At 40.4% G+C, this 117,234-nt stretch overlaps 1 protein-coding gene and 1 pseudogene across 2 annotated transcripts; both read left to right on the top strand.

The window, feature by feature from the left end:
* The first annotated feature begins 24,905 nt into the window (after window positions 1–24,905).
* Window positions 24,906–114,919, top strand: ENTPD1 (ectonucleoside triphosphate diphosphohydrolase 1). 2 transcript variants are annotated; one of them, XM_030334509.2, is made up of 10 exons: window positions 24,906–25,034; window positions 70,799–70,926; window positions 89,584–89,701; window positions 92,567–92,717; window positions 94,696–94,855; window positions 95,551–95,790; window positions 96,996–97,253; window positions 108,168–108,284; window positions 110,065–110,202; window positions 112,224–114,919. In XM_030334509.2, the coding sequence occupies exons 1-10, from the start codon at window positions 25,019–25,021 to the stop codon at window positions 112,428–112,430; spliced, it is 1,533 nt and encodes a 510-aa protein (XP_030190369.1). In that variant the 5' UTR covers window positions 24,906–25,018; the 3' UTR covers window positions 112,431–114,919. The 2 variants fall into 2 exon arrangements, with proteins under 2 accessions (XP_030190369.1, XP_032451036.1); XM_032595145.1 differs by lacking the exon at window positions 96,996–97,253 and having other exon boundaries at window positions 24,912–25,034.
* Window positions 27,273–27,919, top strand: LOC116738371 (annotated as a pseudogene).
* Window positions 114,920–117,234: the final 2,315 nt, after the last annotated feature.

Genomic DNA, 117,234 nt, shown 5'->3' with positions numbered 1-117,234 from the left:
CCTCTAAGTCTGCAGAATGGTCTAAGGGAGAGAACTAGGCAACAGAATTTTGATTCTTTCCTTCAACAAATATTTACTGGTCTTCTTTCATGTGCAAGTTCTGTGTAAGGCCTACATGTTCAGTAGAGAACAAAACAGAAATGGTTTCGGCCCTCTTGGAACTTGTGTAGTCAGGGGTGGGAGGGAGACATTCAGCAACAATCTCATAAGTAAATCTTTGCAAATTGAATAAATGTTATGAAGAAAAAATTGAGTGGTCTGCAAGAGTGTAACTGAGGGGGGCGCCTGGGTGGCGCAGTCGGTTAAGCGTCCGACTTCAGCCAGGTCACGATCTCGCGGTCCGTGGGTTCGGGCCCCGCGTCGGGCTCTGGGCTGATGATGGCCCAGAGCCTGGAGCCTGCTTCCGATTCTGTGTCTCCCTCTCTCTCTGCCCCTCCCCCGTTCATGCTCTGTCTCTCTCTGTCCCAAAAATAAATAAACGTTGAAAAAAAAAAATTAAAAAAAAAAAAAAAAAAAAGAGAGTAACTGAGGGACTTAGATTGGGAAATCAGGAACAACTTCTCTGGGGAAGTGACAGTTATTAGAAAATAAAAATAAAAAATTTTTCCAATGTTTAGATTATTTACACAATCCTAAAATTCATTCTAAGGAATTTTTATTTTACTTTGTATTTACTTGAATTCAACAGACATGAAATTGACCTTTGCTTCAACTTGCAATGTCTGCAGAATAGCCATCTTTTTGCTGAATTCTTTGAAACTGCCTTTGCTATCTTGTCCTCTCAATCCCTTCCCCTGTCCTTTCATGTTTATCTCATTTAAAAAATTGTGATAATATTTCCAAGGTGGCATTTTCTGACCTTCTAGCCCACCTCTTTTCTGGCCCACATCAGGCTGATATATAGAGGGAGATTTTTGGTGAAGCAGTAAACAACAGGAGATCTATAAATATGAAAGATGGTCATACTGGCAGGAGAAGGCGCTGCGGTATCTGGAGGTTGGAATCCTACTACTACTACCACTACCTAATCCTACTGCTTCCTTGTAAGAGGAATACACCTGATGTAACTCATTAACTAGTGCCTGGGACCTCCAGGATAGGTGGAAAGGGAAGGGAGTGAAAATGAAGGAGACCACAGAGAGCAGGAGAACGCTGATGCCACGATAGTCCCTGACACAGTGTAGGTGTTCACTAAATATTTGTTGAGTAAATGAATGCATGAATGATGCTCACTGGAGTAAATAGCGCATGAAATGATTGATCAGCAGCCTCACACGAAAAGGCAAGGTGCTGTTTTGCATTAGGCCCTGGACTCACTCACTCACTCTGTGAACATGATGATCTAGTGATTAGAATGTTTTCTGGCAATTCCTGTGCCTAGGTTTCTAAATGCTAAGGGGTCGGGTAAGAATACATGCCATCCTTTCTCAAGATGGGGGAAATTTCAGATATGAATGAGATAGGGGAGAGGAAGCAAACCCAGGGCACAGGCAGGGGTGGGTGCTGGGACTGAGCATCCAGGGTTGAGTTCATTTGACGTGATCAGACCAGAGGTCACTGTCTGGAGGCTAAGATAACATCATCTTCCTGCACCAAAACCGGATGCAGCAGTCATTTGTCTGGGAACCAAGGAGTCCTGTGTCACCAGAGTCGTGAAAGGCTGGTTTGGGCAGGGAAATGCATAACCCTGTTGGTGACAGCCAGGGTTCTTCTCACCTTAAGTAGGCTGGACATAATCATAATGACTTCTTGGGTGTTTTGAGTGGCTACCCAGAAGGGTAAGATGTGAAGAGGCTCTGATTTATATTTAATTTTTTAATGGCAATTTGAGAGAGATCGGAATAGCCACTCAAAATCAGCTATATATTAAGCACATATGCAAAACACTAGACTAGGTGCCGTGGGATATGAAAGGATATGGATGAGGAGGAGAGAAAAAGAATTTGGAGTCAGACTCAAGAATTTGAAGTCAACTCTAGGTTATATACATGAGATATATTACACATGAAAAGAAGCCGGCAATGCAAGGCATTGAGCAAGTACCAAGTAATTTGGCACTTGTGAGAAGAGAATTATGCTCTCAGAATTTGGAGGAGGGAGGCTTAGCTGGAAGACTAAAGATTTAAGGTTTGAACTAGATCTTGAAGGATGAGCTGCGAGAACCACCTAGGCTAAGTCTGAAAACTACTATTATCTTTTCTTGCTCTCCTTTTCATCCAGGCTCTGCTGGCCCTCAGTGGATGAGGGGCCTAATGTAAAGGAGAGCAGGACTTTGCCTGACTTTGCCTTTGTCTCCAGGGCTGTCACCCCTGGCTGATCTCTGCAAAGGCGGAGGCAACATGCAAGCTTCCTGCTATAGACTGGCCTGGTATTGTGGGCTATTATTGTCTTCAAAAACTGGGTGTGTGAGCCATGCTGCTAAGGTCTTGAGCATAAAATTCTAGAGGCTATGTGTTCTTTAAAAATTTCCCCTTCTTCTTAGGACCAGTAATGTTCAGAAATTCAAAGACAGAGACTTACGCCCTTGGGAATCTTTGATTCGTTAGCAAGTACAACCCTGAACACTTAGGGTTGGTGAAGTGTGGTACATTTTTCTTAACTCCAATTTTTTCTCAATCTCAGAGCTACTTTCATTTGTCTGGCAGTGTCCCCATATAAGGGGGCACTCTGGAGAAGTATAAGTATTTTCCCTCCTTTTATTATTATTTTTTTCAAATTCTGGAACCAGCTGTCGCTTACTCCTTCCTGCCCTGCCCTGGTCCCAGAGTTTCTGACTTCTCCCTAGAGGCACTTATTGGAAACTTTTTGAGCCAGTGGAGAATCAACTTAGAGGCTTTTCTACTTTTAGACCAATGGGAATATTGTGTGTCATGGATGGAAAGATTTGAATACTACAACTATCACATTGAGGCTACATAACAAGGCTAGTTCCATGTCTTGGCACACAGCCAGAGTTAACTTTGCTTTGCTGGATGTAGATACAATGAATTCTGTTTGAAGAAGAAATCATGTGTAACAAATGCTTTTGCAAAACCTTGTCCATTTAGCAGTTACTTCAATAAAGATGTGCTTCAGCAAGGGGTTTTTGTATAACAGCTGTGTTTAAACACCTATCTTAACATTTTTAAAAAATGAACTTTTTATTTTAGAATAGTTTTTTGATTTATAGAGAAGTTGTGAAGATAGTATAGAAAGTTCCCATATACTTCATACCCAGTTCCCCCCATAATTATTAACATCTTAAATTAGTATGGTACATTTGTTACAATCCATGAACCAATACTGATACATTATTATTACTAAAATTCATACTTTATTCAGATTTCTTTAGTTTCTGTATAATGTTCCCTTTCTGTTCCAAGATCCCATATTTCATTAATCCTCATATCTTCTTAGGCTCCTCTTGAATGGGAATTTTTTTTTTTTTTTTTACTTTCCTTGTTTTTGATGACCTTGACAAATTTGAGAAGTACTGGTCAGGTATTTTATAGAATGTTCTTCAACTGGGATTTATCTGACACCTTCCTCATAATTATACTGGGGCTATGCAGTTTTGGGAGGAAGACCACAGAGATGAAGAGCCAGTTTTATCACATCACACCGAGGGTATGCACTATCAGCATGACCTATTACCGTTGGTGTTATCTTGGTCACCTGGCTCAGGTAGCATTTGTCAGGTTTCTCCACTGTGAAATCACTCTTTCTTCTTCCCTTCCCATACTCCACTCTTTGATGTAGTAACTATGTGTAGCTCATGCTTAAGGAGTATTAGGCCCCATCTCCTAGAGGGCAGAGTATCTACATAAATTATTTGGAATTCTTCCTGTCAGAAGATCTGTCTATTCTCCCTCATTCATTTATTCAATAATTTATATCAGTATAAACTCATGGATATTTATTTTATACGTTCGGTTATAATTGACTACAATTTTATTTTGTGCTCAAATTCTTCCAGTTTTGGCTATTGTCTCCTGTGTCAGTTTGATCTACACTGTCACTGTGGGGTTTTTTGATCACTCCCTTACTTTCTGGCACCACAAGATATTCCAGGCTCACCTTGCGTATTTCCTACCCCAGTCCTAGAATCAGCCATTTCTTCAGGAGTTCAGGAGAATTGTGTTAGAATACAAAGATCTAGGGGCTGGCTGTGCTTCATGCTACTTGAGTATCATTGGTTAGAGGCCCTCACAGCTGACAGAGCGAGGAAGTATCTATGTACTCTGAACCTTGTATATATACACAACTGTAAATATTGCTATATTAAGTAGTCTATATGTTAAAGTAAACTTCATGAGTTCGTACTGATGTCTCCAACTATAGTGCATTACCATGTGGGTCATTCTAGACACCTCCCCTTGCCTTGTAACCTTCCACCCCAATAGTAGGGCCACTGACTCCTACCGTCATCCATTTACTTAAGTGTTCAATTCCAGTATACATGTACAGCGAGCTGGCTCTGAATTATGAACCAGTAGCCTCATGGGAAACTTTATCAAGTAGAGTAATGTATTTTGTATAATTCCTTTTGCTTTTAGTATTGCAAACTTCACTTTTTTCCAAAGTCAGCACCCCTTTCTCTTCAAGTCATACTTCACCACCCATTCCCCTCTCTCAACATGGCCCCAGTCCCACAGTTGCTGTTGAATATATAGAATTGCTTTAAATTTGGGGAAGAGAGGTAGAGAGATCCTTTGTGCTATAGGATGGAAGGGACTTCTGCTCTCATTCTCCTCAGGTACCCTGGGTTTACTTCTGAAAAACAAAAGGATGATGTTGGAGGGGAAAAAGCAAGAGATACCAAAGAGAAGATAATGTTTTGTTTAATATAAACATAGATCTAGCATATAAGTGAATAGGAAAGGAAGACATACTTGTTGAGTGCCAGCCATGTCCTAGAGTCTCTGTTAGGAGTGAGTTCTTACATATTTTTTTTTCTCCTCTTCCCCTTACAGTAATATAGATTAAATATACAGATATAGAATCTATGATATAGATTAAAAACAAAATCTTGTGGTGCCTAGGTGGCTTAGTTGAGCGTCTGAATCTTTATTTTAGGCCAGGTCATGATCCCAGGGTCTTGGGATGGAGCTCCACACTGGGCTCCACACTCAGTGTGGAGCCTGCTGGATTATCTCCCTCCCTCTCTCTCTCTCTCTCTCTCTCTCTCTCTTTCTTCCCATCTGTCCCTTTCCCCCTCTTGTGCCTGCTCTCTAAATAAATAAATAAATAAATAAATAAATAAATAAATAAATACCTTTAATAAAGTAAATAAATAAAACCAAATCTTTATTTTACATATAAAGGAACTGAGGTGCAGAGAGGCTTATTAACTTGTCTAAGATCACACAGTAAGAATTTGAACCTAGATCTCCTTAACTCTGAAGCTTTGGCAGCACGTCAAAATCATCTAGGCCTTTGGGGTGCCTGGCTGGCTTAGTCAGTAGAGCAGCCAACTCATGATCTCAATGTCTTGAGTTCAAGCACCAAGTTGAGTGTGGAGTCTACTTAAAAACAAACAAGCAAACAAACAAACAAACAAAAGTCATCTGGGCTTTTAAAAAAGAAAATAAATAAACAAACAGAAAACCTTGCCTGAGCCCTATCCCAGACCAAGTTGAATCCCAATGTCTGAGGGTAGGGATGGGCATTAGCATTTTTAAGTGCCCCAGTTGATTATAATGTGCAAGCCAAGGTTGAGAATCATGGCTCTGCTTGGAGTGACAGTCTCTCTCCTACTTTTCTCCTAAAAGAAGGGAAAGGGCATTTTCTGAACCAATGTGCATTCTAAATACTCTCAGAGGATCCACCTCTATTCCCTATTTCCTACTCCATACAGGGGTTCTTATCAGCTCTGAATAACTGCTAGCAGGCAGACAGAGTCAGAGCAGAGGTTATTATGGATGGAAGAGAAGTAGAGATTCAATCCAGTAAAGTTAATCTGTGTTTCTCTTCTCATGAGACATGTATGCATAGTGCTGATAGATTGTCAAAGCACAATGTCAAATAGTGTCAAGAAAATTTAATATGATTTTCAAAATGTGCTGGAAAATTTTGTTTGTTGAATATTCATACACCAATACCAAATAGTACTGACTTAATATCTTGGTTTATATGGAGTGAAAGAAGATGGAGCCTAGGTCTATTGCTGGTGGAAAAAAATGTATGAGTTCCTGAGATTAGATCTGTAAGATATCTAAGATATAACATTGTGCCACATGATTTTCAAAGTACTATAATGTACCATTCCTATCAATTATAAAAACCCATTCTTTTACAGTCTCCTTTTAGCCTTGAAAGCAACTATAGCAAGGAATATTTTAAAAATATCAAAACGGCATTAATGCTTTGAACACTGTTTCAAATATTATGAAGAATATTTTCTTTTTTTAAATTCAAAAAAATTTTTTTAAATGTTTATTTTTGAGAGAGAGACAGGCATGAGCAGGGGAGAGCAGAGAGAGAGGGACATACAGAATCCTAAGCAGACTTCAGGCTCTGAGCTGTCAGCACAAAGCCTGACATGGGGCTCAAACTCATGAATGGCAAGATCATGACCTGAGCCAAAGTTGGCCACTCAACCGACTGAGCCACCTAGGTGCCCCTATGAAGAACATGTTAGTATATTCAAATATAATAAAAGCTAAATGGATAAATGCAGGCATTCTTGGAGTTGGCAAAACATGTCATTTTTCTAATAGTTACTCATGACATTTATTTTAAGATACATAAAACCAGAGTACCTCCTAACATGAATTTTATCAATAGACTTTTGTTTTATTTATTTTTTAAATGCTTTATTTATCTTTGAGATAGAGAAAGAGAGAGAGCGCGCGACTGCACGCAAGTGGGGGAGGGGCAGAAAGAGGGGGACAGAGGATCTGAAGCGGGGCTCTGCACTACTGATAGAGGTGAGCCCGATGTGAAGCCAGAACTCACGAATTGTGAGATCATGACCTAAGCAGAAGTCAGATGTTCAACTGACTGAGCCACCCACGTGCCCTCAACTTCTGTTTTAATGAAGAAGTAGAAACAGTGTGGAGACCAGAATGCCCATCCTCCACCCCGTTCTACCAGCCACCTTCCATATCACCACCTACCAATGACTCAGATGCTACCATCACTACTCCGATTTCTGTGATTCCTGATTGCTTAGTCATTGTTGGGTGGATAGAGAGTTCCTCAAGTTGTCAAACCATACTGTGGATATTGCACATTAAAGAGAGTGCCTGATTATTGTGCTACAAACTGCACAGCGAATATATTTCTTTGGTTTACACTGGTGTAACAGCTTTTTAGCTTTGACCAGTTTGTTGTTCAGTTACTTTTATTTGTCTTGCGGATGATCTCTTTCATCTGACTATTTGCTCCTCAGATGAAACGCTCAGCCTATTTTGTCATGATCATCTTGCCAGATTATAGCAGTTTTTTCCACTGAACCTTGCTATCTTTCAGTCCCAAGCCAGTTTTGCATTAGGGTTACTGACTCAGTGAATATTCAGCCATGTTCTTTAAGACCCTGGAGCAATTCCCTCGTATAATTATTGCACATCATCAGGTAATCTCCCACTTTTTGCCCAAGATTCTTTCTTTCTTTCTTTCTTTCTTTCTTTCTTTCTTTCTTTCTTTATTTCTTTCTTTCTTTCTTTCTTTCTTTCTTTCTTTCTTTCTTTCTTTCAGTAGTCTCCACGTCCAGTATGGAGTCCAACTCAGGGCTTGAACTCACACCCTTGAGTTCAAGAGCTGAGCTAAGATCAAGAGTCAGATGCTTAACTGACTGAGCCTCCCAGGTGCCCCTGAGATTCTTTTTTATCAGAAAATTTCAAACACACAAAGTGGAGAAAATAGTAAATCAAATTCGCATCTAACTTCTGCAGCAGTCACCTCATCCTTACTCTTGTTTCAACTGTGCCTTACCTGTTCTTCCTCTTTTTGAAGTGAATTCAAGATTTCTTTTGAACATATTTCACTATGTATCTGCAAAAGTTAAGGATTTCTGAAAAATTATAGACACAATACTATTTTTTTTTATGAAATTTATTGACAAATTGGTTTCCATACAACACCCAGTGCTCATCCCAAAAGGTGCCCTCCTCAATACCCATCACCCACCCTCCCCTCCCTCCCACCCCCCATCAACCCTCAGTTTGTTCTCAGTTTTTAACAGTCTCTTATGCTTTGGCTCTCTCCCACTCTAACCTCTTTTTTTTTTTTTTTTCCTTCCCCTCCCCCATGGGTTCCTGTTAAGTTTCTCAGGATCCACATAAGAGTGAAACCATATGGTATCTGTCTTTCTCTGTATGGCTTATTTCACTTAGCATTACACTCTCCAGTTCCATCCACGTTGCTACAAAGGGCCATATTTCATTTTTTCTCATTGCCACATAGTATTCCATTGTGTATATAAACCACAATTTCTTTATCCATTCATCAGTTGATGGACATTTAGGCTCTTTCCATAATTTGGCTATTGTTGAGAGTGCTGCTATGAACATTGGGGTACAAGTGCCCCTATGCATCAGTACTCCTGTATCCCTTGGATAAATTCCTAGCAGTGCTATTGCTGGGTCATAGGGTAGGTCTATTTTTAATTTTCTGAGGAACCTCCACACTGCTTTCCAGAGCGGCTGCACCAATTTGCATTCCCACCAACAGTGCAAGAGGGTTCCCGTTTCTCCACATCCTCTCCAGCATCTATAGTCTCCTGATTTGTTCATTTTGGCCACTCTGACTGGCGTGAGGTGATACCTGAGTGTGGTTTTGATTTGTATTTCCCTGATAAGGAGTGACGCTGAACATCTTTTCATGTGCCTGTTGGCCATCTGGATGTCTTCTTTAGAGAAGTGTCTATTCATGTTTTCTGCCCATTTCTTCACTGGGTTATTTGTTTTTCAGGTGTGGAGTTTGGTGAGCTCTGTATAGATTTTAGATACTAGCCCTTTGTCCGATATGTCATTTGCAAATATCTTTTCCCATTCCATTGGTTGCCTTTTAGTTTTGTTGGTTGTTTCCTTTGCTGTACAGAAGCTTTTTATCTTCATAAGGTCCCAGGAATTCACTTTTGCTTTTAATTCCCTTGCCTTTGGGGATGTGCCGAGTAAGAGATTGCTACGGCTGAGGTCAGAGAGATCTTTTCCTGCTTTCTCCTCTAAGGTTCTGATGGTTTCCTGTCTCACATTTAGGTCCTTTATCCATTTTGAGTTTATTTTTGTAAATGGTGTGAGAAAGTGGTCTAGTTTCAACCTTCTGCATGTTGCTGTCCAGTTCTCCCAGCACCATTTGTTAAAGAGGCTGTCTTTTTTCCATTGGATGTTCTTTCCTGCTTTGTCAAAGATGAGTTGGCCATACGTTTGTGGGTCTAGTTCTGGGGTTTCTATTCTATTCCATTGGTCTGTGTGTCTGTTTTTGTGCCAATACCATGCTGTCTTGATGATGACAGCTTTGTAGTAGAGGCTAAAGTCTGGGATTGTGATGCCTCCTGCTTTGGTCTTCTTCTTCAAAATTCCTTTGGCTATTCGGGGCCTTTTGTGGTTCCATATAATTTTAGGATTGCTTGTTCTAATTTCGAGAAGAATGCTGGTGCAATTTTGATTGGGATTGCATTGAATGTGTAGATAGCTTTGGGTAGTATTGACATTTTGACAATATTTATTTTTCCAATCCATGAGCAGGGAATGTCTTTCCATTTCTTTAAGTCTTCTTCAATTACCTTCATAAGCTTTCTATAGTTTTCAGCATACAGATCCTTTACATCTTTGGTTAGATTTATTCCTAGGTATTTTATGCTTCTTGGTGCAATTGTGAATGGGATCATTTTCTTTATTTGTCTTTCTGTTGCTTCATTGTTAGTGTATAAGAATGCAACTGATTTCTGGACATTGATTTTGTATCCTGCAACTTTGCTGAATTCATGTATCAGTTCTAGCAGACTTTTGGTGGAGTCTATCGGATTTTCCATGTATAATATCATGTCATCTGCAAAAAGCGAAAGCTTGACTTCATCTTTGCCAATTTTGATGCCTTTGATTTCCTTTTGTTGTCTGATTGCTGATGCTAGAACTTCCAGCACTATGTTAAACAACAGAGGTGAGAGTGGGCATCCCTGTCGTGTTCCTGATCTCAGGGAAAAAGCTCTCAGTTTTTCCCCGTTGAGGATGATGTTAGCTGTGGGCTTTTCATAAATGGCTTTTATGATCTTTAAGTATGTTCCTTCTATCCCGACTTTCTCAAGGGTTTTTATTAAGAAAGGGTGCTGGATTTTGTCAAAGGCCTTTTCTGCATCGATTGACAGGATCATATGGTTCTTCTCTTTTTTTTTGTTAATGTGATGTATCACGTTGATTGATTTGCGAATGTTGAACCAGCCCTGCATCCCAGGAATGAATCCCACTTGATCATGGTGAATAATTCTTTTTATATGCTGTTGAATTCGATTTGCTAGTATCTTATTGAGAATTTTTGCATCCATATTCATCAGGGATATTGGCCTGTAGTTCTCTTTTTTTACTGGGTCTCTGTCTGGTTTAGGAATCAAAGTAATACTGGCTTCATAGAATGAGTCTGGAAGTTTTCCTTCCCTTTCTATTTCTTGGAATAGCTTGAGAAGGATAGGTATTATCTCTGCTTTAAATGTCTGGTAGAACTCCCCTGGGAAGCCATCTGGTCCTGGACTCTTATTTGTTGGGAGATTTTTGATAACCGATTCAATTTCTTCGCTGGTTATGGGTCTGTTCAAGCTTTCTATTTCCTCCTGATTGAGTTTTGGAAGAGTGTGGGTGTTCAGGAATGTGTCCATTTCTTCCAGGTTGTCCAATTTGTTGGCATATAATTTTTCATAGTATTCCCTGATAATTGTTTGTATCTCTGAGGGATTGGTTGTAATAATTCCATTTTCATTCATGATTTTATCTATTTGGGTCATCTCCCTTTTCTTTTTGAGAAGCCTGGCTAGAGGTTTGTCAATTTTGTTTATTTTTTCAAAAAACCAACTCTTGGTTTCGTTGATCTGCTCTACAGTTTTTTTAGATTCTATATTGTTTATTTCTGCTCTGATCTTTATTATTTCTCTTCTTCTGCTGGGTTTAGGCTGCCTTTGCTGTTCTGCTTCTATTTCCTTTAGGTGTGCTGTTAGATTTTGTATTTGGGATTTTTCTTGTTTCTTGAGATAGGCCTGGATTGCAATGTATTTTCCTCTCAGGACTGCCTTCGCTGCGTCCCAAAGTGTTTGGATTGTTGTATTTTCATTTTCGTTTGTTTCCATATATTTTTTGATTTCTTCTCTAATTGCCTGGTTGACCCACTCATTCGTTAGTAGGGTGTTCTTTAACCTCCACGCTTTTGGAGGTTTTCCAGACTTTTTCCTGTGGTTGATTTCAAGCTTCATAGCATTGTGGTCTGAAAGTATGCATGGTATAATTTCAATTCTTGTAAACTTATGAAGGGCTGTTTTGTGACCCAGTATATGATCTATCTTGGAGAATGTTCCATGTGCACTCAAGAAGAAAGTATATTCTGTTGCTTTGGGATGCAGAGTTCTAAATATATCTGTCAAGTCCATCTGATCCAGTGTCTCATTCAGGGCCCTTGTTTCTTTATTGACTGTGTGTCTAGATGATCTATCCATTTCTGTAAGTGGGGTGTTAAAGTCCCCTGCAATTACCACATTCTTATCAATAAGGTTGCTTCTGTTTATGAGTAATTGTTTTATATACTTGGGGGCTCCGGTATTCGGCGCATAGACATTTATAATTGTTAGCTCTTCCTGATGGATAGACCCTGTAACTATTATATAATGTCCTTCTTCATCTCTTGTTACAGCCTTTAATTTAAAGTCTAGTTTGTCTGATATAAGTATGGCTACTCCAGCTTTCTTTTGGCTTCCAGTAGCATGATAAATAGTTCTCCATCCCCTCACTCTGAATCTAAAGGTGTCCTCAGGTCTAAAATGAGTCTCTTGTAGACAGCAAATAGATGGGTCTTGTTTTTTTATCCATTCTGATACCCTATGTCTTTTGGTTGGCGCATTTAATCCGTTTACATTCAGTGTTATTATAGAAAGATACGGGTTTAGAGTCATTGTGATGTCTGTATGTTTTATGCTTGTAGTGATGTCTGTGGTACTTTGTCTCACAGGGTCCCCCTTAGGATCTCTTGTAGGGCTGGTTTAGTGGTGACAAATTCCTTCAGTTTTTGTTTGTTTGGGAAGACCTTTATCTCTCCTTCTATTCTAAATGACAGACTTGCTGGATAAAGGATTCTCGGCTGCATATTTTTGCTGTCTAGCACCCTGAAAATCTCGTGCCAATTCTTTCTGGCCTGCCAAGTTTCAAAAGAGAGATCAGTCACGAGTCTTATAGGTCTCCCTTTATATGTGAGGGCACGTTTACCCCTTGCTGCTTTCAGAATTTTCTCTTTATCCTTGTATTTTGCCAGTTTCACTATGATATGTCGTGCAGAAGATCGATTCAAGTTACGTCTGAAGGGAGTTCTCTGTGCCTCTTGGATTTCAATGCCTTTTTCCTTCCCCAGTTCAGGGAAGTTCTCAGCTATAATTTCTTCAAGTACCCCTTCAGCACCTTTCCCTCTCTCTTCCTCCTCTGGAATACCAATTATGCGTATATTATTTCTTTTTAGTGTATCACTTAGTTCTCTAATTTTCCCCTCATACTCCTGGATTTTTTTATCTCTCTTTTTCTCAGCTTCCTCTTTTTCCATAACTTTATCTTCTAGTTCACCTATTCTCTCCTCTGCCTCTTCCATCCGAGCTGTGGTGGTTTGCATTTTGTTTTGCATTTCATTTAAAGCGTTTTTCAGCTCCTCGTGACTGTTCCTTAGTCCCTTGATCTCTGTAGCAAGAGATTCTCTGCTGTCCTGTATACTGTTTTCCAGCCCAGCGATTAATTTTATGACTATTATTCTAAATTCACTTTCTGTTATATTATTTAAATCCTTTTTGATCAGCTCATTAGCTGTTGTTATTTCCTGGAGATTCTTCTGAGGGGAATTCTTCCGCTTGGTCATTTTGGATAGTCCCTGGTGTGGTGTGGACCTGCAGGGCACTTCCCCTGTGCTGTGGCGTATAACTGGAGTTGGTGGGCGGGGCCGCAGTCAGTCCTGATGTCTGCCCCCAGCCCACCGCTGGGGCCACAGTCAGACTGGTGTGTGCCTTCTCTTCCCCTCTCCTAGGGGTGGGATTCACTGTGGGGTGGTGTGGCCCGTCTGGGCTACTTGCACACTGCCAGGCTTGTGATGCTGGGGATCTGGCGTATTAGCTGGGGTGGGAAGGCAAGGTGCACGGCGGGAGGGGGGGCAGGCTTAGCTCGCTTCTCCTTAGGTGATCCACTTCAGGAGGGGCCCTGTGGCAGCCGGAGGTAGTCAGATCCGCTGCCGGAGGTTTGGCTCCGCAGAAGCACAGAGTTGGGTGTTTGCGCGGAGCCAGCAATTTCCCTGGCCGGAACCGGTTCCCTTTGGGATTTTGGCTGGGGGATGGGTGGGGGAGATGGCGCTGGCGAGCGCCTTTGTTCCCCGCCAAACTGAGCTCTGTCGTCCGGGGGCTCCGCAGCTCACCCTCCCTTTGTCCTCCAGCCTTCCCGCTTTCCGAGCAGAGCTGTTAACTTATGACCTCCGAGACGCTAAGTCGCGCTTGCTGTCGGAACACAGTCCGTCAGGCCCCTCCGCTTTTGCAAGCCGGACTCGAGGGCTCTGCTTGGCCGGCGAGCCGCCCCTCCGCCCCGGCTCCCTCCCGCCAGTCCGTGGAGCGCGCACCGCCTCGCCGCCCTTCCTACCCTCTTCCGTGGGCCTCTCGTCTGCACTTGGGTCCGGTGACTCCGTTCTGCTAATCCTCTGGCGGTTTTCTGGGTTATTTAGGCAGGTGTAGGTGGAATCTAAGTGATCAGCAGGACGCGCGGTGAGCCCAGCGTCCTCCTAAGCCGCCATCTTTCTTACAGTCGACACAATACTATTAAACACATTTAAAAATGAATCGTTCTTTGATTTTAGAAAATAATATCCAAATAGTGTTCAAATTTCTTCAGTTACCTTGGAGTTTCTTTTAAATTGGTTTAAATCAGGGGCGCCCGCGTGGCTCAGTCGGTTAAGCGCCCGACTTCGGCTCAGGTCATGATCTCGTGGTCCGTGAGTTCGAGCCCCTCTTTGGGCTCTGTGCTGACAGCTCAGAGCCTGGAGTCTGTTTCGGATTCTGTGTCTCCCTCTCTCTGACCGTCCCCCGTTCATGCTCTGTCTCTCTCTCAAAAATAAATAAAAACGTTAAAAAAATTTAAAAAAAAATTGGTTTAAATCAGAATTTCAAGGTCCAGATAGTACATTTGGGTTAGTATATCGTTTAAATCTCTTTTATTCTGTAGGTACCTCATCCTCTTTTGACTTTACTACAATTTATTTTTATTTTTTAATTTTCTTAACATTTATTTATTTATTATTGAGAGAAAGAGAGACACAGAGCATGAGCAGGGGAGGGGTAGAGAGAGGGGGTGACATAGAATCTGAAGTAGGCTCCAGGCTCTGAGCTGTCAGCACAGAGCCTGATGCGGGGTTCGAACTCACAAAATGCGAGATCGTGACCTGGGCCGAAGTCGGTCGCTTAACCAACTGAGCCACCCAGGCGCCCCGCCCCCCGCTCCTCACCACAATTTATTTGTTAAGGAAATTGAATTGTTTGTAGTATTTCCTCAAGATTAAATTATACTGATTGTTTTCCTGAAGTGTCTTCTTACATGGTTTTCTGTGCCCTATATTTCCTGTAAACTGGTATTTAAATTGAGAGGCTTCAATTTTTTGGCAAGACTACTGCAGAAGGTGCTGTGTGTTCTTCCATCAGGAGGCCTTCAATGAATGTTTGTACCTCCTTTTGTGATGTCAGCAGTCATTGATGATTATTACCTAGCTTCATCACTTAGATGTTTATATAATGATGATACTCTAATGCTATCAATTTGATTCTTTCATTATCTGGAATACTTTAAGGAGAAACTTTCCCTCATCAGTTATTTGGTTGTTGTGTGGTACAGTTTTGTGCAGCAAAGCATATTGACTGTTGGTATTTTCTCCTTTTATTTGTTTTCTGAATAATGAATTGGTTCCAAAGATGAACAATGACTCCTTTAGATTATCATTATGAACACATAGGTATCAACATATCTGATGTGTTTCCATTCTAATTGCTGTTCAAAGTTTTACTACTTTGGCTAGTAGGAGCCACTTGAAGTTGGTTCCTGAGTCCTTTTGACACAACCCTAGTAGTTTTAGATAGTACCTTTGCTTTCTGATATGACAAAATATTCCAATCTCATATACTTCCCACCTTAGGCTTGGAGTCAGCCATTTTCCCAAAGAATTTGGTTCATTGTAGTGGAAAATAGTATTTAGACATCACAATCTTGTCCTGAGGCAGAAGGTAATATTTAGTAAAGACCTATAGGGAATGAGGGAAGGAGTTGTGTGGATATTTGGGAGAATAGCATTCCAGACAGAAGGAACAGCAGGTGCAAAGAATATGAGGCTGGAACAGAGGGAGCAAGAAGAGGAAAGTAGTGGGAAAGAAAGAGGTGATGGGGAGCAGGCTAGGGAGGGCCTTGTAGGCTATCTGAAGGACTTTAGGTTTGCTTGGCATAGATGGGAGCCATTGGAGGGTTTTGAGCAGAGGAATGAGGAATAATCTTTTGTTTTAACTGAATTGCTAGTGCTGGGCTGTTATTGGACTGAACAGTCTTCAAAGCAGAATCTGGTAGACCAGTGAGAAGGCTATCACAGTAAACCAGGTTAGAGGTGATGTGGCTAAGGCCAGTGTGGTAGCAGTGGAGATGATAAGGAATCAGGTGCTAGATATATTTTGAAAATGGAACTCACAGAATTTGCTGAAGGATCTGACTTGGAATGTAAGGAAAGAGGATTCAATGTGACTCCAAGTTTTGTGGCCTGAGCTATAAGTGAAATCATAAAACATCATGATAATATGAGTGGCATCTCTTCTGTGGGTCAGTGCTGTGTTTGGGGGAGGGACAGTAGAGGGGTCAGGGAAAGCCCCACAGAAGACTAGATACTTAAACTAAGTCATGAGGTATATGTAGGAGGACCCATGAGCAAGAGGGGAAAGAGCATTCTAAACAGAGGGAGTGACTGAGGAAGTAGAAGGTTAAACTTTGGGAGAGGTGGGTGTCTTGCATGAGTACAACTTATGTAAATGCAGAGTCCTGAAAGGACAATGGGTTTGGAATTATGATTTGGTTTTGGAGTACAGGGATCTACGGCAGGAAATGAGTCTAGAGAGGTAGAGGGGGACGTTATATATTCCATGATAAGAATTTGAATTTTGCTTTATGGATGATAAGGAGACTAGGACTTTTTAAGCCTGGGAATGTCATTATCATGTTTATACCTCAGAAAGATCATGTGGACAGTTCAGTGAGAGAGATTGAAGATAAAGAAAAAATGAAACTTCAATCATTTTGAGAATTCATCAAAGATCACTTTATCATTAAAAGAAAGAGAAATATCTTCACTTCTTCCTAACAACTCCGTCTCTGAGTGCAGTTTTTACTTTCTACCTCTCATTACAAGTAACACGACCATGAGCAATTATAACAATTTTTTAATTCAGATTTAGTTTTTAAGATAAATTCTCAGGCCTTTGGAAAGACACACACAAATCCCATCTGTTTTGTAATTATTCTTGGATGAATAACACTGAACTATATAGTGTTTTCATATGCCAAGGAGGGTGTGACCACCAGACAGTATGTTTTAACTGCTGTATGTTTTAACAGAACATGTTACCATAAGAAGCATTTGACATTTAGTCAAAGGTTCACATAATATGAGTTGGGGGCTAAAATCATGGTTCTATTACGGCATATTGAATTTGGATGAACTTCACATTTTTGTGAAGAGCTAGTTAACATAATGAGATTTTTATCTCTTCTGGTTGAACTAGAAGTTGAGTACTTTACTCCTGATAGTTTCTCTCTGATGACATTAACAAAGAAATGAGTCATTTGTCAAAATGACTTTTACTCAACAATGTGATGTCCAAGTAGAACAGATAGGAGTTGCTTTGATTTTATTTTTGTTTGAAATAGAGGACTATAGCCACAGTGCCCAATGTGGAGCTCTCCTTGACATGTTCGGTGTTTGTTTGTTTTTCCCACCTAACCCCTCATCCACTCTGATCTTCCACTTGATCATTCCCTTCTCCTTCTAGCTTTGATGGTCTGTTTCCCATTCTATAGTTCACAGGATGTTTGGAGACATGCTGTTTTTCAAATCTTTCTTCAAAACAGTGATACCAAACAATCATTAAACCCATTATAAAAATTGTTGATTTATACAAATATCTCATTATCTTTCTTAAAAATAATTTTATCATAGGGGCGCCTGGGTGGCGCAGTCGGTTAAGCGTCCGACTTCAGCCAGGTCACGATCTCGCGGTCCGTGAGTTCGAGCCCCGCGTCGGGCTCTGGGCTGATGGCTCAGAGCCTGGAGCCTGCTTCCGATTCTGTGTCTCCCTCTCTCTCTGCCCCTCCCCCGTTCATGCTCTGTCTCTCTCTGTCCCAAAAAATAAATAAATGTTGAAAAAAAAAAAAAAGAAAAAAAAATAATTTTATCATATAAGACAAATATCAAACCAATATTCCCTGGTAGAGATGGAGTCTAAACTGGCTCTGGAAGGCATCCATTGGATTTTTCATTTAGCATAATTAGTTAATATAAATGCAAAATCATGTAACTAGGAACCATTAGTAAGATAAAAGAAGAGTTTTGTTGGACAGAATCAGATTTATTAAAAATGAAACATTTATTGAGCACATACTATGTGCCAGGCAATGTGCAAAGTAACAGAGATGCCTGAACTGGAAAGGCAGCCCTTGCCTTTATTAAAGTATCATGGAGAATTTATTTTCTATATAGAGTCAAAAACAATCTGGAGGGAGGAGTTCAGATGGTGGAGTAGTAGGGGGACCCTGGGCTTGCCTTGTCCCTCAAACACAGCTAGATCAGCATCAAATCATTTTGAACACCTAGGAAATTGATCTGCAGATTAAAAGAACAATCTGCATAATTTGAGATAGAGAACCTGGAAGGCTTATTTTAACAAATCAAAGCACACCTAGTTAAAGGTCCAAACACTTCCCACTGCAAGCAAGGAGGAACTCTGCAGAGGACTGACCTGGGGGAAAGAGCAGCCAAATCACAACAGCAGAGTGCACACAGCATACACCAGAAACACTTCTTGAAGTGTCAGGCTCTGGACAGTGTATGACCCCTTCTTAATATAGTATTACTTTCAGGAGCAGGAAACATAACAAGCTTTCATAACATGCAAAAGACAGAGACCTGGACAAAATGACAAGACAGAGGAATTCTCCCCAAAAGAAAGATCAAGAAGAAACCACAGCCAGAGATTTGTTCAAAACAGATATAAGCAATATATCTGAACAAGAATTTAGAACAATAGTCATAAGAATACTAGCTGGGCTTTAAAAAAAAAAAAAGAGCTAGAATTCACCAGGGAACCACTTGCTGCAGGGATTAAAGACCTAAAAACTAGTCAGGCAGAAATAAAAAATACTATAACTGAGATGCAAAACTGACTGGATGTAATCACAAGGATGAAAGAAGCAGAGGAATGAATAGATGACATAGAAGACAAAATTATGAAAATAATGCAGCTGAAAAGAAGAGGGGGGAAAAACTATTAGATCATGAATATAGACTTAGGGAACTCAGTGATTCTATAAAGCACAATAATATCCATATCATAGGAGTCCCAGAAGAAGAGCAGGAAAAGGGGGCAGGTTTATTCGAACAAAGTATAGCTGACAACCTCCCTAATCTGGGGAAGAAAATAGGCACTCAAGTCCAAGAGGCACAGAGAACTCCCCTTAAGATCAACAAAAACAGGTCAACACCAAGACATATCAGAGTGAAACTTGCAAAATACAAAGATAAAAAGAGAATTCTGAAAGCAGCTAGGGACAAAAGATCCTTAACCTACAAGGGCAGACAGATAAGAGTAGCAGCAGACCTGTTTACAGAAACTTGGTAGGCCAGAAGGGATTGGCATGACATATTCAATATGCTAAATGGGGAAAATATGCAGCCAAGAATACTTTATCCAGCAAGACTGTCATTCAGAATAGAAGGAGAGATAAAGAGTTTCCAAGACAAGCAAAAACTAAAGGAATTTGTGAACACTAAACCAGCTCTGCAAGAATTATTAAAGAGTACCCTTTAATCAGGAGAGACCAAAAGCAACAAAGAATGGAAAGGAACAGAGGCAATCTACAGCAACCGTGACTTTACAGGAAATACAATGGCACTAAATTCATAGTACCCTGAATGTAAATGGACTAAATGCCCCAATCAAAAGACATAGGGTATCATAATGGATAAAAAAAAAAAAAAAAAAAAAAAAAAAAACAAGGCCAATCAATATATTGCTTACAAGAGACTCATTTTAGACTCAAAGACACCTCCAGATTGAAAGTGAGGGGATGGACATCAAAAGAAAGCTGGAGTAGCCATACTTTTATCAGACAAACTAGAGTTTAAGCCAAAGACTATAGCAAGAGATGAAGAAGGACGCTATATCATAACAAGGGGGTCTATCCAACAAGATTTAACAATTATAAATATTTATGCCCCCAACTTGAAGAAGCCAAATATATAAATCAATTAAGAACAAACTTAAAGAAACTCATTGATAATGATACCATCATAATAGGGAACTTTAACACTCCATTTACAACAATGAACAAATCATCTAAGCAGAAGATCAACAAGGAAACAATGGTTTTGAATGCCACACTGGAGCAGATGGACTTAACAGATGTATTCAGAGCATTTCACCCCAAAGCAGCAGAATACACATTTCTTTTTGAGTGCATATGGAACATTCCCTAGAATAGATCACATACTGGTGCAGAAATCAGGCCTCAACAAGTACAAAAGGATTGAGATCATACCATGCATATTTTCAGACAACAATGTTATGAAACTTGAAGTCAACCACAAGAAAAAATCCGGAAAGGCCACAAATACATGGAGGCTAAAGAATATCCTACTAAAGAATGAAGGGGTTAACCAGGAAATTAAAGAAGAAATTACAAAATACATGGATGAAAAAGTGAAAACACAACAGTCCAAAACCTCTGGGATGCAGCAAAGGTGATTATAAGAGGGAAGTATATAGCAATACCAGATCCTTCTCAAGAAGCAAGAAAAGTCTCAAATATACAACTTAACCTTACACCTAAAGGAGCTGGAATAAGAACAGCAAATAAAGCCCAAAACTAGCAGAAGAAGGGAAATAATAAATATTAGAGCAAAAATAAATGATATTGAAACTAAAAAAACAGAACAGACCAATGAAACTAGGAGGTGGTTCTTTGAAAGATTAACAAAATTGATAACCCTCTGGCCAGACTTATTAACCATCAGAGAGAGAGAGAGGACCCAAATAAATAGAATTGTGAATGAAAGAGGAGGATCACAACCAACACCAGAGAAATACAATTATAATGCTCATATTATGAGCAATTATATGCGAACAAATTTGGCAATCTGGAAGAAATGGATAAATGCCTAGAAACATATAAACTACCTGAAACAAAACTAAAACAGGAAGAAATAGAAAATTTGAACAGACTCATAACCAGCAAAGAAATTGAATTAGTAATCAAAAATCTCCCAACAAACAAGTCTGGGGCTGGATGGCTTCCCGGGGGAATTCTATCAAACATCTAAAGAAGAATTAATAGCTATTCTTCTGAAACGATTCCAAAAAATAGAAACAGAAGGAAAACTTCCAAATTCATTCTATAAGGCCAACATTACCTTGATTCCAAAACCAGACAAAGACCTTAATAAAAAGGAGAATTACAGGCCAATATCCTGATGAACATGGATGCCAAAATTCTCAAGGTACTAGTAAATCGAATCCAACGGTACATTAAAAGAATTATTCACCACAATCAAGTGGGATTTATTCCTGGGCTGTAGGGGTGGTTCAATATTCACAAATCAATCAACATGATATATCACATTAGTAAAGGAGAGCATAAGAACCATATGATCCTCTCAGTAGATGAAGAAAAAGCATTTGATAAATATAGCAAAGTAGGGATAGAAGGAACAGACTTTAATATCATAAAGGTCATATACAAAAGACCCACAGCTAATATCCTCAATGGAGAAAAACTGAGAGCTTTCCCCCTAAGGTCAGGAACACAGCAGGAATGCCTGCTCTCATCACTGTTGTTCAACGTAGTACTGGAAGTCCTAGCCTCAGCAATTAGACAATAAAAAGAAATAAAAAGCATCCAAATTGGCAAGGAAAAAGCCAAACTTTCACTCTTCACAGATGACATGATACTCTATGTGGAAAACCTGAAAGACTCCACCAAAAATTGCCAGAACTGATACATGAATTCAGCAAAGTCACAAGATATAAAATCAATGTTCAGAAATCTGTGGTATTTCTATACACCAATAATGAAGCAGCAGAAAAAGAAATCAATGAATCAATCCCATTTAAAATTGCCTCAAAAGTCATAAGATACCTAGGAATAAACTTAACCAAAGAGGTAAAAGATCTGTACTCTGAAAACTATAGAACACTTATGAAAGAAACTGAAGAAGGCACAAAGAAATAGAAAAACATTCCATGCTCATGAATTAGAACAAATATTGCTAAAATGTTCACACTGCCCAAATCAATCTACACATTCAATGCAATCCCTATCAAAATAACACCAGCATTTTTCACAGAGATAGAACAAACAATTCTAAAATTTGTATGGAGCCAGAAAAGACTTCAAATAGCCGAAGAAAAACAAAGCGGGAGGCATCACAATTCCAGACTTCAAGCTGTATTACAAAGCTGTAATCATCAAGACAGTGTGGTACTGGCACAAAAACAGACACGTAGGTCAATGAAACAAATAAAGAACCCAGAAATGGACCCACAGCTATATGGTCAACTAGTCTTTGACAAATCAGGAAGAAATACTCAATGAAAAAAAGACAGTCTCTTTAACAAATGGTGTTGGGAAAACTGGACAGTGACATGCAGAAGAATGAAACTGGACCACTTTCTTAACCATACACAAAAACAGATTCAGTGGAATACTACTTGGCAATGAGAAAGAATGAAATATGGCCTTTTCTAGCAACGTGGATGAAACTGGAGAGTGTTATGCTAAGTGAAATAAGTCATACAGAGAAAGAGAGATACCATATGTTTTCACTCTTAGGTGGATCCTGAGAAACTTAACAGAAGACCGTGGGGGAGGAGAAGGGGGAAGAAAAAGTTAGAGAGGGAGGGAGGCAAACCATAAGAGACTCTTAAAAACTGAGAATAAACTGAGGGTTGATGGGCGGTGGGAGGGAGGGGAAAGTGGGTGATGGGCATTGAGGAGGGCACCTGTTGGGATGAGCACTGGGTGTTGTATGGAAGCCAACTTGACAATAAATTTCATATTTAAAAAAATAAAATAAAATGCATTCAAAATGGAGGAAAGTCCTAAATGTGAGACAGGAAACCATCAAAATCCTAGAGAACACAGGCAGCAACCTCTTTGACTTTGGCTGTAGCAACTTTTTACTAAACACATCTCCAGAGGCAAGGAAAACAAAAGCAAAAATGAACTATTGGGACCTCATCAAGATAAAAAGCTTCTGCACAGTGAAGGAAATAATCAACAAAACTAAAGGGCAACCTACGGAATGAGAGAAGATATTTGCAAATGACATATCCGATAAGGGGCTAGTATCCAAAATCTATAAAGAACTTACCAAACTTAACACCCCAAAAAGAAATGATCCAGTGAAGAAATGGGCAGAAGACATGAAAAGACATTTCTCCAAAGAAGATATATAAATGGCTGACACATGAAAAGATGCTCAACATCACTCATCATCAGGGAAATATAGATCAAAACCACAGTGAGGTACCACCTCACACCTGTCAGAATGGCTAAAACGGACACCTCAGGAAACAACAGATGTTGATGAGGATGCAGAATAAGGGGAACCCTCTAGCACTGTTTGTGGGAATGCAAACTGGTGCAGCCACTTTGGAAAACAGTATGGAGTTTCCTCAAAAAGTTAAAAATAGAACTACTCTATGATCCAACAATCACACTACTAGGTATTTACCTAAAGGATACAAAAATACTGATTTGAAGGGACCCATGCACCCCAATGTTTATACCAGCACTATCAACAATAGCCAAATTATGGAGAGAGCCCAAATGTTCATCAACTGATGAATGGATAAAGAAGATGTGGTATATATATACACAATGGAATATTACCCAGCCATCAAAAGGAATGAAATCTTGCCATTTGCAACAACATGGATGGAACTAGAGTGTATCTTGCTAAGTGAAATAAGTCAGCCAGATAAAGATAAATACCATGATTTCACTCATATGTAGAATTTAAGCAAAACAGATGAATATGGAGGAAGGGAAGGAAAAATTAAAAAAAGATAAAAACAGAGAAGGGGGCAAACCATAAGACTCTTAACTATAGAGAACAAACTGAGTTTGCTGGAGGGGAGGTGGGTTGGGGGATGGGCTAAATGGGGGATGGGTGTTAAGGAGGGCACTTGTGATGAGCACTGGGTGTTATATGTAAGTAATGAATCACTAAATTCTACTTCTGAAACCAGTACTATACTAGATGTTAAGTAACTTGAATTTAAATAAAATCTTTAAAGAAAAAGAAGTAAAACTCTATAGTGGTCACTAATTTAGTAGTTTATATGAAGAAAAATGTCTTATGGTATAATTCCATTTAGACACAAATTCTCATGCTAGAGAGGCAACGTAGAAAAAGCATGAAGTAGGAATCAGAAAATCCTATCTGCTTTCTGCTTTGTTATTTATTCGTTAATTCAACCATCTATCAAACATTTATCGACAGCCTACTCTGTAGAGCAACTTTATTATGTGCTGGGGAGCATGGTAGCAAAAAAGAGAGACCCCTCCCTGCTTTCTCTCTTTGTGTGAACATGAGCAGATGGCATAACTTTTCCTCCTCTCTAACCTTGGTTAGACTAGATGTCTGTGATCTGTTTTCAGACCTAAAATGCTAAGGTTTGTGACAGCCATGTGGAAGGAGAATTTGCCCAAGGAGCGAGCCTTGGGCCTTGAGTACTTACCTTCCTCTGGGAGAATTAGGTCTTGTCCTGATTTCAAAATAACATAAATACACAATTTGAAAATGTTTTGGTCAGCCTCTTATCTGCATTTGACTCATCTTGGCAAAGCCTGGGTGTGGCAGTTCATGCTGCGAAGACTTCGGAGGTGGGACGTTAAAGTTTGGAAAAGGTGGACGACTTGCATCAGTACAGCTGGATAGCGGTTCCCAGCCTCCTCTGCCTTCCCACCAATAATGTGGCTTCTCCTGCCACAGTGACTTTTCCTGCCACAGCATCCATCCGTGACAGGACTGTTGCTCTTGTGGTCTAATGAGCCTGGAAAAGGGATTGCTCTTCAGCCGACCAGAGGTAATCAGCTTTATGGGGCAGGAAGAACTGTTCTTGAGTTCTTCTAGTTTTTCTAGTGGGTATCAGGTAACAAGCTTCTAGTTATCTGGCTTCAACACTGCAATAAGTAAATAGCTTTTTTGCTTGCAGCCAAGATAACATTTCTCGAGAGAAAAAAATGGATTTCTGTAACAAAATGAGAGGGAGAGCGAGATACTTGAACATACATAGCTTTAAGAATACGAAAAATGACAACCCCAACCCGGTCAAATCTTCGTGTGCTTTAGGGAAATGAGCAGCGGGACTCAGCCAATCTATTCTTTGCAGTCAATGAAAGAGACATAGGGTTTGAGGTTCCTTCCGAAACGGGGCCGGCTAATTTAGCCCCTCCCACAAGCCCGAGGGTCTGTTATATCTCGGTTCCTTGAGTACCTCTCTCACTGAGACCGACCACAGCAAGCAGAAGCTGAAAAAAATAAAGAGCAAAGAGGAAGAAAACAAAAGCTGCCAATTATGGAAGATAGAAAGGGTAAGAGCAAATTGATTTGATCTGAATCCTTAAGAACAAACCAAAGGAAAAAAAAAAAAAGAAGGAAAAAAACCCCCAAAAACCCAGACCAAAAGCAAGTACTTGAAAGAGCAAGAGGCATAAATCCCCAAATGAACTTTCCCACCCTCTCCTTCAGAGAGGAGGCAGGGAAAGAACTTTGGGAAACTTTTTAGGAAGCAAAGCCCCGGGGTTTTAGTGAAGGGTGGCTCTTGAGTAAGCTGGAGGGCCTCATGAATATTCATGATCAATTTGCATTCAGCTCTAGTGTTTTAGCGGCAAATGACTCCTTCCATCCCTTTGCGGTTTTAAGAAGCAGCTGCCTCATTTATAGTCCAGAGTCATCTTGCTTCGGGTCTGTACCTCAGCGAGTTTGCTTGAAGATGCTGGGCTCTGTGTGTAGGAGATTTGTTTTGTTCTCAAGTTTCCTGCGTGCTTTCCTGTTGTTAAATTAGCCAAGGGTTCTCTGCCAGGAGTTAGATAGAGAAGTTAATGTGGCAAGAGGCTGTCACAACAGGACCTCACAGTATGTCTTAAAAAAGACGAACCGCTTCTTGGGATGTGTGTATATGTATGGTGTGTGTCTGGGTGGGGGTGGAGTGAAGGGGTGGAGGGGTGAACAGTTTTATCTTAAAAAAGCAAGGCATATCTGGGTGACTATATTTAGATTTTGTCTAAAAACTGTAAGAGCAGCCTAGTTTGCACAGATGGTGTGCACTCTCTGTCTTTTACCTCTTTTGGGCATTTTCTGCCACGATGGAGAGCCAGCTGCTTGCCAGCCCATGGGAGTCAGGGAGAGTCTCCACAGCAGTGTGGTTGTGTAGGGTTGCAAACCTTCTTCTTCATCTCTAATTTCTGATAGCCCCACACGTTTTTATCACATAGAATGCAGAGCAATGGGATGAGTAGTCAACGGGTTCTTAATGATAGTGATAAAAGCTATTAACGTTTACTAAGTCTTTACTCTGCGCCGGGAGCTATTCTAAACACATTACCTGTATTATTTATTCCTCACATCAACTTAAGAGGTGAGTGCTATCATTATCATTCCCATTTTCCACATGGTGGTGATATAATGAGAGTGTTGCTTGCCTTGGGATCACACTGTTAGTGAATGGTGAATTTAGATACAGGTCGTTGGACTCAGGGTCTATAGGCTTTTTTTCTATACTCTCACTGTTACACCTCCTGAAGGCTCTGGCTACTACGGCCACATGTGGTTGATTCGGAGTCTGCAGAGCTTTGAGCTACTGGGAGAAATGATACTGATGAAATCTCAAGTCTGAGAAGGAATCTGTGCTTTGCTATCAATTCACATACATTTTCTCACTTGGTGCTCATGGCTATTCTCTATGGCTCTATGGGCCATTCTCTACCCCAGGTATTGTTAGTTTTACCCTTTTACAAAAGGAAGAGAGTGGGACCCGGAGGGGTTATGTGACAGTAATCACACAGCTAGTTTTTCCAAGTCCAGACCAGAAATACCCTCCCTCTGGTTTCCCTTCTAACCTGCAGAGTGAGCCCAGTCATCTCTGAACTTCGGTCCCCACCCCCAGCCACTTTCAGTTCCCCAAGTGACCTTGTTCCTTTCCGCCCTCTCAGACTGTTACATGGCACTTGCTTCTGCCTTGAAGGCCTATCTGGCCTTCTCCTTCCCCTTCAGTCTGGAGCCCCACTGCCTAGATTTGAATCCCAGCTCCACCATTTACTAACTGAGTGCCTTGGTTTCTTCATCTATAAAATGAAGAGAATAATAATATCTACCTCATAGCGTTATTATAAAGACTAATTGAGGAATTTATGCAAAATTCTCAGAATAGGATCTGACATATAGAGTATGTGTTCAGTAAATGTGAGCTGTTGCAATCATTCTTTCAAGCTTTATCTTGGTTACCAACTGCCACTTCATGCCTTCTCCTTCCCTTGAGCCTTAGGTTAACCCCTGACTTGGATGTTTCTACACCTCCACTGCTTACGCCTAAGCTGGTGCTCATGATACTCATCCACATTGCTGTCCTCTGCATTTCCTCCCCCTTACCCTGATTATAATTTCTTTATTCACCTTTGGATTGGCAGTGTCTAGTACAATGTTTAGCACATAATAGGAACTCAACAAATATTTAGCAAACTAAGTATTATTTTTTTAGCTGATGTTTATCCAAGAATCAGAAGGCTAGTTTAAAAGGGGACCCTATGACTCTTTTCTGATTATTTTGGTGCGTGGCACCATGAGCAACAAAGTCTCCCGTGACACCCTGTATGAGGTGGTGCGGGAAGTCCTGCCCAGGAACCAGCCAGCCCAAGCACCAGGAGTTTTGGGAGATGGTGGAGCTGCAGGTCAGCTTGAAGAACTATAACCCTCTGAAGGACAAATTCTTCTTAGGCAACGTCAGGCTTACGTCCACTCCCTGCCCCACGTTCTCTGTATGTGTTTTAGGGGACCAGCAGCACTGTAATGAGGCCAAGGCTATGGTTATTCCCCACATGGACATTGAGGCATTGAAGAAACTCAACAAGAATAAAAAATTAGTCAAGAAGCTGGCCAAGAAGTATAATGCCTTTTTTGCTTCAGAATCTCTGAGCAAGCAGATCCCACAAATCCTGGGTCCAGGCCTGACTAAGCCTGGCAAGTTCCCTTCCTTGCTGGCCTACAATGAGAACATAGTGGTCAAAGTAGATGAAGTGAAGTTGGCCACATGAAGACGACAGATGATGAGCTTGTGAACAACATCCACTTAGCTGTCAATTTCCTGGTGTCATTGCTCAAGAAGAATTGGCAGAACCTCCTAGCTTTGATACTTCAAGAATACCATGGGCAAGCCCCAGTACCTGTACTAAGGCACAGTTTAATAAACCCTAGTGCTGCCAAAATAAGTAAGTAAATAAAAAAATAAATGAGAAATAAAAGGGGACCTATGAGTTTTCAGTAGAGTTCCCGCTGGTACATACCGCTCTTTTATTCACTCTATTAAGATACCCCCCCAAGTGAATACGCCGAGAAACAAGATGCATCCCTTCTAGGAGGCTGATCATCAGAGCTGATGTGGCCCCATGCCAGGGTACCCAGGTTGGCCAGTCCAGCTCTGGCAGAACTTTAGCCCCCACTCCCCATTCAGCCAGGGGCCAAACTGGAGATTTCAGATGCCTCATAGCACAACCTCACTATCTCTGAACAGAGCATCTGGTTCCAGAAATAGTGCCTCCCCAGCCCCATTTAATAGCAACCTTATAGTCCGAGACAATGTGTTCTGGTAATAGAAGAAAAACATACACTACAGAGGTTGGCCCTGAGTAAAATCATAAAGTACGTTAAACTTGTTTCCAGCACCCTCCCTTTCCTCTTCCTGGCATACCTTCAAAGCAATTTGACAAATATTATTGTGTGTCTACCATTTATAAGTCCCCATGCCAGATGGGTGAGATGTAAACAGTTTGCTCACAGTCTAGTGAAGGAAGACAGACATATATACAACCAACTCTAACTGAAACCAGACTCTGTGAAGTGTTAATAATAAGAGCTAACATTGATTACTATGTACCAGGCACTGTAATTTTTAAATGCATTGTGTCATAGAATCTTCACAACAAACCTGTGATATCGGTTTCTGCATCTCATAGCTGAGGAGGGAAGTCACTTGGCCAAGGGCCCAGAGATAGTATAGGAAGAGGGGACATTTATTTTATTCAAGTGTAATTAACATGTGGTGTTATATTAGTTTGTATTAGTTATATTAGTTTTATTGATTCAACAATTCTATACATTACTTGGTGCTCATGATGATAAATGTACTCTTAATCCCCTTTGCCTAGTTCATCCCCCACTCTGGCAACTACCAGTTTGTTCTCTGAATTTAAGAGTCTATTTTTGTTTTTTCCTCTTTGTTTTGTTTCTTAAAATCCACATGAATGAAATCCTATGGTATTTGTTTTTCTCTGACTGACTTATTTCGCTTAGCATTATACCCTCTAGATCCATCTATGTTGTTGCAAATGGCAAGATTTCAGTCTTTATTCTTTTTATGGCTGATTAATATTCCTTGAATATATATAATGCCTCTTCTTTCTTTATTTCATTTTTTTAAGTAAGCTCCATGCCCAACATGGGTCTTGAACTCACAACCCTGAGATCAAGAGTTGTGTGTTCCACTGACTGAGCCAGCCAGGTGCCCCTACCATCTCTTCTTTATTCATTCACCTATTGATGGATGCTTGGGTTGCTTCCATGTCTTGGCTCTTGTAAATAATGCTGCAATAAACATAAGGGTGCATATATATTTTTTAAAGTTTATTTATTTTTGAGAGAGAGAGAGGGAGAAGGAGAGGGAGAGATGGAAGAGCAGAGAGAGGGAGAGGGAGAATCCCTAGTAGGCTCTGCACTGTCAGCACGGAGCACAATGCCGGGCTCAAACTCACGAACCTTGAGATTATGACCTGAGCCAAAATCAAGAGTTGGACACTCAACTGAGTGAGCCACCCAGGTGTCCCTGGTGCACATACTTTTAAAATTAGTGTTTTCATTTTCCTTGGGTAAATACCCAGTAGTGGAATTACTAGATGATATGGTAGTTCTATTTTTATTTTTTGTGGAAGCTCCATACTGTTTTCCACAGTGGCTGCACCAGCTTGCATTCCCACCAACAGTGCATGAGGATTCATTTTTCCCCACATCCTCACCAACACTTATTATTTCGTATGTTTTTGATTTTAGCTAATCTGACAGGTGTGAGGTGATATCTCATTGTGGTGTGATTTGCATTTCTCTGATGATGAGTGATGTTGAGCATCTTTTCATGTATCTGTTGGCAATCTGTATGTCTTTCTTGAAAAAATGTCTATTCATGTCTTCTGTCCATTTTTCAATTGGATTATTTGGTTTGTTTGTTTGTTTGTTTTGGTGTTGAGTTGTATAAATTCTTTATATATTTTGGATATTAACCCCTTGTCAGATGTGTCATTTGCAAACATCTTCTCCCATTCAGTAGGTTGCCTTTTTGTTTTCTTGATGGTTTCCTTTGTTGTACAAAAGCTTTTTATTTTGGTGTAATGTCAATAGTTTGATTTTGTTTTTGTTTCCTTTGCCAGAGGAGACTTTGAGTCACAGATTACCTATGTCATTGCAGGATCATGGGAAATGTCATTCATTCATTCGTTCGTTCGTTCATTCAGCCAGGGGCCATTTATTTCTTCAATAAATTAAGGGTTTATTCGTTTATTCAATACATGGCCTAGAACAGGAAGCTAACCTCTAATTTGCCATACAAGAAAGAAGTCTGAATTTATTGCACACAAACTATTATTACTAAAAAGGCCCTGTGTCGGAGTTTCTAAATATCTCCCACTTTTTCTCCATGGCTCCAAGTCTCCCTGCTTTTATTCCCTGCCTCCAACCTGAGAAGTACTGGAGAAGTATTTTCTCTAGAACCCTTTCCTGGATGTTTGGAGTACCATGGAGTAGGGGTAGCAGGAACTCAGGGCTCTGAGACTGGGAATAGTGTGCCTGGGGCATTGTACCCACTCTGCAGAAGTGAGGTGGGAATGATTCTAGGTGCAAAGGGGGGAAGTGGGTGCAGAGAGGACCAGTGGAATTTCTTTAGTTTGGAAAATTGAGGGAATTATGAGGAAAAAAGAAGCTGTTGGAGAAAAGAAGGCAGAGGAGGGTTTGTGTAACATGCTTCCATCCTGTTGTGTTTGTGCTAGAATAGCAACATGACTTTAGAGACCCAGGAACAATGGCAATACATGTCCTTCATAAAGAAGTGTTTCCTTTTGATTCATAGAAGGGATGTGGACAATTCTTTATGACCGTGAGAGTGTAAGTAATATGGCACATGCCCGTGAAAGAAAACATGAAAATATAGATTAGGGGAGAAAAGAAAAACAATCATTCCCAACAATATCTTGGTGTATTTCCTTGCAGTTCCTTTTACTATGCCTGTGTTGTTTCTCTTTTTGCATTTTCTTGGCTAGGATCTTGAAAAATTATGAGATGGCATTATGATTGTTAAGCTGTACATACAGTTTTAAAGCCTGGATTTTAGCATAGCAGTGAAGCACGAACATTTCTATCTTAGCCTCGCTCTGTTATCATAATTTTTATGGTCCTATAATTTAATAATTCTCCTGTTATTGAACATTTAGGTTGTTACCATTTCCAATAAACGTCTTTATGCATAAAGTTTTTCCATACGTAGGGTTGCATGCTAGGATAGATAGAGTCCCAGAAGTAGAAATACCAGATTAAAACTTGTAAATAGTTTTTAAAGTTCTTGATTACTGTTGCCAAGTTGCTTTCCGTAAGGGTGGACATTTCATGCTTCCACAAGCAGCTCCTGTTTTGTTGCATCCCTGACAGCTTTGGTGTTTTTTTAAAAAATAATCTTATCTACTTTTATGTTGTTTTAATTTGTGTTTTTTAAATTTTGTAATTAATTTTGAGAGAGACAGAGAGAGCATGAGCAGGGGAGGGGCAGAGAGAGAGAGTCCCAAGCAAGCTCTGCACTGGCAATGCAGAGCCCAACGTCGGGCTCAAACTCATGAAACTGTCAGATTGTGACCTGAGCCAAAATCAAGAGTAGGACGCTCAACCTACTGAGCCACCCAGGCACCCCGAATTAGTATTTCTTTAATTACCAGTAAATTCAGTGTTTTTTGACATAATGTCCTTCTTCTTTTGTATACTGTTTATATCCTTTGCCCTTTTATTACTTATTTGGATTTTATGTTTTCAATTTAATTTATGTGAGCTCTTCATCAAATAAAGATATTCAAGTTTTTCTGCCATATTCACAACAGTTTTTCTGAGTCTTCCCTTAGTGTTTTTTTTGTACAAAGACTTATAGCTGTAAATAGATCCAATACACTTTTATCAGTGGTGCTGTGGTTTTCAAAATAGTTTGAAACTGCATTTTTATGGTCTCTTTAACCCAGAATAATATATATTTTTTAAGTTCCAAGTGATTGTTATTTTTGTTTAAACTATTAATTTTAATTAAAATTTCATTTTATTTCACAATGGATAGAGAATATGGCTTTATAATTTCTGAAGTTTCTTTGTACTTAAGCATGTAGTGAATTTTTTGTGAATGCTTATAAAGGAGATATATTCTGTTTTTAAGACATAAGAGTGGGTATTTAAAAATCTATCCAGTCATTTCAATCATATGGTAACCCCTCCCCAAGCATAATTTTCTCCTATGTGAAATGATAGTCAATATCCATTATTTTCAGTTCTGGTGGGGAAATGCGACCTGAGTCATTTTTATTGTGGCTTGTTAGAAAAGTAGGGGCATGATGGAAAGTTGGGAGTACGGAGGGAAGGTCAAGAAGATGCAGAGAAGGAGTAATTCAGTGTTGGGAAAGAGACAAGAAGGTGAGAGGAAGTTCTCAGGTGACATCTGAAGCAGCTGAGCCTCGTATGGCTAAGTATACAGTGGCTGTGAGTGAGAATTACCCGGCCTCTCTGTTTCATGTAACCATGGCAGGTTCCAGGAGGCCAGAGCCAGGATGTGGGACTGTTTGGCAGGATTTAAGAGGTGGGGTCAGAATCACTGAACCATAAAACTGAAACAGTATTGCTTAAGTGGATAAAGACTCAGACACATGCACAAAAAGACATCTGAAGTGATGCGTCATCAGTAAAATAATTTTTTAGGCTCTGTGCTCAAAAGACAGAGTAGATAGGACCCGAACAACCCTTGTTTCCAGTGAACAGGGTTAGTTAACAGAAATTAATAGTGCAGTACTCATATTTTCTTATTTCAGCTATGTAAAAACGTTGCTGGTACCATCTTTTGCTTAATGTCTTCTTTTTTTTTTTTTCAACGTTTTTTATTTATTTTTGGGACAGAGAGAGACAGAGCATGAACGGGGGAGGGGCAGAGAGAGAGGGAGACACAGAATCGGAAACAGGTTCCAGGCTCTGAGCCATCAGCCCAGAGCCCGACGCGGGGCTCGAACTCACGGACCGCGAGATGGTGACCTGGCTGAAGTCGGACGCTTAACCGACTGCGCCACCCAGGCGCCCCGCTTAATGTCTTCTTTTAAATATTTTTTTAAATTAATTTATTTGGAGAGACAGAGAGAGTGCACGGGAGGGGCAGAGAGAGAGAGAGAGAGAGAGAGAGAGAGAGAGAGGGAGAGAGAGAATCCTGCTGTCATTGTGGAGCCTGTCACAATTGTGGAGCCTGCTGTCATTGTGGGGCTCGATCCCACGAACCATGAGATCATGACCTGAGCCGAAATCGAGTCAGATGCTTCACTGACTGAGTCACCCAGGAGCCCCTGTGTTTTCTTTTTATTGCTTTCTTTTGGTGAGTTGAGAAATAGATTTTTTCATAGAAATAGAGCTTTTCCCCATAGATTTACTTTCTTTTTCTTCTTTTTTGGTCAATATAGTAACTGAGGTAGGCTGCAAAGGTTATAGCTCCTAATCTTTAGAATTCATGCATGTCCTATTGAAAAAGAGTCTTCACAGATGTGATTAAATTAAGGATCTTTAACTGGGGAGAGGATCCCGGATTAGCCAGGCGGGCCCTAAATGCAACCAATATCCTTATAAGAGGGAGGGAGTGGGGGATTTGTCACAGAAGGCAATGTAACCACTGAAGCAAGATGCTGTGCCTCTGGCTTTGAATGTGGGGGAGAGGGCCACTAGCCAAGGAACGCATGGAATGGAGTTTAGAAGATGCAAAAGGAAGAACGGCTCTGCCAACACCCTGATTTCAGCCCAATGAAGCTGATTTCAGACTTTGGACCTGTGAAACTGTGAGAGAGTAAATGTGTATTTTGCTTTAAGCCACCAAGTTGGTGATAATTTCTTATGGCAGCCGTAGGAAACGAATACAGTAAGTTTTTAATGCGTGGAAGTGGTGGTGACTTTAGTTAGTTAACCTACATGTTCCGTGTGTGCACCTGCTGTTCTAGTCACCTTACAGCTGTTAACTCAGTTCTCAAACAAGTTTTGGAGGTCAGTACTGTTTACTGTCCCTGTCTTACAAACGAGAGACTGAAGAAGTGAGTTAGCAAAAGTCTCTCCATTGGTCCGTGTTGAAGTTGAGATTTGAACTCATAGTTGTTGATCTTACTATTATTTTGAGATATAATTCACATACCACGTAATTCACGCACTTAACATCCACTTTTCGGTGTTTTTTTACTACGTTCACAGAATTGTGTAGTCATCGCTACAATCAATTTTGGAACATTTTATCACCCCAGAAAGAAACTCTGTACCCATTAGTCGCTTCCATTCCATCTCCACATACCGTTTCTTCCCCCCACAGCCTTTGGCAAACACCAGCGTCCTTTCTGCTAAAGTTTTGCCTCTTCTGAACATTTCCTATCATATATTCCACTGTATGGATAAACCACATTTTATCCATTCATCACTTAGTGGATATTTGAGGTGTGTCTACCTTTTATCATTATGAATAATGCTGCTCTGAGCATTCATGGACTAGTTTTTGTGTGGATCTATGTTCTTAATTTCTCTTGGATATATACCAAGAAGTGGGTCATATGTCTATGCTTAACCATTTGAGGAACTGCCAGACTGTTTTCCAAAGTAGCTGCATCATTTTACATTCCCACCAGCAGTGTGTGATGGTTGCAGTCTCTCTCCATCCTTACCTAGCCCTTTTTATTTTTTTTATTGATCTTTGATTATAGCCATCATATTGAGCGTGAAGTGGTGTCTCGTGGCTTTGATTTGCATTTCCTTGATGGCTAATGATTCTGAGCATCTGTTTGTGTGTTTAATGGGTATTTGTAGATCTTCTTTGGAGTAGGAACCTTTGTCTAATCCATAGTCATGAACATTTGCACTTATGTTTTGTTTGAACGATTTTCTGGTTTTAGCTCTCACATTTAGGTCTTTGATCCATTTTGAATAATTTTTGGAGGTGGTATGAGGTGGAGGCCCAACTTCATGTGAATATCCAGTTGTCCCAGCACTATTTATTGGAAAGATTATTCTCTTCCCCAGTGAATTTTCTTGGCAGCCTTGTTGAAAAGCAATTGACTGTAAATGTGAGGACTCTCAGCTCTATTCTGTTGATCTGTATGTCTATCTCTGTGTCAGTTCCACCCTGTCTTGATTACTATAACTTTGTAGTAAGTTTAAAAATCAGAGTCAGTTCTTTTTTTCAAGATTGTTTTTACTCTTTGGGGTCCCTTGAATTTCCATATGAATTTTAGGATCAGCTTGTCAATTTCTGCAAAGAAGCCAGCTGGAATTTTCATTTTATTCTCCATGTATCCTTTATGAACCATTGGCTTTTTTAAAAAAAACTTTTTTACATGTATTTATTTTTGAGAGGCAGAGAGAGAGAGAGAGAGCACAAGTGGGGGAGGGACAGAGAGAGAATGAGGCACAGGATCCAAAGCAGGCCGCAAGCTGTGCACAGAGCCTGACGCAGGGCTCAAACTCACAAACTGTGAGATCATGATCTGAGCCAAAGTTGGACGTTTAACTGACTGAGCCACCCAGGCGCCCCATGAACCATTGGCTTTTTAAATCCAAGTTGAGTCTCTGGAGTTTTCATGGAGGAATTTATATTAGTTCACATTTATTTTATGTACCATTCTTGTTTTATTCTCCCTGGTGTTGAATGTTTTCTCATATTATGCTTTTTGCTATATGGACTCTGCACTTTTGCTTATTTATTTTTATCTATATTTCTAGAAAGCTATGGATAATAGATATCTTATTTTTATTTTTGTCTGTGGATATATTAAATGAAAATAAAAACATTCCTGAGCTTAAGTTTATCTTAATATCAAAGTAAAAACAAGAGTAATTGTGGCTGTGTTATGAAAGGTGAGAATTTAAGAGCTTTTGCTTCCCTTGGTCTTCCTTTCTTATTTTAATTATTTAATTTCATAATATTATAAATTCCAGTACCTAAAACTATATTAGGCATTTATTTAATAGGTTTTTCCTTTTTATTTGGATATTAATAATTATACTCATCCCTCCATGGATTTAATTGGTTTCAATATAGTTCTTTTCTCATTATGCATTCAATCCCATCCTTGAGTTCTTAATTTTGTTTCTCTTCATAATGCTCTAGTCAGCATACCAAAGTAATTTTTTAGAAAGGGCATCAGTGTGGTAAGAGGGTGACAATTTGTCTAAATATAGACATCTTATCCCCTCCTGTAATTGGAAATATTCTACTGTCTTGAGGTGTCTGGTGCTGAGAAGTTTGAGGACAGCTGTTTTCCAGCCCTAACGTTCTTCTGTTCTCTAGTCCTGACATTTATACTTCTTACAGCAAGACAACTGAGTACAGACTTCCTTTCACAGATTTTGCCTAGAATATGGTAAACCCCCTTGATTGCCAAATTCAGGACTTCTTTAGGAGCAAGAAAGATTTCTCTTGGCATAACTCCTATCAGTGTTCCTGCTTTGTTCATTTTTTCCCTCCAGGACCTATTATTTGGATCTCTAATCTCTGAACACCATCTACCTTTCTCTCTTTCTTTCTCTTTCCTTTCCTTCATTGGTTTTTCTTTGTATTCTGAGAGTGTTTTCCTACAATATGCTCTACATCACTGATGCAATTTTCCTTAATTATCTCCAATATAAACTTTTCATTCAGCTGCAGTGTTTTTGGTTACCATGAAATCTTTTATCTTAGTCTGTTCTCTTCTCATAGCAACATCCTCTTGTATCTAACTAAAAAATAAACAAGGAAAGATTTCTCTCTCGTTCTTGCATCATATCTATTTTAGAGGCAAGCTTTTCCTTCATCGTTCTTTCTACTTTACTGTAAAATTTATTTAGTCTAAGGCCTTACCCTTAAAAAAAAAAAAAGATTCCTTTTGTATGTGTGTGCAAATGAATGTGTGTATTTTTCACCTTGTTCTAAAAAGAATTGAAGGAAGTGTTGGGGGAGATTCATCCTAGCCCAGTGTTAGAGATGATTGGAATGCATAGTCTCCCCTTGGCCCCCTCAAATTCCCTTTGGATCCTGGAAGAATGCAGTCACTAAGTGCTAGATCCCCTTCTACATGTGGGAAGATATTTCAATCCTCTAGCCAAAAAAAGCTAACTCAGATCCAGGAAGGAAGGCAAATGTCCTGTCACTATTTAGTCATGTTTGAGAGGACAGTCTATAGTTGTCAGAATTCTCTCAATGTTATTGTCCAGAGGCATAAAGACATCCAGGAAGGACCCTTCTTAGGACCTGTTTTCTTCTCTTGTCCCTTCCCTACTGACAGCAAATTTATGTTGAACTGAAGAGTGAGCAGCTATTCCACTGCTTAGTGCCTTGCCTGAGTAATGCCTTTTTTTTTGGAGATCAATTCTAAGATCTCTTTATACTCATGGTAGACACATGGCTGCCAATTCACAGAGGCAAAAACAAATTCAAACAAACAAAACAAAGCGAGACAAAACAACCAACCCGGGGCTTCTCAAAGAGTTACCTTGCCTCTCCCATCACACTCTGCTGCTCTTCTCCCGTAATGTGCGTTTGTTCTTTCTAAGTTAATGGGTGTTTAGGAGAGCCAACTAAGGCCTCTACTTACTTGTGCCTGGTTATGCTGCCATGTCTCAGAAGAGATGATGCTGGCCATTAGTGTCATGTCTTAATTCGAATACAGCGGCTTTTCATTTGGGAAAAAAATCCCATTTCTTTTAAGGCATAGTTGTAGATTTTCACAAAAATGTGGGAGTGTGGCAAAGTATTTTCACTTATGCTACCATCATTCTTGGTGGTCATAAGACTTGGCTTTGTGAAATCATTCTGGCAGCAGTCTAGGGAATGAACCAAGATTGGTGAGCGATGGAGGGAGACTCGTATTGGGTTTCTGCAGTAGCCCAGTAGGTGAGAAGTGATGGGGACCTGCACTAAGGCATTGATGGTGCAGGGTGTGGGGGTAGGGGAATGAATGGGAGGGGCTGGATTTAGACAATTTTCTGAATTATAGAGTCTGAAGTAGAGAGCTAAGTGGTTTGTTGGGAGAGAAGGAGAAAGAGATGTCAAGACTTATTCTCAAGTTTAGATTTGAATGATTGGGTCAGTAAGTGCTTATAAAATAAGGCTAGGAAGTGGGGAAGGAGAGTAGATTTGACAGAGGAGGAGAGAGATAACAAGTTCATCCTGGCACATGCTGAACACGAGATGGTTATAAGACATCAAGCAGAGATACTATGTTGATTGCTGGAAATTTGGGTCTAGAGCTTAGAGAGGTCTGTCCAAAATCCAGAGATAATGAGAGTTGGAGTTGGAAAGGATGGGCATGAATAAATCTCCTTGGAAAGGGTAGAGAATGAAAACAGAAGAGGATGAAGAATGATACCTAATAAGTACCAACGTTAATAAAGGGATGGGAAGAGAAAGGATTTGAGAAAAGAGATTCAGAATCTCTTCTGGTATTTGTGCTTTCTGTTGCTTATTTTGGTAGCTGAGTGCCTTTCTTTTTTTTTTTTTTTTAATTTTTTTAATGTTTATTTTTGAGAGAGAGACAGAGAGACAGAGTATGAGTTGGGGAGGACCAGAGAGAGAGGGAGACACAGAATCTGAAGCAGGCTCCAGGCTCTGAGCTGTCAGCACAGAGCCCAATGTGGGGCTTGAACCCACAAACTGTGAGATCATGACCTGAGCCAAAGTCAGCCACCCAGGTGCCCCATGAGTGGTTTGCTTTCTTACATTCCTGCAGGGTTGCCTTCTCCACACCATCGTGATGTCACAAGTTTTGGTTAAATCCACATGCAATGTTTCCTTTAGCATGACTAATTATTGTTTGTGTCTCAGATGTTCTTTCCTATAGGACTTTTTATTTTTACTGACATTAATAAGGCCTCTCACTTCTTTATATGCTTAGTTCTCAGTGTCTCTCTATTAGTAATCCTTTTTTGCAAACCCTTTGATACACTTTCCTACATAGTCAGTAATTTTTCTTTTTTGTCCTTCTTTTCTTGTCTGTTCTTTTTTAAAACCTCCTCTCTGAACCTGTTGTCCTATCCCCATCTAAGCTCATTGCTCTTCTAGACTGCTGCATGGTTGTCTTCCTGGACTTCTTCCCCTGACCTTTCTACTGTTGATTTTGATTCTCCGTTTGTACTACATCTTTTCCTTTTCCTAGGTTCACTACCTCATTTGGGTGGAGCACATCCTTTGGTACTTCCTGAGAAAAGGTGCATTGGATTAAAAATGTTGAGGCCTTTGTGTCTTTTGGATTTTTGAAGTCTGATGCTATTCTTATTCCCAATTATTTTTATGCCACTTGTTCCTCCCACCCCACCCTCTGTTTTCTAGGAAGCATTTAGGATTTTTTCTTTATCCCTTATGTACTAAACATGTATAGTGATGTACTTTGGGGTGTGTTTATTTTCATCTATTGTGTTGGGCATTCAGCCCCTCCCATCTGGCAACTCAGGTCCTTTAGTTCTGGGAAATTTTCTCATATGGTTTCTTTGATAATTTTCTTTCCGTGGTTTTCTCTGATCTTTCTTTCTGGAAGGTGTATTAGTCAGGTGCTGTCTCTCTTGTATTAATAATTTTAATTTCTTGTGTTTTCTCCCCATCCTCTTTGGCAGTCAGCTCTACCTTCTAGGATATTTTCTCAACTTTATTCTTAAAATTTCAAAGACATTTGTCAAGTTCATTTTTCAGTTATTGTAGTTTAAAATTCTAAAAACTTGTTTTTATTTTCTAATTGTTTATTTAAACAAAATTGTACACTCTTTTGGTCTCACAGATGCAATTTTTTTCTCATCTCTGTGAGGATAATAATTGAAATTTTCCCCTCTGTTTCCTCTGGGCTTGTTTATTTGTTTTCATTTTAGTCTTTCCCATTGAAGCCTTTTCCCACATATTATTATTATCTTTACACAATTCTGTCAGGTCAATGTTATTATTATCCTCATTTTATGGTTAATATGTCTTAGAAAGTATATCACTGCTTTATTTTTCTTACCAGGGATGTCTGAAAAAGTTATCAGAAACCAGCCAAATCCACAGTCCAGCGTCTTGATCAAGCTGAATTCTCTGTTGAGTCCTAGAGTCTCTGCTTGCCCTCCTATACTTTACTTTTCCTAAATGCCAGATAGAGTTCTCTTACTATATGAGATAGATCTGTTACAAAGATTTGTTCTTTTTAAAATTTAACTGAATGTTTCTCCTTTCCTGCATCTTCCTTCTGCCATTTGCACTAGTACTTCCCTCTGAGCCATAGAGGTGGACCAGATCTAAATCCCTTTCCGTGGGATAGTCCCTCAGATATTTGAAAGGATATTGTCATGACTCCTCCGTGTCTGCCATTCCCCAGCTGAAGAGGCCTCAGCTTTCCTACTGTATTTCACTGTTTTGTCAAGTTCCAGTTGGCTAACACTTGTTTTTTGGGAAGCTTCAGATCAGTTCTAGGCTGTTAAGGTCTCACTTTAAGTGTGTTGTCTGAAACTTAATACAGAGTCCAGATGTGCTTTGAAAGCCTGAGCCTTGACTGGGGTCCTGTCACTTTATTCATGTGTCCTGCAGTTGGTTTAGTTTTAACTTAACAGAGTGTCATATGCTCTAACATCTTTTCCTAGTAGGTGATAGTTTTGATAAGCGTCTCACAAATTTTAATTTCTGAGACTCTGAGCTGCTTACTTCTACTTAACTTCCTTTTGATTAGGGCTATGAGTATGTTGTCCTTCTTGGTTATTGCTTTTACTACTTAGGATTTCCTTTATAAGGCCAATTGCTCTTGACCTTAGATATTAACCCCAAATGGAGGTTCTAAGGTGATATTAAAAAATGGAAAGATCTTGTTAATGTAAACTACATAAATAAAAACTATCATATGCAAATTTGAAAAGGAAGATACAACGTAAACAGGAGTTTTCCAGGTACCATGTTAAGCACATTGAACCCATTACCTCATTTGACCTTTACAAAAATCTTATGACATGAGAAATGCTGTTATTCCTGTTTTAAAACTGAGGAAGTGAGGCCAATACCATATAGCTAGGAAGGCCAAAGGTGTGATACAGTCCTAGAAATGCCACGCTCAAGGCTGATAATGCTGTTACCTAGAGAATTGAAGCTCACACATTACATTTTGTGCTAATTATAGCTAATATGATTGAATGGAATTATCTTATATAACCTACTGAGGTGTATTACATCTGTGTCTTTTAACAGAGCATACCAAGGATAAAAACGTTTATTTGACAGATCAAGGCGATGACATTGACATTCTGAACATTAATTCTTACAGTTCTTTAAGAGCAGGGATTATTCATACTTTATATATCTTATTAATACTTATATATATCTTATACATACTTATGTATATCTTATATATCTTATAAAGTTTTATTCATACTTTATATATCCAGTACCAAGCACATTCCAGACAATCAAATGTTATTCAAATCAGTGCAAGCGTGAATATATAAATGAGTACATAATGAATGAATGAATGAAATTATAAGATATCAGTGACTAGTAAAGTTTTTAGGTCTATTAAAGTTTTGAGGCCTATTTGCCCCATACATCTTCAATAAATTTGTCCCTGTATAAATCTTCAATAGGTTGCTTTGCTTTATGAGCTCATATGTTTGCTCTTTGTAATGTTTTCATCTCATTGTCAGTGTTCTAAATGGAACATCCATAGATATGACATGTACCTGAAGCTCTTTGTAGATGGGGAGAGTAAAAGGAAGTTGCTGTAGGTAGCTCAGGTCATTGTGTCCAAGGGAGACAAATAAAGTCATGTTTGATCCAGACCATGGGTGTATTCAAGGGCTTTGATCCAAGGTGGGGGTCCAGCTGCAGGGGCATCTGGGAAGTACATCCTTGGTCTGTTGCCAAGTCATTGGGCAGAAATGTCTGTCTGAGGTCACTGGAAACTGAATTCAGATCCTACATGAAAGTAGTGGACTGAAACCAGCATACAAGGTCACTCCCCTACCAATTTGGTCAACATCTGTGGTCTGACTCTAATCCTAAGGTGGAAATGAAGCAAGGACCAGGAACTGGGTGGCCAGACTCTAATGTACTCTATGATGAATTTACCTAAGGAGGTTTGCCCAGATTCTCCCAAAGGGGTGGTTAAATTCTTTGCAGGACACTTGACCCAAGGCATGGAAGCAACATGGGTTTTCAGATGCTCTCCCATTATGGTGAAGAAATTCCCAATATACTGTAGGAATTAGGTGGAGTTGATCCTCAGGAGATAAACCTATTGTGTCTTCACCAGAGTAGGGCAAAGCTGGACAGGCGCAAACAGAGAGGAACAAATTGCTAATGGAACTTTTGTGAGTAGGAGCTTCTGTCTCTCCTTTGAAACTTCTGCCCTCCAATTTATTGTCTGTCTCAAAATACACTACTCTGGGGGTGCCTGGGTGACTCAGCTGGTTAAGTGTCTGACTTTTGATTTCAGCTCAGGTCATCATTTCGTGGTTCGTGAGTTTGAGCTCTGCATCGGACTCTGCACCGACAATGTGGACCTGCTTGGGATTCTCTCTCCCTCTCTCTCTCTGCTCTTCCCCTGCTCATGCTGTTTCTGTCTCTCTCAAAATAAATAAATAAACTTAAAAAAATACATTGCTCTGAACTGAAGATAATACTTCAGAGAGAGTGCAATGAAGGCATTGATTTGCAGGGAGTGGTTCATAAAAGGACTTACATTGTGCCAAGACCTATGCTAAGTGCTTGACTTTCACTATCTCATTTATCCCTACAACAACACTTTTTGACCCATCAAGCTATATATAGAGTATTTCCACCACTCAAAAAGTTCCCTCATGATTCAGTGCAAATTTGTTTACTTTTAATTGATTCATTGAGTAAAGAACTGGAAATCACTATGGGTGGTACATTCCCTTTCTGCATCACATTGGAAGTGAGATGTTGACAAACTGGGTGGGTGGGTATGTCCAGAATGGGAAAGGATTCAGAGACCATGTTGTATAAAGAACATGTGTCAAAAGAAATAGTGACATGAATATGACTGGTACTAATATGGTAGTTCTAAGAAAAATTGGAAACCTGCGTTTGGTCAATCAAGGTTAGCCAAATATTTTAAGAGACTTTCCAATATTGGAGGAAAGGGTTATTATAGGGCCATTTGGGGGAAGTCCGAGGTCTTAGGACAGTCATGAGCAGAGAGGATATGAAGGAGGGAGAGAGAATTTTCCCTGTTGTGTTAGTGACTGCATCCTGCATTAATTCATCTCAGCTTTGTTTTTTCTTCCCGCCCCACCCCCCACAGTCTTTCCATTATTTTATCTATTTATGAATTGCTTCTCTAAGAACTCTTAAGTCTGCCTGTTTAACTCCTGGTCCTCTGTATCACAAATTCTACTGGTTTCAGGATTCTTGGATGATAGTAGGTATGGTGAGGTGGAGGCATAAAGAATATTCAGGATAAAAAGACATGGGACTGGAAGTAGAAGACTTGGTTGAGTTGTACACCCAGTAGCATATAGGTGGGGCAAGTGTCCTTGCTCTTCAGCCTCAGCTTTTGCATACTTGTAAAATGGAACTATGTGTGTGTGTGTGTGTGTGTCCTAGGGAGTTTCTCTGAGGATCAAAAAGAGAGGGAACATAAATGCGTTTGCAAACTGTTGTTGAGATAATTGAAATGTAAAGTTTTCTATCACTATTGCCATTGTGACATTACCATTTGCAAGACCTCCTTTAATTTGGAAGCCCCTTAAGCCACAATGATTTGTGTAGTGGGGTCATTACTGTGTTGGAGCCTTAAATGGAGACTTTATCCATGATTTCTGAAAGGTCACCCACCCCAGAGATACATGTGAACAGAAAACAAATTTGTTTGTTAATTGGTTTCAGTTCTGTTGGCTTCAAATAGAGATCTCTGGGAGTCCTTGGCTGGCACATCAAGGGGACATTTCGAAGGAAATCTGTATGAGACCTCAGAGCAAATAGGCACTCAGCTATTTCCTTTCTAAAAAGGAAAAAAATTCTGCTTGTTTGGGTGCATGAACATATGTATAACAGCTTGCTCTAATCCTTTCCCCCATGCCTTGTTCCATTTTAAAGATAGAACAATCTAACACCCCAGCTTTTATATTATCTTCCACTTTAGGACTTTCACAGTATTTCTGGAAATTTTGCCTAAGCAGCATTACACCTTCTTTATTTCACAGGTATGCATAAAAAAGCAATATCCATTAACATTCTTCATGGCATTTTGATGGTAGGAAAAATATCTGAGTTTATTTTTAGGGAAAATCACATGGCAGAAAGAATAACAAATATTTGTGGTTGCCTTGGGAACTCAACTTCTAGATATTATGATTATGGAAAGGAGGAACAGATTTGGAGCTGGGGCAATTGGTTACCAAGTAATAGAACAGCAAGAGAAGCTGCAAGAGAGTTAGAAAGAAGTAGATCTATGTAAAAAAAACAGGTGCCTTGTCAATTATTTTTTCTTTTTGTCTATCCTGCCTTCCTGAGAGAGGAATGTGATGGGATGCTTAATATAACCAAGTGATTTTCTTGTTCTCTCTCTCTCTCTCTCTCTCTCTCTCTCTCTCTGTGCATATGTGTGTGTGTGTGTGTGTGTGTGTGTGTGTGTGTGTGTAAAGGTCAAGTTACTAATTTGACCTTTTGCCAAATTGTCCTCAGAGGAGAAGGTTTCCAAGGGGAGGCACTGGAGCCAGGAAATCAAGCTTTTTGTATTCCTGGATCTTTCTTGGAACAGCTCATTATGTGTGACATTTACAGATGTAGCCCCAGCTGCTCAGGAGTGTAAGTTCCTCAGAATACACATGCTTTATAGGAGCATTAAAAGTGTCCTATGTGTTGGGAGGAGCACTGGGTGATGTATGGAAACCAATTTGATAATAAATTTCATATTAAAAAAATAAAAAAATAAAACTCAAAAAAAAAAAAGTGTCCTATGCTGCTTGTTGCCAGCATTTCTAGCACTGATACTCACTAGCAGCTTGTTCCTCTGGCCAACCTCAGAGACAAGGGGACTTCTGTGAGCTCTGATGTCTTGTGCAGACAGTGGGACTAACTGTGGGGTTTGAAGGCCTGGAAGAGGATTCTAGTTTCATTCCCCAGTCACTCCAAGGCCTTGGTGGACCCAGGATATGGAGGTTCTGTACTTGTATGGCCTTCTGAGTTGCATACGGCATTTGACTTGCTGTTCCCCCAGAAAACATTTGATGTACACCCCAAACACTCAGGGCCTAGGCCTAATACTCTTTCTCTTGGAGCTGGCAGACAATGGAAGGAAAGAGTTACTTGGGGAAAGAAGTAAAGCTGGATGTCAGAGTGGGGTTAGGATTCAAGCATCAGGGTCTACAGGGCTCCAAGACTCTCGCCACTCCATTCCCACAGGACAAGATAGTGATGGGGTGTGTTATTGGGAGTTTAAGCCTAAGGGAGGGATATGTGTGAGGCATAGGTGACAAGGACTGGGTTAGGTTATCTGGGGTGATAGGGGCTGACAGGCCCATTTGGAGAAGTCAGAAAACACAGGTAACAGACTCTATTGCTGCATATAAGCTGGCAGGAACTGCTTTGATGAGGGCATAGTGCCAGCCCGCATGACTGGGCAGCCACTGTGGAAGTCATCCTCCCTGATTTCTCTTCCATTGCCAAAACTCAGCTCTTCTTTGATTCTGTCTCTGTGTCTCCTGCTGCACAGGATGCACTGGCTGGAAAACTCCCTTCTATTGTCACAAATTGTATTCGAGAGGGTTTCTTGTTCCAGGCCAACTCCATTGATCTCCTAAGAAAAAGAGGTAGAGCCGAATGTTCAAGCATTTGGATGAACCAAACCTCCAATCCTAGTTCTGCCTCTTACTAGCTATATCATCACCGCAGGCAGGTAACTTAACTTTTCTGAGTCAGTGTTCTCAACCAGTACAATATGATTAATTTTGTATTGGTTTGTTCAGAGGGCTAAATGAGGTAATGCAAGCCCAACCGTGGCTCAAGCAGTGGTTGTTGGCGTAGTCTATTGTGGCCAAGATCATAAGGTCACAGGACATGAAAAGCAGCCACAAAACCCAACCTAGACATTTATGAGGCAGAAACCACCTGTGGTGACCTTCTTAGAAGATGGCTATGTTAACTGGCCATACTTGACTGAAGGAAGTGGGTAGGTGGTAGGTGGGGGGAGGGGTAGGAGGAGATAGAAAAGGGAAGAGTTAAATGAGTGTCAGTTCCTCCTAATAACGAAGAGCATAGTGTTCCCACCATCACACAGGCTTGTGCTTACATTCCAGCTCTGCACTTACTGTGTGACAATGAGCACATTACTAAACATCTGACCCCCAGTTTCCTCAAGTGCAAATTGGCCTAATGATATCTATAGTGTTGTGAAGATTTCATGGATGGTGCACGTAGTGTTTAGCATAGTGCCTGGTACCCAGCAAGCACATAACAAATGGTAACTGTGAGGATGAAACTGAGAGTTTTCCAGTGCTGCTCTTTCCATCCAAGGAGGCAGGAAGGAGACAGGGTGGGTACTTGGTAAAACTGGGTGCTGGTGAAGTGGATGTGGTATCTGAGAGCTTCATTTCTGGACCTCTCTTCTATATCCTGAGCCTTATGTCCTCCCACCCTGCTGCCCAGTGCCTGGGTGCTGCCAAAGTCCCTTTCCTCCAACCCATCCCAAGGGATAGTTTGTCCCTTGCCCTCCTCCTATACTGCCTCCAAACCCATGTTCTTTCTATTCAGCTTTTCCACAGCCAGGTTTGGGGAACACAGTCCATCTCAACATTTCACGTTAAGGTGTGAAGAACCACACAACTCCCTTCCACTTTAAGGCCCCAGAGTATTTCTTTACTCCCCTGAATTGGAAATGAGAATGAGAAGCAGTGGAGTAGAGAGTGTACTTTGAGCCCAAGGACTTCCATATTGCCCTGAAAGGAGCCTGCAAGACAAGCCTGGAGGAAGGGCAGAATCAGCAGGGGAGGGAGAAGGTGTGGGTTTCCCTAACCTCCCTACAGCATCCCCTTTCTTTGCCAGAGAAGGCGAACCCTAATTCTAGAACTTGAAGCTGATGTTGCTTTCCGAAGAATAGGGTGACCCAGGACTGATACTCACCAAGCCAGGCTCAGTCCTAGATTCTGGCTTCCAGTGTACTGTCAGCAGCAAAACCTGGTTCCCAAACCACCAAGTCTAGTGAGAAAAAGTATCAGCAAATGGTGAAGTGACAGGAATCTTTGCACCCACCCTAGACTTTTCTATCATGAGAAAAAGAAGAATCCTGGAAATTTGGGAAATTAAAACACTTTTCAACACCATTTACAGATGTAAAAAGCCTCTCGTTACTTGGGTATTGCGCATTTGCATATTTGATTTTATACATTGATTCAAAATGAAGTTATGGCCTTGCAAGCTATAATCATCATTATCATAATAATCATAATCATTGAATTTACAGTTCATATGGGAGTTTCTTAAAGATTATTCAGTTTAATTCTTTTAGCAACTCCATCAAATAGGTAGTACTGTTAATCCTCCTTTTACAGTTGAAGAAACAAAGACTGAGAATGTGACTTACTCAAGATCCCAGCTCCTGTAACCTCTGGGAGTTGTTTTGCTGTTGCTTTTTCATTTAGGTAGTCTGCTGCCAACTTTAGAATAATTCATGGAAAGGTGTGAAGCTATGGCTCTTTGCCTCTTCCAATGTGAAGCATAATAAGCTGCATTAATTTCCAGGAAAAGGGCTGAGAGAGAAAAAAGGAGAATACATCTATGATTCATTGATACAACTTTTAAGGAAATTTGATAAGTCTAGAATTTCAAGCTTTCTTTTGACCATCTTCATTTTTTTTTTCGAATCAAAGTTTAACCTATTGAAATAAATATACTTTTACTCTACCTAAACATGAAGCTCCACATGTCACAGGGCTTAGAAGGGTGGGTCTCCTAACTGATTGGACGCAGTGAGTTCTATTTCTTATTTAAAGTCATAAATGTTTTAGAATAGGGAGGGAATGTTAAGATATTGTTTGTATGAAAATACAAAAGCATGAGATTGGAAGCTTGTTGCAGGGCTTTGGATGAGAACAAAGGAGGGAGAGTGAAAACCGACATTGTTGTATGAGTATAAGATAAAAACACCCTAGTCAGGTGGAAGCTTTGGATGAAGTATTTCTATTAAAAAGCAAAGACAGAAGCAAAATAAACTGTGAATGGAGTTTTCCAACTAAAGGAGGTCTTTGCAAACCAGATATTCTAATAATTAGTATTTCAAAGATACTATGCCAGCTTGGTCTTGGGGAAGTTGCTTAATCTGTCTCATTTGCGTTTTCCTTATCTATAAAACAGGAACTAAAACAGTAGTTAACTTATAGTTCCTTTAAGAGTATTAAATGAGAAAAAAAATTTTTATGTGGTGTGCCTAGTACAGTGCTTGGCATGAAGATCACAGTAGATGTTGGCAACACTTTCCTTCATTACCCCCCACCCAACCCCTTTCAATTATGAAAGTTTGAAACACTGTAACTTTACCTAGATATTGATTGGAAATCTAATTTTCCAAAAATATATGAAAAATTCTTAATATTCCTCATAGATACTTTTTGCAAGTTAGAGGAGGATTTTAGTGCCCTTCTTCCATCTTCTTTGATTTAATTCTGATTCAAAAGAAAGATATGGCTAAGAAGTAGGAGAAATGAATAGTTGATTTAGGCATTAATAATCTTGAAGGAGGAAAACAAGGCAACCAGCACTTGGCCTCAATTTTTAGGAAGAAGGATTAAAAAAAAAATCAGAAAAATGATAGGTGAGATCTCATGGTCAGATTTGCTAAAGAATATGGCTCAAAAGGATAGGAGTCTAAAAGTGATATAACCAACTAAATGAGCAATCAGATTATGTGATCAGAAGTAATCTTAATGGGTAAGGGAAGTGGAAGGCATTTAAAATACTCATTTGACCAGAGGGACCTTGATAAGGAGTTTAGAAATTACGGGTGAGTTTAATTTTATTTTATATATTTCTCCATTTTCTCAAAATTTCTATGATCACCATGGCTTTTATAAAATAAAGTCCTCCCCCCCACCCAAGGATTTGTACAATAGAGAAAAAAGATGGCAAGTAGTCGAGAAGAACGTTTAGAAGCTAGGAGAATTCTTTTAAAAGTAGCATCCCTTGGGCTAAGTATCACTTGGAGATGAGGCGTGCAGGAAAAAATGCTAAAGATAACAAAAAAAGTTATTTTGATTACGGTTCAGTGCAAGACATGAACAGGAAGAGGGATTCACAATGGTAATGGATTATGCGAAAGAATTGGAACCTCTGAACTTCTATTTTGCTTGAGTCTAGAAAGATGCAGTTCAATCAATTCAAAATGAAACATACCTCATTAAGAAGTCATTGAAACAGATGAGAAGTTATTAAGAGAGTCCATGATTTTTCTAAATGAATTTAAAGAACTTTATAGACATGATGGTCTTTAAGTTCTCAGTTAGTAACCTAAATCATAAAATATGGGGAGGATAGGTTCAGGAAACTCCACATGAGGTTGATTCTTGGCAAAGTCTTAAAATAAATACGGAAGATTTGTTAGCAACTAAAAAAGAAAGCCCCAATCACTTGAAACTGGCATGGATTTATTAAATCAAGTTATATCAAATTGCCCCAATTAGGAAGATGCGTAGGAGGATGTTAGAGTTAATGAATTTGGAAGTCTCTCAAATTCATAGAAATAGTGTATTTTATTTCAGCAAGAGGTTCATAAAATTTTTTATAGAACATTTAAAACAAAACCAAAAAGAATAATATACCTCTATATACCCATTACCCATCTTCAACAGCTATCAATATTCTGAGATTTTTGTTTTCCCTGTTGCTCTCCCCTCCACCAGGTCTTTTTATTGTTGGTATTGGAATACTTTAAAGCAAATCCCAGATATAATATCGTTTTACTTGTAAGTACTTCAGTATGAGAAAAACGTATCATATACAACAGTATGAGAAAGACGTATGACAAAGTCTTTCATGATATGCTTAAAGATGAGTTGGAGAAACATGGATTGGATAAGAATGAACTCAGAGGATTGGTATTAGTGTGAATCATGGCTAAATCATGTTGACAAACGGTTTGAAATCCACCTTGAGGAAAGGTTATAGGGGACCATACCACAAGGTTCTGCACTTGTCCCAGTATTATTTGGCACATTTTATCAATGATTTGGATGAAACCATAGGAAGCACATTTAGCAAATTTGCCAGTAATACACAGCTTTTAGTGAGAGTGCAATATATTACATAAAAGAATCAAGTGTCATCAAACCAGAAAGATGGGCTGGAGCCATAAGGCTGACATTTAAATGATATACACACTCCAAGAGAGAATCCTGACTTGGAGATAGTTTGTGTGAAAAAGATCTGTAGGTTTTACTGGACCGCAGTTTTCAATATGAGTATCTAAAGCAACTAGTCATACTAGGTGGCAGCAATTAAAGTTAAGTTTCCAAATCAAGGATATAATAACTTCACTCTCTCTGTAGTACTATCCTCAGTTCAAAGCAGTGTTTTGTCTTAATTATTTTTAATGTTTATTTATTTTTGAGAGAGAGAAAGACAGCACAAGCAGGGGAGGGGCAGAGAGAAAGGGAGAGACAGAGTCCAAAGCAAGCTCCAGGCTCTGAGCTGTCAGCACAGAGCCCAACACGGGGCTCGAACCCATGAACCATGAGATCATGACCTGGGCCAAAGTTGAACCGACTGAGCCACCCAGGTGCCCCCAGAGCAGTGTGTTTTGAGAGAGACATTAACAAACCAGAGGGCATCTAGTAGTGGGTAATTAGGGTGACATGAGATCTGGCAAGGTGAGACATGAGATCTGTAAATGTGGTTAATGGAACTGGGGTTATTTGTCCTCAAGAATGGGAAACTGGGTATCTTTGTGGATTAAAATTGTTAATGAAGAGAAGTAAACATACTGCATTGCATCATAGCTTAAAGCTGAAATCAGTGGGTGGGAGTTAGAATGAAACAAAACTTGCATCGTGATAAAGAGCTTCCTAGAGATTAGCCATGTCTGCCAAAAGCATGCACTACATGAACATGTATTTCTGTCAGTGGAGAAGGATACTGCAGAGGCTAAATACCCAGCTTTCAAGAATTCCGTAGAAGTAGATTTTCTGCTTAGAAGCAATTTGAAACCTTGGCTGCACATTAGAATTACCTGAGGGGTTTTAAAAATGACTAGTGCCTGAGCCCTAAGCCCAGAGACTCTGATGCAGTTTCTCTGGATGGGACTGGAAAAAGTTCTAGGAGATTCTCCTGTGCATTTGGGGCTGGGAACCTTGGAGTGCATGAACTCTAAGCTTCTTTCCACTTTGAGATTTTTTTTGATCTGAAAAACATGTACCACATTCATGGAGTATTAAAAAGTCAAAATGGTGGAAAGCCTAAAGATGACAGTGAAGTCAGACACAAAACTGAGCTCAGGGAAGAAAAGAGAATTGATTAAGCGAGACTGAAAGTGCCAGAGGCTATGAGGAGAGAGTGCATCTTAGAAGAGGGGGTGCCCCTGTCTTTGGTAAGAAGGTAAGAATGAGGCTGAGTGAGAATGGTAGAGGGGATGAGAGCATGACTAAAGAACATGGGGGTCTGAAGAAGAAGCTAAATTCAGGATGGTCCCAGGAAAACTGGGATGGTTGATCATCCTAAAATTGCCCCCTGGCCCCTAAATGAGGACAGCACAAGAGACCTTTTCTTATCTTAGTCCCTCCCCCTCGCAGAGTGAAGCTGTGTTGTGTATACATCTGAGTGGGTCATACTGGCATAGTGAGCATCAGCAGAGGTTACAATTCATGCTCCCTCTAGCTGTTGGTTCCCGTCACGGGGTCTTGCTTGCCGGGCATCTTGCTGGGGTGCTAGTGTTGGGCTCACTTCCTTTGGGCTGCCTGCGAATCCCTTACCCTACCTCTCTCCCAAATCCCTGCTGAAACCTCTTAGAGTGATTTTGAACCTTGTTTCTCTGAAGAGCTTCCTAGAAGTTCCCTCACTGTTATTTCAGTCCCCCTCTCACCATGATGTTAAACAATCTCGAAGGTGACTTCCCAAATCTGGCTGGCTTCAGGGATAGTGAACAAGGGCTGCCTTTAAAAAGTAGGCTAGATGGGGCGCCTGGGTGGCTCAGTCGGTTAAGCGTCCGACTTCAGCTCAGGTCACGATCTCACGGTCCATGAGTTCGAGCACCGCGTCGGGCTCTGGGCTGATGGCTCAGAGCCTGGAGCCTGCTTCCGATTCTGTGTCTCCCTCTCTCTCTGCCCCTCCCCCGTTCATGCTCTGTCTCTCTCTGTCTCAAAAATAAATAAACGTTAAAAAAAAAAATTAAAAAAAAAAGTAGGCTAGAGGGGTGCCTGGGTGGATCAGTCGGTTAAGCAGCCGACTTCGGCTCAGGTCATGATCTCGCGGTCCGTGAGTTTGAGCCCCGTGTTGGGCTCTGGGCTGATGGCTCAGAGCCTGGAGGCTGTTTCAGATTCTGTGTCTTCCTCTCTCTGACCCTCCCCCATTCATGCTCTGTCTCTCTCTGTCTCAAAAATAAACATTAAAAAAAATTTTTTTAAATAAAAAGTAGGCTAGAGGTAGCTGAGGGATTCCCTATTAAGAACAGGCTTCAGGCATGCTGCTTTCACGATCTCTTTCTCATCAAAAGAGAAATATGGGTGGGAGATGTTGAGTCATTTACAAAAATAGCACAGAGGAAATCCCTCTGAAATCATAGGAGAAATGCCCAGAGTTGTGCTTTAAATATAAAGAATAAATTGGATGGTCTTCACTGACTGTACCCCTAGTACGCCTCACAAGTGCTCTGCAACTATTTTTTTAAATATCCACCATTGACTAGGGTGTAGTTAGAGTGCATTATGAATTAAAGCAGTAGTTTTCAAAGTATGATTCCTGGAGTAGCCACAGCAGTGTTACCTGGCAACTTATTAGAAATGCAAATTCTCTGGCTTCACCCAAGACATAGTAAATCAGTAACTCTGAGCATAGGGTCCAGCAGTTTTGTTTTAACAACACACGTAGGTGATTTTGAGTGGGTTTATGGTTGAGAACTGGATTACAGAAACTGTGTGTTTAGAATGTTCTCTAAAGGACTTGCCCAGAGCCTGCCCTTTGACGTAGGCAAACTGCAAGCCAAAGGAACTTCAGTTCTAACCACCGAGCCAGGGTGGGGGTGGGGTTAGTATTTTGCTTAGTAAAATAGGTCATGTGACAGGAGAGAAAAACTACAAATAGGGAAGAGTAAAATCAAATAGAATCAGAGTGATAAAGCAGTGGACAATCCAATTAATTCATGTCATTACAAAATTCGAAAGTCATTATTCAAATGACTATAATTATGAATACATACCTACATAAAAAGGAATTGTATGATATGAATTGGATTTTTAAATATGCTGTATTTTGTTTCACCTTGGAGATGTGATTTATTGTGAGAACATTATATAGTAGGTTCTGGTCAGTCCTCAATTGAAGGTCTATGTCGACAGGAAAATGGAAGAAACATGCTGAATTTTAATAATTCAGCTGATTTAATAATATCAGCTAAAAGATAATTTAGCTGCTACAGGTTTATTTTCTTGGAGTTACGTGGTAAAGAATCACAGATACCAAAAATGTGAAAAAGTTACGATCTTAATCATAACCATATCAGCCACAACAATAACAATCATAACTACAATTGCCATTTATTGAGTGCCTATACTGTGTGCACACACTGCTGTGTGCTTGGCACTAGGGATGAAGTTGTGGACAAGCAGACATGGTCCTTGCCCTCTGAACCAGTGGTTCCCAACCTTGGCTACACATTAGATGTACCAGGGAGCCATTAAAAGATTGCAATGTGTAGGCCCCACCTGCAGTAATCCTGATTTAATTTGTCTGGGGTGGAACGCAGGAGTTGGTATTTTCTCCAGTGAATTTAATATGCAGCCAGCATTGAGGCTGGTGTGGTGGAATACTTACGTATGTAGATAATTAATTACGATAGCTTTAAGTGATAGAAAAGTTTCGAGTGTCATGCAGAGTGCCTGCTAGAGTGAGTTCACAAAAGGGTTCCCTGAGGCGTCCTTGAGGGAGTCACTTTCAGTTGGGATCTGAAGGCTGAGTAGAAAATAGCTAAACAAAGGAAGTGGGAGGAGAATGTTCCAGGCAGAGTAAAAAAATTGTGCCAGGACCTTGTAGCAGGGGGAGAGTGGTGAAGTGAGGCTGAGGGGAGGCAGAGTGAGGGGAAGAGTGGTGATAAGAGAGTCTAGAAACCCAGAAAGGGTAGAGCACGCAGAACCTATGGCTTGCATGAAGGTTTCTGGTTTTTATTCTAAAGTAATGGGAAGCTCTGAAGTGTTTTAAGTAACTAGTGGGTGATGTGATCATATAGGCACCTTGAAAAGATCACTCTGGCTTCAGTATAGAAAGTAAATTGTCGAGAGGCAAGAGTGGGATGCAGGGAGATGAGTTAGGAGCCTGCTGTGGGAGGTGGTGGTGGTTGGACTAAGGAGGTGGCAGTGTGATGGAGGGGGATGGGGAGGCATCAGAATCTTTGGGAGGCAGGACCCAGGACTAGACACAAAGTCTCAGAAAAATTTCCTGAATAAATGGGTTGTTTGGGTGTGAAGGGTGAGGGTGAAGAAGAAATGGAGGATGATGCTGTTCTTGGTATCACAACTGGGTGAGATCTCAGTAGAGATGTTCACTGAACTATAAATGTTGAACTATGGGAAGTCGGAGGAAGAACAGGTTTGGGGGGAGGGGAGAAACATGCATTCTGTTTGAGTAGAATGGGTTTGAGGTGTCTGTGAGTCATCCAAGCTGAAAGGGCAAAGAGGGAGCCAAAAAGTCAAGAATACATATGTCTGGACTAAACATAAGTTAAACTATTTCCCACACATTGACAGTAGTAACTGAGGCCATGGGGTCCGTTGGGATCACTCTAATCACTCTTTTCATACAGAGCTCACTACATCTTCACATCAACTTCCCAAAGTAAGTGATGGATGTTTTAAAAATTTTAGTCTAGAAAATGAAGATTTAGAAAGTTAGAAAGTTTAGAAAGCCCAAGTCACACAACTAGTAAGATGCAGAGTTGAGAGTTTATCCTATGAGATTATTACATAGTCATAAAAAAGGAGATGCATTACTACTTAATCATACTCTCTTTAATCAGAATGACTCATTGCCAGAGACAATGTAGAGTTAACCGTACTTGCTTAGAAAGAACCAGCCAAATGTGGAGTTCCTTCTATTATAAACCTATCATTTAGGGCTATTATTCTTTGTAATTTAGTGAGAAAATATTCCATGGAGTTTATGACTAAGCACTGGGATGCAGATTTGGGATTTACTACCCAAACGTTTGTCCTCTTGCTTCCTACAGTACATGCAGACTGAAGTTGAGGTTTCCTGGCAGCTCACTAAAAATAGTCAGAACCATGGAGTTGAGAAGTAAAACATTTGAAATATTCGAGCCCCCCACCCTTTTTCTTGATGGAAAATGTTGTATACTAAAAATTCAAATCAATCTTATCCATTCATTTATTCAACTGAACTGATATATGGAGTATTGACATAGGCCAGACCCTTTGCTGGTTTCTAAAGATCTAAAAGATACTCTGTGTTCTCAGGGCACTTATTCTCGTGGAGGAAACTGACACAAGTTAAAGGCCATTGTAGCACTGTGCACGGGTGCCATGAGACAGATGCAGAGGAAGGGCCAGAGGCTTTCAGGAAGACTTTCTGGAAGCAGTGACACATAAACTGCTTATTCTCTCTCAGCCTCCATTTCCCCAGAAGATAGTTAGATAAAGAAGTGAGAGGAAAGAATAGTGTTTTAGACAGAAGAAAGAAGCAGAAACATTGTGTAAGGCATAAGGATATGAAAAAGGGCCAGTGTAGAAACTAACACCTTGAAGTATACCTGGGGACATGGCCTCCAAACTGTTGTTAAAGAGTTTTGCTTTTATTTTGAGATATTGCTCAGAGAATCAGAAGTTCACACTGGTGGGATTGTAGAATCAGGTTTGCATTTTTAGGATGTTCGTGCTGGCTCTAAAGTAGAAAATGGACTGGAAGGGGAAGAGCCTGGATATGAGAGGGCCTCTATAGAAGCTGTTGTAGAAGTCCAGGCAAGAAGAGATAAATGAAAGGATTTGAGACATATTTAGTGGGTAGAATCAATAAAACTTGGAGCTTGATCAGAGGGAGAAGGAGTTTAGGGACACTGGTGGTATGGTGGTGACCTTCACTGAGCAGATTATAGAGAAAAATTAGTGTGGGGAAGACAGTTAAGTTTTCAACGTGGTGATTTTGGCTGTAGAACATTAAAGCAAATATGTCCAGTAGGTGGCTAGAATTACAGATTTGGAGCTTAAGAGCAAGTTCTGGACTGGAGATAATAGATGAGAGAGTCATCTCCATACAGATTAGGGAGTCATCACCCTTGAGTTGAGTGTATGTATATAAAATGAAATGAGCCAAGGTTCTCAGAACACTATGGAACATCCCTATTCAAAGGGTATGGTGAGAAAGAAGAGCCAGTAAACCAGGGGTCAGAGAAATGGGAGGACTATTACAAGAGAGCCTGGTGTCATGGAAGCCAAGAAAGGAGAGACTTTATGTAGTAAGAAATTAACAGTGTCAAAGTCTATAGGAAATGTAAATACTGAAAAGCATCCATTGACTGTTTCTATGAGTGGCTTTAGTGCGATGGTGGGACAGAAGCCAGGTGTGGTGGATCAAGGAGGGAGTAGGTTGTGAGGAGGTGGAATTTAGGAATGCCCAGAGTATACGGAGAAAAAAAAAAAAACAAGTTAGAGGAAGTCACATCTTAAGAACTGCTGGGGCATGACGGGTCAGGTCACTGGAGATGCTGGAGGGAAAGAGCTGGACGCAAGAGAAGTGGAATGAACATACCAGTAACCATATAAAAATCTAAGAAGAGAGGAAGTGGCCTTTCCCCACCCAGTCCTGAGAGAATAGGTAGAGGGTGGGCCCAATAGTTTCTTCGTTATCTAACTTAACTATCCCATCCCTAAAGATGGGTCTACCAATGTGTCATTCCCAGAGGTCAGTTCTAGGCAACAAAGACTTTCCCAAAAGGTGGAGTAAAATTTTCCTCTTCAACTCAAGTGTTCCCCAGAGTACTTGGGTTTTCAGGAATTTCTTTAAAGAGTTTGAACTATTTTAGCCATCATTTCCAAGGACTATAATGTACGCTTCCTTTTTTGTGGTATGCTGAGGTAGAGACACTTTCCCTTCCATTCAGAACAATATTGTAACTCCAAAGAAGAGAAAGCATATGGAATCACTCTTGTCTGCTTTGGCCCCCCAAGTCTGTTTCCTTGTCTGGCTGCACTCCTCCTACCTCTGTAAGTCTGAGCAAGTAAGATAGCAGACTGTATGGGTGTGAGCAAGAAGTCAATAGAATGTGCTGTACACATGCCTTTGGTGGTCTCTGCGTTGCATCCATATTCTACAGACAGCCTGTATCTTAAAGGGAAAGACAATCTATTTCGCTTTACGGAATAAAAAGAATGACAATCCCATGAAACTCAACATGCAAATGATGAGTGTATAAGGCATAATACCCACTTATTGTTTAACAATGATCAGCTCATTTTTTACCCTGTTAGTTGTGGCAAGACAGCTTGGTGGACATGAAATCATAGTCAGGGAGGTTAGTCTCATTATCTTAGAGGGGTCATCCTTCATCACTATGGAGAAAGAACTTTCAGGGAAGTGGCATACTTGATTCCATGGCGAAGGCAGCTTTCCCCCAGACCATGCTGGAGACACACCATGCTGTCTGATTCTTTTAGTTGCCATTTCACTCCTCACAGATGACCCCACCTCACCATATTTACAAATTCTTCATTCAGGGTACAAAATTGAGTAGGACACCACTTTCTTAGTTGTATTCTGGATTTGAGGAAATACTTAAGTCACAGGACTGAACATACACTTAAGATAAAAAAAAGTGTGGGCAATTTTGGTAGGACCTGCTCTCATCTGGTTATGTGTTGTTCTTACTAGTTTTACCCTAGAAGGACACCCCTTTCTCCAAGATCCAGGGACCTTTCTGTAACCCCTCCTGCCTTCCGCCTCCCTAAGTGAATACAGAAAATAAACTAAAAAAATCTGGGGGACTCTTAGGTTATCCTTCCCAAATATCAGTTGTATCTGTTACACCCTTGACAGGAACTAGATACTTATTCAACTTAAGATTGAGTTCTCACATAAGTATCTAAAGTGCAGATATTCTGTGTTGCTGGTTAAAGAGAGAGCCAGCTGCTTAATACTGATGATCTGTGATGGTTACCAGAGAATTTAGAAACTTGACTATATCTTATCCAGAGAGGTGTTCCCTCTTGTATTTACATAACAGCAGAGGTACCTAAGAGGAGATGCCAAATTTCCCTCAAAATAAAGCTCTGAATCCACCCAAAGCTCTGCCTCAAAGAATACAAAAGAGATTAAATGACCTGAGAAGAATGAATGAGTGGGGATCCAGAGGTGGCTACTTGGCCTCATCAAGGTTGGTCAGTGGGTAGCAGGGTGGCAGTGAGCAGAGAATCCGTAAAGTCAGCATCAAACCACCAATGCAAAACTTCCCATTTACTCATTCCCTAACTTCTGGGCTCCTAGCATCTTTGCCACTTTACTCTAAACTGGAAACCCTCTGTAAATATTTCTTCTTCAACTCAAAGCCTCTGGGTTTTCAGGAATTTCTATTAAGAATTTTAAATTACTCAGGGAAACGAGGAGGGAAGGGGAAGAGGAAGGAGAAGAAGGAGGGAGGAAAAGGAGAGAGGGAAGGAGTAAGGAAGGTCATGTGGTAAAATATTTTAAGAATTGCTTGGTGCAGAAGGAAATCAACATGCAGACCTGGGACTGCTGTCCTTGAGAGGACCTGCTTGCTGGGTTGAATCCCTTTGATCGTGTCTGGGGGCTTGGGTTTCAGAAGAGTTGTCACCATTCTGAGGATTGGTGGGGATGGCTTGCTGTGCTTGTACTGTGCAGGTAGCGTGGTTTGTGCTGAGCCCCTGCTTTCCTTCTGGGAAAGGAATTCTGTCTGGAATATTGGTGTATGCTGAATGGAAGGTGCCTATGTATCAGCTCCCAGTGATAGCCCTGGGCACTGGGTCTCTGGTGAGCCTCCCTGGTAGGCAATATTTCACATATGTTGTTCTAACTCATTGCTGGGGGAATTAAGTATGTCCGGTGGCCTCCACTGGGAGAAGACTCTTGAAAGCTTGTACCTGTTTTCCCTAGACGTAGTCCCATGCTTGTTTTTTTTTTTTTTTGTCTTTGCTGATGCTTCATATCCTTTCACTGTAATAAATCTTAAGCCGTGAGTATGACTATATGCTGAGTCCTGAGTCCTAGCGAATCCATATTCTTCCAGAGATGTCTATGCCTTTATATGCCAATGGGAACATACTGTACATATTGCTCCACATTTTGCTTTGCATATATAAAATATTTTGAAGACAGTTTGTATCAACATTCGTAGATCAAAATCTTTTTTTTCATGCCTGAATAATATTATCTGCTGTGTTTTAGAATTTTAATATCCAGACCCCAATTAATGGACCTTTGTCATTTTTAGTCTTGCTATTACAAATCATGCTGCACCAAACATCCTTATACATTCATCTTTTCATATATTCATAAGTATCATTAGCAGGTTAAATTTTTAGAAGTAGAATTCTTAGGTTACAGGATATGTACACTTCACTCTTTCATACATATTACAAAATTGCCACCCACCAAAGTTGTATGAATTTTTACTCTCACCAACATGTAAGAAATGCCTGTTTCCCCACTTCCTTGTTATTTCCTTGTTGATAAATAGACTTTCTCTATTGAATTTCCTTACTGAAAACTCACCCTTGTTAGGTATACAGTTCTATGAATTTTAAACAAATGTATATAGTCATCTAACTACCCCCACAATCAAGATACGGAGTATTTCCATGATCTCAGAAAGTTCCCTCATGACCTTTTGCATTTTGTAGTCAGTCCTCTGTTCCTGAACCTCTACCCATTGATCTGATTTCTGTCCTTAGTTTTGCCTTTTCCAGAATGCTGTATAAATGAAATCCTACAGTATATAGCCTTTTTGAGTCTGGCTTCTTTCACCTAGCATAATGCTTTTGAGATTCATTCATGTTGTTGCATTTATCAGTAGTTTATTCCTTTTTTGTTGCTGAGTAGAATTACACTGTATGATTGTGTCATAATTTGGGTACATTCACTAGTTGATGGGCATTTGGGTTATTTTGAGTTTGGGGTGATGTTACAAATACTTAGGTACAGGTTTTTGTGTAGGCTTATGTATTAACTCTCCTTGGATAAATACTTAAGAGTGGGGTTGCTTAGTCATATGGCAATTATATGTTTAACTTCATAAAGGACTGCCAAACTCTTTCCAAAGTGGCTGTGCCATTTTGCATCCCCGGTAGCAACATGAGAGTTCTAGTTGCTCCACATCCTTGCCAACATTTGGCATTGTCAGTATTTTGGGGGGGGGGCATTCTATTTAGTAATGTTATCAAATAAAAAAAAACTTTTCTATTCTGATAAGTGATAAAAGTTATCCCATTTTTTCATTTGCATTTCTTTAAGGACACTGAAAATACATTTAATATATTAAGAATATATTTCTTTGAAGTGCCTATTCATGGTTTTTGCTTATTTTTCTATTAGATAGGTTGATCATATTCTTAATGATTTTTAATGACTCTATATATTAAGGAAACTAACTGGTTCATAGCTGTTACAAACATTTTTCGTACTTTGTAACTTTTTACCTTGTTTATGGCATATTTTGCTGCAGAAATATTTTTATGTTGCTTCTGACTTTTATATCTCATGGGTGCAAAGATGTGGAGATAGAAATGAGAGAATTTATGAATGTAAGGTATAGAACACAGGGGACTGTAAGTCTAGGTAACCTGAGTGAGTCAGTTTACTCCACCTTGCCTCTGACCCCCTACTCTGGTGATATATGGCCAGTACAGATTTTCATAGTCTTTGTCACTGGCTGAAACTAACCATAGCTTATTGACAAATGCAGCTGCTCTGAGAAAGGGCAGAGTCCCCAGGGTGCATTTCTTCAATTCAGTTGTGGAAGAGGATTCATTTAGTGAAAGCAATGTGCTTAGTGCAAAGACCATCAATACATGAGATTGTTACACTTGTTGGCTGGGACACAGGGAATTCCTGTCTGCAGTCTCAGTGATGTCACTTTGCTGGAAACAACCCTCTTCCTTGCCAGCCCTATACTTGAATACGGGATTCCATGATGACCACAAAGACTTATTGTGCTCCATGCAGTCTATGGGCAAAATAATTCAGGAGAGGCCAGAAGGGGTGTGGGTGAGGTGGTAGATGGTATGGTGGGAGGAAGTAAGGAGAAGAGCGAGGAAGGAGACTCCTTTGCTTCCTTATTTCTCATACATAGAGCCCCTATTGGCATTTGATTTTTGCAGTCATTAACAATTTTTCCAGTCAGGCACACCAAATGCAAAGTCAGTTACTTGCTGCTAATCTGAAAAGAGCACAGCTCACAACAAGAGCCTTGGAGAGGGGAACATGGGGGTGGCAGAATCCAATTTGCAGGAAGAGCTCAGCACCCCTACTCGCATTTCCACTGCCTGAGTGTCCCTAGCTGGGCTCCTCTTGCCCAAAGCTGAGCCTCAGATGGGGCTCACTCAGGACCAGCCAAGCCACTTTGTTAAGATAAATGTGCTCCTTTTCTAAAGAGTTGTGGGCTGAAATTAACCAGCTAATTAACATTTCAAAGATTAGGAATAAATGATCATAAATAGAAGCAAATAGCTTCCTCTGAAGTCTGTGGTTCAAGGGATCAGTAGGACAGGGCATGGGTAATTTACTCAATTAATCATCCCTCCCTCTCTTTCCATTCCCATCCTCCACCTCTCCCTTCCCCTCTAATTCTCTGGATCTGTCTTCTTGCCCATGTCTCCCAAGCCTGGGTCAATCGTGTTTTCCCTCCCTCTCCTTTGCCTTTTGCCCTTTAACTAACTAGTCATCATTGAGGCCTTTCAGTTTATTTTTAGCATTTGTGTATTTGTTGACATTGTACTGACTTCCTTGACTTAAAAACACAGGAAAAAACCCCACCAAATTAAACAGCTTTGTCCTCAAATTTGACTCCGGATTTATTAATTGGGAAAATATGGGGGGGTGTGAGATGAAATATGATCTTTCCATTTGAACAGAACTTGGGGTGTGTTCTTTTGCATTGAGTCAAGGAACGAAGCTGAGTAATTTATTTCTACATGTCCCTAATGCAGAGCAATGGCTGAGGCAGTGGAGTGGACATGAGAGACTTGGATCGAAACCCTCTCTGCCATTTGCCACACGTCTGTATGTATGACTTTGAGGGGCACCAGGGTGGCTCAGTCAGCTAAGCGTCTGACTTTGGCTTAGGTCATGATCTCATGGTTTGTGGGTTAGAGCCCCATGTCAGGCTCTGTGCTCACAGCTCAGATCCTGGAGCCTGCTTCAGGTTCCTCTCTCTCTCTCTCTCTGCCCCTCCCCGCCCCCACAACAAACCAACAAACCAACAAACAAAATGTATGACTTTGACCAAGTCCCTTAACTTCTTGGGGAATTACAATCTCAGCCTCTGCTACTTAGCTCCAAGCTTCTGACTCCTAGGGACCGAAGACTCTATTTTAAAGGTAAAACATTGTCTGTTGTCACCTGTGACAACAGTCCAGACCACTCTTATAGCCAAATCCTCAAAGTCAGTCACTTTTCACTTCTGGATGATGGGACTGGCTCCCACATACAGCACCAGTACTATGTGCCAAGCACTGTACTAAGCCTCAGTCATGTGCTGCAGGGTAGGGCAGTGGTTAAAAGCCTGGCCTCTGGGTCCAGAATACCTGTGCTTACTTCCTGGTCCCAACATTTTCATCGGTGTAACTTTGGGCAACTTACTTAGCTTCTCTGTGACTCACTTTCCTCATCTGTAGAGTGACAGTAATGATGATAATAGTACCTACCTGTAAATTGTGAGCTTATTTAGAAAAAGGGTCTTTGCTAATGTAATTAAGGATCTTGAGATGAGTTCATTCTGGATTTAGGGTGGGCCCTAAATCCAATCACTGGTGTCCTATAAGAGAAAAGAGAGGGAAATGTAGCACACACAGACACAGGGAAAAAGGCCATGTGCAGGCAGTGATTGGAGAGATGTAGCCACAAGCCAAAGAATACCAGGAGCCACCAGAAACTGGAAGACGCAAGAAAGAAATCTCCTCCAGAGCCTTTGGCCCTGTTGACACCTTGATTCTGGACTTCTGCCTTCCAGAATTGTGAGAGAATAAGTTTCTATTGCTTTAAGTCACCAAGTTTGTGGTAGTTTGTTGTTGATAGCCCTAGGAAATTGATGCAGATGATAATAGTACAACTACGTCACAGGATTGTTGTGAGGGTTAAATGGGTGGCTATATTCAAAGTGCTAAGAGCAGAATCTGGAGTATGGTGAAGGCTCTTGAAGTATAGGCTGCTATGTATTGTTTGCTCATCGAATCTTACCTAGCAACCCTATGAAGTAAGTACTATTATGGACCCCATTTTGCACATGAGGAAGTGGACACTCAGAGAGGCTGAGCAAAGGTGAGCTTGTCTGGGCTCTGCTATATCTTGAGCCACCCTTCAGACGTTTGTGGAGTTTAGCATTCTGCTCATGGATCATGGTGACTATTGGCTCAGTGAACCCTCATGATGATGTTCTCTCAGCAAAGATTCTCTGGTCCTGATCCACCAAGGCCAGAAGGTATAGAGAAGACCTCCCACGTGATAGTATTTATTCCTCCTGGATCCATCTCACCTGGTCTTGGCACAGTCTTTTCTTCAACACAGCCAGGTCTGCCTATATTTGGTTGTGTGATTGTGCTGTGACCTGACCTCATTGGGGGTAGCCTCCGCACCTCATCACAAGAGACAGGTGTGTGCTGCCTAAAAGGCCACATCCTCCCTTTCCAGGGACTTTAAAGGCCCTTGATGATTTCTTATTTACCTTACGGTGCTGAGTGTAGATAATACAAATGACTAGAAATAAGTCAGATCTCTTAGTATAAGGCAAAACCTTGCTGGAACCTGCAAGGTCCTATAAGCAAGCAACCCAGTTACCCACCTGGCAATCTTTTATTATTCTCCCCTGCATCACTCTTCCAGTCACACTGACCTCATGACCAGGCACTGTCTCACCTCAGGGCCTTTGCACATGCAATTCTGGTTGCTTTAAATGCTCTTGCTCAACAGGTATGCATGCTTTCTTTTCACATCTTTGACTGTCATCAATATCACCATCTCAGAGAGACCTTTCATAATAAACTTATCCTTTCTCTTCACCTTTCCTGCTTTTTTCTCCTCCTTCCTTAGCACTTATGGTTATGTAATATACTCTAAATTTTACTTATCTTGTTCATTGTCTTTTCTTCCAGACTAGGATATAAGCACCATGCAGATGGGGATGCTTATCTGTTTTGTTCATTGCTGTAGCTTAGAGCCTAGGGCAGGTCTAGTGCACAGTATAATACATTCCATAAATAATTATTGAATGACTAATTGAAAAAACAAATGAAGCATAGCCCCTCCCCAAATAGCTATAGACCTCCCAAACTGAAATGGCTCAATCCATTAAGTATCCAGAAGCAGCACATGGAGAGAGAACTACTGGAACAATTGAGCTTTGAAGCATATGGATGGGAACATAGCTTCCTATTGAGCTTGATTTTATTTTTTTAATTTTTATTTATTTACTTTGTTATTTTATTTTTTAAATTTACATCCAAGTTAGTTAGCATATAGTGCAACAATGAGGTCAGGAGTAGATTCCTTAATGCCCCTTACCCATTTAGCCCATCCCCCCTCCCACAACCCCTCCAGTAACCCTCTGTTTATTCTCCATATTTAAGAGTCTCTTATGTTTTGTCCCCCTCCCTGTTTTATATTATATTTGCTTCCTTTCCCTTGTGTTCATCTGTTCTGCGTCTTAAAGTCCTCATATGAGTGAAGTCATATGATATTTGTCTTTCTCTGACTGACTCATTTCGCTTAGCATAATACCCTCCAGTTCTATCCACATAGCTGCAAATGGCAAGATTTCATTCTTTTTGATTGCCGAATAATACTCCATTGTATACATATACCACTTCTTCTTTATCCATTCATCCATCGATGGACATTTGGGCTCTTTCCATACTTTGGCTATTGTTGATAGTGCTGCTCTAAACATTGGGGTGCATGTGCCCCTTCAAAACAGCATACCTGCATCCCTTGGATAAATACCTAGTAGTGCAATTGCTGGGTCGTAGGGTAATTCTATTTTTAATTTTTTGAGGAACCTCCATACTGTTTTCCAGAGTGGCTGCACCAGTTTGCATTCCCACCAGCAGTGCAAAAGAGATCCTCTTTCTCCACATCCTCACCAACATCTGTTGTTGCCTGAGTTGTTAATGTTAGCCATTCTGACTGGTGTGAGGTGGCATCTCATTGTGGTTTTGATTTGTATTTCCCTGATGATGAGTGATGTTGAGCATTTTTTCATGTGTTGGTTGGCTATCTGGATGTCTTCTTTGGAAAACTATCTATTCATGTCTTTTGCCCATTTCTTCACTGGATTCTTTGTTTTTTGGGTGTTGAGTTTGATGAGTTCTTAGAGATTTTGGATACTAACCCTTTATCTGATACATCATTTGCAAATATCTTCTCCCATTCTGTCGGTTGCCTTTTAGTTTTGCTGATTGTTTCCTTTGCTGTGCAGAGGCTTTTTATTTTGATGAGGTCCCAATAGTTCATTTTTGCTTTTGTTTCCCTTGCCTCCAGGGACTTGTTGAATAAGAAGTTGCTGTGGCCAAGATCAAAGAGGTTGTTGCCTGCTTTCTCCTCGAGAATTCTGATGGCCTCCTGTCTTACATTTAGGTCTTTCATCCATTTTGAGTTTATTTCTGTGTATGGTGTAAGAAAGTGGTTGAGGTTCATTTTTCTGCATGTCGCTGTCCAGTTTTCCCAGCACCACTTGCTGAAGAGACTGTATTCCATTGGATATTCTTTCCTGCTTTGTCAACAATTAGTTGGCCATACGTTTGTGGGTCCACTTCTGGGTTGTCTATTCTGTTCCATTGATCTGAGTGTCTGTTTTTGTGCCAGTACCATCCTGTCTTGATGATTACAGCTTTGTAACACAGCTTGAAGTCTGGTTATTGAGCTTGATTTTAAAAGAGACAAGGAAAAAGAAGTGGAGAAAGAGGGGAATAGAATTCTAAGTGATAGAAATTTCAGATTCTCAGGAGAAGAATCTGAATATTTATTTATTCATTATACTGGGAATATGGCAATGAACAAGCCAGAAGGAAAGTCCCTGCACTCAGGATATTTACATTCTAGTGAACATGATGTCAGGCAGTATGATCTTGAAGAAAAACATCTGCTTCTTGGAATGGTGAGATAGAAAGGGCTTACATTTCCAGAGGGTTGAGAGGTCTAGGTAGATCAGTATGGCTTTCATCTGGCAGCCCACAGGAAGCTACCTTAGACTCTTGATCAGGAAGAACCATGGGAATGTCAGTTATGGGAGATTTCTGCAGCCATACATGGATGGATTCTGATAGGGAAGGGCACTGGAAGGGGTGGAAGGTATAAGAAAGGTCTGTCGTAGCAGAGGTGGAAGTGACTGGACCAGAGTGGATATCACCACAGAAGAGGGTGGGTCTAAGGCACCTGGAATGAACTGAGAATTGAGAAAGATCTTAAAACCCTGAAGTGTGAGAACAACCTAAATGTGTGTCACCAAGAACAACTACTTGATGGAAAAGAAGGAAGATAGGAGAAATGGAGCAGGGACTTTGACGCTGGGATTTGGGGGAATGGTGGGGCCAGATTAGGACCAGTCCCTTGAACTTCAGTGACTGTCCTGTCACTGGGCTTTGTCAATGCCCACATCAAGGGCCACAGCACTCTACTGGTGTTTACTCACCAGTGCTTGTCTGTGTTTGCTCTTCTTCTATGTGATGAGCCAAGCTTAGTCCGGATGTGACCCATCAAATTGGAAACGGTCTGAATCTAGTGAGTCACACAGGATCTGCAGAGTAAAACTTGGGTTGTTTTTGCCTGAAAGCCACCACATCTGCCAACACTCCAAATATTTTTATTCATATAGTAAAATTTTAAGATATTACGTCTTTGATATCATGAAGTAGAGATGCCAGGATTTCTCTGTTCAGCAGAATTTTCACTAAGGACAAAACTAAATAAGACTGATCTTCACTTTAATAGGATGCTAACTATAGATGTCAGGATGGCTGTTGCATAAGAATAAAAACATCATTTTTTGTTTTTGGTTTTTTCCCTCAGACATAGCTAATTGGCTTGAAATCAATCGGTTTTCTCAAAGCTTGGGTTTCCTTCAGTTTTGTGTCTCAAGTGAGAGCTGAACTTTCTACTTGGTTCTCTCATCTTAAATAGAAACATTTCCCTGCTCATCATATGAAAGGGGAAAATGGGAAGGAAGTAATAATCTTGAATTTTCCAGTATAGTGAGACAATTCAAAGGAAAACAAACACAACACTTTGCCATTAGATATTCTGATATAAAATGTTTCTTGAAATTGGTTTTTGAAATCGTATTTCACATGGTGTGATAGAAACCAAATTTCTGTTATCCACAAGGCAAATTAAGGGCTTTTCAAGGAGTCTGGGAGACACAGTCACTGTGAATTTTCCATAACAGGATTTGATAAAAGCAGTCATGACATCTGAAAGGTTTCTGGGGGCCAGAGAAGAGGGGTAGTAACCTAAGTGGTTCCCTTTTTATGAGAACAACACAGCTAAGTCCCACCTGGACCCTTGTGTTTAGTGGTACATTTAGGACCACCTCCTAAGAAGAGTCTGGCTTCCTGCATGTGATCAGGGCTTTGGAAAACTACCTGCCATAACCCATAGACAACATGGTAGTATTTTAATTACTCCTCCCTGGGAATCTAGCCAGTTACATAAAAAACAAACTGAGCCATTATTTTTTTGGTTAATTTTAAAAAACGTGGGGGCGCCTGGGTGGCGCAGTCGGTTAAGCGTCCGACTTCAGCCAGGTCACGATCTCGCGGTCCGTGAGTTCGAGCCCCGCGTCGGGCTCTGTGCTGACTGCTCAGAGCCTGGAGCCTGTTTCCGATTCTGTGTCTCCCTCTCTCTCTGCCCCTCCCCCGTTCATGCTCTGTCTCTCTCTGTCCCAAAAATAAATAAACGTTGAAAAAAAAATTAAAAAAAAAAACAAAAAAAAAAAACATGTATGAAAAGTTCCTTAGCTTTCTCTTCAAGTTCTTTTTCTTGTCTTATCTTTAATAAGAATATGATGAAAGTCTTCAATACATTCTAATAATATGGATGTCATCGGAAACCTGGGTAAATGTGGGAAAGTATATTTCCAACTGTTCAGGAATAATGATGTTAGTAAATAATCTCATTAGGAAATGGAAGAAACAGTCACATTGAGCTGTTTCCTACTTCAGGGCTTTTGCAGTTGCTGTCCCCTTTTTCTGAAATGTTGTTACTCCTTCTCATAGCTCAACATCCAGGTCTCAGCTCAAATGTCACCTTCTTGGAGAGGCTTTCCTGCTTCAGTTTAATTCTCCCACCACAACTTTGCTGCATATCCCATTACTTAATTTCCATTAAACTGTAAACATTCCTTAGTTTAAATTTCTTCTTAGCATGTATCATGACCTGAAGTCACTTATTTGTCACTTCTGTTCTGGTTTATTTATCTCCCCAGCTAGATTGTGAACTCCAAAGAGTGGGGACCTTGTTGGTCTTTTTCACCACTAAGATTAGTGCCCAATGGATGTGGAAGGAAAGTGAGAAAGCAAAATTGTCATACTTATGAGAACAAAACAACTTAATAGGTAGATTTTTTGGGAACAGCTTGAGGGAGTAGAGCATTCAAAATTCAATTAAAGTAGAAACATTGCTGCAGTGCGCTACCCTTGGTATTTGATTTGTAATTGTTCATCCAAAGTGCTGCTTGTTACAAGTTGTGATTGTCAATATCATAACTTTGGGAACTGAGGCAGGTAGTACCTAGGGGATGCTCTTTTCCAGACTCCAGAACCCTGGCATCAAACAGACTTCTGTCATACCAGTTATATTAGGATGTTTTGGCTTCAAAGTATTAAAATATTGACTCTAACTGGGCCAAAGTATAAGTCTCATGGGAGGACTGGATCAGGATTTGTTGTTTCACCAGTACAAAATGCCATTAAAAACTTAAGTTCTCTCTGTCTCTGTGTTCTGCCATCATTGGATGTCATCCTATCCAGGCAGGGCAATGTCTGAGGAAGACGAGAATGCTGCCTTTCTTTTCCTGAACTTGCCCCAGCAGCCTTCCTCTAGGATCTCATGGACTATTTTTGGGTACATATCCATTGTTGAACTAGTCATTGGTGAGGGAATGAGATTATGCACAACAATCAGGCTTGACCCTGAGCTGGAGGGTTGTATCCTTTTCCCATGAGGTATGTGGACCGCTTGGAGGAATGGCAAGCATCTGAACAAAATTGAAGTTCTTTTGAGAAGGGAGAAGGGGTGGGGGAAGTGCTGTATATTTCATCTATTGTTGCTGTGTTTGGAAGCAGTAGCTAATGATTTTGTTAAAACTTTTTCTCCTAAGTTTTGTACTGTTTGGTCTGATGGGTAAAGATTGGTCAAGATACTAGAGGTTGATGAGCAGACTGGAGACCCATGCAGTTACAATTCTTTGGATTAAATCCAAGCTTCTGCTCAAAAGCTTAAGGAGGAACTCCTGTTTCAGTATGCGGTAGCTGCTGCTAATCAAGAGGGAAAGCCAGAGGGAAAGACTCAATTGGGCTCCTTTTTCAGCTGTTTTAATCCCATGCCCTGTCTTTAGAGAAGTGCAGTCTCTTCTGTAGAACCCATCTCATTTCACGTGCTTCTTTATTGCTTTATCCTATCCTTCTTCTTCAAAGTCTAAGAAAAAAGTTTAGGGATAGTTTGGGAAGTTGAAAGAGGAAGAGAGTGAGTTGTTAGAATGGAGGGAGTGGGCAGCATTCCATTTCTTGTTCACTTCTGCTATATGCTGTCTTCATAATGATCAAAGTAATTTTTGCCTTTTATCTAATTCTTTGCTTGGAGCTTTTTTATGTCCCATGACAGGTTAAGAACAGAATAGATGAGATAATGGGAATGATGATATGTTCAAAACTCCACAGCCTCTATGCTATTACCAATTACAACATATAATGTGGCTGAAATGCAAGGGGATATCAAGCCAGAAAATATCTTGAGGTCGTGGGAGTTTCATGTTTGATGATATATTCTGAATACTTTTTAACATCTTTTTTTTAAAATACTTTTTAACATCTTAAGCATTTTGTGGTATATTTGAGAAATGAGGATGATTCTTGCTTTTTTGTTATTTGTTACTTGTATCCTGATAGACCTACATGACCTATTAAATTGCCAATTTGGGATTCTCCTGTCTCCTCATTCCTTATCTGACCACTGACCCAATTCTGTCCATTCTCCTTACCAAAGCCACTAATTCAGTCTTGGTCCTCATCACAGAACAAACAAATCCTTTTGTTCTTGAATTATTTACCTATTACTTTGCAAGTGTTTTATGAATAAAGATGGACCTTTATCTATCTTTGATGTCTCCAGATAGCTAGCACAAGACCATACAGAAAGTGGAGGAAAAGTCAATGTTTGTTGACTTCTTATTGATATTTCCTTTTCTGCTTTTGATTTTAGAGTCTGAACTGAAGAGTTTTTGTTCTAGAAACATACTGATCATCCTTGGCTTCTCCTCTATCATAGCTGTGATTGCTTTGATCGCTGTGGGGCTGACCCAGAACAAACCATTGCCAGAAAATGTTAAGGTAAATCAAATCTTGAGGGGGTCTGGTTGGGGTTGGGCGAGGGAAGGAAGTTATGGTAAATCAGAGCTTTCAGGAGGAGTGGAGGTTCTGGCAGCTCAGGAGCAAGTCAATATCCATTGAATTAAGGGGGTACAATGGAAACAATGTTCATTCTGGAAGAGAGAATGCCTTGAATCAATTAGTGGTAGGAAGAGAATTGTGTTTATGCTTGTTCAGCAATAATTATTATTAGTACTTTAACAGAAACAGATACTTAATTCACTACATCCAGATATGCGCTAGTATTTTGTGGGAATATTTTGTGCTGATATTCTCTGATCTAGTACTATCTCTACTTCTTACTCATTGTTTCATTGTGGATGTGTCACAACACTGTACTCTTTGTTCTTCTTGTTCAATTACTACTGTCACCAAAATAATAAAATTTATTAGCATTGTATAAAGCACTTTGAAGGTCAAAGAATGTGGAGAAGATCTGTTCCTCATCTCCAAAATACTAAAGAAAGAAGCAAAATCAGTTTTAAAAATGCAAAGAAAATATACATGTATCGAGTTATAGTAATTTGAAATGAATTCATGGGTGGACAGATTTCTTGGGAAATTTCCAACATTTGAAGAGCTAGTTAATATCATTGAAAATAAGAATGAAATTTTGCCATTTACAACAACATGGATGGCACTAGAGTGTATTATTTAAGCGAAATAAGTCAGTCAAAGAAAGACAAATATATAATTTCACTCATGTGGAATTAAAAAAAATTTTAATGTTTTTATTTATTTTTGAAGGAGAGAGAGACAGAGCATGAGCAGGGGAGGAACAGAGAAAGAGGGAGACATAGAATTTGAAGCAGGCTCCAGTCTCTAAGCTGTCAGCACAGAGCCCAATGTGGGGCTCGAACTCACGAACTGTGAGATCATGACCTGAGCCGAAGTCGGACGCTTAACCGACTGAGCCACCCAGGTGCCCCACTCATATGTGGAATTTAAGAAACAAAACAGATGAACATAGGGGAAGAGAAGGAAAAAATAAGACAAAAACAGAGGAGGCAACCCATAAGAGACTCTTAAATACAGAAAATAAACTGAGGGTTGCTGGAGGGGAGGTAGGTTGGGGGGATGGGCTAAATGAGTGATGGGCATTATGTAGGGCACTTGCTGGGATGAGCACTGGGCGTTATATGTAAGTGACAGAATCAATGGGTTCTACTTCTGAAATCAATACTACACGGTATGTTAACTAACTTGAATTAAATAAATAAATTTTTTAAAATAATTAGGGTCATTAACTCTGTTGTGATTTATTTCTGCTTCCTTTCAAACTCATCAAAGTAAAATTTCTAAAACATGAATGTCTCATGAGTACCTTATAATGTGGTCATTATTTAATCTGTTAAGTAATAAGCATATGGTAAATGTAAATTTATGTTGTAAACACACCTTTTTAAACTTTCATTGAAATTAATCTACAAGTAAATAAAACTAAAATGGCCCAGAATATATCAATATGCTAATGTTGTACATATTGGCACGTATGTACATGAACTGTACATATGTTCAGAAGTTAACTTGACCATGGAGGCTCTGGAATACATCTTCAAAAGTATATTTTCTTGTATTTGAAGTTACTAAACTGTGAGACTGGAAAGATGGATGCATATGCCGGGCTTCTAAAACTTTTGCCACCCACCCAAATCAGTTGCTGTATAGCAGAGGCCTGGATATTACATTGGCATTCCTTTGCAACACAAACTCAACTCAGTGGAACTGTGCACAGCAGCCCCTTTGTCAGCACAGAAGGCTGATATTATCTCATTGTGGATGGTCTCTTGCCTTTTAATGTTGAGTGATGTCGGCTCTCTTGGCAAAACTTCACTCACAGTTGAAGTCTCGTGACATCTTAGTTCTGCTATTTGTTTACCAGCTCCAAAAGTACATGCCTTCTTGATTTGACCTTTTTACATGTTCATTATTGCATCATTGGAGAGGGGGACTGTCTAGGAGGCAAAATCCATGACAGACCTGAGCTCCGTGTTCCCAAAGAATACTTCTGCAATCACAGTGGTCACCATTGACTCTGTTGTGATTCTGTGTTGTATTGGACCCACAAAATGGAACAAAGTCTTTAAATAAAAAGTATGAGTATTTGAAGAGTAGGCACTGGCATATGAAATGAATCTTCATAGCAATATCACTGGTTTATTTAACACAAAGATCAATTTATATATGCAAGTTAGCTATTTACTAAGGTCATACATTAATTTTAAATAAGATTGCTGGCATATATTGAGGGCAAAAGTATTTTAGGCACTTGTCTTTGGTGATGGCTTTAAGCTATGTATGCTACCCAATTTGATAGTCATTAGCCCTATACAGCTATTTCAACTTAAGTTAATTAAAATAAAAGATTTTGTCTTTTAATTGTGCCAGCCACATTCCAAGTAGTCAATAGCCTCATGTGGCTGGTGGCTACTAAATTGGACAGTGCAGACGTAGAACATTTCCATTGCCGCAGAAAATTTAATTGGACATTGCTGCTTTGGAGCATACTCTTTGATAATATCTCTTAAATCATTCAAAACTAAGTTTGATGAATAAGGTGTATGATTAAATATTATATAATCTAAAATAAGGAGCAATAAACGAGACTCTTTTCTTGGGTGGTTTGTAAACTAATACCAGGATCATCCCAAATATCATGAGCTACTTGAGTGCTTTGAGTAGTTTGTTGGAATCAGTTTATTTCCTTTCAAAAATGATTTAAAGAATAACACTTATTTTGATATTTGTACCTGGTACATTTGTTTGAAAAATGTATAACATCAAACTTCTGGGGAAGATGGAGTAGGAGGACCCTAAGCTCATCTTGTTCCATGGAACAAGATAACACCTACATCAGTGTAAGTAACCCAGAAAGTGATCTGAAGACTGGCAGAACAGACTTTCCACAGTTAAATGTAGAGAAGGGGACCACATTGCAGAGGGTAGGAAGGGCAGAGATGTGTTTAGAAGCTAAATGGAACTGTGCGACTGTCTGTGGGAGGGAAGAACAATACAGGCATGGAAAGGGGAGAGGACAAGACTCTCACACCAAGCGCCTCAGGCACGGGGATCCTGCATGTGAAGCAGGGGCCTACACCTGGAACTTTGAAAATTAGTGAGCTCAGTTCTGGAAGAGCTGGGATGGTGAGAGGAAACTAAGTCCCCAGCCTTAAAAAGATAGCACAACAAACAGCCCCTGGAGATACAACCTAGAAGCGGCAGTTTGAAAATCACCTGGGGTGTGCAGGAGGGAGATTTGTTTACTAATCTCAGAGCACATGCTTGGAAGGGTAGGGATCATTGAGAGACTTCTCCAGGAACAAAGGAGCTGGTAGATGCCATCTCCCTCCCCCACCTCCCAATATAAACACATGGACACCTGTGAACCAGCACTGTTCCAACACTAGCTAACTTGCTAACAGCCTGCCCCCACCCTTGTGTTCTCCTGAGGACATGCAGGTGTCTCACTCCAGGTCTATCAAAACAGACCTTGCTAACACAACCCACCCTGCTTCCAAGTGCTTCTTGGGATCCACTCCCTCTAATCCAGCCAGCCTTGGTTCTGGTGGCTACAGGTCCCCTTCCACAGCAGACCTACACAAACCTTGCTAATGCTGTGTGCCCCAGGCCCCCAGCCCCACATTCTTCTGTGTACCTGCCCCGTCCAATATGCCCTTGACCAGAGCCCATCCAAAGTGGTGCAACAAGCCTAGCAATGTGTAAGCAGCCCTGATGACCCAGCACCACTCCAAAGTGACTCCTGCCCCAGGGAGAAAAGATAACCACACACACCAGTCTGCCTGCAGCCCTACCAGTGGGCTGGGGCAGATATCTGGTCTGACTGTCAACCAATGAAAGTCTCTCAGAAGACAACACAAGAAACACCCTGCAGTTTGTGCTAATGCATCTCTGGCCAACCCCTGGTCTGACTCAACTCAAGCCAAAGGTGGCCCCAGACTGGTCCACTAACAGCACAGGGACCAAACCCTGCCCACAACAGGCAAAGAGAGCCATCGCAGACAATTGGACTGAAGTAAAAAGTGGCTCAGCCACAACAGCAGGGCACATGCATCACACATAGGAGACACCCCTGAAGTGCCAGGTTCTGGTGAACAGGGAACACTGCACGCCAGGGCACTATAGGACCTCTTCTTTATAAGGCCATTACTTTCAAGTACAGGGGATGTAGCTATCTTTCTTAACACAGAGAAGAAAAAAATGCAGAGAATTAGATAAAATGAGGAGACAGAGGAATTTGTCCCGAAGAAAAGAACAGAACAAAATCACAGTAAGAGATAAAAAACAGAGATAAGTAATATGCCTGACAGAGAATTTAAATTAATGGTCATAAAGATACCCACTGGACTTGAGAAAAGAGTGACACCCTTAACAAAGAAATAGAAAACAAAAAAAGAACCAATCAGAGATGAAGTACTCAAATTGAAATAAAAAATACACTAGATGGAATAAATAGTAGACTAGAGGAAGCAGAAGAATGGATCAGTAACCTGGAGGGCAGAGTAATGGGAAGCCATCAAGCTGAATGGGAGAAAAAAATAAAAACAGACTTAGGGAACTCAGCAACACCATCAAGCATAAAAACATTTGCATTATAGGGCTCCCAGAAGGAGAAGAGAGTGTAAAGGGGGGCAGAAAATTTATTTGAAGAAATAGCTGAAAACCTCCTGAATCTACGGAAGGAAACAGAAATCCAGATCCAGGAGGATCTCTTTGAGTGGTAAGGAAAGATCATAGGCGGGAGTAAGAAAAGTAGGAAGCAGGAACCCATGAACAGCGAGATCATGACCTGAGCCAAAGTCAGACACTCAGTTGACTGAGCCACCCAGGTGCCCTCAGAGTACACATTCTTTTCAAGTGCACACAGAATGTTCTCCAGAATAGATCACATATTAGGCTACAAAGCAAGTCTCAATAAATTAAAAAATACTGAAGTCATACCATGGATCTTTTTGGACTACAACACTCTGAAACTAGAAATCAACCACAAGCAAGAATCTGGAAAGAGCACAGATAATATGGAAGTTAAAGAGCAGGCTACTAAACAATGAGTGGGTCAACCAAGAAATCAAAGAGGAAATAAATACATGGAGACAAATGCAAATGAAAACATAATTGTTCAAAATTTGGGGGATGCAGCAAAGTTGTTCTAAGAGGGAAGTTCATACCAATACAGGCCTAACTCAAAAAACAAGAAAAATCTTAAATAAACAACCTAATCTTACACCTAAAGGAGCTAGAAGAATAAGAAACAAAACCCCAAACGAGTAGGAGGAAGGAAATATTAAAGATTAGAGTAGAAATAAACTCAGTGGCAACTAAAAATGACAATAGAACATATCAATGAAACCAGAGCTGGTTCTTTAAAAAGATCAACCAACTTGATAAACCTTTATCCAGACTCATCAAAGAGAGAGAGAGAGAGAGAGAGAGAGAGAGAGATGACTCAAATAAACAAAATCAAAATATGAAAGAGGAGAAATACCAATACCACAGAAATATAAAGAATATTATGAAAAATTATATGACAACAAACTGGGCAACCTAGAAGAAATGGACAAATTCCTAGAAACATAGCCTCCCAAATTTGAATCAGGAATAAATAGAAAATTTGAGTAGACCTATTACCAACAAAGAAATTGAATCAGTAATCAAAAAACTCCCAACAAACACAAATCCAGGACCAGACGGCTTAAGACGTGAATTCTACTAAACATCTATGTATGTAGGTATGTGTGTGTGTATTTTAAAGATTTTATTAAATAATCTCTACACCCAACATGGGGCTTGAATTTACAATCCCAAAATCAAGAGTCACATGCTCTACCAACTGAGCCAGCCAGATGCCCCTCTACCAAACATTTAAAGAGCTAATACCTATTTTTCTCAAACTATTCCCAAAAATAGAAGAGGAAGGAAAGCTTCCAAATTCATTTTATGAGGCCATCATTACCCTGATACCAAAACCAGATAAAGACACTACAAAAAAAGACAACTACAGGCTAATATCTCTGATGAACATAGATGCAAAAATCCTCAATAAAATATTAGCAAACCAAATCCAACAATACATTAAGTCATTCACTACAATCAAGTGGGATTTATTCCTGGGCTTTAAGGTAGTTTAATATTCACAAATCAATCAGCATGATATATCACATCTGCAAGAGAAAGGATAAAAACCATATTATCATCTCAATAGATGCAGAAAAAGAATGCAACAAAGTATAATATCCATCCATGACAAAAACCCTCAACAAAGTATGTTTAGAGGGAACATGCATAAACATAGTAAAGACTGTATATAAAAAACCCACAGCTGGGATGCCTGGCTGACTCAGTCAGTAGAGCATGTTACTCTTGATCTTGGGGTTGTGAGTTCAAGCTCCACTATGGGTGTAGAGATTACCTAAAAATAATATCTTTAAAAAAACCCCCATAGCTAACAGCTCAATAGTGAAAAGCTTTCCCCCTAATGTCAGGAATAAGACAAGGATGTCCACTCACGATTTTATTCAACATGGTACTAGAAGTCCTAGCCACAGCAATCAGACAAGAAACAAAATGGTATCCAGATTGGTAAGGAAGAATGGTATCCAGATTGGTAAGGAATTGGATTCACTATTTGCAGATGACATGATACTATATATAGAAAACCCTAAAGACTCCACCAAAAAACTACTAAAACTGATAAATGAATTCAGTAAGGTCAGAGGATACAAAATCAATATACAGAAATCCATTGCATATCTATACACTAATAAGAAGTAACAGAAAGAGAGTGTAAGAAAAAAATCCCTTTACAATTGCACCAAAACAGGGGCGCCTGGGTGGCGCAGTCAGTTAAGCGTCCGACTTCAGCCAGGTCACGATCTCGCAGTCCGTGAGTTCGAGCCCCGCGTCAGGCTCTGGGCTGATGGCTCGGAGCCTGGAGCCTGTTTCCGATTCTGTGTCTCCCTCTCTCTCTGCCCCTCCCCCGTTCATGCTCTGTCTCTCTCTGTCCCAAAAATAAAATAAACGTTGAAAAAAAAATTAAAAAAAAATTGCACCAAAAAAATAAAATGCCTAGGAATAAACTTAACTAAGGAAGTGAAAGTCTTGTACTCTGAGAACTATTAAACACTGATGAAAGAAATTGAAGATAACACAAGCAAATGAAAGATATTCCATGCTCATGGATTGAGAGAACCAATATTGTTGAAATGTCCATACTACCCAAAGCAATCTACAGATTTAATGCAATCCCTATCAAAATACTAATAGTATTTTCACGGAACAAGAACAAACAATCCAAAAATGTGTATGGAACCACAAAGACCCTGAATAACCAAAGCAATCTTGAAAAAGAAGAACAAAACCAGAGATATCAGAATCCCAGATTTCAAAATATACTACAAAGCTGTACTCTTCAAAATGGTGTGGTACTGGCACAAAAATAGACACACAGATCAATAGAACAGAATCAAGAGCCCAGAAACAAACCCATAATTATATGGTAAATTAATCTTTGACAAAGGTGGCAAGAATGTGCAATGGGAAGAAGTTTCTTCAACAAATGGTGTTGGGAATACTGGACACACACATGCAAAAGAATGAAACTGGACTACAAAAAAGAAACTCAAAATTGATTAAGGACCTAAATGTGAGACCTGAAACCATAAAAATACTAGAAGAGAACACATGCAGTAATTTCTTTCACATCAGCTGTAGCAACATTTTTCTTGATATGTCTTCTGAAGCAAGGGAAACAAAAGCAAAAATAATCTATTGGGATTTCTTCAAAATAAAAACTGCACAGCAAAGGAAACAATCAACAAAACTAAAATAAAACAGCCTACTGGGTGGGAGATGATATTTTCAAATGACATATCTAGTAAAGTGTTACTATTCAAAATATATAAAAAACTTATACAGCTCAACACCAAAAAACCAGATAATCCTATTAAAAATGGACAGAAGACGTGTACAGACATTTCTCTAAAGAAGACATACAGATGGCCAACAGACACATGAAAAGATGCTCAACATCACTTATCATCGGGGATGTGTCAATCAAAACTACAAGATATCACCTCACACCTGTTAGAATGCCTAGACTCAAAAACACAAAGAACAACAAGTGTTGGCGAGGATGTGGAAAAAGGGAACCATTGTGCACTATTGGTGGGAATGTAAACTGGCACATCCACTGTGGAAAGCACTGTGGAAAACACACACATATATATGATATATATATATCATACATATGGAATATTATTCATCCATAAAAAGAATTAAATCTTGCCATTTGCAACAACATGGATAGTGCTAAAGATAGAGAGTATAATGCTAAATGAAATGAGTCAAGGAAAGACAAATGCCATATATTTTCACTTATCTGTGGAATTTAAGAAACAAACAAAAAAGAGACAACCCAAAAAACAGACTCAACTATAGACAACAAACTGATCGTTACCAGAGGGCAGGTTGGGTGGGGAGATGAGTGAAATAGGTGAAGGAGATTAAGAGTACACTTATCATGATGAGCACTGAGTAATGTGTAGAATTGTTGAATCACTATATTCTACACCTGAAACTAATATAGCATTGTATGTAACTATACTGGAATTAAAATAAAATAAAAATATATAACATCATCTCTTTATGACCATACCTTACTTAGCAGATCTTTGTTCACAGATTCATGTATCAACAATTATGTATTAAGTATTTGTGTTAGGCGGGGTGCCTGGGTGGCGCATTCGGTTAAGCGTCTGACTTCAGCCAGGTCACGATCTCGCGGTCCGTGAGTTCGAGCCCCGCATCAGGCTCTGGGCTGATGGCTCGGAGCCTGGAGCCTGTTTCCCATGCTGTGTCTCCCTCTCCCTCTGCCCCTCCCCTGTTCGTGCTCTGTTTCTCTCTGTCTTAAAAATAAAAAAAAATAAAAAAATAAAAAAACGTTGAAAAAAAAGTATTTGTGTTAGGCACTGGGCTACACAATTGGGAAGCCAGTATAGATATGATTGAGCTTACTATCTGGGGAAGGAAACACATTTAATAGATGGCACAAATTATTAATTATAGTTGTGATGAATGCCACCAAGTGAAAGCCAGGCAGTCTTCCTTGAAAGAAATCACATTTACAATAATGTTTGAAGGATGATTAGAAGTTAGCTGAGTTAGGGGTGCCTGTATGGCTCAGTCGGTTAAGTGTCCAACTTAGGTCATGGTCTCAAGGTTCATGAGTTTGAGCTCCGTGTTGGGCTCTGCTGACAGCTCAGAGCCTGGAGCCTGCTTCAGATTCTGTGTCTCCCTCTCTCTTTGCCCCTCCCCCACTCATGCTCTCTGTCTCTCTGTCTCTGTCTCAAAAATGAATAAACATTAAAAAAAAAAACACCTTTTTTTTTTAAAGGAATGAACATACCTTACTTTTCGAAGTTAGCTGAGTTAGGGGCACCTGAGAAGCTCAGCCGGTTAAACATTCAACTCCTGATCTTGGCTCAGGTCTTGATCTCAGTGTTGTGAGTTCATCCCCCAAATTGGGCTCTGCACTGGGCTTGAGTCTACTTTAATAAATGAATGAATGAATGAATGAATGAATGAATGAATGAATAAGAGGAAGTTAGCTGAGGTAGAGATGGATAGAGAGTATTCCAGGCAAAAGGAAAGCAAGTCCAAGAATCTCACAGATAAAGATGGTGAGAGAGGTGGTGCAGTCTGTTTCTTGCAAATCAGGTTGAGGATTTTAGTTTTAATCCTAAGAGCAATGGGAAGGACAGTAACATCAGATTTGTGTTTTGCAGAGATCACTCTGGCTGCAATGAAGTAGAGGGTGGGAGGATAAGAGCAGATGTAGGAGACTAGGCTATTACAGTAATTTGGAAGGGGGAGAAGGTTTTGAGTTAAGTTTCTGAAGAAAAATGTTTTTGTTTTTGAAGTCTTGGACATCCAAGGAGAAATGTCAAAGCAGTTGGATAATCAGATCTAGACCTCATAGAAGAGGTGTAGACCCACACTGCTTATGAGAAGTATAATGCAAGCCACATTTTAATTTTTCTAGGAGCAGCACTTTTAAAAAGTAGAAAGAGGTGAAATTAATTTTAATAACAATGTAATTAATTAAATGCATTAATTAAATTTTAATGTAGTGCAATTCATTATATCCAAAATATTATTTCAACATTCCATCAAAATAATTATTAATGAAACATTTCTCATTCCTTTTTTCATGCTATTTTCAAAATCCAATGCAATTTTTAACTTAAGTCACATGTTAATACAGACTATGGTTGGCCCTTGAACAACATGGGTGGTTAGGAGTACCATTCCCTGCCACACAGTCAAAAATCCATGTATAACTTTTGATTCCCCAAAAACTTAATTGCCTACTCTTGACCAGAAGCCTTACCAATAACATAAACATAAAATATGATTCACACATATTTTGTATGTTGTATGTGTTATATACTGTATTCATACAATAAAGTGAGCTTGAGAAAAGAAAACGTTACGAAAATAAGAAGAGGGCACCTCGGTGGTGGTTCAGTTGTTAAGCATCTGACTTCAGCTCAAGTCATGATCTCACAGTTTGTGGATTCAAGTCCCCACTTGGGTGAGCACAATCCCTGCTTCTCTGTGTCCTCTCTCTCTCTCTCTCTGCCCCTCCCTCACTTGTGCTCTCTATCTCTCTCAGAAAGAAAGAAAGAAAGAAAGAAAGAAAGAAAGAAAGAAAGAAAGAAAGAAAGAAAGAAAGAAAAGAAAGAAAGAAGCAAATCATAAGAAAAGAAAAATAAGATAAAAACAGAGAGGGAAGCAAACCACAAGAGACTCTTAAATACAGAGAGCAAACTGAGGGTTGCTGGAGGGGTAATTAGGTCAGGGGATGGGCTAAATGGGTGATGGGCATTAAGGAGGGCACTTGTGATGAGCACTGGGTATTATATATAAGTGATGAATCACTGAGTTCTATTCCTGAAACCAAGACTGCACTGTATGTTAACTAACTTGAATTTAAATAAATAAATTTAAAAAAGAAAATCATAATAAGGGAAAATACATTTACAGTATTGTACTGTATTTACTGAAAAGAATCCATGTATAAATGGACCTGCATAGTTCAAATCTGTGTTGTTCAAGGGTCACCTGCAGTCAACATTTCAAGGGCTCAATAGCCACAAGGGCTATGTCAAGGGCTGCCTTATTGAACAGTATGGGTCTAGACTAAAGATATGGTTCTTATGTCATTGATGTATTGAAGTCCTAGAAGTATATGAGATTATAGGAAAGGGGTAAAAAGCAAGAAGAGGGCAAGGACCAAGTCCTGAGGAATTCTATCATTCTAATATAGTGCTTGCAGTTTAAAAATCATTTCCATTTTTTCTTCCAGGACTGCTCTAAGGAATGAAAGATTATCCTCATCTTATAGATAAACAAAATGAGGGCCTTTGAGGTTCTCTTGCACAAGGCTCAGTATCTCATGGGTTACCGCAAGAATTAATTGGGATAAATAAATGCAAACGTGAAGTGCTGAGCAGGAGTCCTGGCCCACTGTGGACACTCAGCAATTGATAGATCATATATTATCATCTTTGCAGCCTGTCTGCCTGGTGACAAATTGCCATTTTATCCCTGCTTCTTCCCATCTAACCCACCCTTGTCTAACCCAGCCCAGGTCAACCCTCCCATTCTGCTGATGCAGTCCTGTCATCTTCCTACCTGACCCAGTTTGGATTCTGCCTTAATGGAGAAGTAGTGGCCTCATGCCCACGCCACATCTAGAAAAACACAAGAACTCCTTCTTGTACTGATGTGTTGTTTACTTGCCCAGCTACTGAGGTGGTAAGCATGTTGAGGACAGGGCCTGGATTTCATATGTCGTTGCATGCATTTTATTATTCATTCACTCAACTTATTCACTTAACAAATAGTCATTGACCATCTACTCTTTTTTAAAAAATTTTATTTATTTTTAATTTAATTTATTTTTAAATTTACATCCAAGTTAGTTAGCATATAGTGCAATAATGATTTCAGGAGTAGATTCCTTAATGCCCCTTACCCATTTAGCCCATCCCCCCTCCCACAACCCCTCCAGCAACCCTCTGTTTGTTTTGCATATTTAAGAGTTTCTTATGTTTTGTCCATATATGAGGATTTTAAGATACAAAACAGACCATCTACTCTTATTTTAGGTCCTGGGTTTATGCCAATGAGCAAGACTGGCAAAGTCCTTACTTTCATGGAGCTTATAGTCTAGTGGAAGAGATAATAATTAATCAAATAATCACAAAATCCATGTTAAATTATAACCAGCACAGCATCTGACTTGGTTGCCTCATAGAAGTTTGCTGGCTCAATGAATAGAGTTACGCAGGTAAAACTGCCTCCTACTTGGAGGTGAAGAGCATGTGAAGGACCAGATTGATGGCAAGATTTGTCAACATGGGAGGCAGGCCTCTGTCTCCAAATCCCCTGGAGGCCAGGGTTCCCTATTCCACCCCCGTCCCCCCAGCCCCAACTCAGTTTGAACCTTCAGGTTGCAGGGTTTGAAAAACCTACCTGTTGAATATGCATTCTGGGACATTCCCATGCCCTTAAAGTCTGGGAACCAACTGTCCCGTAGATATGCAATGATGACTTTCAAAAAATAGGCCTTAGTGAACTGCGTGGCCCCTGGGAAAGTGCCTTTATCCTAGCGGACCTGGATGGGGAGGTAGCTTTTCAGATCTGCTCAGTTCATCACTTCCTTAATTTCCTGCTCATTAGTGAACACTGGCATTTAGCGAGTTACCAGATATTCCTTATAGCACAAACATTCTACATTCTGGCACACACAGATCCCCACAGGGTTCTCTCAAAGGCACCAGACTGACCCAGTACCAAACCACATGCCTTCATTAACAGCTGCCACTTCTGTGGAAAGCCTGCTGGCTCAGGGACCAGATGGTTTTGATTTCAGTCTCAGATCTGCTACTTTCTGCTATGAGACTTGGGCAAGTAGGATTCTCTCTCTATGCCTCAGTTTCCTCATATTAAAATGGAAGTGGTTGTGAGGATTATAAGGAATAATACCAGTGGCTCACTTATCAGAGTATCTAGCACATCAGAAGCCCTTGTGGAGACTAGCTGTCCACACTACTTTGAGGGAGATGAGTTCTAGGGAAGGCCGTTAGCTGCTAATCTGTTAAGGTTGCTGAGCCTGTCCCAGTGTATCTGCTTTTTCACAGGGAATTAAAGTGGTCTTTTTCGTTAAGCATTTGTGATTGTGCGATTGTATCTTTTTATGGAGAATTTGGAAGGATTTGCTCCAATTGTCAATCTCAAATACTCCCGGAAAATGTCTATATTATTTGTACTCCACTGGATTTTAATGTTGTCTTGTTTAAAAAACAATCCCTGGTGATGGATGGTGGTGGTGTTTGCACCAAAGTGTGAATGTACTTAATGCCACTGAACTGTACATTGAACGTACACTTAAAATGGTTAAGTTTATGTTCGGTGTATTTTACCACGATTAAACAAACAAAAGCAATAAAACTGTGGTTTGTATTGAAGGTCTAGTAATTCCAATTAAAGGGGAAAAAAAGGCAGAAAATGGTCTCCAATTGTTTATAGGCCCTGCCGGCATTGCTGTAGCTAATGGAGACCTGATTTGTTTATAGAGTACTAGAGTCAAGTTCAAAAGGATTAGTTTTGTTTATTCAAAAGGACTCACTGAAACAGACTGAGGAGGCTGCTAAAAGTACAACTAAAGCTACAGAGACTTTTAAGAAAGATTCTAAAGAACCAGTATGTTTGAAATGACCAAGAGAAGTTAATTATCCCATGGCTGCCCATGTTACCTGGCTTACAGGTTTTTTTTGGGTGGTGGTGGTAGTGGTGGTGGAACTCAACCCCAATGGCACTACTTTATATTGGGCTGTGAATATTAACTTCTTTTGAGACTGGAAGGAGTGCAGGAACCATATAACTCTAACCCCCCTCATTCATTCATTCAATACAACAATTGTCTGTTGAATTCCTTCTTTGTGCCTAACACGTGGTAGTGTATACTGTGGTGGATGCTGGCTATACCATGGTAAGCAAAATAGAGCTGCCTGAACAATGTACCACATCCTTATGGGGAAGACAGACATGAAGCAAATAGCCACACAGACATGTAGTACACGTCATGGTAAGTGCTGTCTTTAGAGCAAAAGTACAGGTACTCTGAGCCATGGATTAGGAGGGTAGAGTCAAATCTGAGAAGGTCAGAGAAGGCTGGCATCTCAGGTGAAGGGCATTCTGGGCCAAGGCTGTGGAACAGAAGCTACCTGTCCTCCAGGGAATCGAGGGCTGGTCAGTGTCATGGCAGGTGCTTCTGAATGAGAAGACTGAGGTTGAATATCTCACTTCTGCAGAGTCAGGAATACAAGTAGATCATCTGATGCTCCAGTTTTCTGTTTACCCCCACATCTAGGGACATTTACTCAGACTCTTGGACTTGTGACATTTGTGCAGGTAGAATTACTTCCATCTTAAGGAGAGTTTTGGCCCACCTCCACATGACCCCTCTCGGTGGGCTCAGGGTCTGTTGTCACCTGTACCTCCAGGTCTTCACCAAACGCCCTACATTGGCCTCTCCATGAACCAAGCAAGGTCATTTTTATTGTTCCTTTTTCTAGAGCACTGCTTCTGTTCACTCAACATAGCTTAGAAAGATTGGTTATGATTTTAAAATCGTGGACATGATCAAAAACTAGCCTAAGATAAAATTGTATACAACAGTAAGATTTCAGCTATATAAAAATTTATGCATTTAGGAAAGACTGGAAGGAGATAAATCAAAATGACGGTGATGTCTAGTTGGTAGGATCTTAAGTATCTTTTTACACCTTTCCCCTTCATTTCCTAGATGCTATTTAATAAATATTTAAAATAGAAAGTAATATTGAAATATTGAAATATTATTAAATATTTAATAAATATTTAAAATAGAAAGTAATACTGAAATAGTACTAGGGGAATGTCGTATCTCTTCATCATCACACAAATCTTTGATGTTTCTTTAATGTGAAGAACAGACTCACAGGGGCTTTTAGAAGTGTTTTAAATATGAGCTACAGAAGCACTGGGTAAGAGTGATAGGATGGCACAAGACAAAGCATTTGTCAAAGCATTTCTGTTGGGTGGAGATTTTTATTTTAAACAATTCTGTTGTCATGGAGTCTAGGGAATGCTGGCTCAAACAAAGTTAGGCAAGTTTCTCCACCACCAGACTTCTGTGAAGCATTCACTACCTAGTGGGTTTATGAACCCAGGAGAGAGAAAGAGAGAGAGCACATTCAGCTTTCCCCAGATTTCTGGGAAGGTTTATTTGCCTGGATCCTTGCAGGCTTTGTGCTCGCTGGAACATGCACTGGAAATGCTGCTGTGAAAAAGAAACAAAAGGCGGTGGCCACCTGGGCCCCACATGGGTCTCCTAAGGCCTTCACTATCTGGACTTGTTAGGCAAGTTGTCAAATTGTACCGGACATAGTTTCTCATCTATCAAATACAAAGATTAGATGGAATGAACTTCTAGCTCTAAGATGGGAATGTGTAAAAATGCTGACAGTTTTGTAACAATGAAAGGCAGACTTCCAAAATGTTCAAACAGAATGTTCATACAATCAAGCTTTATCTGTCCCTCAAGCAGCAAGCGATGCCAATTCTTTACTCTGCAAACCACTTCCGAAGACAAAAAATATTTGGCACCGTTCAACAGATTAGCATTCCAGTCTGCTGTATACACAAGGTGAAATGTCCTCAATGCCTGTGTTACAGTATACACTCCACCTTCTCAAACACTTGACAAGCGAAATGTAGTGAAAACAATCGTTTCTTAGCCACCTCCCTGTGTAAGGCCTTCGAGAAGCAGGCTGATAGAAGTAAGGCTGATTCCTTTGCTTTACTGGAAGAGTGACCTTCATGTCAACAAAGAATAGAATGTCCTGATTCCAGATAGAGGCTGCTTGCTGCTGCTGCCTTGATAGATTTTATCATCTGCTGCTGTGGTTGGAACATTTTCTGGCGGGAAGGATTCACGGACCCTGCTAGGGAACAACAGAATTTTCTGCTGTGCAACCTCTGAGACTCTTTCTCCACTCTAGGAGGCTTCCCATGGTTCCAAAGGCCCCAGACCCCAGGCATTCCCCTCTCTGCCGGCAGTGGTCAATACCTAAGTCAATTCGTGGTTTCCTCTCACTGCAAGCCTGCTTGCAGAGGAGTCTGTCCAGCTTGCTTTCTTGCCAAGCATACAGGCATTTTTCTTTTTAAGGGCATAATGCTCATTGCCACAGGGAGTCCTGCTGTGTGTAACTAAGCTGAGAACACTGTGGAGGTTATGGAGGGTCAAGGATCCTCCCACTGCTGCACACTGACACTCCCTAATCTGGAAAAACAGAATAAAGCTTGACACCTCAGCAGAGTCCACTTGTAGCTCTTCCCAGTGGTCCAGGGAGGTCTCTTGAATCCTCATTCTTGTCTTCTTTTCTCCCTGGAAGTTCTTAGGTTCTTACCAAGTAATAAGACAGTGTGAGAGGATATATATAAAACAGCTGCTGAGCTGAGCATTATCAAGAGGCAGACCACACTTTGAGGTCCACAGTAGCAAAGTGTGATGAGAGTGATTGGCTCACATTTTAGAAATGCTTCCTCTTTTTCTCTTCCTTCTGCTTCCCCGTTTGCTTTCCTTCATGTTTCTCTCTAGTATAGGGCTGATAAATAAAAGTACATGTGCTGTCATGCTCTCCTCACAAAATCATGGCAGACATTGTTATCCAATCATGGCATTTTTCCTGATTGAACTTAGGGATGTAACCAAAGATGAAGATGAGATGATCAAAAAGGGCACTCGGGGGCTGCCTGGGTGGCTCAGTCAGTTAAGCGTCCGACTTCGGCTCAGGTCATGATCTCACAGTTCGTGCGCTTGAGCCCTGCATCGGGCTCTGTGCTGACAGCTCAGAGCCTGGAGCCTGCTTCGGATTCTGTGTCTCCCCCTCTCTCTGCCCTTCCCCTGCTCATGCTCTGTGTCTCTGTCTCAATAATAAAGAAATGTTAAAAAAATAAATTAAAAAAGGCATTCGGCAGTCTACTCCTAGGTCGATATCCAAATGAAATGAGAGCTTATATCCACAAAATGACATGTGCAAGAATGTTCCTGGCAGTTATATGCCCAGTAGTCCCAAACTGGAAACAACTCAAATGTCCACCAAAAATAGAATGGATAAAACTATAGTGCATGCAGTAAAAAATGAAATATTCCACAGCAACAAAAAGGATGAACTATTGCTGCACACAGTCTGGAAGCATCTGAGAGACAGTATAGAGGAAAAGAAGCTACCCATAAAGGAGACACACAGTGTGAGTCTCTTTACCGCAGCTCAGAAATAAGCAAAACTCATCTATGGTGATAGAAATCAAGACAAAGGTTACCCTCAGGAGAAACTGACTGAAAGGGGCACTAGGAAGCCTTCTCAGGAGTAGAAAATGTTCTGAATCTCGATATTGATGGTGGTGTATATGGATGTGCACATATGCAAAAATTCATTGGGATGCACACCTAAAATCTGTGCACTTGGCTGTAGTTACCCCTTGTTAAAAGCCTTTAATAGGGGATCAGTTTGAGAGCTGTTGTTCTGCCCTTGCTCCTATGTTTGTCTGTATATACAGCATGAGGTCTTGGGTGTGACTGTGATCCAAATCCAGGCTCTGTCACCTATTGGCTCTGTATCTTGAGTAAATTACTTAACCTCTTTGTACTTTAGTTTCTTACCTCTATAGCACGGATAAAAAGAGTACCTACACTACAGCACAGTTTTGACAGCACATCTCCCTGGTACATTTAACGTACTCATGAAATGTAATGTGAGGACTTTATTCTTTCCCCCTTTCTCCTCTGACCATCTAGTTCTTTCTCATACTGACTTCTCCCCCTGTCTTCCCATCATCTTTCTTCCTTTATTCTTGCTTTCATACCCCCTAGATGCAAAAGCCCAAAACATGAAAATACATATTTTAAAAGTTTTATTGAATACAATATATAGTTATATTCATAATTAAAAAGCAAACACGCTTAGTATTTTCCATGTGTCTCTTCCAAAGCCCAGGCCACATACCAGACCAATTAAACCACATATCTGGGGATGGAACACGGGCATCAGTAGCCTCTGAGGCTCTCTAGGTGATTCTGACATGATTCCAGTGTGTACATAAGTTTGGGCACTGCTGGTTTCATGGTTGTCTGTTCCATCCATATTGTCTTAGCTGCTTCAGCATATGGTTCTGATTCCTGGCTGGCCATTAGAATCACCTGAGAAGCTTCTAATTCATACTGAGTCTCAGGCCCCATCCTGGGTAAGACCTGGATATTTCTAATGTGCAACCAGCATTAAGAGCCACTGTTCTAGAGGGATTGGTATCCTGGTAGGTCTTGTGATCAGGGTGACACCAGGCATACCCCCTCCACCCCCATGTCTGTCTTGAATTAAAATCCTTCTCTTCGTTTTTGAAAACTCCTATCTTTGTCTCCTTTCTGTTGCAAGCTGAGTATGGAGAAGAATATTGTAATGCTGATAAATTCTTGTTATGTTTTACTCTCAGTATGGGATTGTGCTGGATGCAGGCTCTTCTCACACGAGTTTGTACATCTATAAGTGGCCAGCGGAAAAGGAGAATGACACAGGGGTGGTGCACCAGATAGAAGAGTGCAAGCTGAAAGGTAAGATGAAGGAGAAGGGGGGACGGGAGACAGTGGGGCATGAGAACATGAGGAGAACATACATGAGAACATGTGTGGCAAGTGGAACACATGAGAAAAAGGAAGTTGGGTAAAAGAACATAGTGGAGCTGCTGTTGTTGCTATTTTATTGTCATTATAAAAATAATATTGAAATCAGTCCTTAATGATGGAGCCCTTGAGGAAGAAACAAACTTTAAAACCCTTGAGTAATATGGTAGCTCCCATCACCTGGACACTTCTGTGTGCCATGCACCAAGTGCTGTAGATGCATTATTTCATCTTCACGGTCTCCCTTTGACATATGGAATATTAGTCCCATGGTTTAAAAATGAGGATCAGGTGCCTGGGTGGCTCAGTTGGTTAAGTGCCCAACTCTTAGTTTTGGCTCAGGTCATGATCTCATGGTTCATGAGTTCAAGCCTTGTGTAGGGCTCTGCGCTGATAGCACGGAGCCTGCTTGGAATTCTCTGTCTCCCTCTCTGCCCCTCCCTCACTCATGCTATCTCTTTCTCAAAATAAATAAACTTTAAAAAATAAAATAAAATAAAATAAAATAAAATAAAATAAAATAAAATAAAATAAAATAAAAATGAGGGCATTGAGCTTAAGAGGGGTTATGCCACTTGTTAAGGTTGCTTTGAGCTAGTAATTGATGGAACTGGGGTTCAAATGGAGATCTGCTCAACTTTGAACCCACGACTTCTCCAGTGGTTCTCAAATTTGAATCTTTAGCAGAGCCCCCTGGAGGGTTTGTTAAAACACTGATGCTGGGTTCCACCCCCAGAGTTTCTGAGGTAGTAGGTCTGGGACAGGCCCCAGAATTTGCATTTCTAACAGGTTCCCAGGTGATGTTGATGCTGTTGGTCCAAAGAATGGTTACTCTTAATCTTGGTCCCCTAAGCTACAGCTTGGAAGAAATTTTCAAAAGCCTTTAGTTTTCACATAGGCACAGAAGGCCAAAATCATAGACTCCTAGGCCTGGAAAAGGACCTCGTGGGTCATTTCAATCTTGTTCTCAGAGAAGGAAGCAAAAACCTGGAAGACTAGTGACTTATTGGTAGCAACAGAACCAGGACAAGAATCTAGGTCTCTTAACTGCACTCCAGGCTCGCTGCTACTTTGAATCACCGCGTTACATACTGACTTTTGTTCCTAGTTAGTTTTCTCCTAAGGTCACAGAACAGGTTAGAGTTGTCCATTCAGCTCCTTCCACTCCATCCACCCAATACCCCAACATGCACTGAATGTTACCACACTGCACCATCCTCTTTTACCTTTATCTCTCTTGGCCTTTTGAGTCAGGGGCCCATTGTATATTTTTAGTCAGACAGGTAATCTAGCTCCAAGAAGATTGACTTTTACTTTGATGGCCTGTGGGGTCCCCCAATTTTCAAAGTTTTCCAAGAAAGTGGTAGAGAGGAGATGTTTTCAAGAGAGCAAGTCATTTTACCCAGTAGCTTGATGTCCTCAGATGTTGGCCTCGTCCATTTTGAGATGGTACTTTAAGCATTTCTTAAAGCCCAAATCCCTCATTTTATTGACTTCTAGTTAATTCACTGCCTTCCATTTTTTTTAAAAGCTTTAAAAATTTTAATTTAGTAGCTTTTTTAATTTAGTAGCTACCTTTCTTCTGAGACTCATCCCATGTGTGTCTGGCCTAACACGCGCAGGGCTTTTCCCTTCTCAAAAGAGAGAATTCTCTAATCAAATATTTAGATGAAAGTTGAGTGGAAAGCCTCCAGTTCTTGAAGGCTAGCCTTTTTGAATCAAAACTGATAACTTAGAGCTGATTTTTCATTACTGTTAAGTAAATAGGATCTTTTAAAAACCTGTGAAAGATATGGATAACATATCTGTCCATTATCTTTAATTCACATTTTCACTAAAAAGCACTGACGGTGTAGATGTTTATTTTAAAGTGAGCTGAAATTGTTAAGCATAACTTCAAAAAGCTTAAGGAATCTTGGCTCTAATCCTCTTCTTAGCAACAGTTAGTTTTGCTCTAACACTGGAAAAATAGTTTCACTAGGGGGACTTGGTTTCAGAGTGGAAAAATCTCTGAGGAGACACGTATTCTAACAAAGGAAGAAACTCCACTTCAGCAATTTTAGGTACTGGCCATGATCACATAGCTAGTTAGTAGCGGTTCCTGTCTTTTCAGTAAAAGCCAGTGTACCTTGTGCTTATTTTAATTTTTCTAGGCATTAGTGTTAGTTACAACTTTACAGAAGAATCATCAAAAAGCAGCTCTCTAGGGTAGCTGTCTGTGAGATCCCCATTAAACTTTGAGAGAACCTGTAAGGAAGATTACGCAATTGAATGTGAAAATTGCGCCATCCAGCGGCAAAATTATTGAACAGTGGACAGACCCAGTCTGAGGCCTGAAAATAGATCTTATCAAGGCCAGGTTCAGAGAGTCACCCTCTAAGTACACCAACTTAATATATCGTAATATATCACATCATATATAACTTAATATATCACACCAAAAAGCTGTCTTCTTTGATGGTCTCTAAAGACACCAGTGTTTTGCTCTAATATTATCTTTTTTTTTTTTAATTTTTTTTTTCAATGTTTATTTATTTTTGGGACAGAGAGAGACAGAGCATGAACGGGCGAGGGGCAGAGAGAGAGGGAGACACAGAATCGGAAACAGGCTCCAGGCTCTGAGCCATCAGCCCAGAGCCCGACGCGGGGCTCGAACTCACGGACCGTGAGATCGTGACCTGGCTGAAGTCGGACGCTTAACCGACTGCGCCACCCAGGCGCCCCTGCTCTAATATTATCAAAGTGTGTCCTGTACTTTTAAAAAAGATTGTCATCTGCTTCTACATCTTTCCTTAGGTCCCGGAATCTCAAGATATGCTCAAAGATTAAACGAAATAGATGCTTATCTGACTGAATGCATGGAAAGAGCCAGTCAAGTGATTCCAAAGTCCCAGCACCAAGGGACGCCTGTTTACCTGGGAGCTACGGCAGGCATGCGGTTGCTCAGGTATAGCAACAGGTGGGGACAAAGAGGGCTGGGGGTTAGGCTTGGCATTGTGAGAGCCTCTGAAGTTACGCGATAGTGCCACACCTCCCTAACACCCCAAATTTAGATATCCTTAATGGCAACACTTTAGAAAGAAGATCTCAGGAAGTGGGTAAAACTCCCAAATTCTTAGTATGTGTAATGGTGGGAGTTTAAAGTATGATTTTAAAAAGTCCTCTTGCCCGTCTGCCCCCAGAGAATTCAAGGGGGCAGGGGCACAAAGAGAGAAATGTTGAGCCTCTGTACTCTGGGATTTGAGACTACCAATTTAGCTATCCAATATCTGGGAGGAGGAAGACCAGAGGAGACCCACAGAGGTCCCAAGACACAAATAGTCACAACTAGCACATCTTCATTGGTCACCACTGAGTACCCGTGTGCGTTATCTTTTGTTCGTTCATTCATTCATTCAGCATGTTTTGCCTGCCTACTCTGTCCTGGGACATGAAAGTAGGTGACTCAGCTCTCAAGGAGATCAGAGTTTCGATACAGGCAATCAGTTCTTCAACAGAGAAGTGTTCAGAGCTGCTGTGGGAGCACATTTGGCCCTGCCCAGAATGGGAGGAGGAAACACAGGAACTGATTCATGAAGGACAAGCTGGAGGGTGGGGGAAGGGCACATTAAAGCCAGAGAAGATGTCACGCATTCTATTACCTATGTTTCTCCAACATCTGTTATGTGGCAGACACTGTTCTAAGTGCTGGGGACACAGCAGTGAAGAGGACAAGTCCCTGCCTTCCTGAAGCTTGCGTTCTAACAGAAGTGCAAATATAGGGATGAGTGAGAGACCAGGGCATATTCAGAGGACCATAAATAGTTCTGCATTGATAGAACATAGACTGCATATAGTAAAATAATAATAAAAACAATAGTAATAATAGCTATGAAGCAGCTTGTATTTGTTGAGCCATTACTATGTTAGCGCTGTGCTTTAATCATTATAACTCTTTGAGGAGGTATTATTGGCTATTCTTAGCCAGATAAGGGAGCTGTGGCATACACGTGTAGAGTAACTCACCCAAATTCACACACGTGGTAAATGGGAGGATCAGGATTCTAAGTGGAATTCTGAAGAGGCAGGGTCCAGCGCATGAAGTGCCTTGTGGGCCACACTGGGAGTTTGGTGTTCATCTGGGAGATAATGGGTAGCCATTACAGGATGGTACACAAATGACGACACTGGAAGAGAGGTGGATTGGGAGGGAGGAGAACTGGGGATGAGGCAGCCACAGGAAGCGTGTGAAGCTATTCAGATGAGTGATGAGAGGATTCAGCTGTGGTTGGAAGACAGCATTCTCTGACCTAGAGGCTTTCAACATTGTGTAGTCTAGATCTCAGAAGCAGATGTATCCCATCTTCGTTATGACAACCCTGGAAGATTCCTTCTCTAGGTCTCAATGTCTCAAACAGACCCAAGAACTGAGATTCAATGTGAATAAGATTTTTTTTTCCCAGTCTGGCTCCAATGGAGGTTTGGTATCTGTCCCAGGACATTTGCCACCTGGTGTCTACTACAGCCCTAATTAAAAACCTCAAGCAGAGCCTGACTCTGGAACTAGCTAGAAGCCACCAGCAATGGCTAATGTAGCATTCGTCATCTATAGGTGTGGTGATAACCAATATCCAGCCATCACCGCCCCCCAAATTAAAATTACTTTGATAATATCTTGGAGCCAGGGAGCAACAGCAAAAAATGGTATTTTAGGAAGAGCAGTCTATGTAGGGACTGGAAGGATTTGGATTGGGGGGGGGGGCAAAAGACTAGTTCTGCCTCACCCAAAAGGAGGGCTCCTCAGACAGCTGTGTGTGTGAATCTCTATCTCTGTTTCTTCCAGCAAGTTATGGTTCGCTTCCTAGGAGTGTTGCTGGAAGCTCTGACTGAAATGAGTACCTGTAGTTATTCAACAAAACCAGTAAATTCAGCTCTTCTTTGTGCAGGATGGAAAATGAACAGTTGGCAGACAAAGTCCTGAGTGTGGTGACCAAGAGCCTCAACAACTACCACTTTGACTTCCATGGTGCTAGAATCATCACTGGCCAAGAGGAAGGTGCCTATGGCTGGATTACTATCAACTATCTGCTGGGAAAATTCACTCAGGTGATTATCTCACAGCACCCAAGGGAGGTAGCTCCCAGGAGGTCAGTGCCATTGCTATCTCAGGCAGGATTTGGATCGGTAGCCAGAATGAATGATGGATGAATGGATGAAGTAATTTATCCCCACAATTGCAAGGGTCACCAGCGGTATTCTGATGAATTTTAGTATAAGAACGTTTCCTCTTGGAGGATGAGGAAATCATACTTTCACCTTAGGGAGACAGAGAGGAAGTAAAAAATCTATCATTAAAAATAAAAATAGCAAATATTTGCCTAGTGCTGTGTGTCTTGTGCTGTGCTAAGCACTTTCCATGTACTGTCTGATTCCATCTTCAGAACAATATGAGGAATTCCCTCATTTAGGAGTCTCAAACTGAGGCCTAGAGAAGGTAATTATTCTGTTCCAGGTCACATAGCTAATGAGCAAATGAGTGGAGACTTGAACTTGAGTCTTTTCAGCCCACATTCCTTGTTCATAAACACTGGCTATGCCACTTCTATGTTGCTGCAGTCTGAGCTTTATCTTCAAAGTCCCTTAACCTGCTGTTGATCTTATACAGATTCAGGAGCCTTCAGTGACCTTTGTGTCACCTTATGTCCCCTTTTCTTCACCTTAGAAAGTCCCTGAGTCCAAGATATAGTGTGAAACAAAGGTGTCCAGAAACTGCTGCCACTGATGACTGTACTCTCTTTCAGAAATTGAGTTGGCTCAACCTGAAGCCAAATGGAGGCAATTCTCAGGGAACCTATGGAGCTTTAGACCTTGGGGGAGCCTCTACACAAATCACTTTTGTGCCCCAAAACGAGAGGATTGAGTCTCCAAGCAACGCTCTGCACTTTCGCCTCTATGGCAAGGACTACAGCGTGTACACGCACAGCTTCTTATGCTATGGGAAGGATCAAGCGCTCAGGCAGAAACTGGCCAAGGACATTCAGGCAAGTTTAACTGAATCCAGACCCACCCTCCCCACATCTGGGCCACCAGCCCCCACATCCTGTTGTTGTCTCTTTCTACTTCAGTAATTGGTCTGAACTTGGTTACTGTACTTTCCAAACCTTTTCAAACAGGATATCTAACTACATCTGGTCGACCCCTGTGAATCGTCCCATCCAGACATCACCTCCTGTGTTTGTTTACTGCACTGTCTCCAAGGACACAACTCAAATCCTTTCTTGGCAAATAATTTCTCACCCCTGTGGGCTTGACAGTGAAAACTACATGCTAGAGTATTGTTGGGGGATTGTGCAATTTATAAGCTCTTTAGCACTTTTTAGTCTCCATTTCCAACAAACTGCAGAAAACAGGGCTGTTAGAAACAACCTGGAGAGAAGGAGAAAAACACTCAGGGAAAACAGAATTTATCCATCAACACTTCAAGTCTTTTCCCCCAGACGCTTTTTGTTTCTTGAAGACAAGAAAAGTTAAACACACTCAAAATCATGTGAGTACCAGGCACACCCTGACACACACAGCAAGGATGTCACATCCAGCTGAGTCTTGTCTCCCCTGAAAGGGCAACCAGTTCCCTGCTCTCCTCCAAAGCTCTCACTCTGGTTCTCAGAAGCACTGTCAATAAGGCACCTCCCATTGGAATAGGAGCTACTGAGAGATACCTACTGAGCCCCAAGGCTCTACTAAGCCTTTTTTCATACCAGCCCCCTTTCTTCTCTTGAACATACTGAGGTGTGGGTTAAAAGTCATTTTGGTACTCCTGGCTTAAATGCTCTAAGGCATTTTCAGCTGTTGGAGCTTCTGATTTTTTGCTTGAAAGTGGGGATGGGGTGTGGGCAGACTCCTCCTGGAGAACTACCCCAGCTTGGACTTGTGAGAGCCTTGAGAGTTTTCCTTGTGAATCTTTCATTTGTACTAAGCACTAGGGGACATTCCAAAATAATGGCATTTCTTCCAGCTTGAACTCTATTAGCTTTCTATGAATAGTGAAAGTTCATTTACATCTGATACCACTTCTGGTGCCTATTATACAAATCTGACTATTCCTAAGGGTGAAAAAGGCATGGCAAGGGTATATTGATGCCAACGCTAACATATTGTAAAATTCCTACACATAAATGAAGGCAGAGTGGTGCTTTTGTACCCAACATATTTGCACATGATGTCTTCATGTGATTTTTCCATTCAGGGTACAAATGGAATCCTCAGGGACCCATGCTTTCACCCTGGATATGAAATAGTAATGAATGTAAGTGAACTTTACAGTGGCCCCTGCACCAAGAGATTTGAGATGACTCTTCCATTCGATGAGTTTCAAATCCAAGGCACTGGAAACTATCAACAATGCCATGAAAGCATCCTTGAACTCTTCAACACTAGTTACTGCCCTTACTCCCACTGTTCCTTCAATGGGATTTTCTTGCCACCACTTCACGGGGATTTTGGGGTAAGTTGTAAAATAATAAGGTATGTTGATTAGGATGATTTGGGTTGCAAGTTATAGAGTATATGTCTACATGGTGTTTAAGTAATAGGATTTATTTTTCTCTCATATGATAATAAGCCTTGAAGTAGATAATTCTGGGTTAAGTCTTTGTTTTAACGATGTTAGGACTTGGATCAGCTTTCTTATTATCTTCTTGGCCTTTTTTGTGGTGCTAAGATGGCAGCTTCTGTTTCATATGCAAAACTAAAGCAGGGGAGGAGGAAGTTTCTCTTGCATACATTTCTGTCCAATTTTGCAGAAGTGCCAACAACTGTCTTTTCAGATGCCATTGGCCAGAATTTGATGAAATACACACTTCTAACCCATCTGTGAACAAGGGGGAATGGATTACCATGTTTGGTTTAGACTAATCATTGTTCATCCTTGGAAGTAGAGAGTCTTTCTTACACATATTGTGTTCCTCTACATAGGTAAAATCAGGAATCTGTAAGCCAGAAGAACGAGCTGGCTGATGGATAGGCACACCCATTGGGATCTGCCATAAGTGGCTTCATGAATGTCAGAAGAAGGAGAGGTAGCAGTTAGATGTCTTGGCTAAAGGTTTTCCTCTATAAACTCAAGTAGAAACTTAGGAAATCCCAAGGAAATATTGAAGATAGCATCATTTATACTACATTTTGATCAGCTGGGGGACTAGTTGAATCCAAGCTCCAAATTCCTTTTTAATTACTCTAGAATAAGACAAAATATTTGAGCAGAGATAGAAGAGGTGCTGCTTGAACTACTCATAATTCAGATTTCATATTTTGGTCCTGGAGACCAAGCATTATAATCATAGTTTAGTAATAGATTGCAAAATTAGCTACCATCAATTAAGACCAATTATTAACTAATTACTTAATTACTTAAGATATCACTCATAGAAAAAAAAGGACTTTTATCTGCCTTCACACTCTTTCTCCCTTTCCCAGAAAACAGATCAGCATATGAGGAGAGAGGTTCAACTCTCCTATGGGACCCCCGCAGGAGAGCTTCACCCAAGGTCTCCTGGCTCAGCCCAATGTCACAGAAAGAGCTCCCTGAATAGAGCACAGGCCCTGTAGTAAGAGAACCTGCTTTAAATTCTGGATTTGCCACTTGTCAACTATATGAGCTCTTCATTCCCACGGTCTCTGGGAAAACAATAATGGGTGGTACCATGGATCCAGGCTTACCTTACCCATGGCCCAGACCATAGTTCCTCCTCCCCTCAAGGTTCCTGAGGGAAATAACATGCAAGAACAATGCCTGGCAGAGTAAGGCTTGGTGATTAGTTAGCTCCAAACCTAAATTTGTTACCAACTAGAACCTCACCTGGATGCCCTATAGCTGAACTGGCACTGGCAGCCCATATTGGACTTTTCTGAGCCAACGCAGTTGCCTTGGATCTAACTGCTGGCAGATAAAAGAGGGGGACACAAAAAGGAGGAAGGTAGTAAGGGGTGCTGGGGACAGCCAAGGGCCCTTTCCATTCCAGTCACTGATAGGAAGTACATCTGGAGGAAAAGAAATGTACTATTGTGTACTGACTTTTTAACTTTTCTGAAAGTTTCACCTCCAGGGAAATATAGCCCAATTCTTGTCTTCAAGCATGAGCAAACCCTTTCTACTTGAGGGTGGTGGTGGTGGAATTTCTTGCCTTTGAATGTGATTCTTCCAACCAGGTAGGGAGAAGCGGAGTTGAAGGGGTAGAGGAGACTTGAGTTCCCCTTGGATGCCTTTTTGTTTGGTCTCTTTGTCCCTCGCTGAAATTGTTCTCCTTACAGCCTTCTGAACCTCTACTTGGCAGTCTCCTTAGATTAGCTCATTGTTTTCCTCTGAATGAGATCTTTTTTTCTCTGAATATAGCCCTTAAGGTCAGCACTGTACCTGTACCTATTCCTGCTTTGGCAGTTTCTGTTACAGAACTTTTTTTTTCCCCTCTGTAATTTCTCCCTAAAGCCTAAAAAAAAAAACTTTTTTGGTCTGCTTCCTCATTTATAAAATGGGGACAGAATTACCTGTCTCCTTGCTAGTTGTGTGTGATAAGCCAGACAAGTGGTGGTGGACTAGTAAATGTCTAACAACCAGCTCTCTGGGGATGGAGGGGCTAAATTGTGGCATTTGCCAGTTTACATGGTAGTACTCCTACCATGGCCCATTTTAATCACCATAATATCAACTGGCCCAAAAACTCTTGAAATTTTAACAATTAGCTCTTGTGAGTGGATAAGAGCCACCTCCAGCATATCACCACCAGTAGCAGAAAGCTAATGTACCCTAGCACCATGTGGGCCCTTATTAAGGTTAGCCCTTTGTCCTAATGGTCCTCACCCTCGGCTGTTATACCTGCAGAAGTTCCCACTGCCAAGTTCTTCATCTGGAAGCATAACTATTTGCAACACAAAAATCCAGTTGCATTCTAATTATTTCCAGGACCAATTAGCCTGGGTATTCTCAAGCCACAGAGAATTTGCAGGGAGGGAATGTTTGCCACAATTACATTCAGTGCTGGTGATTTAATTCTTACTCTTTAAATAGGGTATTAAAAAACTGTCGATGTTGTTTTTCTCAGTTTGACTACATTGGTTGCTAGACAGAATCCAATTTGTAGGCAAATCAGAAACACCAAAAAGGAAAAGGGAACATCTGTAGAGAATTATTTATGAGGTAATTTAGAAAAATTTCTTAAAGATCACATTGTATCATTTATATAAACAAGAAAGAATGTAAAACAAATTCAAGATGGAACTGGAATTAAAGAACATTAAACACTTGTTTGTTTCCATATGTATACATATACTTGTGGGGGGGGTGCGTGTGTGTGTGTGTGTGTGTGTGTGTGTGTGTGTGTGTTCGTGTATTTAGCTCTGAGCTTCTGAGTAGCCAAGGGGAAAAATAAGACATAGCAAGATACATAGTTTTCATTATACCCAGCATACTGGGTCCCAGGACAAAGCAGAGCTATTCCACAATTGATTCCCAAGGATATTTTATAAAGGAGATTTCATTAGACAATGTCTTTGACCATATTTTTTTAATTGCAATTTCTTATAGCAACTATAAGCTAGAGGCATAATATTAAAAAGCCAACTCAGTCATAGCAATTCTGTAATGGACTGAGGCAGTAGGTCTTTGATAGATACTCAGCTTGATAGAAGGGAAGAATTCAGAGTACCTGGAAAAGGGGGAGACATGTATCTTTCAAGTCCTCTTCCATAAATTTCTAAGCTGGAAACTGGAAGATGGGGAGCTGACCTTTTGAGACTATATGTTCTCTAAAGATGGCCTAGAATGTTACTATTCTCAGTTGCTGTTTAAATATGGGCCCACAGGTTATAGACACCAATCAATTAAAGGTTTATAAAGTAAGGCTAATTACTAACATGGAGATTAAGAAGCTGATCACAGATTTTGACCTCAGTAGTACAGGCCATCCCCCTTAGTGTACCTAAAGGCAAAGTCAGGAATTCCTAGAACTAAGTCAGCATTTCCCTTAATAATTGCCTTTAGGTCCATTCTGGCAACAGAATGTCTATCTGATGTATGGAGTCTCCTAAATCATACCCCAAGAACAGAATCAGAATGATTTTTTTCTTCCAGACTTGTAAAGAGTCATCTACCACAGCCATAGGAAGAAACTTGGTGATGTATCCTTGAACCATCTGATTTTGAGCAGTGTATCCTCATGAGGTATTAAAAGAAGAAGGTGGTTTTGTCATTCAGTATAATTCTTGGGATTATGAATAGAAGCATTCTTTTTAAAAAAAACTTTTAAAATGTTTATTCATTTTTGAGAGACAGAGACATAGTGTGAGTTGGGGAGGGGCAGAGAGAGAGAGAGGGAGACACAGAATCTGAAGCAGGCTCCAGGCTCCGAGCTGTCAGCACAGAGCCCGATGCATGCAGGGCTTGAACTCACAAACCAGGAGATCATGACCTGAGCTGAAGTCGGACACTCAACCGACTGAGCCACCCAGGCGCCTCCCCAAATAGAAGCATTCTGAATAGGGTTAAGATTACTTTTTAATTACATAATATAAATAAATAAAGGAAAAAATACTCACCCTAAATGTTATCATCCCATCCCATCTCATCAGCACTTAATTTTTGTGAGTTCAATTCCAATTCATGTTTGTATAAACAATATTCCACCCTAGCAGAGACTTTTCCAAGGGATGTAAGAGGCCAGCTTAGATATTAAAACTCACCTGAGTGGGTTTCTGAAGAGCATATACAGCCAGGAAAACTATCAGTTAGGCCTTGACACATGAAGACTTTCAGAAAAGATTGACAGATATATAAAATGAAAAAACAAGTATGAATTTGAGTATGAATGGTTCCTGAGCAGAAGAGAAATAGATGACCTTATTCTGGAGCACAACTGCCCAAGAAAGAAAGATGAATAAACATATTCCCAGCTCAAACAGCAAGCAGGATTTGCCCCTGATTCTAAGACTTGATCTCTATTGTGGCTACAGAGAAATAGTAATTTCTATAGTCTATTTCTATACGGAATATAAAAATAACATTATGGTCTGAAAAAAAAAATTTTAAATATGTAAAGGAGATGACCTCATCAGGATGCAGGAGACTGAAGGGGAAGGACCCAGAAAGGGAAGCTGGTCAAACATCTAAAGCCAAGATGAAAAGCTAAGACAGGTGTTTCTCATAATGATCCATAAACAGATTCTGACAGTCACATTCAGGTGCGTGTTAACAAGGCTTTTCTTCCTTAAGGAATATCAAAACCAGACTGCGGATCGGGTCCAGCCAGGACACCTAAACTATGAGCAGTTTGCTGAAGGTGTCCCGCAGGGATAAAACATTACGGAAGCTAACTCTTTATCTTCCCAGTTCCTGTGGACGTAGATGTGGCTGAGGAGATTAGGGCTGAGAGAGTTTAAAACATTACTTCAAATTTGATTCAGGTATTTGTAATAGAAGGGCATATTTGTATTTATTTTATTTTCTATTCCTTATATAATGGCATTATTTCACAGTTGCATATTGCTTACTTGATTCTATTTTGAGAGAGGACTCTGAATCATAACCTGCACAGTCAGGTCAACAGCTGGCAGCAAAATATAAGGGTTGTCTAGACCAGCCATGTGTATGTGTGTGTGTGTGTGTGTGTGTGTGTGTGTGTGTGTGTGTGTGTTAAAATGTACATAATAGAAAATTACCATTTTAACTACTTTCAAGAGTACAATTCTGTGGAATTAAGTACATTTACGTTGTGCATCCATCACCATCATCTACCTCTAAAACTTTTTTGTCTTCCCAAAAACAAACTCCACTCATTGAACAAAACACTAATTCCCCACTCTTCTTTCCCCTCTGCCCCTGACAATCACCATTCTGCTTTTAACTGCTCTGAATTTGACTATTCCAGGTACCTCGTATAAGTGGAATCCTGTATTTGTCTTTATGTGACTGGTTTATTTCACTTAGCATAATGTCTTCAATAGACCCATCATTCTTAACTCTTCAGGGGATCACAAGACTCTTTGGAGAATGTGTTGAAAGCTAAGGATCTTCTAAGCAGAAAAATGGATGCTCAAATTTTGCATACAGTCCAGAAGATATCATGCTTCCTTGAGATGGACCTTTGAGCCCCACATTAAGAACTCTTAATCTAGAACAAAAGGTACCTAGAAGCCAGAGATTAAAGTAGAACCACATGCCCAAGCAGGGCAGTGGCTTGGAATGAATGTCACACAAGCGTTAGAGGTGAGTCTGTTTAGATGGATGGGAAGCAAATGTAGACACATGTGCCAGAGACAGATGATCCTGAAACTGATACTATGCCTGCCTCTGAAATGCTTCCTGCCAGGGCAGAGCAAACCTAATATCTAGTAATACAAGCAGGTCAGCCACACTAGAGAAGCGAGTTTACATGTGTAGTCAGGTGAGAACAAGGAGGGTAGGAGAACATGTCAAGTGGTCAGTTTGGGGTGGAATCTTGAGACTAAACTGTAATACTTGTTCCTTCTGTGACTACAAATACTTCATTTAATCTTTATTCCAAAGTACTATCAATAGGTTTTTCATTGGATCTTTGGAAAATGATTTGACAAGCCCCCTTCCTTCCTTTATAGACAATTTTGGCTTTGGGTTAATTTTCTGGATTTGTTTCCCTGGAAACGTGATAAAGATGGGAGTGCCAGTTATATTACTAGGCAACCATTGTTCTTATGAAAAAAAAAAATGACCCCTGAAACAAATTGCATCTGGACTGGAAGAAATTAGAAAATGAACAATACCTACTCTATGGACTTCTCTAATCTGAATAAAGGCTCTGTATATGTGGAGTATGTAACAAAAGGCTTTATTTTTATAGCACTTATTTATTGTCCATCATACCATCTGCTACTTGTTTGGGTTGTGCTGTCTTCCACTAGAGGGCAGGGATTTTCATCTATTTCCATCACTGCTTGGAACATAGTTGTTATTCAGTACATAGTTGTTGAATGAATGAATGAATGAATGATATGCAGCCAAAAGTCAAGGAAGAGGTGGAATGAAAAAAAAAGGCTATTGAATTTTCCGATTAGGAGAGATTTTAAGGAGCATAGTTTCAGAAGCCATGTCAAAGTAAACAGAAAGCTCCCTGCGAGATGTTCCAAAGTTGGGGGAGCAGGGAGGAGGGTTGGTAATTGATATCACAAAAACAAGAAGAAACTTGAGAGAAGATAGACGCTGCACTGAAACCCGCTAAGTTAAATTGAACAGGAATACATGTATTGCATTTTTGTATAGATTAAAAGTTGCACAAAGTTTGGCTGGCTGGCATGGGCATGGTCTTTATAGGTTGACATGTCAGTCTCCCCCACTGTGGGGAAGAAGGGAAGGATGGTATACTTTTTATCTTTTTATTTCTAGGCCTGCCAGAATGCCTGGAATATTGTATATTTCAGTAAGAGCACTTTAGTATTTGGAATATTCTAGGGAGATGACCAGCATGCACAGAATGGAGGTGGAAAAGCATGTAGCATGTTCAGAGACCTATAAGTACTTCAATTTGTTTCCATGTGGGCAGGCAGGAGACTTGCCTCTAGTATTCCAAAAGTTTTCCCCCAAGCTTAAAGATAGCGTTTTGATCATTAGATGCCTTTGTCTGAGGTTTATGATCTGTAAACTCAGTTGTGTATAGTACAGGAAAATGATGGTAATTTTAGGAATATTAAAGATGAAGATATGGTTCAGGGGTTTGGAAAGAAATAATTCCAGGCTTTGGAGGAAATGAATAACCCTGTTTGAGGGGCTTATAAAGTACCATTTTGGGGACTCAAAGAAAATAGAGCATATTTTAAGCTTTAGGGAAAAATTATCTCCTACAGTTATAAAGTGTTAAGAGTCTTTTTGAAAGAAGATCTCATAAGATCTGTATAGATATTTTAAAATTTTTAGGTCTGACATACTTGCAGTAAAGTGTGTACATTTTAAGGCCATAGCCTGATAGTTTTTAAGGACTACATCTGTGAGTCCATCATCTAGATGAAGATATAGAACATTCCCAGCATCCTAAAAGGTTCCGTTATCCACTCTCCCAGTTGACACACTCCCTCTAAAGATACTTACTAGCCTGACTTCTATCCGGATAGATTAGTGTTGCTAATTCTTGGAATCGTAGTATGTATTCTTTTTTGTCACATTTCTTTCACTCAGTATTGTCTGAGATTTATCTATGTTGTTGCATGTAACAGTAGTTCATTCTTTCATTGCAATGTGGTATTCCTTTGCATGAATACACTAAAACTGGGGTGCCTGGGTGGTTCAGTCAGTTAGGCACCTGACTTCAGCTCAGGTCATGATCTCAGGGTTCATGAGTTCAAGCCCCGAACTGGGCTCTCTGCTGTCAGTTCAGAGCCTGCTTTGGATCCTCTATCTCCCCTTTTCTCTGCCCCTCCCCCCCCAAAATGAATAAACATTTTTCAAAAATACACTAACATTTATCTATTCATTCTATAGTTAATGGACATTTAAGTTGTTTCCAGTTTGGGGATATTATGTACCACTTTATGAACACTCTTTTAGTGCATATTTCTACTCACAAAATATATTTACCTTATGACCAAACATTTTGCCCTCAGGAAATTCTCTCAATGCAAAGGTTCAAAGATGTAAAGATTCAAAGGTTCAAAGATTGTGGCATTATTTATAATAGTGAAATATTAGAAAGCCTAAATACTCATGAATAGGAGATTAAGTAAATTATGATATAGCTATACATAGTAACCTTTTATAGTTATTTACATGGGTAAGGTAAAATCTACAGGGAAATTTGCCCATGATGTACTATTATCAAGTGGAATGAAGTAGGATTATACAACAATGTGTCTAGTATGATAACATTTAGGTAAAAATATATACATATATTTTAATATTTTACATATACATTTGCTGCAGGGATTAAGCAGCAAAATTGTTAAAATTTTTTAAATTGTTTAAATTCTTAAAATTGTTTCTCTCTAGGGAATGGTTAGATGAAGGGGAAACTTTTATTTACTTTTTATTTTTTTAATGTTTATTTTTTAGAGAGAGAGAGAGACAGAGTGTGAGCGGAGGAGGGGCAGAGAGAGAGAGAGAGAGACAGAATTGGAAGCAAGCTCCAGGCTCTGAGCTGTCAGCACAGAGCCCAATGCAGGGCTCAAACTCATGAGTGGTGAGATCATGACCTGAGCCGAAGTAGGATGCTTAACCCACTGAGCCACCCAGGCACCCCAGGGAAACTTTTATTTTTAACTTGTAATAATTAAATTCTATACAACAAACATGTGTTAACTTTCTAATAAGCCAGAATTATTAAGACATATGTATTTTGAAGGGAAAGAAATGAAGAGGGTAACTTTTATATATTGAAAAATAAGTAACAGTAGGATTGAGATGCTAAGGGAGGTTTCTGTAGTTCAGGCAACAATCTTCAAGAGTCTATGGCATGCAGAGCTTTGGGGGTAGGTGGTGGCATAGACCAGGAGTTCCTGACGACAAACTGAAGACTCAATATTTTGCATTATCTGCCTACACAAATTTTCTATTTGTTAATGTTTTTCACAATAATTTACTTATCTAAAAAGCAAATGTCATGCCTTAGCAAAAGCAAGAGAGTTTTTAGATGCTTAACTCATTAAGCCTTTTGCTGGTAGAATGAGCTCTAGGGGTAATTTCGGAAAGTGTTCTGAAATGTAACAACTTAAGGAAATATTAATTATAAAAATTAAGACATGCTTATTATTAAAAAATCAAACTATACAAAAAGCTTAAAGATCCAACTATATGTTCCACAAGAAACTCACTTTAGACTTAGGAAACTCGCATAGGCCAAAAGTGAAGTGATGGAAAAAGATATTCCATGCAAGTGCCAACCAAAAGAAAGAAAGCAAGGGTGGCCATACTTAATCAGACAAAATATATTTTAAGTCAAAAATTTTCACAAGAGTCCAAGAAGGATATTATATAATGATAAAGGGCCAATTCACCAGGAAGATACATTAATTATAACTATGTATATACCCCAAATCAGAGCACCTGAGTCTTTAAAGCAAACATTGATAGAACTGATGGGAGGAAGAGACAGCAATATTATAATTGTAGGAGAGTGCATGAGCAGGGGAGAGGGGCAGAGGGAGAGAGAGAATCTCAAGCAGGCTCCATGCTCAGCATGGAGTCCTATGTGGGGCTTGGTCCCACGACCCTGGGATCATGACCTGAGCCAAAAGCAAGAGTCAGATGCTCAACTGACTGGGCCACCCAGGCGCCCCAGTGCCTCACTTTCAATAACAGATAGAACAACAGCAACTTGAACCACTCCATAGACCAATAGACCTAACAGGCAAATACAAAACATTCCACCCAAGGGCAGCAGAATATATATTCTTCTCAAGTGCACATGGAACATTCTCTAAGATAGATCACATCTTAAGTCACAAAATAAATCTCAATGGATTTAAGAAGACTGATATTATACCAGGTATCTTTTCTTTCTTTCTTTCTTTTTTCTTTTTATAAAGTTTATTTATTTTTGAGAGACAGAGAGCACAAGCAGGGGAGGGGCAGAGAGAGAGACACAGAATCTGAAGCAGGCTCCAGGCTCTGCGCTCTGAGCACAGAGCCTGATGCAGGGCTCAAACCCACGAACTGCGAGATCATGACCTGAGCCAAAGTCAGATGCTTAACCAACTGAGCCGCCCAGGTGCCCCACCAGGTATAAAATTCCCCACAATGGAATAAAACTATAAATCTATAGCATAAGGACACTGGAAAATTCACAAGTATGTGGAAATTAAATAACACACTTTTGAACAACCAAAATCCTCAACAAAATACTAGTAGACTGAATTCAACAGTACATGAAAGGCTCATACACCATGACTAAGTGGGATTTATCCCTGGGATGCAATGATGGTTCCACATACAAAATCAACTGGTGTGATATACCATATTAACAGAATTAAGGATGAAAACCCACATGATCAGCTCAATAGATACAGAAACAGTGCAGAGCCTGCTAGAACTCACAAATGGTGAGATCATGACCTGAGCTGAAACCAACTAAGTGCCCCAATACACAGTTTTTTAAAGATGGGATTTTTAAAACCTGTTCCTCTCTCCTCTTCTCCTCCCTCAATGTTCTTTCTCCCTGACTCTTCCATTAAAATTATAGAGAAAATTAGTTACCCGGTAGCTCAGAAATGCACATCAGCAGCAAAGCAGCAGCAACAAAATGATACCTCTTTCAGGAAGGAAGCAGCTCTGGGGGCAGGAATATCACTTGGTTCGTTAGTTTACTCAACAGAGATTTCCAGGCATCTTCACTACGGGTTCAGCCTTCTGGAGAGTGAGTCAGTGTCCCCCTGTGTTGGACACAGTGCAAAACTGCATTTTCTGTTGCAGGCATTTTCAGCTTATTACTATGTGATGGAGTTTTTAAACTTTACATCAGAGGAAACCCCTACTCAGGAAAAGATGATCGACAGTATGGAAAAGTTCTGCTCTCAGCCTTGGAAAGAGGTAAGTGACTAGAAATAGCAGCTTTCAGTATTGCCCCATGCTCTTGACGTCACAGAGGATGTAAGTCTGTTCTTTAAGTCCTGCTAACCTGACCAAGATCCAGCAAACATGTTAGAAAGGCCCAGAGGGTGCTCTTAGGTAGGAGTGAGTGCATCAGCCATTTCTTGATTACTGGACACACAATGGCTTAAACAAACATGGTCTTACTTTTCTCACCTAATACCAAGTCTGGCAGTTGGCAGCTGCCGGTATGGGGTCAGCAGTTGACTCTATCTAAGCCATTACTTCTTCAATTCTGGTTTTGGTTTCGTTTGGTTTGGTTTTAGTTTATTTATTTATTTTGAGAGAGAGAGCACGAGCAGGAGAGGGGCAGAGAGAAGGAGAGAGAGAGAGAACCCCAAGCAGGCTCCACACTGCCAGGACAGAGCCCGAAGTGGGGCTCAAACCCACGAACCATGAGATCATGACCTGAGACAAGATCAAGAGTAGGATGCTGAACCGATGAGCCACCCAGGCGCCCCTTCAATTCTCTTGTTATGCCTATCTTCTCATGGACACAAGTTGTGGCTTCAGAGATCACAGTTACGTTCAAGGTCAGAAGGGTAGAGCCAGATACATCTGTTCCATTTTTCAAGAAACTATAAGCTATCCTAGAAGCTTCTGAGCAGTCTTTCTCTTACTTGTTAGCCAGGACTGGCTGGGAAAGCAGGGTGCAGGATATTAGGACGGGCTTAGAGCCTTAGATCCAGTGTGAGGTACTCCCTGGACTGGGCATGTTGTTGCACATTCCCCTTCCCAGCCCCCAGTCAGAGTTGTATGAGCAAGGAAGACAGGGAATTCACAGAATCTGCTACAAATGCCATTGTGTTAAGACCCTTTCTCCACTGCCCAGGTCCAAGGTATCTCCTACTTATTCATAAATTTGAAGCACAAATTTTTTCTTGTCTGAAGCACTGAGTCATTCAAAATCTAGTACTTCTTTTTTTTTTTTTAATGTTTGTTTATTTTTGAGACAGAGAGAGACAGAGCATGAACCGGGGAGGGTCAGAGAGAGAGAGGGAGACAAAGAATCTGAAGCAGACTCCAGGCTCTGAGCTGTCAGCACAGAGCCCGATGCGGGGCTCAAACTCACAGACCGTGAGATCATGACCTGAGCCGAAGTCGGACGCTTAACTGACTGAGCTACCCAGGCACCCCCAAAATCTAGTACTTCTTGATGAAAGTTTCCAGGGAGGAGAGAGGTATGGGGTCTACTCTAATCAAAAAAGATCATCTAGGGGTAGGTCAAAACAACAGCTGTTTTAAGTTGACAGGGTTGCAAATGTGAATGGTGCTTTCATTCTGAAGAGGTGTAATTAATTAAAAATGGGTGCTCTTCTCCTTGGTACTGACCAGAAAAGGAAGGAAGATTGTGCAAGAGGCTCGGACTTCTCCCTCATATTCTGTCTGAGTTAGAACAGGAAGGAAGGGTATTCAGAGCTTTCTGAAAGAGCCCCTCAAAATACCTCAGCACTTTACAGCTAACAAAACACTCAGGGGAGCACGTATTACTATCTCATAGAACCCAGTGGAGGAAAAGCTTCCATAACAGACCCTAAACTGTGAGCCCCTGCATCCGCTAAAGGAGTGCAGCCCCCTCCTAAGGCCCTCTGGAGAGGCCAGCGCTCAGGCCTGGCTGGGCTGGGCCTTTCTCCTCAATTGCTCAGCTCCGATGGTGAAAAGAGAGCCATGGAGAGGTGTCTGTTGTACATGTGTGATATTTCCTTCACTTCACTTCCAGCTGAAGACATATTTTGGTGATGTGAAGGAGAAGTACCTGAGTGAATATTGCTTTTCTGGAGCCTATATCCTCTCTCTCCTTCTGAATGGCTATCATTTCACAGCTGATTCCTGGAAGAATATTCATTTCATGGGCAAGGTAATTTGGGTACTTGCTGGGTTGTGGGCTGATTGGGTGACTGAGGCAGCTTTGGGCTTGAAAGAGGTAGGAGTCAGCCTGTTAAGTTTGGCCTGGTGTCCTGTTCTACCATTCACCTGTAACCCAAGCTGACATTTTGTGTCAGGCCCTCCTATGTTGACCGGCCAGTTGAGGATAACCTATCTAAGGAGCACTACCTGTACAGAACCCTTTCTGCTCATATAACAGTGACTAATTCCTTATAAAACAAACAGTGAGATATTAAAGTAATGTAACAGAATTTCAGTAGCCTCATTGATTCTGTTTGCTGACCTCAACATCCATCCCAAAGGCCATCATCCCAAATGATTATCCCAAATCATCCCAAATGATTATCATGGCTTCTCATCAGGGCTCATCAAGATTGACTAAATTGAAAGCTTAGTGTAAAGAAGGAGTTGAGTGACTGTGAATGGGGGTCTTTGCTTAGAAGTCAGGTTAGCGTCAGCCTTACAGAAGCAGCCTCATGGCTGTGCTTTACCAGAGCGCCACCTGCAGGTATCCAGGCATAGAGAAACATTTACACTGATGGGCAACTCTCTACTTTTTCGACCCATACCCACTAATGGCAAAACACAATACTCCCTTTATTAAATATGGTGACTTCAAGCAAAGCAAAGCATTGAAGCACAGGGCTGTAGCAGCCTTAAGAATACTGTTTTCACTATTCTCTTGTCAATGTTGACCTTGCTAATTCAAATGCAAATCTTTTCCTTGTTTTAATATCCTGGTCTGTCTTTCATTTTGTCACAATTTATTTTGTCTCTCTGAAGGATGTGTTTATGTCAAATTTATGAGTGATTTCTATTCTTTGAATTTCGGTGAATGAGCTAATATGTCTAAACCCCAGGTGGTAACTTCTCTAACTCTGAGCCTTCCTTGACCCTGCCCCCGCCCCTCCGCCCCCATAAAGGGAAGTCAGATAAGGTTCCTGTCCCCCACCAAGAGAAGTGGACCTTTTACAAATTATTCCCAGCACTGGTAAAGGTTTGGGGAGAGGAGCATTTCCACATGGAAACTGGTTGGAATGTGAATTGGCACAACCTTTCGGGAGACTGCTTTGGCAATATGTGCTAAGAGCCTTAAAATACACACATCATTTTATCCAATTACTCCATTTCTAGGATTTATAAATAATTGGATAAAGTGAGTAAAAGTAAACATATAAGGCGGTTCATGCCAGTGATGATGCCTTGAGACATGAGCTATACAGTTTAATTACATGTTCTGTACGAAAAAAACATGCACAGAGAAGACTTGGGAGGCCGCAGCACAAAAAGGTAATAGCAGCAACTTCTGAGTGATCAAATATAGGAAGTTTTAATTTTCCTTTTTAGGATTTTCTGTACAACCTCATTTTCCCACCATGACCATGCACAACTCATGTAATAAAAACATTTTCAAAATTATTTATTATTCATAGACTATCTGTATTCCAGTATGTTTTGAGGTGACTGGAAAATATCCAAGATGGCAGGCCCAGGGCGTGTTTTTATCTTTAATAAGAATCCTTTCTCATGCATATGTACAGTCTTCCAACTTCCACAAAGTAACACAGACTTGCTGGGATTATTCCCCAGTCTTTCCTCTTTGAATCATAAAGATGTCCTGGTTACATATGGATGAAGTTCCTGGGCCTGACATAGATGGTAAAGACCAGAAACAGTCTTTATTCTCTTATCTTTTGACCAGAGAACTTTGTAAGTTCTTCTTGGCAGAAGCAGGAGAATTGAGCAGTTATTCACCAAATTCCCTTCTGAATTTCAGGAATATAACAGTGAGGCTCCCCAACTCACCTTAATCACATGCTCTGGCTCCATTTTCCCCACAACCATATTGCCAGCTTAGAATGTAAACACGATCCATTAAGAGTACTGGACACGGCCCTCTCCACCTGCTGTTGCTCAGTGTTATGGATGGGATTGTGTGAAAGCTCATCTAACCCTCTGGCCAGAAACAACAGCCTTTCCCCCACTTTGCAGATCCACAGCAGCAGTGTCGGATGGACTCTGGGCTACATGCTGAACCTGACCAACATGATCCCCGCTGAGGAGCCGCTGTCCACACCTCTCTCCCACTCCACATATGTCTTCCTCATGGTCCTCTTCTCCCTGATCCTGGTTGCAGTGGCCATCATAGGCTTGTTTATCTTTCACAAGCCTTCGTATTTCTGGAAAGACATGGTATAGCAGGAGCAGCTGAAAACTGCTGGCTGGAGTGAGAAAAAAACTTGCCCAGGGAGCATTTTCCTCCACAGTGGTGTTCAAAGTCATCCCTCCTTGCTCACCAAGGCCAGTCTTGACCAGCACGGAGCTTCCCTGGCTTTTGCTGCTGCCTTTCCATGGGAGGTATTCACCACCACCTGCCTCAAGGACTACCCTGCAGACGTCGTCTCTTTTGTGAGTCCTTCCCATCTCCCCTTTTCTCTTTTGTACTCTGTGCTTGTGTAGGTCTGGAAGACCTGCTGCCTTTCATGATCTTAGCTCTATAAAAGAACAATCCTGACTTTGTCCTGAAGAACTGAGGGTCCTGCGTCCTGCGCTGGGAAGCTGCGCTGGCTAAAAGAAGAATCTCAGGAACCGGTTCAGCTGTACTCACAAAGACCCTTTCTTTCTCCTGTTGCCCATTTATTAAGAACGCCATACAATGCCTCTGGAGAGGGCAAACACACATCTCATTCCCAGCCTGCTGTTTGCACAGGAGAATTTTCTAGACGAGACAAATATGTGCTAGAGCCAAAGAGTCTCGCAAGGGAATTTATGTGCTTGTGTAATTAATACAATACTTGAGCCAATCCAAAACAGGGATGTGGATGAGTTACATGTTCCTCGGTGATGCCAAAATGCTACAGAACAGGACCCCCAGACTAGAGATTTTTTTTAAAAGCTGATGTGACATATAAGCATTCAGATATAAGGGCATACTACATGGTAGGTAAACATGTCAGGAAGAAAAATACAATTACTATGAAGAATTTGGAAAATGCAGCCTTCAGTATATCTATTGGGCTTTTATTTTTAATGTAATAAAAATATATATAACATGGAGTTCACCATTTTAATGTGTACAATTCAATTGCATTTAGCATATTCACAGTATTGTGCAACCATCACCACTATCTAATTCCAGAATATTCTGCTCACCCAGAAATTAGCTGGAGACAAGACCACCCCTGGGTGGGTTCAAACCATCAACCTTCTAGTTAATAGCCAAATATGCTAATCAATTGCACCACAAGATGCCCACTGAGTTTTAAAGCCACTCCAGGCCTTACTGTCACAGGGTTTAACTTAGTGAGAGCTACAGCATGCCTTTTCACTGCCATGGCATTTACTCATCAAAGTGTGCCAGGAACCAGGTCTGAAAGTGTTGTTGCCACTCCTGTCACACAAGAATGGGATCTCTTTACTTATTCCATGGACTATTTTGTGGGAGAAGCAGCAGCTATGGACCTTGTCACATAAACGTGAAGAGACCCTGTACCTTCTTCCTTTAAGGACTGCTATAAGAGTTACCTGTTGAGTAGCGTGGAGTGGTGATGTGTTACTCTGACGTTGTCCCAAGCTCCCATCTCTGGATCTGGGGACGACTGTTGAGCTGATGCAGGGAGGAGGTGGGGTGGGGGAGGAAAAGCTTTCCCACAAACTGGAAGCCAAATGCCCTTATATCTCTTGGATAACTAAGTCATTTTTTTTACAACATCCAGGTGAATACAAGCTTAATAAAACTGAGAACAGGAACTTTCTCTTTTCTGCTACTCACAATTGAACTTGTTGTACTTTGATTAGAAATAAGAAGCCAAGTTTGGGCACATTTAAACTCTTTTTATTAGTAGTAGTGGCTCTGTTGTCACAGCTAGTATTTATGGAGCATTTATTGTGTCCCCATGTTCCGTGCTTCCATGCATTACGTCCATTCTCTCATTCAATCCCTACAACAATCTGAAGAGAGCCACTACCACTCCCATTTCACAGAAGCAGACTGAGGCTCAGAGAGGGTAAGTCACTTGCCCAAGTGGCTGACCTAAGGCCTGCAATGCACTTAGCCATTATTTTCTCTCCCAAATATACTAGACTGTCTCTTTATAACTTCTAAGCACACACTTAACTCTGTATGAATACAGGGATCACAGGCATGGTAGAAAGGGAAGTAGACATATGATCTCTTCCCTGATGGACCTGTGATTTAATATTGCTTTAAGTCCACAAAGTCTGTCATGGCAACACCGATACTCTGTTCACGTACTTTGCATGGTGATATATGTGGCATACGATGCTAATCAAGGATTCCCCATACTCCTGGCTTCTTAATTATAGTGCTTGCTCACTGCATAGCAGTTCTGCATCAAGTAAATAATAGCTGATGATACTGATGAAAATAAAAAGTCACATAACTAGAGCCAACAGCAGCTCCTTTCTTCCTTATGTCTACATACACAAAGCCCTGTCACACACATTCTCTATTCTGATTCTTAAAAAACCCCATGAGGGCATAAGTACTATTTCTATTTTATAAATGAGGGTCACACAGACGAGTAGATGGTAGAGTGGATATTCAAATTCATGTATTCTGTCCCAAGTTTATTGCTCTGTCTTTTCTATAAACACCGTCCCTTGGCAAATTGGAATTATAATCCACAATTTTCCTTCAATAAACATGGAAATCTTTTCTTATTCCATTTCTGTCTTGCGGCCTGGGTCCAAAACAAGTGCATTAAGGTATTCGGGAGCCAAATTCCACTTGTCTTAAGTCTCAAGTCATGGAGATGATCAGCAGGCACAACCTAATCTCATTTCTGTTGGAGGGAAAGATGGTTTTGTGGCAGATTCAGGAATCTGCTTTGGGCCATTCTGTATGAGAAAGGCTAAATAAAATGGGTCACTGTCAACTGATTTTAATACTGAATTGGCCACTGGTTATAAATGATTACCATTCCTTCCTGGCCCTTCACCTAAACTTAGTTCTGCCATTCCTTTAGAAGGTGGGAAACTTTTTTCTGTGGACCACATCAGAAATGGTTACTTCTGTAGACAAAAGAATGAAGTGTGTGTGTGTGTGTGTGTGTGTGTGAGAGAGAGAGAGAGAGAGAGAGAGAGAGAGAGAGAGAGTTTTCTCCTTATCCAATTCTTTAATAAGAAATATAAAATGCAATATAAATAAAAGTGTTTAAAAGTATACTTCATTTTAATGTTGTATCAGTCAAAATCTCTGCAAGTAAGAGATGGTGCAAAGTAGGGAACTAAGAAGAGTTTAAGAAATTGACTATATCCAAGGTATTATCATTTCAACATGTAGTTAATATAAAAATCACTAACATTTGTTTTTTCACATTAAGTTTTGAAGCCCGCTATTGTGCACTGCAGTTACAGCACATCTGAATGAGGACCAGCTATGTTTCAAGTGATCAACAGCCACGTAGGACTAGTCACTACTCCACTGGACAGCACATGTCTAAAAATATGTTCAAGGCTTAAAAAGACACAGGCAAGAATCCTTTGTCTTTCTACTGAGGGGGGATTAAAAGAAACAGCTATAGACACTGTAGCATCTTGCTATTATTTATTATATATGAAGTTAAAACATTATTCTTAAACATCACTCTTCTTTAAGATCTCAGCTCAGAATTTCACTTTATTCCTCAGGTCTTGCTGCCTTTTTTTGTGAAGGCAGAGATGCCTGTTGTTCAGGCCAAGATGCCTGACGAAAGACCTTCGGGAAGTTTAATCTGGATTCAAAGATGACACAAGATAATTTTGATGATTATATCCTATAATCAAATTGTAAATCTGAATATTAAAGGTTAGTTTCTTAATAGCTCACAAAGGTTACCACATTATTATATTAAAATTACTGTTAAAATATATTCTTATTTATCGTCAGCTTTAAAGATGAGCTGAATTTCACCCAGATTGGTGTGGTCTCTCTCTGATTCAGGTTCTAATAATCATTATCTTGTTAGAACAGGACAGTTGCTTATAGTTAGTTGTGCTCGCTAACCATGATTCTTTTCAGTTTGTGTGAGTTTTATCTTTTAAACTTGTAACAACCTTAAAGTTTGCATGGCTTACCATAGTAAGCCCATGTCCATGATTCTGCATGTCCACGGGTTGATTTTCATGTCCTTGGGTCTGCATGTCAGCTGGGCAGCTCTCCTCCAGGCAGTTGGTCTGGTTCAGGCCTGCTCCAATGTATCTTGCATTCTCCTACGAGAAATGAATGGCAGGGACACAAGAGAGTAAGAGGAAACATGGGAGGCCTCTTATATAGCCTTGGCCAGGACAGGCCCCTGTCCCTTCCATTCACATTCTATTGACCACAGTAGGTCATGTGACCAAGCCCAACATGACAAGTTGGAGAAACACTGGGAGGAATGGCTAGGTCATAAGGCAAAGGACACAGATGATGGATCCCAATACACAGAGGAGTGAAGCAGGGGGCACAATGATTGAACCCACCACAGTGTCTCCTTAAACTAAAACATGAAGTGTGTTTTCTATAAATTATAGTCTACTTATCTTGTCAAGGAATATTCTTCTTTAAAAATGCCATTACTTTCAAGTAATTGACAGTCAATCTGCCCCTTCTTTCCACAGCCTCAATCAGGATGCTCTAGCAGCTTGCAAATTAGCCATATATTCCCAAATGGTAGATTTCCTAAAAGAACATGTGTCTATTTTCTTAATTTTATGTGTTTAGGACAATGTGTAGTTAACTACCCGAGTTTTTATTTGTACATGAACCTAATACAACTGAATATAATTGCTTTTTATCACAGGTATGATGGATTTTTTAGTAACAGGGAAAGGAGTACCTCCATGAACCTTCTCTTTAGAAAACTGGCATTTAAGACTATACATGTGACAGAAGCACTGCTATACCTTTTGCGTTTCTCTATTTTATTTTTTTTAAGTTTATTTACTTATTTTGAGAGAAAGAGAGAGAGAGCATGGAAGGGGCAGAGAGAGGGAGAGAGAATCCCAAGCAGACTTCGCA

Source organism: Lynx canadensis, chromosome D2, assembly GCF_007474595.2.
Source record: "Lynx canadensis isolate LIC74 chromosome D2, mLynCan4.pri.v2, whole genome shotgun sequence".
NCBI classification, from domain to species: domain Eukaryota; kingdom Metazoa; phylum Chordata; class Mammalia; order Carnivora; family Felidae; genus Lynx; species Lynx canadensis.
The sequence above is the reverse complement of the archived record's forward strand: the minus strand, read 5'-3'. Positions and strand labels throughout refer to the sequence as shown.

Coding starts and splice junctions, on each gene's coding strand:
- ENTPD1 (XM_030334509.2), top strand. Junction 89,702..92,566: donor AGAAGAGTGCAAGCTGAAAG/GTAAGATGAAGG, acceptor ATCTTTCCTTAG/GTCCCGGAATCTCAAGATAT. Junction 92,718..94,695: donor GCAGGCATGCGGTTGCTCAG/GTATAGCAACAG, acceptor TTCTTTGTGCAG/GATGGAAAATGAACAGTTGG.